Raw genomic sequence first — 138098 nt, 5'->3', positions numbered from 1 at the left:
CATCTTTAACATCTAGAGATATATTTCATGTGCCAGCCTGCTTCAAGACCTCCGTCGTCATCCCTATTCTCACAAAACCCAGGATTACAGGTCTAAATGTCTACAGACGTGTCACTCTGACATCTAAAGTCCTTTGAGCTGTCGCACCTCAAATCCATCAAAGACCCTCTCCTGAGCTATCACTGTAAACCCGAATAAGTTGGCAAGTTCACCATGATGGTAACTATCCTAAAACCAACATTCACAGAAATTCTTCTAAATTAGCATAACAAAACATGAATCACTACTAAATCACCCAATTAACATTAATCTTGCACACACAAAAAACATTATATTACACTTAATGTTAGCATTTACTCTCCCTTTCGAGTGCCATCGGCAAAGCATGCTGGGAAATAGAAATCCCAGCCTTTTCAGTTAAACTTAAGTTTGTCTAAATTAAAAGAAATAATTTCATTAAATTCAAAACAATGAAACAGTTCAGTTTACTTACAATTTATCAGTTCTGTGACCTTGAAAGAAACTCAATAGTTAATTTGAATGAAATAATACGTTTAATTTAAGTTTGTCCCACTCAATTCATTATTTTGAGCGTTGGGGTTTACAGTGTACATTAAACAGTCTGTGTAAATATATCTAAATATGCAGATTCTGTGCCTCTTCTGCAGTGCAAAGATGGATTCGGTTGAAATGGATATCATTTTAAATCCATTTCAGTAACACTTACACCAAACTTTACAGTTTTATTCCTATCCACATTCTGAAAGTTTTTACAGAGGGGTTTGTTCATATACTGTATAAGTTTCCTGATTTTATATAAAAAAAAAAAAAAATCCCGGCTGTTGATAGTATTTCTATAGTGATAAAAAGAGAAATCCAAAATCCCCTCTGTAAAAACCTTTGACTCTAATATGTCAAAAAATGAAAAGAATTTTGAACCAGACTTCATCCAATGTAAAGATTTTTGTCCAAAAATATATTTAATTAGATTATGCCTCATTTGCATATTTAAACATAACATTTCAGAAAAATTGTAATACAATTTTTTTTTACAATTCAAAGTATGGTGATATCTATTAGTTATTTATTTTTTACCCTATTGACCTTGGGTGTCTTGCCCCTAAATTATACTTTTAATATGAAACTAAACCCGGTAGTATGTGGCGCATCCAAAATCGCATACTTCCCTACTATATAGTAGGTTAAAAAACAGAATGTGACAAAAATAATTATGTCTGAATTCACAATACTCATAAAATAGTAGGGAAATGGCCTACGGATGACCTACTTCTTCCGGCGAGATTCTAAAGTGTGCATACGATGGAAACTTTACTATCCCATGAGGCCACAGGAAAGGAATTGTGAATGACAGTCAAGCAATGCAACTGATGCTGGTAACTCAGGCTCCGTAAACCTCCACATTGAAATTCTTTACCAAGTGTTAACCTCACGAATGGCACAGAGGAACTTAGAAGAAGAGTAGACATAAAAAAATAAAAATAAAGATGTACTCAAATCAGAAGCCATGGTTGAAAAAGTCAGTAAATCTCCTGAAAGCACACACAACACTTTTAAATCTAGTGACACCACGATTTATAAAGATGTGAGGCCAAGACTGAAGAAAGGCATAAAAAAGGCCAAAAAACCTACAGATAAATTGTTAAATCATTTCAGCTGTGCTCAGAGTATGTGGCAAGGTATCAGGAATATCTCTGACTATAAGAGCAACTCTGTCTGTTTCCCACGGTGATGCTGCACTGATTAACAAGCTTAACACCTTATTTGCTTGATTTGAAGTTGATAATATCATAAAATGTGCAACAATCCCAGCAGCAAAGACTGAACAGACATTTATATTGAGCACACTAGGTACAGTGTACATCGAGGAGGATTAATCCATGGAAATCTACAGGCCTTAAAGAATGTGCTGGACAGTTAGCTGAGGTATTTTTGCTTTTAATTCTGTTATCCCCACTCACTCTTAAACTTCTTGATCTAGCACTCAGCTACAGGGGAACTTTAACATACTGCTTTTCTGAGTGGTTTCTTGTCTGCACAGCTAGTGCTAGTGGCACTGCAGTGGGTTGTCCTGCGAGCACAGAAGAGAATCTGAGTTGAGCTACCAGCACTAACAGATAGCTGTAGATCACCTTGTCTGACGAAGGCTATCAGCATCTGTAAGGTCCCTACACATACATACCATTATATGTTTAAACTACACCCATCTGGTAGGTTCTGCCATTTTATTCCTGTACTTCAAGACTGAGGAAAAGCTTAATTCCCAGAGCCATAGATGCTATGAATCAAGCCAATACACACTTTTTGACTTTCTAAGTGTTCTGTAATGCCCCCAGGTCTGTAATCCAGTTTTTTTTTTATGGTTGTGTATAATGATGTTAATGATGTTCTTCTTTTTTTTTACACTGGATTTATTATATTTATTTATTAATTTTATTTGGTTATCTTATATAATTGTATTGCTTCGTATTAGTATATCGAATTATCGAATTATTGCATAGTGAGGAAGCTGCAAATAATAAACTTCGTTGGACAGGGACAGTTGGACACATACAATATCAATTAAGAAATTCTATCTAATTTAATTCAATCATTGCTTCAACCGATTGGTTCAAAATGGCTGATTCAGGAACAAAGCAAGTGACTGAATTTATTAATTACTCATTGATGCTCTGTGTTGAGAGCGCTCTGCGCTCTGTGTAGCTCGGAGAAGACAGACTACTCTTATGTAGATTTGTTTGGAACTATTTTCATGGAAAACAGAGCAAAAGTAAAAATAATATTGTGTCTAAAATGTAACTCAATGTTAACATGTTTGTTGAACTGTTGCATAAAATCAGTATCACATTTGCAATCGTGCTGATGTTCAGGAAATAAGCACTCTTGCTCGTGTGATATTGCCTAACGCACTCATATGACATAAGCATAAAAACTTAAGATATGCAAAGTCAAACAGATATTTTATCCTCATATCTTAGTGGTCAGTCTAACTGCACTTTAATAGGCTAAATCGTGCAGTGAAAGCAAGTAGCCTACTCTCAATGTGTAGTTTATCGTACTTGGAGGGGGAAAAAATGCTATTTTGCAATCTATTGACACACACAGCACAAACATCAAGCAGAAGATGTTTATCCATATGTATATGACGAGCTTACACAACCCTGTATACAGGGCTCTCAAGTGTCACGCATTGAGCGTGACAGTCACAGTATTTTGTCACGCACTCCCGCCACACATTGTATTTCTCACGTGGAAAAACTGTTTATAATATATTTAATATGCAAAATTTCTCTGTTCGCGCCGCAGAAAATAGCACTATTGTATCTGGGTAAGATTTAACGCAACAACCAATGAAAAGAAGTATATTCTGGAATTGTTCACGTGATTCTGCTACAACATCTTCCAAAAGTTTTGTTCACCCACAGAAGAAACCACTGGAGCTCCAAACATCACTTTGAGCACAGAGTAACTCGTGATCTCCTGTTACAACAAATTCACAACTTGTTTGACACAAACAATGACAACTTGACTGCTGTTAGAGAATGTTTCCCAGCTTTTCATGAGTGTCTGTAACTTAGCGAACAGTTTTACAGCCTGTTCACTGACAACACCTGCTCAGAACAAGTAGTCTAGGCCTAGTCATATTTTTGTTACCACACGATGACTGACATATTGTCATGAAACAACCCCATTCCCGCGACCCTTCCAAGCGTTGAGCGCCTGTGATGACACGCTTCTACAGTTATTAACACCTACATCTATCAGAAAAAATAATGTACAATTATAATGTTGCAGGGCTGGCTCAGGAGGCCCGGCTGACAGATTAACTGATGCCTGTAAAACAGGATAAAGAACAGGAGAGTCTCGTCTGGTCTTTCACAGCTCCTCTGCTGATATTATTAATTTAACAACCAGTTCATTTCATTCACATTCCTTTGTGTCTCTCTTCTATCACAGTGTCAAAATAAATCACCTTTTGTTGCCTCCTTTCTTCATTTCACCTTCTTAACAGAACAGACTTCTTATAATAGCATGACCAACACCATGAGAATTAGTGTAAATTTACTCATAATATTCAGTGCAATTGTTTTTTTCATGCTGTACTTGCTTCCTAAAGTTAATTCACTGTTATTTCCACCAAATGAGTGGATTTATAATTGATTCAGCGGCTTCCTACACTTTCCTCAGTCTGATCACATGACTAAGCACGCCAAACGCGATCAGAGTGAGCTTACAAGACATAACGCCATCTATTAACTCTTTAACACGAACAAAAAAAAAATTTGGACCCAAAAATTAATACAGCACTTTAGTTAAATATAATGATCTCTGGCGCATATTAAATAATTTTCTTCATGTTAGCACAAACATCATAAATCATTAAAACAGCACAAAGGTCCGATCGAACTACTTGACCAATTACAATACATTAACTTTACATTGTAATAGTGCAATCACTGTTCCAGTTGAAATGTTTTGATTTTACCTGTAAAGCAGGATAAATGTCAGAAGAGCAGGAGAGTCACGTCTGGTCTTTCACAGCTCCTCTGCCGATATGGACGCATGCGCGTGCGCGATTCTATATTCTGCAAAAGTGGCTTTAAGTCAGCCGACTGTAGCGGCTCGAAAGGGGGTCCCCTAAGGGCTTTGAGGACTGGGGATAAGTCCAATAAGGGTATAGAGGGAGGACGAGGCGGGTACAGCCTCCTGGACCCCTTGAGGAAGCGTATGACCGGTTCGTTCCTTCCTGAGGATTGGCCGGCCACAGGAGCATTGAAGACTGATATGCCTGCCATGTCTACTTTGAGTGTGGAGGGGGTACAGCCCGCGTCCAGTAGCTCTTGTAGAAAAGAAAGTTCCAGTGGTACTTCACATGTGCTCTTTTTCTGAGAATTTTTGTGCTTTATTTTTGTCGCTGTTGAAACAGTGTTTGTTTGCAAGGGCGCAGGAACGGGCCCTTTGGCTGCAATTAGAACATTTCCAGCCGCCTGAACTGAAAAGGGGTCTGGAAGAAGCATGCAAGCTCTTTTTAGGGGTGGTCCGGCTGCAGCGAGACTTAGCCCGCTCCACTTCCTTTTTGTCGTTGGACTAGGAAGGCTTCCGAGGCTCAGGGTCCAGTGCCATTCTAGGCTTGGGGCCCTGGTGTTTCGGGATGCGCTTAGCTGGCACCAGGTGCTGTCTGGCTTCAGCTGCTGGGCGGGGCTGAGAGACCGGCGGCGCTGGTTTGGCTGGCTACTTTGTTTACGCGTTCCTGGGGCAACTCGTTTGGGCAAAAAATGTCGCATGGCCTGCGGAGACTTCTGTGCTTCTGTGAAACGCTCAGCAAAGCCCTTTACCAGGAGACCGAAGTAGCCGGTGATAGAAACTGGGGAGTCCAGGAAGGCAGTTTAGTCTGCATCATTTATCTCCGGGAGATTAAGCCACAGGTGGCACTCTAGTAATACCAGGCTGGCCATGCTTCTTCCAATGGCCTGTGCGGTGGTCTTTGTGGCAGATCGCGGGGTCCAGTCCAGACTCGTCCATGGAGCAGAGGAGTTTCGTCTGGAACAATTGGAGAACCGCCATAGTGTGCAGGGCTGAAGCAGCTTGATCAGTGGACACATAGGCTCGGCCGGCGAGAGCTGAAGTGGTCCTGCATGACTTGGATGGGTGAGTCACTTTAGGCCACCGCTTCCTCTAGGGGGGGCAGTTTCTCATACCCCTTTTCCTCGGCGCCGTCAAGAGTCGAGAGCATTGCAGAGGCGGAAGTGCGTAGGTGGGCCGAGTAGGGGGGCGTGCCATGAGTTCATCAGTTTACCATGAAACTCAGGGAAGAATGGCGCTGATCACTGACGAGCCAAAGTAAAGACCGTCGATTTCGACGGCAAGAAGGCTTTCAAGCAGAAGAAGATCAGCAAAGAGGTGAGTCATCGCTGAAGGAGATTAAATCTGATTCCTATGGCGAATGGGCCGCTTATATAGTCAGCAGCCACACCCATTCTGGCGCACGCGAGGCGGGAAGCACTCTGATAGGTTTGCTCGTCCTCGCTGCTTCGCCATAGGTTCGTTCAGTTTCTGCAGCCCAGCCAATCAGCGCGCTTAGACAGCCTGCACTGTGCTTGCTGTGCAACTCCACTGCATTCTAAAATAAAGGCTTAAATATTCTCGAGAAAGTTTTCCCATATGAGTGAATCGTCCATGAAAGGGAACTTAATTGATAAAGGCAAGCAACATATGACAAATATACAGCAGTAGTAGTAAAGTGAGATCTGTGAGTCTCTTTATTAATTTGTTTTATGTATCTAAGGTAAATATAAACAATAAAAGCATATAAAGCCATACAACAAAACAAAAACCCAAATCAACACCCCGAACCCTAAATCAAACGACCTGCCATTTGAGACTCCATTCAGTCTGTGCTAATTAACGATTCCCCCAGCTAAGTACTTTATGGCCTTCAAAACTACAGAGACTGAGACTTTGCATGTCAAAATTCATAAGATCATCCCAAAACATTGCTTGAATGACTTATATCCAACTTCATTTGGATATTCATTTATCCATTTATCCAACTTCAATAATCTTCCTAATCAGTTTCATCGTCTGAGCATCCCAGATAGCTTAGAAGAACTTGATATTGCAACAGAAACTTTTAACTCTCTCCTTTCCAGCACTTTAGATACAGTTGCTCTGTGCGCTTAAAGAAGATTAAAGAAAATAGTCCAACACCGTGGTACAACGAGCACACCCGGGCCCTTAAGAGAGCAGCCAGAAAAATGGAGCGCAACTGGAAGAAAACAAAACTAGAGGTATTTCGGATTTCATGGAAGGAGAGCTCGATTGCTTACAGAGAGGCTTCAAAAGCTGCTAGATCTGCTTATTTTTCAACCCTATTAAAAGAAAATAAACATAATCCAAGGTATTTATTTGAAAAAGTGGCTACACTAACGAAAAAGAAAGCTTCAAGAAACACAGCAGTAATGACTTTATGAACTTCTTCACTTATAAGATTGATAATATTAGGGACAAAATTATAACTATGCAACCGTCTACTACAGCATTACATCAGGGAGTGCATTATAGTCTCCCCGAGGTAAAATTTGATTAATTTGTTGCCATAGGAGAGGAAGAATTTTGCAAACTCGTTAATTAATCTAAATCGACAACATGTATGTTAGACCCTATACCGACTAAACTACTGAAAGAGATGCTTCCAGAAGTCATAGATCCTCTTCTTAACATCATTAATTCATCTTTGTCTCTAGGATATGTACCAAAAACCTTTAAGCTGGCTATGATTAAACCGCTTGTTGAAAAAACGCAACTTGATCCTACAGAATTAGTCAATTACAGGCCGATCTCAAATCTACCTTTTCTGTCAAAGATACTAGAAAAGGCTGTATCCTCACAACTGTGTTCCTTTCTTAAAAGAAATGGTATCTGCGAGGATTTCCAGTCAGGATTTAGACCGCACCATAGCACTGAGACAGCTCTCATTAGAGTCACAAATGATTTGCTATTATCATCCGATCGTGGTTGTATCTCTCTATTAGTGTTACTTGATCTTAGTGCTGCATTTGACACCACTGACCACAACATTCTCTTAAATAGACTAGAAAACTATGTTGGCATTAGTGGAATTGCATTAGCATGGTTTAAATCATATTTATCTGACCGCTATCAGTTTGTAGCAGTAAATGAAGACATGTCTTATCGATCACAAGTTCAGTATGGCGTACCACAAGGCTCAGTAATAGGACCGCTGCTGTTCACTCTGTACATGCTACCTTTAGTAGATATCATTAGGAAACATGGAATTAGCCTACACTGTTATGCTGATGATACTCAGCTCTATATTTCTTCCAAACCTAACGAAACTCACCAATTCACAAAATTATCGGAATGCATAGTTGATATCAAAAATTGGATGACTAGTAATTTCCTACTACTAAATTCTGAAAAAACAGAGATTCTAATTATTGGACAAAAAACTTCCACACGTAATAACCTAGAATACCGTCTAACACTTGATGGCTGCTCTGTTAAGTCTTCGTCGTCAGTTAGGAACCTGGGTGTGCTCTTTGATACCAATCTTTCATTTGAAAGTCACGTGTCTAGTGTCTGTAAAACCGCATTTTTCCATCTTAAAAATATATCTAAATTACGTCATATGCTCTCATTGACAAATGCGGAACAACTAGTTCATGAGTTCATGACATCAAGGCTAGATTATTGTAATGCTCTACTGGGTGGTTGCCCTGCATGCTTAATAAACAAACTACAGCTAGTTGAAAACGTAGCCGCTAGAGTTCTTACCAGAACCAGGAAGTACGACCATATTAGCCCGGTTCTGTCAACACTGCATTGGCTCCCTATTAAACATCGTATAAATTTTAAAATATTGCTGATTACTTACAAAGCACTAAATGGTTTAGCTCCCCAGTACTTGAGCGAGCTCTTAACGCATTATAGTCCTTCACGTCTATTGCGATCTCAAAACTCCGGCCAGTTGATAATACCTAGAATATATAAATCGACTGTTAGCGGTAGATCCTTTTCCTATTTAGCGCCAAAACTTTGGAACAATCTTCCTAACATTGTCCGGGAAGCAGACACAGTCTGTCAGTTCAAAACTAGACTAAAAACACATCTCTTTGACCTAGCATTCACATAACACTCTATAGGCTTCTATAATTCAATGTTAGGCTGCTTAGATTAGGTCAGCCGGAACTGGGAACACTTCCCTCATATCCTGATGTACTCGTTACATCATAAGAAGAATGGCATCTACGCTAATTTTAGTGTCTTTGTTTATCCCGAGGTTTTCCCGCAGCCTGCTGGATCCAGACCGTTTCCAGATCTGACTAAGGACTTTCGCCTGGACCCGATGAAAACACAGACCTGAAGTGCCAACTAGCCTCTCCCTATGGAGGATCCCTATACCACTCTACAGATAAAGCGTTGTGGAATTTTTCGGTTCGCGTACCTACCCAAAGTGATAAGATAAAATAAAAATTCTGCATCCAAATTTATAGACAAGTAGTTTGTTTAGGCATGATTTGTAAGGAATTACAAACCTGCGCACATATATTCAAACGCACATAACTATAGAATCAATTCTTAATGCGCATGTGAACGCCATCAGCGTCTATCACAGGTTCACGTTTAAAGTCTGTTTAGAGAGAACGGTGTCGTCTTAGCGGCCCCTAATTTAATAACAAATGATCATTTAGACGGAAGTGAATCAATCAAAACTAACTTTAGCTGGAAAAAACATTTTTCAAGAGCCACTATAAAACCAAACCAATCTCTGTTACCTTAAATTATATGTTTATCTCTGTAAAGCTGCTTTGAAACAATCTACATTGTTAAAAGCGCTATATAAATGAGGATGACTTGACTTGACTTGACTATAATCAAAAATCGTTCAATTGCATAATTCTATATCATGTCTACAACCTAAATATGTGACTATTATGCCTAGATGACACATGATTCATGCAATTATTATAACTATTGAATGGTTGCTTGAAAGGGTGCCTTGCTCGGTCCCAAAGGCTGATACCAGAGATTGGACAGCCATTTTAGTTAAAAAAAAACTCAGGACATGAACCAAGCATGTAGATAAGTAGAAGACAGAGTCAGACAAAAACAGATCAAGATCAGAAGAGCATGGGTTAACAGTTTTCATTCAAACTAATTAGCTACTCTCGTCTCACTTTTCTTTCTCTTAGTTTATTTTCTTTTCCGTTGAGAGTCTCGGTTCTAAGTTAAGTTTTTTTAAAAGCTTGAAGAGTATTTCATGGTTTGTCAGGTTTTATCCAAGTGTATTTATGTCCTGTTCCTTGTTATTGGTTCTTATTTTACATTTACATTTATTCATTTATCCAAAGCGACTTGCAAATGAGAACAACAGAAGCAGTTAAACTAACAGTAGGACAACAATATGCTATGATCCTTCTCAGTTCAATCTAATCTATTTTCTCTTAATCCCAGCAACGAAGAACCACGCTAAAATCTAATGAGAGAAGTAAACACTCACAGACTGATGTCCTCTCCTGTTGCCCGACTGTTGTCGGAAAATTGTCTTTTCACGTTAATAAAAAGGCTAAAACCCATAGTGTGAGTCTTATCGTTTCTTCCAATCGCTACAATATGAACAAGCTAGTGTTGATGGGGATGCTGCTTTCTGAAAAAGAGATTAACCCGAATACTGAAAGGGTTCTTGCTGTGGTTGAGGCCAGAGAACCAGAGAAACAGAAGTTTAAGTACCTTATAACAGAAGTTGGCTTCACTGCCACAGGGCTAGAGATTCACAGCTTGAGGTGAACAAGACCTGGAAGAACAAGAAAAGACCAACAAACTCCATTCAGCCATAAACTATTGTTTCCAAAAAGAGAAATTCTGTCTTCACAATATAAAAGAGATGCCATATTTTTGAAGAAATGATTTAGTGAGAAAGCAAAAGACACTCCAGCTGATCAGCAAAACCAATCAGACAGAACTAGTCGAGTCAGAGACAGAAGAGACTGAGTAAATAACTCCTGATAACATGTCAGTTCAGGGGGAGTCACTAGATAGAGGTGTTGCTCCTCAGACGAGACCACAGAGACAAATCACACTAGAGATTTAAAGACTTTATCATTGCCTGTTGGAGGAAATGTAGCCAGCGTTCAGCGTTCTGCTTTTAGTTCAGCGTTCTGCTTTAGACTTCAATATTCATATCAATTCATTTCACATTTATTGGTATAGTGCTTTTCACAATACACATCGTTTCAAAGCAGCTTTACAGAAAATGCATGAGTCCACATTACATTTTAAAGTGAACTGTTATATGAGATTTAACTGTCTAAGTTATGTATTTCAGAAATGTACATATACAAAAAATTATTAATTTAAGACAAAAACAATGAGTTAACAAATGATTATGACATTTAGAAAAGTAGCATTGGTGCATGCTAATTCCGAGTTTGCATCATCTGAAGTCTTCATAATAGGCTGGATCCAAACTGGAACTGACGTACCCTCTAGTTATCTCTTGTTATAGATAAAACAGAGAAGCAAATAGAAAATAATTTGCGTATACAATAATTCTGCTGTTCATAACATTAAGCAAGAATAACCATGTGCATTTGATCTGATATAACTGTATAATGTTATGAGATACACTATATGAATGCTAGGCTAAAGAGATGCGTCTTTAATCTAGATTTAAACTGGGACAGCGAGTCTGAGCCCCGGACATTATCAGGAAGGCTATTCCAGAGTTTAGGAGCCAAATATGAAAACGCTCTCCCTCCTTTAGTGGACTTACATATTCTAGGTACTATCAAAAGCCCAGAGTTTTGTGACCTTAAAGAGCGTGATGGATTGTAAGGCGATAGAAAATGTGTTAAATACACATGAGCTGAATCAATTAGGGCCTTATAGGTCATACTTTGTAATTGATACAGAAGTTAATAGTTAACCAGTGAAGAGACGCTAAAAGTTATATGATCATATTTTCTTGACCTGGTAAGAACTCTAGCAGCTGCACTTTGGACTAACTGTATGTTTATTGAGGATACAGGACAACAAGCTAGTAATGCATAACAGTAATCTAGTCTAGAGGTCATGAAAGCATGAACTAACTTTTCTGCATCAGAAACCAATAGCATATTGCGGAGCTTAGCAATGTTTCTAAGGTGGAAAAAGGCTGTTTTTGTAACATTTGAAATATGATTTTCAGAAGACAAGTTGCTGTCTAAATATAACACCCAGGTCTTTAACTGTAGAGGATGAAGTAACTGCACATCCTTTTGAATGCAAGTTGCATTCTAAGAGATTCTGTGTACAGGTTTTTGGTCCAATAAGTAATACCTCAGTCGTAGCTGAATTTAATAGAAGAAAATTACAGGTCATCCAATATTTTATATCTTTAACACACTCTGTCAATTTAGATAATTTAGAGATTTCATCTGGTTGTGATAAAATGTATAACTGAGTATCATCAGTATAACAGTGGAAACTCATTACAAGTTTCTTATACTATTACCAAGTGGCAGCAAATATATTGAAAATAGCAGAGGGCCTTACACAGATCCTTGCGGCACTCGGTAATTTACTGACATTATCTTAAAATTTTCCCCATTAAAAAAGACAAAATGGTAACGGTCTGATAGGTACCATCTAAACCACCTTAATGCCTGTCCCAACCAGTGTAATTTTGTAGTCGATCTAAGCGTATTTTATGATCTATATAGCAGGGTTCATCAATTAGTTTTCACCAAGGGCCAAATTCTGCCAACAATACAAAGCCATGGGCCACTGACCACAATGTTATGACCACAATGTTTGTTCTGCTACACTATAAAAAATGCTGGGTTAAAAACAACAATTTCTAGGTTATTTTGCAACCCAGCGCTGAGTAAATATTGGACAGAACACATGCTGTGATATTTTTACCCAGCTTGTTGGGTTTTATACATTAAACCATTTGCTGGTTTGTTTTTTTGACAGTGCTTGGTCAGTCAATTTGATATTCAAGGTTTTACATTTTAAATAATAACAGTGCACTCTGTTATAACAAAATCTTTTTATATATAGGACAGTTCCCTTTCAAGGGAAATTCGAGCTGCGTCAAACGCTGCGGGAACGCCCCTGCGTTGTGCGTCATGAAGCACGTATGGAATCAGCCCAATGGAGAGATGAAACGTCATAGGCGGGTGACGTCATCGACCAGGAAACTATAAAGCACCCCAAAAACACAAGCGCATTAGCTTCTGTGCTTTCAGTCGCGCTACATGTGAATCTGTCCCTGTGTGATATTGTCTGTCTTACATACCCTGCACCACACAAACAATTTATCCCTATATATATATATATTGAGAGATTATGGCGGACGAACAGCAGTTTAGAAAGTGTGTTCCTCCCTGCTCGCGTTATTTAACGAGCGGGGATACACATGATCTTTGTGTTGTTTGTTTGGGAGTTCAGCATGCCCAGTTTGCTCTCGAGGGAGCAGACTGTGAGCATTGCGAGCGTTTGCCGTTAAGGACGCTCCGCTCCCGCCGATCGCTCTTTGAGGAGAGCGGTTCGGTGCGCGCTCCCCGCGGTTCGGGTCCCGCTTCTGCCGAGGCAGAGCGGCGGCGCTTATCGTGGGGATCGCAGATGGATCTCACAGCGGGGTTTGAGACGGGCTCTGCCTTATCTCTCCCTTCACCTGTGAGATCCAGTGCCTCAGTCCCGGGTTCGGAAGCACGCGCTGCGGTTTCTTCCGCTCGGGCTGAGGCACCAATGCTGCAGCTATCCAGTTCTGAGGAACTTGATGTTGTTAGTGTTGAGGGAGATGTGGAGGATTCGCCACCCCACACTCCTGAGAGTGATGAGCTTATGGAGGTGTTAACAAGAGCTGTTGAAAAACTTAATATTGAATGGCCAGTGACTAGACAGGAGTCTGTTTCTAAATCAAAGTTGGATGAGAGATTTTTGCCGTCACGTGTGCAGCCTCCACGCCGGTGCCTGCCGTTTTTCCATGATCTCCACACCGAGGTGTCGAAATCATGGAGAAAACCGGTGTCATATAGAGTGTTTAGTCCCCAGACTTCAACATACGCTAATATTATGGGAGCCAAGGCTCATGGTTATGGTGCTTTGCCTCGTGTGGAAGAGACGCTTGCGAGCTATCTCTCCCCCGAAGCAGCATCATCTTTTAAGGCACCGGCATTACCCACCAAGCCTTTAAGAAACACTTCGGCTTTGGTGGGTAAAGCATATTCGGCAACAGGTCAGGCTGTGTCATGTCTGCATACTATGTCAATCTTGCAGGCATACCAGGCTGATCTGCTAAGGGACATGAGTGAGAGTGAGGAGGTCAGTACTGACGTAGTTCGCGAACTGCGTCAGGCTGCTGATTTATCCCTGCGTGCCACCAGAGAATCGGCCAAATTAATGGGTCGTTCTATGGCAGCTCTGGTGGCCGCAGAAAGACATTTGTGGTTAAATCAGACTAATATTAAAGAGAGAGAAAAAGCTTTTCTTTTAGATGCTCCTCTTTCTCCCATGGGGTTGTTTGGTGATGCTGTGAATTCAGTTATCGATAAATTCCAAGAAAAAAAGAAACAAACGGCAGCTTTTAAAAAGTTTCTTCCCCTTAAAGTTCATGTCCCTGGGGCTGCTGGGCGGGAGCAGCCCCGGCCGTCTTCGAGCTCATCACATAGAGCGCAGCAGAGGCAGAGTGTCGCGTCTCGTGCTCCCCCTGCTGGACAGTGGGCTCAGCCGCGACACTCTCAGCCGAAGCCTTCTCCCAGTAGAACTGATCTGAGGACAGTTATATTGGCTAAGAAGGCTTCGGCTAAGAAGAAGTCCTGACGCCAAGCCGTTCAGGATGCTGAGGGTGGTCCCCACCGAGGCGGAAAGGTGTTCACCTCTTTTTACGGTGCCCATTCCTCCTCGGTGCCCTCAGGGGCTCGTTCTGCCAACCCCGCCTTTATGCCGGGGCACAGACGATCCCAGCGAGCGCTTTCCCGAGGGACGCTCGCTCCCTCTGAGGAGGGTCTCAGAGCGGTCAGACCAGTTGTTCCCTGCCGGTGCGCCGTTACAGGGCGCTGCGTCTGCTGCTCAAGTTACACCAGAGGCCAGTCTCGAGAGGCTGGTACCCTTAGTAGAATTTCTGGCAGAGTGGAAAAGCCTTCCAAAAATATCTCATTGGGTCCTGCAGACAGTAGAAAAGGGTTATGCTATCCAGTTCAGGTGTCGTCCACCAAAATTCAGAGGGGTTCTGCACACAGTGGTGGGCCCCGAGCAGGCTCTGGTATTGGAACAAGAGGTGAAAACGCTCCTTCAAAAAGAGGCTATAGAACGGGTTCCTCCTCCCAGTTTGGAGTCAGGTTATTACAGCCGATATTTCATCGTTCCAAAGAAGGATGGGGGGTTGCGTCCAATTTTAGACCTGCGCATATTGAATCGCTCGGTAAGGAAGCTAAAATTCAAGATGCTCACTATCAAGCAGATCGTGTCTCAAATCAGGTCCGAGGACTGGTTTGTCACGATAGATCTGAAGGACGCATACTTCCATGTGTCCATCCTTCCACAACACAGGAAGTTCCTGAGGTTCGCCTTCGGGGGCGAGGCGTACCAGTACAGGATTCTTCCGTTTGGCCTAGCTTTATCTCCCCGCACTTTCACGAAATGCATGGATGCAGCACTAGTGCCTCTGAGGCTTCAGGGCATTCGTATTCTCAATTACATCGACGATTGGTTGATTTTAGCTCAGACCGAGCAGATGGCGGTTCGGCATCGAGATGTCGTCCTCGCTCATATCAGAAAGTTGGGGTTGAGGCTGAACGCAAAGAAAAGTGTATTATCTCCTTCCCAGAAGACCACTTTTCTGGGTGTCGTTTGGGATTCGGTATCGATGAGGGCGCGACTCTCTCCGACCCGCATCGCTTCGATTCTCTCAGCTGTGAAACAAGTGAAGCTAGGCCAGCTACTCACTGTCAAGCAGTTTCAGAGACTGTTGGGTCTGATGGCAGCAGCGTCCAACGTTATACCTTGCGGCCTGTTGTACATGAGACCGCTACAGTGGTGGCTCAGGACCAAGGGATTCTCCCTCGAGGGGAAATCCGCTCCGCACGTTCAAAGTCACGCGGCGCTGCCTTCGTGCTCTGGTCATGTGGAGAGAAACTTGGTTCCTATCCAAAGGTCCTGTGCTGGGGGCTCTTTGTCGTCGCATAACGCTAACGACGGATGCTTCCCTCACAGGGTGGGGGGCGGTCATGAGTGGTCGCCCAGCCCAAGGTCTGTGGCAGGATCATCATCTTTCGTGGCACATAAATTGTCTAGAGATGTTGGCTGTGTTTCAGGCTCTGAAACACTTCCTAACAGACCTGAGAGGCCATCATGTGTTAGTTCAATCAGACAACACGTCGGTGGTCTCTTATATAAATCATCAGGGGGGCCTGCGGTCTCGCCGGCTTTACAAGTTGGCCCGTCAGATCCTCCTGTGGTCCCAAGGGAAGCTACTATCTCTGAGAGCAATGTATCTCCCTGGGTATTTGAATGTGGTAGCAGACTCCCTGTCGAGGCAGGGGCCGAGGCCAGGGGAATGGAGACTCCACCCCGAGGTGGTGGAGCTCCTTTGGTTGAGTTTCGGTCGCGCCGAGGTGGACCTATTCGCTTCCAAGGAGACCACTCATTGTCATCGGTGGTTCTCCATCACTCTTCCAGCCCCCCTGGGGTTGGATGCTATGGTGCAGCCGTGGCCGAGGTCACGTCTGTACGCCTTTCCCCCGATTGCTCTGTTACCAGGAGTTCTGGAGAGGGTCCGCCGGGACGGGGTCAGTCTACTACTAGTAGCCCCGTTCTGGCCGGCCCGAGTATGGTTTGCGGACCTGATTTCTCTCCTGGACGGTTCTCCTTTGGAGCTCCCGGTCAGGAGGGATCTACTCTCCCAGGCGGGGGGCACGATACTTCACCCCCGCCCAGAATTGTGGAAACTGTGGGCTTGGCCTCTGAGGGGGCCCAGCTCATAGACTCCGGTCTCTCAACCGAGGTTGTTGAGACCATTCTTAACTCCAGAGCTCCATCCACGAGGAAGCTTTATGCCTTGAAGTGGAAACTTTTCACTTCTTGGTGTGGAGAACACCTGCAGGACCCAGTTAACTGCCCAGTGGGTGCAGTGCTGGAATTCCTGCAGGAGCGCTTCTCCACAGGGTTATCCCCCTCCACACTAAAGGTGTATGTGGCTGCACTAGCTGCTTACCACGTCCCTTTCAGTGGAGTTTCTCTTGGGAGACACCCGCTTATAACTCGTTTCCTCCGTGGCACTTTGAGGCTGAGGCCAGCAGTTCGTACGAGGGTGCCGACTTGGGATCTGGCCATTGTATTAGAAGGTCTTTCCCTAGCTCCTTTTGAACCTATCGAAGAAGTTCCCGAGAAGTTTCTCACTTTTAAGACTATCTTTTTGCTTGCTATCTCTTCACTAAAAAGAATCGGAGATTTGCAGGCTCTGTCGGTTTCACCCTCGTGCCTGGAATTTGCACCTGGCATGGTTAAAGCTTTTCTGCATCCTAGACCAGGTTACGTTCCTAAGGTTCCTACTAATATTGTTAGACCTACGGTTCTGCAGGCTTTCTGTCCTCCTCCATTTATGTCATCGGACCAGGAGAAACTTAATTCACTCTGCCCTGTTAGGGCATTAGACGCTTATGACCACAGAGCTGCCCTGTGGAGGAAATCAGAACAACTTTTTGTATGTTTCGGGCCACCCAGGAAAGGGTGTCCGGCGTCTAAACAGAGAATGAGCAAGTGGGTGGTTGAGGCTATCTCACTTGCTTATGAGTCGGCTGGCCAGCCTTCACCTTTGGTTGTCCGAGCTCACTCTACCAGGAGTATGGCTGCTTCTAAAGCTCTTTTGTCGGGGGTTTCCCTGAGTGATGTTTGTGATGCGGCTGGATGGTCTTCACCGCATACTTTTATTAAGTTCTATGACCTAGACTTAAGCTCTACCCCTGGGGCACAGGTGCTCTCGTCCTCTGTGCGCTAGTCTCACATGACGGTCATTTGGTCCTATGGCGACGTGGGTATTCGCGTTCCCGCAGCGTTTGACGCAGCTCGAAGTTCCCTTGAAAGGGAACGTCTCGGTTACGTATGTAACCCTAGTTCCCTGATAGGGAACGAGACGCTGCGTCGCTCCGCCATACTCCCGGCACTCCCGTTAGCGCTTCCTTCAAGCCTATCAGAAGCTAATGCGCTTGTGTTTTTGGGGTGCTTTATAGTTTCCTGGTCGATGACGTCACCCGCCTATGACGTTTCATCTCTCCATTGGGCTGATTCCATACGTGCTTCATGACGCACAACGCAGGGGCGTTCCCGCAGCGTTTGACGCAGCGTCTCGTTCCCTATCAGGGAACTAGGGTTACATACGTAACCGAGACGTTATACAATATTTCTTATTCGATGGCAAGTCATTATTTTACATTCATAAAATATTCAAAATCGTCCACCAGTGCAGGAAGAGGTCAAAATTGATTTTAAGACTCTATTTTCTGCTATTTTCCATCGTATTAGGACACAAATAATACAATTTCATGATGTTTTTAAAAACGTTTTTTAATTTATTTTTTATTTTAATGTCTGTAGGCCTATATATGATATAAATGAATAATAACACAATTTATTCATTTTAATTATCATTCATCATTAATTTTGTTAAATTTATATTGTTAATTTTAATGTTTTTATATACATTATACATTAATTGTTATACTTTATTAATGTTAATTCAATTTGATATTAATGTTTATTATCATACATAATTTCTTTGCATTTGTATTGTTGATTTTAATGCTTGTATATTCAAAGTATACATTCATTATTATACATAATTTATTAATGTTTAGTCATTTTACTGTGCCTTCTAGCACTTACATCATGTCATTTCACTGTATAGTTTTGGAGAAACAGAGGCAAACACCTAACATATAAACGTGCATTCTATCACTTAATAATAATAATAATAATAATAATACATTTTATTTAACAGCGCCTTTCTAAGCACTCAAGGTCGCTTTACAAATAATAAACACAGGTACAGGGAACAGCAAAGTATAAACAAACAATTATGAAAAAGGACAAGAACAGTGCATTTACAAATAAGCAAGCTGGAACAGGTGGGTTTTGAGTCTGGTTTTGAACAGAGGGAGAGAATCGATACTGCGGAGGTCAGGTGGAAGTGAGTTCCAGAGCCGGGGAGCAGAGCGGCTAAAGGCTCTGCTCCCCATAGTGACAAGTCGAGCAGGGGGTACAGTGAGGTGAATAGAGGAGGAGGATCTAAGGAAACGGGAGGAGGTGGGGATGTGAAGGAGGGCAGATAGATATGGAGGAGCAAGGTTGTGGATAGCTTTGAAAGTATACAGAAGGATTTTAAATTGTATTCTGAATTGAACCGGGAGCCAATGGAGCTGCTGAAGGACAGGGGTTATGTGATGAAAAGAGGGGGTTCTGGTAATGACACGAGCTGCTGAATTCTGAAGAAGTTGGATTTTATGGAGAGATTTCTGTGGGAGGCCAAAAAGAAGGGAGTTGCAATAATCAAGGCGGGAGGTGATGAGGCTGTTTATAAGGATGGAGGTAGTGTGAGTGGTAAGGGAGGGTCGGAGGCGGTTAATGTTGCGTAGGTGGAAGTATGTAGACCGGGTAACATTATTTATGTGTGACTGAAAGGATAGGGAGGAATCGAGGATTACACCCAGACTCTTGACCTGAGGGGAGGGGGAGACCAAGGAATTATCAATGGGTAGTGTGAAACTATTGATTTTGGAAAGGGTGGATTTGGTGGCTACGAGGAGCAGCTCAGATTTATCACTGTTAAGTTTAAGGAAGTTTGAGGTGAACCAGTCTTTAATTTCAAATAAGCAGTTGGTAAGGGACAGAGGGGGGAGCGAGGAAGTGGGTTTGCTAGATAAATAGAGCTGTGTGTCATCAGCGTAACAATGAAAATGAATATTGAATTTGCGGAAAATATTGCCAAGGGGCAGTAGGTAGGTGATGAAGAGGAGGGGGCCAAGAACTGAACCTTGAGGGACACCAGTAGTGACTGGGGAAGGGTGGGATGTGAAAGATTTGAGTTGAATAAACTGAGTGCGGTCAGAGAGATATGAGCGGAACCAATCAAGAGGGGTGTGTGAGATGCCAAGAGAGGATAGTCTATTCAGAAGAATGGAGTGAGAAATGGTATCAAAGGCCATTGAAAGGCCAAAGGCCAACTTACACCATGTCCCATTTTCAAAAATCTTTCCTTTATAGGTTTGCTCATTCTTTCAATTGATTCATGTTCAGAGTGACCCTGTCTATTACTGTATTTATTTTCAAGTCATTTTACTGTATAGTTTTGGAGACAAGTAAAGGAAAACTCACCTTAAACATCAAAGTGCATTCTAGTACTTAAACCATTTTCAAACACTCATAACAATCTTTCCTTTGTTTATATTTATTATTAATGTTTAGTCATTTTACTGTGCCTTCTAGCACTTACATCATGTCCCATTTTCAAACACTCATAAGAGTGACCATGACTATTACTGTATTTATTTATTCTATTTATTTAAGTCATGTCATACAAACAATAATTATAAAATACAAAGGTCAGTAACTTTCACTTGTAATATACAAACAGGAGCGTCAATGTCTCCACAGTCTAGATGTATACCTGACAGAGCTAAAATCATTGTGGGCTGAAGCTTGTATAATTCTGTTTTCAGAGACAGACATTCTACACATGTATTGAAAAATAAGATTTCATATAAAGGCAGAACAGGTATGGGCACAACAACATTAACAAACATTTGACTAGCACTACACCATCTTGGTTGTTTTAAAAGCAGTCTCATGCCATCATTATATGCAACATTCAGTCTCTCCATGTTCTTTTTGCTTTAAGACCGCCACAAGTGGGCAGTATATAGTGGTGTACAGAATGCTTTGAATAAGGCTACCTTAACATAAGCAGAACACATGCCAAATTTACGTACAAGCACATTATCCTGTCCATATATCTTACGACACTGTCTATTGATGTCTTTATCATCCGATAAATCATATAGATTCGCTCATTCCAACAGTTCAGGGGGCCAATGAGGCACGGCCTCTGAGGCATTAATCAGGTACCTACTGCCCCTCCCCAAAATTTTCTTGGGACGAGACTCTGGCGTGACGGCGGCTATCTTGGGACGAGACTCTGGAACGGCGGCAGCTATCTTGAGACGAGACTCTGGCGTGGCAGCGGCCAACTTGGGACGAGACTTTGGAAGGGTGGCCATGACGGGACGAGGCTCTGGATCGGCAGGCATGACGTGAACCGTCTCTGGCTCGGCAGGCATGATGTGATCCGTCTCTGGCTCGGCAGGACTGACGTGAAGCTCATGCCGAGGGGATACCGTGGGCCTGCGGGGCTCCCCATCCTCAAAGCCCACATTAAATGACGAGCCGCTCAAAGTTAATATACTGAACCAGAGTGCAGTGAGGGGTATTGGCAGGCATGAGGTAGTAAATAGACTCATCAAGTCCATGGCGAAACATGTTTTCAAAACATTATCACCACATATCTACAAACTACATTTCCCATTATCCTTTGCCCAGACTAATCAGCCATGATCACATTCACCTATATGTCTTAATTATTTAATTTTATGCAAAGAATACAGAGATGCAACCTAAACAATTGTCACATCAGTCTTTTGCATCCTTGCATAAAATAAATGTTTTTATTCTGAAAGATATTAAATATAATTACTTTGGATGGTAAAATATGTCCTGAGAGCTGTTCAGTGTTAGTTTATGGGCAGGTTATGGAGTCAGTCACAGCATCTGAATTTAGCGGTTCCTGCGAAACATAATTCCAGCTTTGGTTCAAGAACCAGCGGCGTTAACAAATTATCAAGCAAACCAGTGGTTGTGTGGAGTATTTGACAAAAGTTAGAAGATTTAAGTTCACCTGTAAACACTAATTCATGTATGAAGTATAAAATAAATTAGTATTCTAGAAAAAAAAATGAACCCATTATGCTGGGTAAAATTAGCCCAGCATGTGTTCTGTCCTAATATTTACTCAGTCCTTTGGATAAAAACAAGCCAAATTGGGTCAGTGCTGGTGTTTGTGATGGTCAGAGATCCAGTTTGATGATCCAGCTTCAGTCTATCTGTCTCTATTTTGAGAAAAAATTTCTAAATCGGTTCACTGAAAAGCCCCAATAGTAACTTTTAAAATGTCTGAAAACACTCAGATTGTCTGAACTGTGAAATTTATCCCACTGTTTTCCCTCCCCTATTCGGAGTGGATCAAATTCTGAACACCCGTAGCACAATTACACCTCGGTCCTTAAACTCCGCTTAAAAGCGCAACCCAAAGTATTACTTTTTCAATTCTCTCAAACTCTTTTAACCAGACAGCCCTAACCAAAAAATAAATCAAATCTTCCTTTCTTGTTTGTTGATTAGATATGTCACAGAAGAATGATTGCCCACACACTCTCCACCATTAACTGTAGGGGAATTTAAGACCAGAGGACCAGATATGATGAATGAAGACCAGGAGTAAGAGATGCAATCAACTGAAGAATATTTATTTTTACTGAAGATAGTTTACAGTTTTATCTGCAGAAGTCAGCTTCAACACTCAGCAAGGAGTTTGTATGTGTTCTGCATACACACTCAATACAACAGCAGTTATGCTCACAGGCCACTAAAACTAAGTCATTACTTCAGGTTGAATGATTCTGATTGGTTAAGACATAGATAAACTTAGAAAATCTCCACATCTGGACACACAGTTCAAAACATATCTCCATTGATTATCCGGATGACAACAGGGGTCCTGGTTTAGGCATGAAGTGACCCACCAAGATTCAAGACACATTTATTGTCATATGCACAGTAATAACATCACGGTTTTGCCCACACAATGAAACTCTTACTTTGCAAGTCTCCCTTACACAAAATAAACAAAATACAATAATAAAGAAAGTAAGCAATCGAGGTAACAGTCGATGGGGTAATGGGGAGCTAAGTAGTTAGTGCTTAATGTATTCTTCAGGAGTCTAATGGCTTATGAAACTGGATGAAAACTTTTTGTCCTTGATTTCACACTCCTTTACTGTCTCCCGGATGGCAGCAGTGTGAAGAGGTTGTGTTGTGGATGTTTATTGTCCTTGAGGATGTTGTGGGCCCTCCTGATGACCCTGGTGCTGTAAATATCCTGAAGTGATGGGAAGGCTATTCCACAAAAGCTGGAGAGCTTTTCTATCCTGAACAGTTAAGCTTCCAAACTGTTAATCACACTTTCAACAGAACATCTGTAAAAGTCGCTGAGGATTTCGGTTGCCATGCCAAATTCCTTCTTGTTGGGATTTTGTGTTGTGTGACCAGGTGAGATCCTCGCTGATGTAGGTTTGAGGAATTCAAAGGTTTTCACCCTATCCATCTCTGTTTTACCAATGTAAATTGATTTATGCTGCTCCTCCCTCCTCCTCATAGGATCGATAATTATCTCCTTGGTCTTATGTACATTTAAGATGATATAATTTTCCTGACACCAGGCCATCAGTCCAGCCACCTCTCTTCTGTATGATGTTTCCTCTCCACCAGTGATCAGTCCGATGACTGTAGTGTCATCCGCAAACGTCATAATCCTGGTATTGGTCTGAGAGGCCACACAGTCGTAGGTGAAGATGGTAAACAGCAGCGGGCTCAGGACCGAGCCTTGGGGGATCCCTGAGCTCACAGTTCAGATGCCTGATGTCCGGTCTCCTACTCTGACTGACTGAGGTCTGTGCGTAATAGTTTAGCACCCAGTTACAGAGGGAAGGTGTCAGTCTGAGGAGCTTTTCAGAGAATCCGTGGTTTGACTGTGTTGAATGCCCAGCCCCTGCCCCTGTAATCAACAAATAGCATTCTCACACGTGTCCTTATCCTCCAAATGTGGTTTGCACACCAGACAAAACGTATATATTTTGACAAGATCTGGCGTTCAGGGCTGGATATGATTATTATTATTATTTTTAATCTGCAGCAACTGTGTAATGCTATTATGTCAATACGGACCAAAATCTTGGAGGAATGTTTCCAGCACTCTGTGCCATGAAGAATTAAGGCAGTTCTGAAGGCAAAAAGGGAGTCAAACCTGCTATTAGCCAGATTTACATCATAAAGTGGCCAGTGAGTGAACTCATAGTGTGTATCTTACAGGTAAAGCTATTATTTTTCAAGAGGCTTATTTTGGACACTAGTCAAGTCAAGTCAAGTCAAATATATTTATATAGCGCTTTTCACAATACAGATTGTATCAAAGCTGCTTCACAGTATCAATCAAAACAACTTAATGTTTGTTTATTACTGGAAAAAAGACATCCAAGTTTGGTAGAGCTGATCAATGGTATGATTGGTTAATTAATTTGAATATCCCCTATTGACACTAGATGGCGCTCTAGTAATTAGAGGGATGTTGTTTTATTTGATGAAATTTAAGTGTCATGGTCTGTTAAACAACTGCAAATGAGAAAAATAAAAGTATTCAATTTGTGGAAAATGTCATTTTTTAATTGAATTTTTATTGAATTGAATTTCCACACTATTTTTTTTCTGAATATGAGCATATTTCTTACACTTAATTGTAATGTAGAAGAATACATTTGTTAGCAGTGTTGCTAGTTAAATACCATGAATATTACAACAGTAAATCATGCATATGCTTTCTTAAAATTACTGTTAAAACAAAGACATGATATGATCTTTAAAGCGTGACATAAAAAATAGCTTTAACTTTTGTATATTGATTGTTAACTGCTTGATTTTTTTTATATTTTGTGGCAAAATGTAACTATTATTGGCCAGCTTCTAATGTAAATTTGGATTTATAAGCATGATCAACTTTATTTGCATACATACAGTATACTCGCACCAAAATAGCAAATCTCAACTGTTTGATTGCTTGCATCGTCACAAAATATAAACTATATTACCCAGCTCTAATCTGATAAATGTGACGATAAGGCAAGCATATTATAAACATTAACATCATGATTTTCTGTAAAGCTGCATTGAAACAACCTGTATTGTGAGATTGTGTTAGATTTAGTATTTCACAGTAAAGTCAGAATGTGAGTCTTTATATGAGCATTGTCTACCATCAAACCAATATTTATATATTTTTTAAAATGGCAAAATGTTTCTTTTTTCTTGTTTCTTGATGTTTTGTGGATTTCTTAAAAAGGGAAAAAAAGTGGCTTTAAAAACTCAAACATGAAAAAGCTCCAGTGGACCACGAGATTTGGATCATTTGTTAAAAGTCCTTGTATTACAAGCAGATTCTTTAAGAGAGAGTTTAATTACCTCGGCTTAATTTTCTTTTTTCTATGCTGCCACTTGTTTACCAGCATCCTCATATTTTGTCTTTTTCCAGCTACGCTCGGCTCTCAAGGCATATGGAGTTCCCTGGGCATCCCTTATTTATTCACACCCTATGTGGGACTGGATCGCACAATCCTCTGGTTGGCCTTCTGTTTCGTTAATATAGGCTACAGTAAACTTAATGATCACATTGCAAAGCCTCTTTCTATTAAATCTATCTGGAATCGTGAATTGTCTGATTTTAATGTATCTGTCGACTGGGAGAGGGTGTGGTCTAATCTAATCTTAAATTCTAAAAACCTGGCTCATCGTCTTATCCATTTCAAAGTCATACATAGAGCATACATAACCCCTTAAGAGGTTCAAAATGAAACTGCAATCAACTTACAATTGCCATATCTGTAACACTGTATCCTCATGGAACTTTTCTTCATATGTTCTGGGAGTGTCCAATTGTTGTCAACCTATTGGCTAATGTAAACTTGGTTTTGTCCTCCTTGTTACAAATTGATTACATGTCTAATCCAGGTTTATGTCTTCTCAATGATGACATGGACTCCTTTATAAGTTCAATACAAAAAAGAATGATGTTTGCTGGGTTTACAGCTGCAAAGAAGACTATAATACAGAACTGGTTTACTCCGCACATGTGTGCAGAAATATATTGGATTCATAGCCTCCACAAAATAGTGACCTGTGAATGTACAACAGCACATATTAACAAGGCTAAACCTAGTACCATTGATGCATGGCAATATTTTTCTTACAAGATATTGGACTATATAAAGGAAATTACCTTTTTTATTTATTTTTTATTTTTTTCCCTTCTTCTCCTTTCATATTGTTAAATTATTGGTGACATGTCTGTTGTTTTCCCTTCACTGTCTGTTTGTTTGAGTGGATGTTATTTTATTTCTAAAGACAATAAAGAGTTGAAAAAAGAGAGAGTTTAATTAGTCCATCACTGAATTTCAAGCTTCAACAATACCAAAACTCAAAACTAAAGAGGAAACTCCAGCGGTTCCTGTGAAAGAGATCACACTTGTTACGTGTTAAAAGATGTTAGCGGGATGATTGCGTAACATTTAAGTGAGGTACTGCTGCTAGGTGGGCAAGTGGCAAAAACAACCATGGAAACCAGTCTTAACTTTGAAAACGTTTATTCAATCACAGAGGTGTAAGGACGTTACAAAGCATATGATAAATGTAAAGGAAAAGAAAACATGGATAATCAGGAAAACAAGAGTGTCGCCAAATTAATGAAATAATCAAAACATAACCCCCATAACTATTTAACCCAAAACCTCTAGAACTAACTGCCAAAAAGAAAATGTAGAAAACATCCCGCAATCTTCAACATATTCGACGCCTTACATAAACTATACTAACTAACTAAACAACAACAATGGGTTACGACCACTCTCCAACTAACTAACAGAGAAGAATACTATACCGTGGTCTTTACTGATGGGATCTTAATTGTACAGACAGAACAGTCAGTAGACAACAAACTCACAACACAACCAAAGCTTCACTCTAAATGATCTGCGGTTGGGCTACTTAGTCGAGTTTAGAAATCTAGTTCTGAAACAACACATTACATCAATAGCAATAACGACACAACCCGAAAGAGTAATAATCTCTGAACCAGCGAGTAAGTATAAACATAATTATAATCACAAACATAGACATACATGTGAACTTGATTCTAACAAACAATCAAAGCATGGGTGTTAGCTGAGATCTGGCGCTGATCTGCCACACTTCTTGTCAATGGGCCTTTTAACCCGGCGGACGTAATGTGATTATGATGAGCAGCCAGTGATACAAGACCTAGGAGTATGAATAGAAGCAAGAGCACAAAAGAAAAAAAGAGAGCAAAACACACAAACATACGTGAAACGTAACACACTGCTGGTCTGGTTCTTGCAGTTTGATCATTTTCTCTTGACGATCGGCGCATACACCACATGATCCTCCTCTTTATTATCCTGTCAAATACACAATATATAATAATAAATGCATGTATGTCCTTGAAATCATTTTACAATATGCAGATATAAAACCAGCCTCAAGTGTGTCATAAAACATTGTTTCCTTCCGTTTGTTTTTTAAAGCTTGAAAAAAAATAGTTGCTTAAAAAAAATTCAATTCAAATGACAGATAGACAGAATTGTGTTGGACTGTGATGTCATCAACTGACACAGGAAATACTTCATCAGTGGCTCATTTCAAACACTGAACATTGTAAAGGGGTCATGAAATGAGAAATCAAACATATAAGAGGTCATTATACTATACTATAAAAACATCCTGTAAGTTTCAGAACTTTAAACGTTCTTGTTAGTCTAAAAACAGCTTATATTGAAGAAAATCCATCTGAATGACTGACTGTGGAATATGCTACTTTATTTTGCATTAGGGAAGCTAAACACCTCCTCTGGAGAAGAAGATCAACGACTGCTTCTTGCTTACTTAGTAGGACTATATAACCGTTTTGTAGGACTGATAGATTTAAAAATTATTTTGTACCAGCTACCATTGGTTTTCTAAATTATTTTAGAGTAATTAATTAAAGAAGTCTTTTTTATATATAATATTGTGTGTTTGTTGTTGTGTTTTTTTTATTTTATTTTTTTATTGTATGATTACTGCTGGCTGTAAAACAAATTGCCCCTTGGGGATAATAAAGTTGACCTAACCAAAAATAAGCCCGGCTCACCGATTCATGCATGCCATGTATTAGTTAAATAACGAGGAACGCAAGCGTAGGTCAATGCAGAAACCAAACGGTAGGGACGGCTCTGAAGACAGAAAGACGCGGTGCAGTGCCAAATAGTGAAACAACACAGCCTTTGTTCAACACAACCTTCCTTCTGATCCCAACATTGACAACATAAGATCATTACAAGTGGACCTCAGAGAACAGTGTAAAATAAAAAAGGCAGATCATGATCCCTTTAACTGTTGATCTGTTACTCTTTAGTTACATGGTAGAATGAGTGTGTCATGAGGTTGGAGGAACGAACCCAAATGCAGACTAACAGGGATTTATTGAGGCAAAAAACAGAAAACAAAAACCCACGAGGGGGCAAAACAGGACAGATGGGGCAGTACAACTAGACTAAGACAGGAAATAAACTAGGACTAGATACTGACTGTTAAAGACAAGATGAAGAAAACAAACAGCTACATAAACTCACAATTCTTAATACAATATTCAGACAAAGTACTCACAGGACTCTCACAAAGAGTAACACGCACAGGTTGACAATGTACCGACACATGACAGCAAACACAAGGGGATTAAAAAGGGAGACACTAATGACAAAGACAGGTGAAGCTGACTAGACAAGGACAGGTGAAACTGAATAGACAATAATGACGAGACGAGGATAACAAGGGGGCGGGGTAACGTAACGAGACAACACAAGCACATGGCCCAAGCAATTGGCCATGCGCTTGTACACAAAACACGGGTCTGTCATGATCCAGGCTCAAGACCAGAGGAAATCAAGGACAAGGCCGGATCATGACAGAACCCCCCACTTAAGGAGCGGCTACCAGACGCTCCTCAAGAGGACATTAGACGCGAGACAAGACTGATTGAGACATTGACACAAACCAACAAAACATAACAAACAACAGTAGTGGCAAACACGAAAACACAACAGCAGGGTTAGGATGAAACAATAAAAATAACAAACAAGGAAGAGGTGGCGGAGGAAACACAGAGTTCATGGTGCTGGGGGTCTTCGGAAAATGGGCTGAGGGCTTAGGGCGAGGAATCGGGGCAGGTTTGGATCGGGACACAAGAGGGGTCTTGGAGGAAACAGTCCGGGGTTGATTAGGGACAGGAGGTACAGTGGACGACGGAGGGGGAATCACGACAGGGGAAGCTGAGGGTGGCGAGACAAGACTCCTGACTGGGGAAACAGCGGGCAAAGGAACAGGACACATAACAGGGGACGTAGCAGACGGCTGTGGAGCGGGAACCGAACTCACAGAATCAGACTCCGCACACATGAAAACAGACTCAGATGAAGCGCTCGAATCAGAACCGGAAGAACCGCTGTCTGCCGCGGGCTCTGTGACTGCAGCGGGCTCTGTGACTGCAGCGGGCTCTGTGACTGCAGCGGGCTCTGTGACTGCAGCGGGCTCTGTGACTGCAGCGGGCTCTGTGACTGCAGCGGGCTCTGTGACTGCAGCGGGCTCTGTGACTGCAGCGGGCTCTGTGACTGCAGCGGGCTCTGTGACTGCAGCGGGCTCTGTGACTGCAGCGGGCTCTGTGACTGCAGCGGGCTCTGTGACTGCAGCGGGCTCTGTGACTGCAGCGGGCTCTGTGACTGCAGCGGGCTCTGTGACTGCAGCGGGCTCTGTGACTGCAGCGGGCTCTGTGACTGCAGCGGGCTCTGTGACTGCAGCGGGCTCTGTGACTGCAGCGGGCTCTGTGACTGCAGCGGGCTCTGTGACTGCAGCGGGCTCTGTGACTGCAGCGGGCTCTGTGACTGCAGCGGGCTCTGTGACTGCAGCGGGCTCTGTGACTGCAGCGGGCTCTGTGACTGCAGCGGGCTCTGTGACTGCAGCGGGCTCTGTGACTGCAGCGGGCTCTGTGACTGCAGCGGGCTCTGTGACTGCAGCGGGCTCTGTGACTGCAGCGGGCTCTGTGACTGCAGCGGGCTCTGTGACTGCAGCGGGCTCTGTGACTGCAGCGGGCTCTGTGACTGCAGCGGGCTCTGTGACTGCAGCGGGCTCTGTGACTGCAGCGGGCTCTGTGACTGCAGCGGGCTCTGTGACTGCAGCGGGCTCTGTGACTGCAGCGGGCTCTGTGACTGCAGCGGGCTCTGTGACTGCAGCGGGCTCTGTGACTGCAGCGGGCTCTGTGACTGCAGCGGGCTCTGTGACTGCAGCGGGCTCTGTGACTGCAGCGGGCTCTGTGACTGCAGCGGGCTCTGTGACTGCAGCGGGCTCTGTGACTGCAGCGGGCTCTGTGACTGCAGCGGGCTCTGTGACTGCAGCGGGCTCTGTGACTGCAGCGGGCTCTGTGACTGCAGCGGGCTCTGTGACTGCAGCGGGCTCTGTGACTGCAGCGGGCTCTGTGACTGCAGCGGGCTCTGTGACTGCAGCGGGCTCTGTGACTGCAGCGGGCTCTGTGACTGCAGCGGGCTCTGTGACTGCAGCGGGCGAAGAACGGAAGGCTCCCCTCTTTCTCCTAGGCCGCGAAGCAGAGACCATCGCCGGAGCTGAGACGGGTTGGGGAAGCTCAGCGGAAACTGTGTCGGGCGAAGAAGGGGTTATCTCTGGCAGGATAGACTCCGACGCTGAGGACTCTGAAGGAGAGTCCCACGAGGTTCGCCTCCCTCGTTTCCCTCGAAGACCGAAGGGGGTAGATGAAGTGCCAGGAGTCATGAGGGCGCCAGCCTGGTCCCCAAGCGTCGCGACGCCTATCATTCGACCCTCGGGAATAGCTGGCAGGCAGGCAGAAGGTGGAGAGCCCGAGGAAGAAGCCTGCGGAACCTCCCGGGAAAAATGATCCCAGAGGCGGGCATAATCCCTCATGATCTGCTCACCCTGGGACGGTATAGGGCAAATGACCCGTTCTCCGTTGGTTGATGCGGACAACCAGCATCGCTCACGGAACTCCGTCTGGAACTGGAGTTGAGAGGTCATACTGTCTGCTGGGTTCTTAGTTGGTCGGTACATTCTGTCATGAGGTTGGAGGAACGAACCCAAATGCAGACGATATGCAGACTAACAGGGATTTATTGAGGCACAAAACAGAAAACAAAAACCCACGAGGGGGCAAAACAGGACAGATGGGGCAGTACAACTAGACTAAGACAGGAAATAAACTAGGACTAGATACTGACTGTTAAAGACAAGATGAAGAAAACAAACAGCTACATAAACTCACAATTCTTAATACAATATTCAGACAAAGTACTCACAGGACTCTCACAAAGAGTAACACGCACAGGTTGACAATGTACCGACACATGACAGCAAACACAAGGGGATTAAAAAGGGAGACACTAATGACAAAGACAGGTGAAGCTGACTAGACAAGGACAGGTGAAACTGAATAGACAATAATGACGAGACAAGGATAACAAGGGGGCGGGGTAACGTAACGAGACAACACAAGCACATGGCCCAAGCAATTGGCCATGCGCTTGTACACAAAACACGGGTCTGTCATGATCCAGGCTCAAGACCAGAGGAAATCAAGGACAAGAAGGCCGGATCATGACAGAGTGTTGTGTGAGTATTATGTGTCTTGCATTGAATGCTGATCTTCATACATATTTAATATGGTGGTGTTTTGTGTTTTCGTCTGAATGATGATCTATCACACACAAGCGCACTCACTGCTGAAATGATACACAGACATGAATTAGTAATAAATGATCTTACCAATTTCTGTGAATTTCTTTTGTAGAACTTTGGCACGACGTAAGTGATTTCTTCTTCGTGAGTCTCAACTGTATCAATGATAAGATGTAATATAATAAGTAAGTGGATTAAAACAACAAAACTGAATGTTATTAACTATATCTGTATCTTTACATCATATATGTTATTAGTGTTGTCGAAGTTTAAGTGTAAAAGCTCACATTGCTCACAAACATACATTCAGAAAGACATTCTTTGCACATAATTCAAACCCATAAAATGTTGAATTAAATAATTAACATTTTTTCTATGATGAAATTGAAGCTCAGGTGAAATGCCCATCATCACTATAGAGAACTGCTAAACCCAACATCTACACATATTATTCAGTGATCTTTCCATTAACACTTTTTATCATTACCCTTGCTGTTTTTAAACAATCTGTATTGTATAAAGGGCTATAAAAAATAAAGATGGTGATATATTTGCTGTGCAGAAAATCCTTTACCTAATGTGATGTTCCTAGTCAAAAATGTCAATCTTTTATTATTCTGTATTACCAGCAAGTTTTGGATTCAATCTTTTTGACAACTTGTTTTCTTTCAGTTAGCACAGGTTTAGTGTTTATTTTTGAAACTGAATGGTTGTCGGTCGTTGATCTGAGCTTATGCACCTCAGTATTTGAGTGAAAAAAGCATTATTTATGGATAATGTTGTCATTTTTCACTCAACAGATCAATAAGACCTACGATCAACCTGTTCCAAAAAGAAATGCAAAAATGTGCTAATTGAAATAAAACTAGCTTAAATCCTATGTGTGGTAATAATATAGCAGAAAGAGAAAATTATAAGAACATTTTTGGAGGTCGGTCATTTTTGACCAGGAATAACATAAGTGTTACAAACAAGTAAAAACATTATTATCAGATTGTTTTGGGGGAAGTTGTTATAGCCTGTGTGAGCAAAGTCGGTAAGTTCCCATTCAGTCAGTCACGTTCAATGTTTCGACGGACTAATGTACTGGGGTCTTGTCTGTGAGCCCAATCACCTCCAAGTGTTAACAGAACAGCCCAATGGACATTAACCAGTGAGATTTGCATGTCGAATCACACCTACCTGGACATACGAGTATAAATAGGACTGGGACTTTCATTCACTCACTTTCATTCATATTTTGCTTCGGAACAGCGATCGCTCATGTCAGTTATCCTTCAACTGAAGTGGATTCCTGTGCAGAGAAAGCTATTTTAACTGCTAAAAAGAGTTTATTTCTCAGGAGATCTGTCCGGTCCATAGAGCGTTTATTCGCTTCTTGAAAGGGCTGTGCACGTAGAAGTGTAGCGTTACACCCCTCGGTGCTTCGGCACACAAGAGCAGATTTCCTAAAAGAGCAAGCACTTTTAAAACACAACTCCGTAAGTGCATTCCTGGATGCGGTTGTTTTCTGTCCTTATCTGACGGCCACGATCTCTGTCTCACATGCATGGACGCAAGCCTGCTGAGACTGTGTTCGTGGGGGGTTCATGTCCTCACATGCGAACATGACCACGTCGGCACGCGGGTCGTGACTCTCCTTTCTCGTAAATGCTTGAGTCCCCTTTGTTGTTGACCAGCCGCCGATTGTGTGTAAAAGCACCGCCGTGGGTGTGCTCAACACTTTGGGAGACCGAGGGTTATAGCAGTGGTGCCTCCAGAAATTTTTCATAGGGGTGGCCAGATGGGGCCACTTAAAATCTTGGGGTGGCACATCAAAACTATAAACCATAATTTCAGAATTTTATTCTACTGTTGTAGTAAACCGGCCTGTAGAAAACTATCAGAAAGACTTAAGGAAACGTCTCGGTTACGTATGTAACCCTAGTTCTCTGATAGGGAACGAGACGCTGCGTCAAGCTGTGGGAACGCCCCTGCGTGTGTGCGTCATGAAGCACGTATGGAATCAGTCCAATGGAGAGACGGAACGTCATAGGCGGGTGACGTCATCGACCAGGAAACTATAAAGCACCCCCAAAACACAAGCGCAACAGCTTCTGATAGGCCTGAAGGAAGCGCTAACGGGCATGCTGAGAGTATGGCAAAACGACGCACCGTCTCGTTCCCTATCAGGGAACTAGGGTTACATACGTAACCGAGACGTTCCCTTTCAAGGGAACTCGAGCTGCGTCAAGCTGTGGGAACGCCAATACCCACGTCGCCATAGGAGCAAATGACCGTCATGTGGGAACTAGCGCACAGAGGACGAGAGAACCTGCGCTCCAGGAGTGGAACTTAAGTCCAATTCATAGAACTTAACAAATGTATGCGGTGAGGACCATCCAGCCGCATCACAAACATCACTTAGCGATACTCCTGACAACAATGCTTTAGAAGCAGCCATACTCCTAGTAGAGTGGGCTCGTACAGCCAAAGGGGAAGGCTGACCAGCCGACTCATAAGCAAGTGAGATGGCCTCAACCACCTACTTGCTCATTCTCTGTTTAGACGCGGGACACCCTTTCCTGGGTGGTCCAAAGCACACAAATAACTGTTCTGATTTCCTCCACAGGGCAGCTCTGTGGACCTAAGCGTCTAACGCCCTAACCGGGCAGAGAAGGTTGAGTTTCTCCTGATCTGATGACACAAAAGGAGGAGGATAGAAAGCCTGCAGCACTGTAGGTCTAACAGCATTAGTAGGGACCTTAGGGACATAACCTGGTCTAGGGTATAGAAAAGCCTTAACCATACCAGGCGAAAACTCCAGGCACGAGGGTGCAACCGACAGGGCCTGCAAATCTCCGATTCTCTTAAGTGAGGAGATTGCAAGCAGAAAAAGAGTTTTGTAAGTGAGAAATTTCTCAGAAACTTCCTCAATAGGTTCAAAGGGGGCCAAAGAAAGGCCCTCTAGTACAATGGCCAAATCCCAAGTCGGCTCCCTTGTACGAACTGCAGGCCTCAGCCTCAAAGTGCCACGAGGAAACGAGTTATAAGCGGGTGTCTCCGAAGAGAAACTCCACTGAAAGGGACATGGAAAGCAGCTAGTGCCGCCACATACACCTTTAGTGTGGAGGGGGATAACCCTGCAGAGAAACGTTCCTGCAGAAACTCCAGCACTGCACCCACTGGGCCGTTAACTGGGTCCTGCCGATGTTCTGCACACCAAGAAGTGAAAAGTTTCCACTTCAGGGCATATAACTTAATCGTTAATCTGGAGTGAAGGATGGTCTCAACAACCTCAGTTGAGAGACCAGATTCTATGAGCTGGGCCCCCTCAGAGGCCAAGCCCACAGTTTCCACAACTCTGGGCGGGGGTGAAATATCGTACCGCCCTCCTGAGAGTAGATCCCTCCTGATCGGAATCTCCAGGGGAGAGACGTCCAGAAGAGATATTAGGTCCGCGAACCATACTCGGGCCGGCCAGAACGGGGCTACTAGAAGTAGGCTGACCCCGTCCCGGCGAACCCTCTCCAGAACTCCTGGTAGCAGAGCAACCGGGGGAAAAGCATACAGAATTGACCTCGGCCACGGCTGTACCAGAGCGTCCAACCCCAGAGGGGCTGGCTGACTGATGGAGAACCACAGATGACAGTGCGTTGTCGAATAGGTCCACCTCGGCGCGACCGAAACTCAACCAAAGGATTCCACCACCTCGGGGTGGAGCCTCCATTCCCCCGGCCTCGGCCCCTGCCTCGACAGGGAGTCTGCTACCACATTCAAATAACCAGGAAGATACATAGCTCTCAGAGACCGTAACTTCCCCTGGGACCACAGGAGGATCTGACGGGCCACATTGTAAAGTGGACGCGACCGCAGGCCCCCCTGATGATTTATATACGAGACCACCGACATGTTGTCTGACTGAACTAACACATGATGACCTCTGAGGTCTGCTAGGAAGTGTTTCAAAGCTTGGAACACCGCCAACATCTCTAGACAATTTATATGCCATGATAGATGATGGTCCTGCCACAGACCTTGGGCTGGACGACCACTCATGACCGCCCCCCACCCTGTGAGGGAAGCATCCGTCGTTAGCGTTACGCGACGACAAAGAGCCCCCAACACAGGCCCTTTGGATAGGAACCAGGTTTCTTTCCACATGGCCAGAGCACGAAGGCAGCGCCGCGTGACTTTGATTGTGCGGAGGGGATTTCCCCTCGGGGAGCATCCCTTGGTCCGGAGCCACCACTCCAGTGGTCTCATGTACAACAGGCCGCAAGGTATGACGTTGGACGCTGCTGCCATCAGACCCAACAGTCTCTGAAACTGTTTTACAGTGAGTAGCTGGCCTAGCTTTACTTGTTTCATAGCTGAAAGAATCGAAGCGATGCGGGTCGGAGAAAGTCGCGCCCGCATCGAGATCGAATCCCAAACGACACCCAGAAAAGTGGTCTTCTGAGAAGGAGATAATACACTTTTCTTTGCGTTCAGCCTCAACCCAAACTTTCTCATATGAGCGAGAACAACATCTCGATGCTGAACCGCCATCTGCTCTCTCTGAGCTAAAATCAACCAATCGTCGATGTAATTGAGGATACGAATGCCCTGAAACCTAAGGGGCGCTAAAGCTGCATCCATGCATTTCGTGAAAGTGCGGGGAGATAAAGCTAGGCCAAATGGAAGAACCTTGTACTGGTACGCCTCGCCCCCGAAGGCGAACCTCAGGAACTTCCTGTGTTGTGGAAGGATGGAAATATGGAAGTACGCGTCCTTCAGATCTAACGTGACAAACCAGTCCTCGGATCTGATTTGTGACACGATCTGCTTGATAGTGAGCATCTTGAATTTTAGCTTCCCTGCCGAGCGATTCAACACGCGCAGATCTAAAATTGGACGTAACCCCCCATCCTTCTTTGGAACGATGAAATATCGGCTGTAAAAACCTGACTCCAACCTGGGAGGAGGAACCCATTCTATAGCCCCCTTTTGAAGGAGCGCTTTCACCTCTTGTTCCATTACCAGAGCCTGCTCGGGGCCCACCACTGTGGGCAGAACCCCTCTGAATTTTGGTGGACAACACCTGAATTGGATAGTATAACCCTTTTTTACTGTGTGCAGAACCCACTGAGATATTTTTGGAAGGCTTTTCCACTCTGCCAGAAATACTACTAAGGGTACCAGTCTCTCGAGACTGTGGTGTAACTTGAGCAGCAAACACTGCTCTGAGACCCTCCATAGAGGGGGCGAGCGTCCCTCGGGAAAGCGCTCGCTGGGACCGTCTGTGCCCCGGCATGAAGGCGGGGTTAGCAGAACGGGCCCCTGAGGGCACCGAAGAAGAGCGGGCACCGTGTAATGCGGTGAACACCTCTCTCCCACGGCAGGGACCACCCTCAGCATCCTAATGCCAGTGGCGTCAGGACTTCGCCTTTGCCGAAGCCTTCTTAGCCATAATAACTGTCCTCAGATCAGTTTTGCCAGAAGACTTTGGCTGAGAGTGCCGCGTCTGGTCCCACTGTTTGGAAGGGGGAGCGCGAGACGCGACACTCTGCTTCTGTTGCGCCCTATGTGAGGAGCTGACTGACGGCCTGGACTGCTCCCGCCCAGCAGTACCGGGGACATGAATTTTAAGAGGCATACATTTCTGAAACGCTGCTGACTGTTTCTTCTCTTCCTGAAATCTGTCCATGACAGTATTTACAGAATCACCAAAAAGACCATGAGAGCGGAGCGTCCAAAAGAAAAGCTTTGTCTTTTTCTTTCATCCCAGAGAGATTTAAGCGTAGATGCCTCTCTGCGGCCACCAGGGCTGCCATAGTACGGCCCATTAGCTTGGCCGACTCCTTGGTGGGGCGCAGAGATAAATCTGCAGCCTGATGCAGTTCGCGAACTACATCAGTGCTGACCTCTTGAGTGTCACTCACATCCTTTAATAAGTCAGCCTGGTATCCCTGCAAGATGGACATCGTGTGCAGGCACGCCGAGGCTTGACCGGCCGCCGTATACGCCTTACCCACTAAAGCTGACGTACTTCTAAGAGGCTTAGAGGGTAAAAGTGGTGCTTTAAAAGAAGATGTAGCTTCAGCAGAAAGATGACTAGCAAGCGCCTCTTCTGCTTTGGGCATCGCCCCATAACCATGAGATTTAGCCCCCACAATGTTTGAATAAGTGGAAGTTTGAGGGCTAAAAACACGATAAGAGACCGGCTTTTTCCACGATCTCGAAACCTCTGTTTGGAGATCAGGGAAGAAGGGCAAGCACCGGCGTGGAGGTTGAGAACGGGAAGGCAAAAATCTTTCATCTAATTTAGATTTTTCTCTAGACTCCTGCCTAACAGCTGGCCACTCGATGCTTGATTTAGAAACAGCACGAGTGAGCACCTCCATAAGCTCCTCACTTTCGGGAGAGCGAGATGGCGAATCATCGACATCTCCTGCATCCAGACTAACAGCATCCAGATCCTCAGAACTGGATAGTTGCAGTACTGGGGCCTCAGTTCGGGGGGAAGAAACCGCAGAGTGTGCTTCCGAACCCGAGACTGAGGCACTGGATCTAACAGGTAAGGGCTGAGATAGGGCAGAGCCCGTCTCAAGCCCCGCTGTTAGATCCATCTGCGATCCCCACGAATGACGTCGCCGCGGCATAAGCGGGACCCGATCCGCGGGGATCGCGAACCGAACCACTCTCCTCAAAGAGTGATCGGCGGGAGCGGAGCGTTCTAAGAGGCAAACGCTCGCAATGCTCACAATCAGCCCCCTCGAGAGCTGACTGGGCATGCTGCACTCCCAAACAAACAACACATAAGCTGTGTTTATCCCCGCTCGTTAAATAGCGCGAGCAGGGAGGAACACACTTCTCAAATTGTTGTTCGCTCGCCATTGTCTCTCAATATAATATATATATATATATATATATATATATAGTTTTTTGAAATAGTGAAACTCCTGCTTAGTGACAGACAAAGACACTTGAGACAGATCCACATATAGCGCTTACTGAAGGCAAAGAAGCTGTCGCGCTTGTGTTTTGGGGGTGCTTTATAGTTTCCTGGTCGATGACGTCACCCGCCTATGACGTTCCATCTCTCCATTGGACTGATTCCATATGACGCACACACGCAGGGGCGTTCCCACAGCTTCACGCAGCTCGAGTTCCCTTGAAAGGGAACTCCTACTGATACTTCATACTTTGGTTTATTGTGTTATATTTAATGTTACTAATGATATTAGTAGGGCCCTACTAATATATATTATATTATATTATATATAATGATATATATTATATAGATATGATATTTATAAGGGCCCTCGCCCGTGGCAAATTTCCAGATACTTACATAATTGTGATGAATTTAATCCTTTTTAAGTTATTATTTTGCAGTGTAAGATTACAGTTAACACCTTAAATATTACATAAATGTATTATGAATTTTTAATAAACTTAATGAGTGTATAAATCAGCAGCAAAAAGTAATTCTTGAAAAAAATCTGCACAGTAATTTTAAAAAATCTAAATATGTTAATAAAAACAAATTACTATTAGTTGTCTTATAAAATTAAATCAGGCAATCGTACATTTCACAATTTTATATTTATATATTAATGTCAAGAATTCAGAAGTGCATATATAGCCTACACTACAAAGAAATAATATACAATTAAATTATGCTTATTTTAAATGTATTGAGCAGGCTAGGTATAACAAAATATATTGGCTTCATTAATATTTCAGTGCGCAAACCCATGATAACATCACAGCGCGTATGCGCATCGCGGTGCAGAATGATGTGCTCAAAGCAACATGGAGTCACAGTGTGCAGCGCTGCGCTGCATAAGTGCGCATTTAAAAGTTCACGTCACAAAGCGAAGAAATGTCGAGCGCACAAATCCTAGTGCGATTTGTTCCTTTGTTTCACAGTTTTTAATTCCAGTTATTGTGCGTTTGATGCCGATTCATAGTCCTTGTGATGTGTGTGATCTAGCAAGCACGCGGTAGTGAGTCGTTTAAAAACAGCAACAAACTCCAACAAAATAAAGTAATTTTATGCAAATCTACAGCCTTTTATCTACAGATCATGCATTATAATGTGAATATATCATATTGGAGAGAGTTTTACCGTGCATCCAAGAGGCGCACGCGCTGTTTGAATATGAATGGAGAATTATTTACAGTCGCAGAGGAGGGAAAACGAGTTTCCGTATACTTTAATGATGTAAAAAGAATTCTGTCCCTCACATTAAGCTATGGAATGACTTCAGATGACTTTGTCACCCAAACTGACGTGAAAAAAGCGGGAGGCGCCGAAAAGCGTGCTGTTTGCATCCCTGCTTGTCAAAACATGGCAAAGTCACATCAAAAAGCTGCTGTAACAGTATACTGTAACCATTTGGCACTTAAAAAGCACGTCACAACGCATAATTTCCCGTCTTCTTTTACTAAAGAATATTTTTGACTTATTTATGAAATGCATAACTGATGCTACTAAAATTTATACTGGCTATTGGGGTGGCCAGTGGGGTGGCCAGGAGACCCCCTGGTGGCGCCATTGGGTTATAGTGAGAGCTTTTCGCCAGGAAAACCCCCGCAGACCTCTCACTTCAGCGTGTCTTGTGCCGATGAGCTGTTGTCACAGCAACCCAGCACGTCTTTCGGCGCTCCAGATGAGGGTCAGATGTCGATAACTGCATCGGTGAGAAGGTAACACTCTCTGGAGAGGAAGATGACGCTGAGCTTCCAGCTTCGACGGTGTTTGCTCATGCTGAATCGGATTTCAGAGTTGACAGCCATGTTTGCCCGGGCTGCCGTGTGCTCAGACCCGTTCTGAGCGATCGAGGCTGGATGATTGGTTTCGGGGTTGGAGCGCGTGCCTTTCTTCTCGGAAGTGCATGAAGAGCTTTGGCAATATGGAGGCAGTTAAGTGCCAAAATCTGTTCAAAGCTTTTCCTCTCTCACTACCCTCGACTGTGGGGTGGGGTTCTTCATTTTATAGATGACTGGCTCATTCTGGCCCATTCTTCTCCATATAAGGTGCTTGGGGTTGAGGCTCTATTACAAAAAAAAAGGTTACTATCTCCACAGCAGAGAACTATATTCTGGAGTAGTGTGGCACACGACTACATGATTTGGCACACGATTTGGGAACAATCGTCTCTCCCGCTCTTATCGAGACCATCCTCGCTACAGTCTTCAAGACCAAGCTAGGCGATGTCATCACTGTAAAACACTTTCTGGGAGTGTTGGAGCTTACGGCGACTGTGTCAAACCTATTGCTTCAGCCTATCAAAAGGTGACATTACTGTGTTTCCTGCCTTCCTTTGTAGCTTTCCGTGTTACGCTGTCACGTCACGAGGTGAGGCAGCAACAATCAGGATTGGACTAGTTGCACACGTGCTTCAGACACAGTCATGCTGAGGGTGTTCCCCAAAGTGTCGTCATACGACGCAGCGTCTCATTCCCTTCTCAGGGAACAAGGGTTACAGTTGTAGCCTGACACGTTTTAGTGCAATGTGATAACATTAAATAGCATTTTCAGGAAAAAGAAAATCCTCTCTGGGTCAAAATGACCACAACACAACATGCAGGTTAAAGGGAACTACACAATTAAAGTAAATTATTATTTGATATAACCCATTACTTTTGTCAATTCAATAGCGTTTATAACACTTGCCTTCTTGATCAGTTTGTCTACATTTCTTGCAGATGCAGAAGATCCCAACGACTGCAGAAACAATGAACAGAAATCCAGCGGCAGCAGCAGAGATCAGCACTATCATAGACACTGAGAGATACTTAGTTTCAGCTAGTGATAAGAGAACTTCACAGTTAGTCACATTTAGATGCTTTGCATTTAAATTAATTTTAAAGTTTCTAGTTTCCATTCTATTGTGGGTTACAGTAAAAAAATCAAATTGTTTGCGTTTAATTTCAGGCTGAAAGGCTGATGTTGGATATCTACGTATATAAATATAATAAACAATCTGAGGTATGCCAACTATTAAGATCACCAGCTGGAGTGCTCAGTATATCCACCAGAGGGCGCTCCTCCCCAGAGCAGTGTCATTCCACTATTAACTACATTTCCCAGAATCCTTTGCCCAGACTCATTATCCCCGGGTTAGTTTCAGCTGTTTCTCATTTACTCTTGTTAACTCTGTCTGTATATACCTGGTTTACTCAGTCACTCTCTGCAAAGTCTTGTTGGTGTTACACTGCATTTCTGAGTGCTATTTCTATTTCTATTTCTGTTTCATGATCTTGATCTTCTGCCTGTCTCCCTGGATTTCCCTGTGGCTTGGAATTTTTTTATTATCTGGATGGTTTGCTCTGTGCTGAATAATAATAATAAAATGCTGAACATTTGTTTTATCACCGATCACTGAAACCATTGAAAGTCTTTAATATAATCAATAAATAAAAACTAATATCAGCGCTGACATCAACTAATATCAGCAGTGCTGTGGTACCTGCACATGTGTGACAGAGTGTGTTGATGTCCAGATGTGTGGTCTGGTTGCTGATGGGATTGTTCAGCACACAGCTGTAGGTGTTTTTATCCTGATATTCCACCTCCAGAGGTAGAGAGAGACTGATGCTGAGATCACACACACTGATGCTGGACAATACACTGATTCCTGCGTACCAGGAGAGAGTCACATGACTCACATTCACCACTGATGAACACACCAATGAACATGATGATGATGATGATGATGAAGAACAGTGTGAAGAGTTACTGCTGATGACAGGAACAGGCAGACGAGCTGAGAAAGATTAGAAACATCACAGTAAATCATAATTTCTGCTGAGGAGGGAGTGTTTGTGATTTTCAGATTTATTAAAAAGAATTACGAGATGACAGTATCAGAATAATTAAGCCAAAGAAAAATGTTCAGAAGTTTTAAAAATGAACGCCAAAAATTATTGTGCATCTTATATTTGAAAAACTCTTATGTCTACTTCAAAGTGATTAACAAATAAAGGGAACCAATAATAAACTCACCAAAGACAATGAGACCGAACCTCTTTCTCACACCATTGATCTGTCGTTCATAAACTCCAGCATGTTCAGTTGTGGTGTTTGTGATGGTCAGAGATCCAGTTTGATTGTCCAGCTTCAGTCTGTCTCTGAATCTCCCATCAAGAACATCTTCATATACAGTGATTCTGTCGGCCGTTACATTGATTTCAGCTATTAATGTGATTTCATCTCCAAACCTCCACTGAATCACATAATCATCCTTTATTTTAGTAAAACGAGCTTTTAGAGAGACTGAATCTCCCTCCATCACTGACACTGAATCATCAAACACACACAGAACAAACAGAAGCAGGGTTTGTCACACATAAACAGATTATAATTGTTTATTAAATTAAAGTTTTAAATTTAAATTTGAAATAAACAATACCTGAAAACAACACAAACAAAAAACAAATGGTGTATGAATTCATTTAAAATTTGTTATTATAAAACAGGTGTTACTGTTTTTGAACTCACCATTGACAGTGAGAAAGAATCTCTTGATCTCACTGTTGATCTGTAGTTTATAACCTCCAGCATGTTCAGTTGTGGTGTTTGTGATGGTCAGAGATCCAGTTTGATTGTCCAGCTTCAGTCTGTCTCTGAATCTCCCATTAAGAACATCATCATATAAAGTGATTCTGTCGGCCCGTTTATTGATTTCTGCTATTGAAGTGTTTTTATTTCCAAACCTCCACTGAATCACATCATCATCCTTCATTTCAGTAAGATCAGAGTTTAGAGAGACTGAATCTCCCTCGTTCACTGATATTTTAACTGTATCACCAAACACTGAAAACAGAGTTTTTCAAATCACTTGATGTTGGTTTGATGAAGCTTCACTAAAATACTTTTATTCATTTTCTGCAACATACAAATAATGATGAATGAAATGAGAAATCGATTTATATATGGAACAATAACTAAAAAAAAACTTTTACTGTAATGTTTAATGTCACACTAAAACTAATGCTGTTGAGTATCGGAGCTTCATATTTTTTTTTATATATTTAATAAATCACTGAGTTTAATTTAATTATTTCTAAATGAGAATAACAGTGAATGTTAATATTATCTAATGTTAACTAATTTAACCAGTAATTTATCACATGAGCAGAAAAGCAGAAACAACTGAAACCATCAAAACATTTAAAACTTATCAACCAGACGCTACAAGCACAAACGGAACGAAGCTAATTTGAGAAAGATTTCAGTCCATGAATATGAAAGGCCAAACTCTTTCAAACAGCTTCAGTAATAGTGTCACGAAGCGCTCAGCTACGCCTCCCTCTGGTTGCATCCGCTCCCTCTCTCCAGAGTTTTAGAACTGCACTTCCCATCTCTCCCTCTGGTCATTATCTATCTCCATCCCTGCCTGGTTTATCTGATCATCCTCATCACCGTCACCTGTTCATCATTATCTCCCCTTTATCTGGACTGTCCCTTTCATTGTTACTTTGTGAAGTCTTGTTTTGCTCTACTGACATTACCAAGCGTTATTCCCTGTCTCCTGTTATTATCTGAACCTTAGATCTCTGCCTGAACTCTCGACTCTGTGAACCTTTGCTGCCTGCCTTGACCCTTGCCTGTGTTTCGTTACGAGTACTGGATTATCCCATTCACATGAGCCTGTTTCTCTCTGCTTTACTGCATGTGTAAATAAACTACTGCAAATCCAAATGCCTGTGACTCTACATTACAAATAGATCCTGTTCAGTGGGTTTATTTTCAAAAGTGTCCCTTGAAGTTAAACCAAGTCTTAAACCAACATTTAACATTTTTTTATTCACATTCATCCTGTGAGACTCAAACCAGTGTTCTTTCAGTATCACTGAGATACTATAATTTTGACTTATAATTTGAAATATTTATGATATTTTTTTTATTTTACATTTTAATTTTAGTTGAAGTTTTAGTGATTGTTGTGTGTTTTTGTGATTGTTAGTGTGGAAGAAATGTTATCTTTAGGATGTGTGTGACCATCATATGACAGTAAAGAGAAACACAATCCTTTTCTAATATGGAATTGTATTGGAATGGTAAAGAGTGTTGGTTCGTGACAGGAGAGTCTCCACTCGAGGACACAATATGATGAACAAGTCTGAGAATGTTCCACGTATGGTTGAAAACACCATCATTGGCCTAGAAATATAATATTCTGAGAGTTAAGACTATAAAGGAGGAAGGATGCCCTCCCTTCACTGTCATACTCTGCAGTCTCTCTGTGTGACTGAACGACTGCTGGCCTTTTCTTGCAAGAAAATAAACCTCAAAGACAATTAAAGTTTGTCTCTTATTCAGTGATAGAATTTTATTTGCCAACACATTAGTCATTTTAGATTTTTTTTTAAAATTAGAATCCTTTATTATATTTCTAAATGTTAATCTTCTGCTAAATTACTCTTTAAACTAACTTAATTCAATTAAGTTTAGGAAACATGCCTTAGTTTATTTAAAACTGCACTGAAAAAATAAATGTATGTAGGATTTACATGATTTCTCAAATGTATTACTAGACTACAGCTAGCTATTAATTAATAACAGCACTTATTAACATACTAAATGCTAAGATTTATATGCTTTTTCAGCAATAAGAGTAAATCTTTTTGAATCAGTCCACATCCTAACCAAATGCTCTACTCTTCTCCACAATGGTAACCCACTGTAATTTAAATGGTTCTAATAATTGCAATGTAATTGAACATTAAACACAATTACACACTATAAAGTGTTCCCCTTTCCTCATTTTCTAAAAAACACATAAAATAACACTTCATTTCAACATTTATTCTGTCTTAATTCAGCTATATGCAAAGCATGCTGGGAACTAACAAGCACCGCCCAGTTTCAGTTAATGTAACACAAATCATTCATGTAATCTAACACAAACGGATTAAGTGAACTTTAATTTTACATATTTAAGCAGATTGAACACAATCAAATTCAGTTTTTGTTTATCGCGAAATTAAACCCTTTACATTATTTTAACGATTGATAATTAAGTAAAGTGGAAAATGATGCAGGTTAAGTTAATTAAACGCAATACAATAGTGTTTTGGTGGTAAAAGAAATATATGTGTGTTACTTTAACAAAACATATTTGGGTAAAAAGAACAGTGCCACAAAACCATTTTTTTGAGTAGTAATTGGCTATATTAGCTAAAAACATCCACCCTGTTATGGCACACATTGCATTGTAACAGGGTGGACAGCTTCTCCCTTTAATGCTAAAAGTCCCGGGACACACCAAGCTGACGGTCGTCCATCATCGGGCCGTTGTTGTGCGTCGTCCGCCTGTTTTTGCAGTGTGTTCTGAACCATCGGCACCAGTCGGACTTCATTGCTCTGTTGCGAACGACTTTCAATGGACAGTATCTAAAACTGTTCACTAAATGACGCTAGACGACATCGTACTAGCGAGTCTCGGGAACTATATAAGGTTTGTCCAAGAAGTTGCTAGGTGAGATTTTATGAAAAAAGTCGCTATAGGGGTGAGAAAGACAACATCGCTAAATTGGCAACACTGACTTAATGTTTTTTTGTTTCCTTTGGCGTTTACATGGTTTCTACAAAACATAACTGGATATCGAGGGTAACGCGGGTATGATGTCATTGATAGGCGACGCACGGTCCATGTCGTGGTTAAAACTGTTTATTTCTCTGGATTTAAATATTCTTAGAAACATTTGGGATAATGTAAGTACACAAATCAACAAATATATAGCATTGTTCTAGTGGTTTTTAATATTTTGATCCAAAAAATCGTACATAGTGTGCCTTTAATACCACTTGATATAACTCGCTTTTGAGAAAAACTTGAGAAAAAAAATCACAAATGAGTGGAAAGAACATTTACTGCGGTTCAATTCAGTGAAATGTCGACGCGTCCAACTCTACTGATTGTAAGTTTTATTGTTTTTTTTAATTATTATATATATGGATATACTTGTATGCAAGTGGTTTTTTTCTGTCTTTAGTGGATTTCGTAAATGTTGTTGTGCTCTATAGCAGTTGTTTACAGGATTACATGTTGGAGGAATTTCTGGAATAAACAGCGTATATAAATAACTTTTATCACCTGCCGAATCTGGATTTTTCTGTCGGTTCGCGTTTGCTCACCCTTATAATTTGTATTCCCCCCTATCAGTGCTGTCCTGTAACAGTGAATGTTGATCCTCTCTGACTAACTTAACCAGACATTTATTACATGTTACCAGAACAGAAACAACTGAAGTCATAAAAACACATTTAAAACTCACCATCCAGACGCCAGAAACACAAGCAGAGCAAAACAGTGTGAAACATCTTCAACGGTTTCAGTCCACAAATATGAAGAGACAAATTCTTCAAAACTGGTTCAGTAATAAAATGACAGACGCGCTGATGTGAAGCTGCTCTGTAGTAAAGTGAAGTGCAACTCTACACACAGTTAAAATATCTGCCTATTTATTCAGTGTTAATGCATGTAACCATCTAACTCTATTTTGGATGATGAATTCACACTCTGATCATTGTCAGTTTGTCACTTTGAGCTCCAGTAGGCCTCAACTTCCTGTAAGTCAATGACCATTTTTAACAGAATTAAACTGACCAATAACATGTTAAAAACATCTTAAAGCAACAGTTTGATCTTGTCATGAGATCCTGTGAGTGTTTGTCTCTGCTCTCTCCTGTAACTCTCTTCAGGACGTTTGTTCTTCATTTCTTATCAAATGTCTGGATTGTTTCTCCTCTCAGACTGATCTCAGAGTTTCTCTAATGGTTTTATGGAGCAGGAACAGATTGCCTGGTATAACTGTGTGTATGAAAGTGTCCTCTGATATCTTCACATTATTAATATTCAACAGCTCTGGATTATGATGCTGCTGTGATGCTGTAAATGCTCACTTTGTTCAGAGTGAAAAATACAATAGTGAGACGCTCACACAAAAACACTTTCTCACACGGCTCAGACACGCTGCTAAAGACTGTGACGTCAGAGCTGACAAAGAAAACTCCTGATAACATGTCAGTTCAGGATGAGCCACTAGATGGAGGAGTTGCTCCTCAGACGAGACCACAGAGACAAATCACATGAGAGATTTTGGGCCCTATCACACACATCAGTGCAATGCAGAGCCAGACGCGACACAAGTGTGTTTTACTAGTTACAGCCTGAAGCATATTATAATGTGTCCAAAATCAGGTTAAAAGAGACGCTAGAGGAAGTTGTTTGTTTATTATTTGGTGCACTGTTTCAAATATACATAAAGTCTGTATTCCTCCAGAAGGCACTCAATATAATAAATATAATAAAATATGGAGAGACTCTTGAAACTCAGAGTTAGAAACTTTATTGATAACGGCAAGCAAATATACAGTAGTAAAGTGAGATGTGTGTCTCTCTATTAATGTTTTTTATGTTTCTGCAAACAAACATTAACAAAGCCATACATATTGGATTTTGTAAATTCTGACTCTGAAAGAGAGCAGAAGCTCAATTAATCATCAGTATTTTTTTTTTTAAACACCAGAAGAACAAAAACACACTTGAAGAACCTTTAAAGTTCAGCGTTCTGCTTTAGATTTCAATACTTCCTGAAAAAGATGAATATATAAAGCCATTAATATATGTGACATACATTTATAACAGCAGAAACAGTTTGTGAGAAATGACATCATCAATCATGTACCTGATATGTGAATATGTGCTTGATCTCGTTCAGCTCTTCTGGATCTGATGTCATAAACCAGAATGATGACAGTAACCACGCCCATCAGAGCAGAGAGGACCAATCGGATCACAGCTTCAGTAGGACCACAACAGTGGACAGAGTCTGAGGAATAAACACATCAAACTGAGATCAGATCAGTCAATAAACACTAATAATAGCGCTGGCAGGTATGGAGTGAATTTCCCTCTGGGGTCCTTCGGTCCAAATGGACCCGACGCATTTAAATATATATATTTTTTAAATCATAGCTTCATCGGAATGGTCTGAAATTAGGTGACTTTTTTGGTACTTGGTATATGAACATCCAAAAAAATTGGGGACAGGATTTGAATAATCTAAGTGGTTGTAAAAAAAATTGTCACACTCAGGACCTTCAGGTCCAAATGGACCCGGATAGGAAATGAATGGGAAATTGGCAAAAATGTGAAAATACCGAGTTTTTTTGTGCGTACAATCTACAAATCAGCCGCGATCCAGAAAAAAAGCACACAACAGTGAAGGGGTGAATCTATAAAACATCAAGAGTGCAAAACAGACACATCCACACACACACACACACACACACAAACACACTTTTATACATAAACAAACTAAAAATTTCAGATTTCATATGTGTTTTGCATTTTTAAAATGCTCAGTTTGTCCACCAGATGGCATCCATCTCATTTCAAAAATTGCTTTCATGAGGTCTAGGCTTGACTCTAAAATGAAATACAGCTTTAAAAAAAAAAAAAAAATGTTTTAATAATTTTCTATTATATTCAATGGGGGGGAAATTGGGGAGAAATGGGTCATATTTATTGCATAAATATTAATTATAAATCATAAAATTATCTCAAAACACCAAAAAAGAAAAGAAAAAATATTATAAAAAACAAGTAAAAAAAAATCATGATTTTCTTTTAATAAATATGAATCCCACCCCTCCGGCCCATTTGGACCCGAAGGTCCTGAGTGTGACTCTGAAACGAAGGACCCCAGTTAAACAAATAAATCCAGCATTTTGCAAACAAACTTGATCTGCCTAGCAAAGGAAAACTCGACTCGCAAACAAACAGAAATCAATGTGCAAATACAAAGGTCAATTTGCGAAAACACAGAGGAGTAACAAATATGTATTGTGTTTTACAAATATAAATAAATGAGCCAGAAAATATTTCACAATTAAATACAAACCATCCAACAAATTGCATGTAACCTTTGAACAAATATCAAATCTAGTGCACACAAATGCATATCTGTCTGTTATGATGGTGAGACACTTGACTTTTTATGAGATCTCTCGGCTCGATTGTCTCACAAATTTGTCGAGGCAGATTTTCTCACAAATGCAATTGAGCAACTTCCTCTTCTAAAACAGTAGATGGAGCTAAGATAGGGGATTAATTTAGCGCTAGTCTCCTGGGAGAAGCACTGATTTGAAACGTGCTTGCATTACCCTACAGCTGAGAAAAATGAGTGGTGAACATGTGAGTTTCTGTCTTACTGTAGCTGTAATTAACCTTTTGCAAAAGAAACCCTGGAAATGGTTAATTAAATATCTAGACAGAAATCCACATTAGCACTATAGAAGCACTTCACACTCTCTAGGACAGTGTTTCCCAAACTTTTTTCAGTCGAGGCACCCTTTGAAAATGTAAAAAAAATTGTGGCACCCTACACTAGTGTTGTCACGATACTACTTTGATACTATACCTTGAAATTTATTGATTTTCAATACCACAGGGAATAACTGCCGTATATAGGCCTACTGTCATATAGATATTTTTTAATATTATCAATGTTTTTGTCCATCCATTTAAAGTCTAGGAAATCATTAATTTCTTCTGCAGAGATGACTTTACATGATGACATATTTAATTAAGGTTTTTATTCATAATTCAGCAAAACATTGCTCAATTACCATTGCAAATCTCACCTAAATGTTTGCTCACTCAGTGTAGGCCTATTTGTGTTTTAATATTGGGATAATTTAGTTATAATTGCACAAGATAGCTTGTTTTTAATATATTTTATAATGTAATAATTTCACAGTTAATCTCCAAATTAATGTATAAACAACATAAAGACAGTATATTTTAAATAATGGTTTAATGGCATCTTTTTTATGAATGAAGCCCAGTATCACTGATACCAATACTGCTACTGATGTCAGGAAATACACAGAAATTGAATAAAGTTATCAAACACTTTACAGTCTTCACTGCATAAATAATAAATTAAATATAGATGAATCCTTATTAAAGCTACAAGCGTTCTTTAGTCAAGAGCAGTGAGTAATTTTCTCTGTTACCTGTTCTTTGATTCTGTTGTCACTGCTGCACTTGTTTATCTCACACGCGTCCCATCTTCTCACAACTCTAATTTAAGATTTTAACTAATTTAAGACTGCTCTCATGAGGATACTCAACAAAACGGACATTTTGTCATAACTGTGTGTTATTATTCGTTCAAGCACGAAAGAGAAGTCGATTCTGGCACGCGATGCGCGTCGTCCTGTGTCAGCAGGACATTCACAGACAGCGCGTTCTCTTTTGTCTTTTCGCGGTTGCATGGTTTAAAAGCATTTGCATGAATAAGAACATGATTATATAATGTAACGCTAGCCAAAGGAAAAAACGGATGCTGCGTTAATTGTGTTTAAATATTTTTTAACGCGTAAAACTGAAAAACATTAATCGCACGCGTTACCGTTGACAGCAGCACGGACATAACCGATGTGTTTGTGAATATGCGGCAAGACGGACGTTGTGACAATGTTTCGTGTGTATTTGACCGTAAGCGCAACAAGCCATGAAAAAGAGGCAGCTTTATGCGTGGACGCTGGGAATGAAGCACGAGAATGAAATCATGAGGAACCCCCGCAATTCAACGAACGCGGAAAACTTATGAGTTGCATTTTTTATTATAAATTTGTGTGCATTATTTGTTGTTATTAGACGCTTCCGACGATGCGAGATTGATGATACATTTATTATTATTTTTTTTACACATTTTAGCAATTTAAAAATGTTGAATGGAGTTTTTACACGGCACCCCTGCTCTCGCGAGAAGGCACCCCAGGGTGCCGCGGCACCCCGTTTGGGAAACGCTGCTCTAGGATAGGGGAATCTATAAGATGAAAGCTCATTTTCAAATGAAAAAATAAATAAATTATACAGAGATGACAGTATCAGAATAATCAATCCAAAGAAAAGTGTTTAGAAGGTTGATAAGCAAATGTCAAAAATTATTGTGATCTTAGATTTTACAATCTTATTATTGAGAAGGTCTTTTTAAAAGTTAGGGTCTGTGGATAATGCTCGGTTTTGACCTATTGCCTGTTTTTATGGTGTAGGATTCTGCTTAAGAATTAAAGCTGCGTTTGGATCTTCGGTAACAGTTTATTTCGATAGTCCACTTTAGACATTCAACTAACTATAAGTAACTTTGCAGCTACATGTCAACTGACTGTCATTAGAGTATTAGACTGTCTGCTTAATATCTGCTAACACTTTATTGTGTTGGTCCCCCAACAGACATTCTACTGACTATAAGTAACTTAGCAACTACAAGTCAACTTGTTCTCCTAACCCGAACCCTAAAACCTAACCATAACCTAACAGTCTACTGACAGTCTACTACAGCCTACTAATACTCTAATGACAGTTAGTTGACATGTAGTTGAAAAGTTACTTATAGTAAGTAGAACGTTTAACGTGACTATCGAAATAATGTGTAACCGGATCCTCTACCCGTGTTTCAGAGCAGTTTCGTAACACTGACGACACAACACTGAAAAAAGGGAAGAGAAGAAAAGAGAAGAGAAGAAATTGAGATTGTTTCGCATATGAACCTTTTAGCTGCCCTTGTGACCACTGCCTCAACTAGATCTAAAGAAATATTATGTCATTTGGCAGTGGGCAAGATGGCTATGAAGTCTTTTGACAAAATATTCAAAATCAAATATATGCTGATGAAGATGAGACTAGTTTAGACCCTCATATTGTTGGTTCTCAACTACATTTGCAAAAGCTGGATGATCCAGAAACAAGACCGAAGGAAGACTCATTCGAAACATGGAGCTGGAGAAGAATCCTTTGTGCCAAAGAACGACAAGACGGACCAACAAGTCAATCATAGAGGAAATCAAACCGGAAACTCAAAGCACAAATGATGAAACTGCATTTGTCGTACTTTTGGTCACATGGTTTGAAGGGAAATATGACTGTAAAAGTTGATCATGATTGTGAATATTGAGGGTAAAAGCTGCAGAGGAAAAGCTCCAAAGAGACACGATTACAGCGAGGACAGGACGGATGCTGGAGGATCTCATCAGACTAGTACAAAACCAAATCCTTTTTAATTCTCTAGTCTATCAAATCACAAAGACTCGAATCTGAGCTGATGAGACACAACAACAACATGTATAAATAACTATATAACAGATGTTTATGTTGAGTAAAAACAAAAGAAACATATTTCAACAATTAGGAATCAATGTAATTTTAAGCAATAAAATGCTGAACATTTGTTAAATCACAGATCATTGAAACCATTAAACGTCTTTATAATCAATTCAATAGCTGAACACTAATATCAGCATTGCTGCCGTACCTGCACATGTGTGACAGAGTGTGTTGATGTCCAGATGTGTGGTCTGGTTGCTGATGGGATTGTTCAGCACACAGCTGTAGGTGTTTTTATCCTGATATTCCACCTCCAGAGGTAGAGAGAGACTGATGCTGAGATCACACACACTGATGCTGGACAATACACTCATTCCTTTGTACCAGGAGAGAGTCACATGACTCACATTCACCACTGATGAACACACCAATGAACATGATGATGATGATGATGATGATGATGAAGAACAGTGTGAAGAGTCTCTGCTGATGACAGGAACAGGCAGACGAGCTGAGAAAGATTAGAAACATCACAGTAAATCATAATTTCTGCTGAGGAGGGAGTGTTTGTGATTTTCAGATTTATTAAAAAGAATTACGAGATGACAGTATCAGAATAATTAAGCCAAAGAAAAATGTTCAGAAGCTTAAAAATGACCGCCAAAAATTATTGTGCATCTTATATTTTAACATTTTAAAATTGAAAAACTCTTGTTTAAATTTAGGATATGTCTACTTCAAAGTGATTAACAAATAAAGGGAACAAATAATAAACTCACCAAAGACAGTGAGACTGAACCTCTTTCTCACACCATTGATCTGTCGTTCATAAACTCCAGCATGTTCAGTTCCGGTGTTTGTGATGGTCAGAGATCCAGTTTGATCGTCCAGCTTCAGTCTGTCTCTGAATCTCCCATTAAGAACATCATCATATACAGTGATGCTGTCGGCCCGTTTATTGATTTCTGCTATTGAAGTGTTTTTATTTCCAAACCTCCACTGAATCACATCATCATCCTTCATTTCAGTAAGATCAGAGTTTAGAGAGGCTGAATCTCCCTCCTCCACTGATATTTTAACTGTATCACCAAACACTGAAAACAGAGTTTTTCAAATCACTTGATGTTGGTTTGATGAAGCTTCACTAAAATACTTTTATTCATTTTCTGCAACATACAAATAATGATGAATGAAATGAGAAATCGATTTATATATGGAACAATAACTAAAAAAAAACTTTTACTGTAATGTTTAATGTCACACTAAAACTAATGCTGTTGAGTATCGGAGCTTCATATTTTTTTTTATATATTTAATAAATCACTGAGTTTAATTTAATTATTTCTAAATGAGAATAACAGTGAATGTTAATATTATCTAACTAATTTAACCAGTAATTTATCACATGAGCAGAAAAGCAGAAACAACTGAAACCATCAAAACATTTAAAACTTATCAACCAGACGCTACAAGCACAAACGGAACGAAGCTAATTCGAGAAAGATTTCAGTCCATGAATATGAAAGGCCAAACTCTTTCAAACAGCTTCAGTAATAGTGTCACGAAGCGCTCAGCTACGCCTCCCTCTGGTTGCATCCGCTCCCTCTCTCCGGAGTTTTAGAACTGCACTTCCCATCTCTCCCTCTGGTCATTATCTATCTCCATCCCTGCCTGGTTTATCTGATCATCCTCATCACCGTCACCTGTTCATCATTATCTCCCCTTTATCTGGACTGTCCCTTTCATTGTTACTTTGTGAAGTCTTGTTTTGCTCTACTGACATTACCAAGCGTTATTCCCTGTCTCCTGTTATTATCTGAACCTTAGATCTCTGCCTGAACTCTCGACTCTGTGAACCTTTGCTGCCTGCCTTGACCCTTGCCTGTGTTTCGTTACGAGTACTGGATTATCCCATTCACATGAGCCTGTTTCTCTCTGCTTTACTGCATGTGTAAATAAACTACTGCAAATCCAAATGCCTGTGACTCTACATTACAAATAGATCCTGTTCAGTGGGTTTATTTTCAAAAGTGTCCCTTGAAGTTAAACCAAGTCTTAAACCAACATTTAACATTTTTTTATTCACATTCGTCCTGTGAGACTCAAACCAGTGTTCTTTCAGTATCACTGAGATACTATAATTTTGACTTATAATTTGAAATATTTATTATATTTTTTTTATTTTACATTTTAATTTTAGTTGAAGTTTTAGTGATTGTTGTGTGTTTTTGTGATTGATAGTGAGGAAGATATTTTATCTTTAGGATGTGTGTGACCATCATATGACAGTAAAGAGAAACACAATCCTTTTCTTATATGGAATAGTATTGGAATGGTAAAGAGTGTTGGTTCGTGACAGGAGAGTCTCCACTCAAGGACACAATATGATGAACAAGTCTGAGAATGTTCCACGTATGGTTGAAAACACCATCATTGGCCTAGAAATATAATATTCTGAGAGTTAAGACTATAAATGAGGAAGGATGCCCTCCCTTCACTGTCACACTCTGCAGTCTCTCTGTGTGACTGAACGACTGCTGGCCTTTTCTTGCAAGAAAATAAACCTCAAAGACAATTAAAGTTTGTCTCTTATTCAGTGATAGAATTTTATTTGCCAACACATTAGTCATTTTAGATTTTTTTTTAAATTAGATTCCTTTATTATATTTCTAAATGTTAATCTTCTGCTAAATTACTCTTTAAACTAACTTAATTCAATTAAGTTTAGGAAACATGCCTTAGTTTATTTAAAACTGCACTGAAAAAATAAATGTATGTAGGATTTACATGATTTCTCAATTGAATTACTAGACTACAGCTAGCTATTAGTTATTAACAGCACTTATTAACATACTAAACGCTAAGATTTATATGCTTTTTCAGCAATAAGAGTAAATCTTTTTGAATCAGTCCACATCCTAACCAAATGCTCTACTCTTCTCCACAATGGTAACCCACTGTAATTTAAATGGTTCTAATAATTGCAATGTAATTGAACATTAAACACAATTACACACTATAAAGTCTTCCCCTTTCCTCATTTTCTAAAAAACACATAAAATAACACTTCATTTCAACATTTATTCTGTCTTAATTCAGCTATATGCAAAGCATGCTGGGAACTAACAAGCACCGCCCAGTTTCAGTTAATGTAACACAAATCATTCATGTAATCCAACACAAACGGATTAAGTAAACTTTAATTTTACATATTTAAGCAGATTGAACACAATCAAATTCAGTTTTTGTTTATCGCGAAATTAAACCCTTTACATTATTTTAACGATTGATAATTAAGTAAAGTGGAAAATGATACAGGTTAAGTTAATTAAACGCAATACAATAGTGTTTTGGTGGTAAAAGAAATATATGTGTGTTACTTTAACAAAACATATTTGGGTAAAAAGAACAGTGCCACAAAACCATTTTTTTGAGTAGTAATTGGCTATATTAGCTAAAAACATCCACCCTGTTATGGCACACATTGCATTGTAACAGGGTGGACAGCTTCTCCCTTTAATGCTAAAAGTCCCGGGACACACCAAGCTGACGGTCGTCCATCATCGGGCCGTTGTTGTGCGTCGTCCGCCTGTTTTTGCAGTGTGTTCTGAACCATCGGCACCAGTCGGACTTCATTGCTCTGTTGCGAACGACTTTCAATGGACAGTATCTAAAACTGTTCACTAAATGACGCTAGACGACATCGTACTAGCGAGTCTCGGGAACTATATAAGGTTTGTCCAAGAAGTCGCTAGGTGAGATTTTATGAAAAAAGTCGCTATAGGGGTGAGATAGACAACATCGCTAAATTGGCAACACTGACTTAATGTTTTTTTGTTTCCTTTGGCGTTTACATGGTTTCTACAAAACATAACTGGATATCGAGGGTAACGCGGGTATGATGTCATTAATAGGCGACACACGGTCCGTGTCGTGGTTAAAACTGTTTATTTCTCTGGATTTAAATATTCTTAGAAACATTTGGGATAATGTAAGTACACAAATCAACAAATATATAGCATTGTTCTAGTGGTTTTTAATATTTTGATCCAAAAAATCGTACATAGTGTACCTTTAATACCACATGATAAAACTCGCTTTTGAGAAAAACTTGAGAAAAAAATCACAAATGAGTGGAAAGAACATTTACTGCGGTTCAATTCAGTGAAATTTCGACGCGTCCAACTCTACTGATTGTAAGTTTTTTTGTTTTTTTCATTATATATATATGGATATACTTGTATGCAAGTGTTTTTTTTCTGTCTTTAGTGGATTTCGTAAATGTTGTTGTGCTCTATAGCAGTTGTTTACAGGATTACATGTTGGAGGAATTTCTGGAATAAACAGCGTATATAAATAACTTTTATCACTTGCCGAATCGGGATTTTTCTGTCGGTTTGCGTTTGCTCACCCTTATAATTTGTATTCCCCCCTATCAGTGCTGTCCTGTAACAGTGAATGTTGATCCTCTCTGACTAACTTAACCAGACATTTATTACATGTTACCAGAACAGAAACAACTGAAGTCATAAAAACACATTTAAAACTCACCATCCAGACGCCAGAAACACAAGCAGAGCAAAACAGGGAGAAACATCTTCATCGGTTTCAGTCCACAAATATGAAGTGACAAATTCTTTAAAACCGGTTCAGTAATAAAATGACAGACGCGCTGATGTGAAGCTGCTCTGTAGTAAAGTGAAGTGAAACTCTACACACAGTTAAAATATCTGCCTATTTATTCAGTGTTAATGCATGTAACTGTCTAAATCTATTTTGGATGATGATTTCACACTCTGATCATTGTCAGTTTGTCACTTTGAGCTCCAGTAGGCCTCAACTTCCTGTAAGTCAATGACAATTTTTAACGGAATTAAACTGACCAATAACATGTTAAAAACATCTTACAGCAACAGTCTGATCTTGTCATGAGATCCTGAGAGTGTTTGTCTCTGCTCTCTCCTGTAACTCTCTTCAGGACGTTTGTTCTTCATTTCTTATCAAATGTCTGGATTGTTTCTCCTCTCAGACTGATCTCAGAGTTTCTCTAATGGTTTTATGGAGCAGGAACAGATCGCCTGCTATAACTGTGTGTATGAAAGTGTCCTCTGATATCTTCATATGATCATTATTCAGCAGCTATAGATTATGATGCTGCTGTGATGCTGTAAATGCTCACTTTGTTCAGAGTGAAAAGTACAATAATGAGACCTTCACTCAAAAACACTTTCTCACACGGCTCAGACACGCTGCTAAAGACTGTGACGTCAGAGCTGACAAAGAAAACGTCTCAGGTTACGACTGTAACCTATGTTCCCTGAGAACAGGGAACGAGACAATACGTCAACGACGCTATGGGGAACGCCTCAGGCGTGACAGGTGTCTGAAATCACTATCGAATCACGTCAATCATATTGACCGGCGACAGCCCGTGAATCATTAGCGTGAATGATTAACGTGCGACCTGGAAGTATAAAGGGGCGCCTTGCAAACATGACAAATCACCTTATCGTCTGAAGGGACCGTACGGTAGGCAAGCCCCGCGGCATGGCAGGGAGACGTATTGTCTCGTTCCCTGTTCTCAGGGAACATAGGTTACAGTCGTAACCTGAGACGTTCCCTTTCGAAGGGAACTCAACAATACGTCAACGACGCTATGGGGAACGATATACCAACGCCGCCATGCTAAGGGGAGTGCATGCCAAGTGGCAGTGACAACTGTCAGAACCAGCAACTTCAAATGAAACGCTAGAACCACTCACCCTCAGGTCACACTTGGCTGTCAGTGACAGCATTCCCTACGGTCATAGCCCAAGCTACAGCCTCACAGAAAAACCTTCATAAACATGGTTAAATGAAAGGTCTACCTGGGCCGGCTCCGGGCCTGGAACCTCAGCTTCCAATTAGAAGGGGTCCCTTCTAGGGAATGTGGCTAGGGAACCCAAGGGAACCCCAGCCAGTCACTATTCAGGGGAACGTACTCACCCCGAAATGCCACCAGGACGGCCTGACCTGGCGCCAGTACATAGACACTTAGTCTGGCCAAATCCTGTCTGTCTGAAGACAGAGCCTCTGGACAAATGCCTTAAGTAAGGCATCCAACCCGAGGGACTGCGAAGCTGGCAGTGAACCACTCGGCCCGGATCTCAGAGACGGGATATCCCGGAGAGTATGACTCAGCATAGTGCTTTCCGACCCTTGCTAGCGAGGGGAGTTTCTCTACTCGATCCACGGATCAACCCAGTGTCTGTGTTTCAAAACACTGAGGAGGCCTGTGAAGGCCTAAGGGCTGATCTAACTGGGAGGCCTCACGAGAGGCCTACGACCGTCTGACCAGACTCAGGAAGCCGCATGCTCAAAGAGACCCTCGTGAGGGGAGCACAAGGTCTGCCTGGTAGGCAAACCAGGCTGTAGGCAGAAAAGGTTCCGGGAGGGAACCTTTAGCAGAGTATGAACACTTTAGCGAGCCAGGGCGCAAGCTCGCCTTCAGCAGCTGCCTATTAAGGCTAGCTGAAACTGATAGCAAGAGACCACTAGCTTCATAAACCCAGCACCACTAGGGAGCGTTACAGGGAGGCCCGGAGAGGCCTACTACCTGATCCTTTAGGGAGGCACGTGAGGCCTACTACCTGATAACCACAGTACGTGGGAACTCACCTTCAGGGAGGCCCGGCTCCTCCTTCAGGGAGGCCCGGTGAGGCCTGCTACCTTACAACCACAGTATGTGGGGAGCTCACCTTCAGGGAGGCCTGGTGAGGCCTACTACCTGGTCACCACTATCTGTGGGAACTCACCTTCAGGGAGGCCTGGTGAGGCCTACTACCTGACCGTTCTCATTCAAGGAGGCCCGGAGGAGCCTACTACCTGATAATCACAGCATGTGGGAACTCACCTTCAGGGAGGCCTGGTGAGGCCTCCTACCTGACAGCCAAAATATTTGGGAGCCCACATCCAGGGAGGCCCAGAGCAGCCTACTACCTGACAGCCACAATATTTGGGAGCTCACATTCAGGGAGGCCCAGAGAGGCCTACTACCTGATAGCCAACGTAAGTGGGAATTCACCTTCGGGGCGGCCGGGTGAGGCCTACTACCTGATAACCATCTTAAGTGGGAATTCACCTTCAGGGAGGCCTGAGTGGCCTACTACCTGATAACCACTGGTAGCTTTGAGCCCTGAGTCCGGGTGAAAGTATAAGGTGGCCTGCTAAGGCCAGCCAGCTGGGGACTCGGCTATCAGGGAGGCCTGGTCGGGCCTACAAGCTAATAGCAAGTCATATTCTGCCATAAAGTACACTGTTGGAAACCATACTACACAGCATAATTCACTAATGGGCTTCCAGTAGCGCTATAAGGTATGTCCCACAATGTTGGGACTCACCTCCGAGGAGGCCTGTTTAAGGCCTACTACCCATCAGTGAGTCAACTGCCCGAACCACCAAGGCCAACCACGTAAAGTGAGCTGGCCTACAGTGCCCTCTGGGGGGCTGTCCAATCAAGGAGGCCTGCTGAGGCCTACTACCTAATGGCGCAGCCTTCGTTGGCAGAAAAACTGTTTACACAGCGCCTACAGCATCCTGGTGCCTAATCACATTGCCCATGGCAGTGTACTCCGCAAGAAAGCTAGCACCCTTAAAACAAGGGGAGTACAACATACCCCACTCTGCCTCAACGGAGGCCCCAGTTAGTCAGGGGCCTACCATCTATGCATGGGCGTCAGCTCAGGGCAATGCTCTGGCTTCAGGGGAGCGTACTTCGACCAAAGAAGAAGTGAAGCTTACTTCATACTCGACCCGAGCCATAGAGGTGCGAGGTGGGATAAAACAGAACTGGGAGTGAAGTGCTCAGACCTAACCTGTATCACAGGGGAATACTCACACCTCACCCTGAGGTTACCAGGGTGCGGGCCTGCCAGCGGCTCTAGGGGTGACAGAAATGTATCTGTGCCCAACCTAGGGGAGTGGGGCTTGAATGAAAGCCAACCACCTACAACCTAGCGCTCGAGCAGTAGCTCAGCGAGGTGAGTGAAGCCTAAACTGGCGGCCTAAATCCGTAGGCCAGTTCTGCATGGCAGAGTCGGGCAGGAAACCCAGTCTTCTTCGTGAAGCGAAAGACGGCCTAACCCTGCTCAATAAAGACATATATACCACGGAGGCCTGTTTGAGGCCTACCATGTCCTTACAAACCATCCTCAGCACCACGCTGCATTACTCTAGGCACCCCAGAATGCAGAGAAGGGGGCGGGCCTTGGCCTAACGACTCCCACGGGAGGAGGCTGTTTATACAGGGATGCTAGAAACCAACATTCACACAGTGAAGGGTCAGAGGAAGAAATGCTAGAATTTTTAGCAGAGCGCCTCTATTATCCCTGGCACAGCCTAGGCCAGCTACAGAGGCGGCCCTGGTGAGGGCCAGCCTGCAAGCATAGATCAATCTGAGGGCTCGGAGGAGCCACAGCCTTACTAAAGAATATAGTCTGTATTATTCCATACAAAGGGCAGCAGAATCGCTCAGCCTAATGAAACCCAAACAGAGCTCAAGGGGCGAAATACTCAGGAAGAAGTCAACGGACCCGTGGGCCGGACATAAGATCTATCTGAAGCTCTAGCGTCAGTCAACACTCTAAGTAAAAAATTCTAAGAGAGAGACCAACTACTCTACCCTGAGGTGGCTAACAGCCCGAAGGCTAACATAGTTATCGTTCTGGCCACCTAACGGGGAACTTCAGGGCCCTAATGATCCAGGAAACTTCTCTTACCTTATTACCTTGACATGACCCCATAGCTCTATACAGGGAACGAGGTCTGTAGAGAGATACATCTCGGAATTTTAATTCACAAAAAATTACTCTTAAAAGACCAGTCAGCTCACCTGCGGCGTGCGGAGTGAAGACTCGCCAGATAGTTCTTTATGACCCTGGGGTCCACCACTTTACATGCCTGAAAGAGGCGTTTCTACTAGCCAAGCCTAGGCGGGCCATTGGAACATCGTTCTTATCATAGGCCCAGCCCCAGGCCTGATGTAATGAACGTCTGGGGAGTCAGAAGAGAGGAGAGGGCTGGATTTCTTTTTAATGAAGCCCTCCGGGGAGATTATCCATCAGCGACACTGTGTGCGCTTGTGCTGGATAACCTCCCTCAGATCCCTCTTCTTGCGGGAGTCACGCCTCTTCTGCGCCCTGTTCCTCCACGGAGGGGGCGCACGAGAGGCGACACTGGCTCTCTGGCCCTGTCTACGGTCCTCGGACCGTGAAGGGCCAGGCCCTCCCGCCTGCCTGGGTGTGGAACCGGATCTCAGCGGTATGCAGGATCCTGCAGCAGGTCCGCCTGATATGCCTGCAACACCGCCATAGTGTGCAGGGAAGCACCAGCCTGAACCGCTGTCGTGTATGCTCTGCCATTCAAACGTGCTGTTGACTTTAGCGGTTTGGATGGCAGGGTTGGAGCTCTCAGTGTCGACGCCTGCCCAGACACGAGATAGTTCGCAAACGACTCGTCAAATGGGCGGCATCGACACATACCCATGCTCTGCGATCCCCTCAACATCAGCGAAATTAACCCGCTGATGTCGGTGAATACGGGCAGAGTATGGGCTCTTCCATGCCCTCTCGATCTCCGTGTGAAGATCAGGAAGGAATGGAAGGCTCACCTGAGCTGGTGTGTATGGCAGGGGAGAAACCGATCGCCAAGCCTACCGCGAGCGGTCTCTCCTCTAGCGCGTCGCCATGGCAGCTACAGCCTGTTGGCGGCGCGCTCCACAACATCCACCAGGTCTGCACACACGGGGCAGGGTGGCTGAGAGGGTTCAGGATCTACCTGATTATAAACCTCCTCAGCCATCTCCTGCTCGTCCTGAAGAGCAGCAACTGCAGGAAACCATTGGTGCCTGCAGTTCGCCCTCGTCAGCCGTCGAATCATTTGAGAGGTTTACAGGACTCTCAAGATGATCGATGAGCTCTATCTGGAAGCCCATGATGCAAGTCGCCGCTCTGCCTCGGCACGAGCGGGACCACGCGGACCAGACGTTGAACCCCCTTCACTCGAGAAGAGGGCCAGACGAGAGCGGAGCGTTTTAAGAGAAAAACGCTCACAGTTCACACAGAGGATTCCCTCGAGAACCCCTCGTGCGCGCTCTTCTCCCAGGCAGGAAAAAACACACTCGTGTACTGTACATTTCATTTTCTTACCGTTTCATTGAGTAGCGTTTTCAAACAGACAGTCCCTGAAGACGATGAGATGATTTGTCATGTTTGCAAGGCGCCCCTTTATACTTCCAGGTCGCACGTTAATCATTCACGCTAATGATTCACGGGCTGTCGCCGGTCAATATGATTGACGTGATTTGATAGTGATTTCAGACACCTGTCACGCCTGAGGCGTTCCCCATAGCATCGTTGACGTATTGTTGAGTTCCCTTCGAAAGGGAACTCCTGATAACATGTCAGTTCAGGATGAGCCACTAGATGGAGGAGTTGCTCCTCAGACGAGACCACAGAGACAAATCACGAGAGATTTTGGGCCCTATCACACACTCAGTGCAATGCAGAGCCAGACGCGACACAAGTGTGTTTTACTAGTTACAGCCTGAAGCATATTATAATGTGTCCAAAATCAGGTTAAAAGAGACGCTAGAGGAAGTTGTTTGTTTATTATTTGGTGCACTGTTTCAAATATACATAAAATCTGTTTTCCTCCAGAAGGCACTCAATATAATAAATATAATAAAATATGGAGGGACTCTTGAAACTCAGAGTTAGAAACTTTATTGATAACGGCAAGCAAATATACAGCAACTGTAAAGTGAGAACTGTGTGTCTCTCTATTAATGTTTTTTATGTTTCTGCAAACAAACATTAACAAAGCCATACATATTGGATTTTGTAAATTCTGACTCTGAAAGAGAGCAGAAGCTCAAATAATCATCAGTATATATTTTTTTTTAAACACCAGAAGAACAAAAACACACTTGAAGAACCTTTAAAGTTCAGCCTTCTGCTTTAGATTTCAATACTTCCTGAAAAAGATGAATATAAAGCCATTAATATATGTGACATACATTTATAACAGCAGAAACAGTTTGTGAGAAATGACATCATCAATCATGTACTGATGTGTGAATATGTGCTTGATCTCGTTCAGCTCTTCTGGATCTGATGTCATAAACCAGAATGATGACAGTAGCCACGCCCACCAGAGCAGAGAGGACCAATCGGATCACAGCTTCAGTAGGACCACAACAGTGGACAGAGTCTGAGGAATAAACACATCAAACTGAGATCAGATCAGTCAATAAACACTAATATAAGCGCTGACATCAACTAATATTTCTGAATAAACAAAAATATAATCAAATCTAATCAACAATATTATATTCAGTTCCAAGTGAGTTTTTATACGGTCTGTGATCTCAAACTATAAACGATTCAACAATTCAATATGTAAATAGTTAATAAGAATATTTGATGGAGAAGACAAATGATCTCTACTCACCATAGACAGAAACTCTGAATATTGAGAAACTGTATGAAATTATCCATCGTTCTGAAAACTTCAGTAGCCTAGTCTATAATCTCCATCATGTTCAGTTGTGGTGTTTGTGATGGTCAGAGATCCAGTTTGATTGTCCAGTAAGATCAGAGTTTAGAGAGACTGAATATCCCTTCATCACGGACCTTCTTCTAGCTCCTGAAGAACAGAGTTTTTCACAGATTAAAGCTTTAAATCACTTGATGTTGGTTTGATGAAGCTTCACTAAAATACTTTTAATCATGTAAATGTGAAGTGATTAATATTCTGCAGCAGTTCAAAGACAAAAGATGATAAATGAAAATGAGAAATAGTTAAACAGTTTTAAATATTTACATTTATGTATTTGGCAGATGCTTTGATCCAAAGCGACTTACATTGCATTTCAAGATACACATTTACATTCTTATCAGTGTAGCGCCCCCTATGTGTAACACAAGTGACGCTCCAGATTCTTTAAATGTGTCTCTCGACTTGCAACTATGCAACAATGTTAATCTTTCCCTTCTTTGAGATCTAAGAATCTGTATCTCCTAATTAACTGCAAACAACACCATTGGGTAAGTATAAACAAACAATAACATTTATTCACATACAATAAAAGAAATATTAAGCAAATGAGAACCCTTGGATTGAGTCTTGATATACCAATAAACTTCAAATGTTAATCAACACTTGTCTCTGGTCACTTATTTTATCTTTCAGAAACTAAATAAACTCAATTCACTTTCACTCTGTGATATAAATTGTAGTGCATTGTTTATTTGTGTTTTATGTTTGCTTATTAGGATACCTGTTTACATTTTGTACAGCACTTTGGCCAACAGCTGTTCTTTTTAAATGTGCTCTATAAATAAATATGACTGACTGACTTTAAGTTGTGCTTGATTTTATTTTGGCTATTATGTCTTTGCCTCTAAGCTGTATTATGCCTTTTTATTTTATTTACACAAGCCATTGATATTAAGCCATTTTTAAGTTATTATTTTTTCTGTTGGATTTAGATGAGGCATGTTTTATTTTGAGACATATGACCCATTTTGAGGTTATCATGTTGTTCCTAAGGAGCCTATTGATACTTTTTTATAATAAAGAGCACAAAAAAATACCTGTTATGTCCTCCATAGTAGAACTTTATGTAGGCCTACACATTTAGGAACAGATATTGGGTTCTGCCCAAAGTCAAGCAACATAAAAGTAACGTAAAAGTAACGAGTAACGTAAAAAGTTACTTTATAGGGCTGTATGAGAATAACTGAATGTTAATCTTTTCGGATTAATTTAACTAGTAATACAATGCCACATGATGAGATTTGGATTGTGGGAAACAGGAAGACTCCTCTAGTGGTCATCAAGAGCACTTCAATATTTAATGTAACATTTTAATTCTGTATTTTAATACAGACATCTACAGTAGTATAGTCCAGGAGTCTTGTTCTTTGATCTAACCAATAGAATATTAGTTTGATAATACAGTATTGAAAAATATTTTATAGGAAAAATGACTCATGACTCATTGATTACTCTGTGAGGAAACAAACAAATATACAGAAATTTCTTATCTTTTATAAACGGTAATTTCTTTCATTTCTTATCTTTTATAAACAGTCATTTCTTTCATCTAACCATGACAGAAAGTTTGTAACTGATATGTAACCCAAGTGTAACTGATTTTGTATATTTTTCTAAATAAATAAATAGGCTGAATAAAAGGTGGCGATGAGGTAGTCCTTGAATATTCCTGATGGACCCCAACCAACACCAAACAGATGCACATGAACAAGATTTCATAAATTTTAATTATTTTCAAAAATATAACATGCTTAACTATGAGTATTCAACGCAATATGTCATGTAAAAAAAAGCTAAACGTAGTACGTACTATATCAATAAAACACCAGTCTCATTACAGTACGACAGACGTGTAGGTGTCCGGTGATTTCGCCTGCCTGAAACTCTCACCACCGCGGCGCCTGACAGCTCAAGCGATCGCCGTTAATCATTCATTCAGTCTTTTTCTCCGTTTCTCTCTAACGGAATCTCCCGAACCGACTCCAGCATGTTCGAGGAGGCCAGTGAGGTGTTGGAGAACATGCTAAAGTGGTCGTTCCCGCTGAGTTTGGTGCTGTTTCTGGTGCTGGTGTGTCCGCTGCGCGCGGAAGCGGCGCATGAGTTCAGTGTGTACCGCATGCAGCAGTACGACCTGCAGGGACAAACCTACGGTAATAAACCGACACAACACGCTTTATATGGCCATATAATGCTTTATTAACATCTCTCGCTTTGTATTTGGTACATGTGGTGGCGTAGTGGTTTATTAACCAACGTCTGCTGGGGTTTAAACCTACAACCTTTCAGTTAACAACAACACCCCAGACTCGTACCATGGTATTACCATGGTTGAATTGTTTCTAGGTTCAAAATGTTCCTCAGGACTCGTAACTGAATGGTTGTCGGTTTGAACCAATCAATGGTTTAATAATGGACTTTCATATTTACACGTCGTACTATGGTAAATACCGCGGTATTTACCGCGTTACTCTCACATTGACGCAGCACTATTATGTATGTACTATTATAGTTTTACGTTTTTAAATTTAGTTTTAGTAGTTTAGTTTAATAGTTTTGATATATGCTTTTGTCCTTTTTACTACTTCAGTTTGTTTTTATTTCAGCTTCATTTCAGTTTGTTTTTATCTTTTGCAAATTAGTAATTTAAGTGCTTCAACTTTAACATGTTTCAGTTAAATTTAGTAATTATTTTATTTAATAAATATAACCTTGCATGGTACACCAAGATACTTCAAGAAATACCATGGAATTACCATAGTGACTCCTTCATAGCTGTTTATGTGTAAAGTTTTTTCTCCAGTGCTATTTTAGTAGCCTATTATTTAATACTATTATAGTTTTTCTAATTTTTAAATTAGCAATAGCTTTAGTCTTAGTTGAGGACTATAACCCTTCATTGAACCCTTCATGTAGCAGCTCTGTTTATCAAACATCTCATCTTCATGAGAATTCATGAATCAAAACTGGTTTTACAGGTGTTTATGGACTTCTCAGATATTTATTATAAACTGTATATTTTGGTGGAGGAAGAGACACATTTGGTAACACTTTATTTTGAGGTGACATAGTTACACGTTACTACATGTTCTTACTAAAGTAATACGAGTAAATGATGCATAATTACAAATAACTAACCCTAAACATAACTGTACCTTTATAATAAGTACATGTAGTTAATTAATATTACTCAGTACTTATTTGAGTAAGTACAATTTAACTATGTCACCTTAAACACCTTAAAGTGTAACCAAACATGTCTAGGATCAACATGCAATATGACATTGGTAGTTTTTTTTTAAAAATATGTGGGACATGCATTAATAATCCGAATTGATTCGCAGGTTCCCGTAATGCCATTTTAAACACAGAGGCTCGTTCGGTGGAGGCCGAGGTGCTCAGCCGTCGATGCGTGATGATGCGGCTCGCCGATTTCTCTTTCGAGAAATACCAGAAAGCCCTCCGGCAGTCTGCAGGAGCCGTGGTCATCATACTGCCCCAGAACATGTCCACTATGCCCCAGGACATAGTGCAGGTAACGCTGTCTAACGACTAGGGCTGGGACAATAAATCGATGCATCGTGAATCGAGAAATTATTCTGGATCGATTCTAATTTTTCCGAATGCATCGCGATTCTCTCTCGAATCGATTCTGAGTTTAGTGTTTAACAGCAGATGGCACTGCATGCTCTAGAAACAGCCATTATCGGCTTGCTTCCAATGCCTTACACACCAATTGAACCTTCTATAAAATAATCATTCATAAAGTTTGAAAAGGTTTAAGCGAATTACAAGGCTGTTTACATTAATTTCACGTTATAAAAGCATTCGGAGGTGCAAGTACATTCTCAGACTCAGCCGAACGCACAAGCTCTTTTCTTTTGTGAGCATTTGAGCATGCGGTTAAAAACTAGCCTAGAGTGCCATCCGCTGTTAAAAACTAGCCTAGAGTGCCATCCGCTGTTAAAAACTAGCCTAGAGTGCCATCTGCTGTTAAAAACTAGCCTAGAGTGCCATCTGCTGTTAAAAACTAGCCTAGAGTGCCATCTGCTGTTAAAAACTAGCCTAGAGTGCCATCTGCTGTTAAAAACTAGCCTAGAGTGCCATCTGCTGTTAAAAACTAGCCTAGAGCGCCGTCTGCTGTTAAAAACTAGCCTAGAGTGCCATCTGCTGTTAAACCTAGCCTAGAGTGCCATCTGACTTTTACAAACTAGCCTAGAGTGCCATCTGGTGTTAAAAACTAGCCTAGAGTGCCATCTGCTGTTAAAAACTAGCCTAGAGTGCGGTCTGGTGTTATAAACTAGCCTAGAGCGCCATCTGCTGTTATTAACTAGCCTAGAGCGCCGTCTGCTGTTATAAACTAGCCTAGAGCGCCGTCTGCGGTTATAAACTAGCCTAGAACGCCGCCTGCTGTTATAAACTAGCCTAGAGCGCCGTCTGCGGTTATAAACTAGCCTAGAACGCCATCTGCTGTTAAAACTAGCCTAGAGCGCCGTCTGCTGTTATAAACTAGCCTAGAGCGCCGTCTGCTGTTAAAACTAGCCTAGAGCGCAATCTGCTGTTAAAACTAGCCTAGAGAGCCATCTGCTGTTAAAACTAGCCTAGAGCGCCGTCTGCTGTTATAAACTAGCCTAGAGCGCCGTCTGCTGTTATAAACTAGCCTAGAGCGCCGTCTGCTGTTATAAACTAGCCTAGAGCGCCGTCTGCTGTTAAAACTAGCCTAGAGCGCCGTCTGCTGTTAAAACTAGCCTAGAGCGCAATCTGCTGTTAAAACTAGCCTAGAGCGCCATCTGCTGTTAAAACTAGCCTAGAGCGCCGTCTGCTGTTATAAACTAGCCTAGAACGCCGTCTGCTGTTAAAACTAGCCTAGAGCGCCATCTGCTGTTAAAACTAGCCTAGAGCGCCATCTGCTGTTATAAACTAGCCTAGAGCGCCATCTGCTGTTAAAACTAGCCTAGAGCGCCGTCTGCTGTTATAAACTAGCCTAGAGTGCCATCTGCGGTTATAAAATAAGCTTAGAATCGATTTGCGATGCATTTGTAAAAAATTGGAATCAATCCACGAATCGCGATGCATGGATATATTGCCCCAGATCTACTAAGATCTTCTCGGTCTCTTTTCGTCCCCTGTAGCAGTTCATGGAGCTGGAGCCGGAGCTGTTGGCCACCGAGACCATCGTGCCGGTGTACTTCGCCCTGGAGGACGAGGAGCTGCTGTCCATCTACACACAGACACAGATCTCCTCTTCCTCACAGGGGTCTTCATCAGCGGCTGAAGGTACCCGGAAAATGTGTTTCTGTGGAATCTTTTATGAACGTTTTGTACGATAAACTGTAGTTTATATTAAATGCTTTATTATAATAAATATTGTAATAATTAGATATATTTATCTTATTTTATTAAAATGTCTTTTTTATACAATATTATATATATATATATATATATATATATATATATATAATGCTAATTTATAATTTTCAATTGTTATATTTCAGACAAATATATATTACAATACATGTTATTTTTATATAATATTTAAATTTCATATTCATATAAATGTTATCTTTATTTTTTAATTGTCTATAAATTATATAAAATTAAAGAATAAATGTGTGTGTGTGTATATATATATATATATATATGTATAATTTGATATTTTTATACATATTATATGGATGAAATAAATTGTTTATATTTTTTAAAATATATATCATAATATATATCATTTATATCATATATATATATATATATATAAAATGTTATATGTTATAATAAATTAATAAATTATTTATATAAAGTGTATTAATGCATACATATAAAAATATGCTTTATTTTATAATCATATTTTTATACATATTAATGTATTATACCGTGTGTATATGTTTATATAAGGGTTTTATAGTTAATGTGCATTTATTTGTTTTTGCACAGTGCTACTGCACACAGCGACAGCTAATGGTTTTCAGATGGTGACCAGTGGAGCTCAGAGTAAAGCTGTCAGTGATTGGGCCATTACCAGTCTAGAGGTGAGTATAACTGATTCCAGAAAACACCAGTTTACCCATAATCCCAGGCTCTGTCATCAGTTAAGCCCCTTTCACACAGTGCGTTGATCCCGGGAAATTGACGTAAAATTGCTTGTTCTGTTTGAACGCAAACTCGTCCCGGGATTGAAGCCGGGATGGGGACCTAGTAACGTTGCCGGGATCAGTCCTGGAAGGCGCCCTGTGTGCACTAAAGCCAGGACCAATGCTGTAAGGGGTGTGTCGTAGTGATGCCTTTCCACACCCTATGCTACAGCATATGGGGAACGAGACACTCGTAAACCCAGTGGCGCTGATGGGGAGAATGGACTCGTCGTCATGTAGAAATGACGAAGAGGAGTATCACATCCTGACGTCACGTGTCTTCACGGGATGTGTGTGAACGCACTCACAGATTCCGGAAAATCACTGGCAGTGTGAATTAACCAAAATTAAATGATCCCGATAAAAATCCTGGGACACATTATCCATGTATTTTCCTGAATCTCAGTGTGAAAGTGGCTTTACTCACCCTGATGTCCTACCGAGCCTGTATGACTTTCCTTGTTCTCTGAACCAAAATTATGTTTAGAAGAACATTTCAAGCTGCTTTATCATCTAGTGAAAGTTGAAAACCATAATAAAAGTAGTTCTTCAATTTCTGGATTACGACAAAGTCTTCTAAAGCCACATTTGTGCCAAAAATTCAAGCAATTCTCTGCTCAGACTTGGCCAATAAGGACACATCACAGTAGATTAGACATGAATGTAGAGCTGCATAATTCTGGATCAATTGGGAATCAAAATTTTTTTTGTTTAAAAGAAAGATCATGATTCTCCCATAATTCTGAACAGACTAGCTAAACAAAACAAGATGTAATTAACTACATGTTCTTACAATTTAAATTGCTGTAGTCTATTTAAGGTAGTAAAGACATGTGACTCTAGTGGTTTAACCTACATTTTATGAAGCGATGTGCCAAAAAACATAGTTTACCACTTTATTTACAAAATATGAATCTCCAACGCACGTTCACGACGCATGCATGTTGTGTTGATGAAAGAGCTGGCGTTGTTGTGTGAACTTTGGAGATTGATATTTTGTAAATAAAAACTACAACTGTAAATTTGACCTTGTGTTGCGCAGCTGTCGACTTTTAAAGTGAGAAATGGCAGAAATGTCACTCAATATGAACTTGAACTTGGACTTTGTTGTCATTATACATGAAGTACAACGAAATTCTGTCTAGTGAATGAATCTCAGGTAAAGAACTAAACAAAAACAGACAACAACAATAAGCAATATGGCTTAGACTCTAACTAGTTGCCTTTTTTAAAACTAGTAAACTTTTTTACCTTTCAGAATTATAAAAGCATGATTCTCCATCATATAATCTCTGTTCTGTCCACAGGGGCGTCTCACAGGTGCGGGAGAGGATCTGCCCACTATCGTCCTGGTTGCTCACTACGACTCTTTCGGAGTTGCTCCGGTAAGGACCTCGTGCCGCTCTCTTCCACTGATGAGGTATAGAGGGAATGCACTGTCGTCACTTTCCTGTGGCAGAAGAGCAGCTGAGTGACTGGACTTAATAGAGGAAACTGCGAGAACGCCAGTAACGCAAACGATTATCAGTTTTAACTAAAGCTTGGACTCAATATAGTGTTTCTTATAACTTACCAAAGATCCAGTGATCCATGGATATTGACATGCAAACAGGAATCGTGTTTCCTGACATTTATATGAGGCTGATTTCGACGCCGGGGAAATACATAACGTAAATTTGCCTGTGAACGCTTTATATAAATACAATTTAGATCTAAATCCAATGTTATATATATATCATAATTTTGTCTATACCTAAAACTTGTATAGTTTTTGTCAGTCAGTGATATTTAAAAACATCCAATTAATATACAATGGTAAATATTTAATTGATGAGTTATATAATCAATATAATATATAGAGTATGATTACACCCCTAAATTCAGCATATTGACACAAAATGATAACTGCAAATCCAGCTTTCTCTGCCTGGATCCAGTTGTTTCTGTGAATCGCACCGATCATTTGCTTCTCTTTACTGTAGCTTTCAGCAGTCTGTAAAAATACACCTCAAATCTAGTTGTACAGTCAAACTCAAAGCTCTTTACCGTTTTAGTTTTGTGTGTTTTTCTGGGCATTCACACTGAAAACAGATGCTGCCACTCAGTGTGTGTAACCGCAGTCCCTCAGGCTGATGGTGACGTCATGCGCATAACCTTTATTGTGGCCATATTGAGTGCAGGGTGTGAAATAATTTTTTTCTCTCACCGGCCAATTTGGCCACTAAATTTTTAAGTTACTGGCCATTCAGAAATTCTACTAGCCAAAAAAAGAAAAAAATTAACCAGATTAAATGCGTCACAGCTTATATATATATTGGCGGGTGTTAATTTTAAACCTTGATTGAGTGTGTGTTTTGTTTCAGTGGCTGTCGTACGGCGCAGACTCGAACGGTAGCGGTGTGGCTGTGTTGCTGGAGCTCGCGAGACTGTTTTCCAGACTCTACTCCTACAAGAGGACGCATGCAGGGTAACACTTGCGCTTCGTTTAGTAAAACAGATGCTTCAAACAGATTTCTGTCTGCGCACTTTACAAAAAACGTCTTTTTTATAGATACAACCTGCTGTTTTTCTTGTCGGGAGGCGGGAAGTTTAACTACCAAGGCACTAAACGCTGGCTGGAGGACAATCTGGATCACACAGGTGCGAACGTGACCTCACGAACCACACAGTGCGGGACATTCACGCGCATTTGCCATTAAAAATTGATGTTTATTAACTGTTTATCAACATGGACACACAGCTAATATAGTTTAAATGAAGTGCTGTATTATAATAAATATTAGGATAATTTTATATGTTTTATTATTATTTAATATTAATAGTAAATTATATAAAATATGGTATTTGGTTTGCACAATACAACATATTTACATGTATTAAAATGCATATAAGTATATGCTTTATGTAACATTTGCATATATATTTTTATTTATTTAAATGTATAAATGTAATTTATTATAATATATATTTATTGTCCTTTAAGTCCATGTTAAAAATACACATTCCATATTTAAATAAATAAATATACTTTGTAGAACACTAATTAAATTATTTCAGTAATTGATACATTTTCATTGTGCTACTAAATTTAAAAAAAATATATATATATTATTTGTCTTACTCAATTTTTATATTCAAATATTTTATACTTTCTTACTTAGTTTAATATTGTTATTTAGTAATAATAATATTAACAATGATAATACACAGCAAATCTGAAGCTTTAAAAAAAATTAAATTGCAATCTTTATCAGGATCAATATGCTGCTAATATGAAATAATTGTACTTTTAAATGTCTTCTAATTTCCTTTATTAAGGAAATTATTTGATACATTTTTTATTGTGCCACAAGTTCAAATATTATAATATTGTTTGTCTTAAATACTCGTATATTTTTTTGTCAAATATTACAATAGTAATAGTTCTTACATTTAATAGCATTCATTTAGTAATAATAACAACAATCAGCAAAACACAAGCTGTTTAAAACCAATGTAATTGAAGAGAAAAAAGCTTTTTCGTACGCTAAAGCTTTGACCTCGTCCTTGTCTCTCAGATTCCAGTCTGCTCCAGGACAACGTGGCGTTTGTTTTGTGTCTGGACACTCTGGGTAACAGCGACAACCTTCACCTCCACGTGTCCAAGCCACCGAAAGAGGGAAGCCCACAGCACACCCTGCTCAAAGAGCTGGAGACCGTAAGACTATCCGCTCGCTATTGAGAAATATATCCAGAATAGGGCTGCCCCCTAATAGTGGACTAACCGTTAATAAAAATGAAGATTTTATTAGTCGGTTAGTTGCAGAAAAAAAACTCCACAGGAAGTGGCGAAATCTGTAACGGACAGATCGTTATCTGCCTATCATTTATCAATCTCAAATATGGCTAATCACTTGAAACATGAAGTCCGCTCGCTCTAATGCTAACCTAGACAAATGTGTGCTATTATTAGGGCACATTCAAGTGTTTGTGTGGAGAGCTGCTCACTGCATGACATACAGGCGCCTGTACATCACTTCAGTTTAACTTAAAATACTCTGTCATTATTGGTCATTCATATAAGAGTAAGGCAAACTGTAAAGGGTCTACTTTTTTATTATTTTTTTTTACTCACAATAACCACAGAACGTTGTGCTTTTGTAACATATTGGTGCTTTCTGTCGATTTGGTCTCAGTGTACTTGAGCGCATCACATAAATGACCCGAAATCGAAACCTCGCCTGCCTCGCAGTCATGAGAAATATATCTATAGAAAGCTTGAAATGTCTACATTTGAATGAACAGATTCAAATGGAAAATAAATATTCTCAAATTATGTAATCCGTTTGAAAAGTGCATATAGGCGCAATCGATAAATCAGCATCGTTGACTTAATCTCTGCAGCCGAAAACGCATAACGTTACCAACAAATGTACACATGTTTCTACAGTAGCCCCAAACGGATAAACGCGTTTCGTCACTATATTGTTCCTCGTGAAAAGAAGCTATAAAGTCATTGAATAAAACGGTGACACAATGCTGAACAAGAAACAATAATATTCACAATAACATATCGTTTCACTGCATAATTAAGTAAACCTAATGTCTTAATTTATCTTTGTAAAGAAAAACTCTCAGACGACGACATCTTTTCCCGCCGGCCACCGTAATTTCTGTTGGGTGTAATTCGCAACCTCACCACTAGATGTCTCTAAAATGTACACACTGCACTAGGGTTGTGACGATAGTATCGTGTATCGACGATAGTCTTAGATTTCGCAGATGCCTTTGACGATATCAATACGATATTGGCTCGTTTTACCATGAACGTATTAAATTATTATTATTATTATTATAAAGCTAGTATTGTTATTAAATGAATATTAGGAACTACAATTAATTTGCAATTAATACAATTAATTCATAACGACATCACTTGCGACAACACCGACACACGCGTATGAGGACTCCTCTAAGAAAATGTTTTTAAAACAGAATAAAAAACTAGGCTTACATCCCACATCAACATTGAATTGCAAGGTGATCCATTCACAAATTGTCAAGAGTGCTCACGTTCTTAACCCAAATATCCTGACAATGCATGTGGTCATGTAAACGCGTTAAACTGTTTTCCTTTATCGGAGTCGAGTCATAAGTTTAAGTATAAACCGATCGACTTAGCCAGATTTCTGACCTTACTCTGATTTCTCCCGGCATTTAAAACACCCGCGTTCTTCGGGCTTATTGAAGTGCGCATATGTGAAGTGCATCCAAACAGAGAGAGCACTGGTAGGAGGACATATATCGAAAACTCCGACTTTTTCTTGACCTTAGAAATTATTAAAACGTGTTTTCATCTCGTGCAGAAGTACAGTCAAAATGCTGCATCTGTAACGGCATGAGAGGATAATGTGTGTCCGTAAATTTCCTTCTGACATGTTGAAATACTCTAGTCAGATACACAATTGATTAGGATCTTTTTTTACCTCACTATACATGAATATCAGTCACATGACCTCTTACGTCATCCTCTCTTTTTCCAGTTGACTGCCGCCATCTTGAGTACCTGCCAAGTACTGACTACAATACTGACGGCATTAGCTAGGAAGCAGATTTTCTCTGTTTGTTTCACTTTATACATAACCAACTTTGTTTATGTAAACCCTGTGTGTATTTGACAGTATTCGCGCAATAAGACTAGAAAGACAACTTCGTTCACTAACCTGTCGCTGTTGTTAGACAGGCTTAGTGCGCGTGCGCTTCGGGTGTACGCGCTCAGAAAAGCGCTCGTTAGAACCGCGCATCAACACGTGAATGACTTGTTAGCACATGCAAATAATGAACTTATGTGAACTGCATTGTCCCGTTCCTTTGCGTTAACATTTGATGTGAATATACGTCGCGTTGTAGCATATGCTGAGACGGAGGCGCCAGAACTGATATACTACTACAGCACGATACTACGAAATTTCTTCAAAAGCAGATGGTGGATATATTTTAATCCACGATCATAAATCGTGATATCGCACACTCCTAAACTAGCGTAAGCTCATTATCATTTACATCCACTCACCACAGACAACATGAACACTGCACAGAGAGTTTGCACACACAAACCACTGTTATAACATAAAAGCAAGCAGCTGCGTGCATGGTTGGGCATGATATGATTGAAGGATTTTGACTGAATGCACGCAAAGTGCGCTCCTTTAATAATTCCTAAAAAGCTGACATCAGTTAATCGCGATCTCACATCTGTTAATATCAATTAAGCTGACTGCACAATGAATCTTTCATAATATATACACTTTGTTTGTTACAATTAGAGGATTTGTCAGCATTCAGAGGTCTGAATAAAAAGTCCGTTTTGAGCATACACTCCCCTCACTGCTCAAAACCTCTATCTTAAATGCTTCTGATTGGCCTTTGCGTTGAAGAAATCAACACATATGTCTGTGATTGGCTACATCGCTCAACGCTGCAAACGTGTTTTAAAAGGAAACTCTGGCCTGTAAATCGTTTCTATTTTGTTTTAGTTCTTGTTGCTTTTCTGCAAAAATTTATTAGTTTTTATGTTTTATTCATAGATATTTCTAGTTTGCAGGAGTCCCGCGAATCGTTTTATTCTTCCTGCAATGCGCACACACACAGAGAGTGCATTGCCGCTCGCACTCGCCATCAAATCTAGTCCCGCGCCGCACTCTATTGCGTTGGGAGTGCACATCTCTAGATCAAGGGCCCGGCCCGAGGATAGTGGCGGGAAATATCGGCCCGCAAGTTCGGGCTCGGCCAGAAAATAAGCTCTAGTTCCTTTGCGACTGACGTATCGATCTTGCCGAATCAGGTACTCAAGATGGCGGAAGACAAGTTTAGAATTGAGTATCGTCAGTGAGGAGACGTTGGTGGCATCATCTGATATTCATGTACATCACTATATACATGGGAAATAACCTAATCTAGCCTAGTAATAAACACTCTACCTTTGCTAGCAAAATAGACAAATATTCTCGTATAAAATGAAGTAATAAAACAAGCAAATCAATGAGTAAATAATCAAGTTAATAATCAAATAAGTAAGCCCCGCCCCCTCACGATAATATTGTGTATCGCCGATCTCACAGGCGGACGATTGGACGATATGAAAATGGAGCATATCGCCCAACACTACACTGCACCTTTAAAGCAACACTAAGTAAGATTTTTTACCTTAAAATAATGTTTCCAAAATGGTTTCAGTGGTTCATCAAGTCGTGACATGGTGAAATGCACTTATGCCACACTTATGGCAAGCGCTCCTTTATCTGATATATCCACGCTGTGCAAGATTGCCAGATCGGGTCGCGTTTCTGTAGTTCTAATGAGACATAAGAAAACTACTAATTTGACTTGCTTAACGGCAAGCGTTACAATTGCTACAATTGCTTGTTTGTGATGTCGCAATACATCATACTTTCATAAAATCATGCATCATACTATACCTTGTCTGTGGCCATTGTTGTTATTCCAAAGCCGGTGCTGGATAAACAAGAGCATGTGTGTGCGCGTGCGACAGTAGGCGGCGGTAGGATAAATTATTTACGACAGCGGTAATGGACAATTCCGCTTCCAACCTGTAGGGCGACCGCAGAGGAAAAGTTACTTGGTGTTGCTTTAAATGAACAACTAGAATTTTTTTCAGTCGAGGGCAGCCCTAATACGGAAAAGTCCTTGTGATGTCAAACGGCATTGGCGGGTCATCATCACCTCTCATTTTCAGGTGGCGGCCCATCAGCACCCCGAGCTGAAGTTCTCAATGGTCCACAAGAAGATCAACCTGGCGGACGACACTCTGGCGTGGGAGCATGAGCGTTTCGGCATCCGCCGCCTGCCCGCCTTCACCCTGTCCCGCCTGGAGAGCCACCGCAGCCCCGAGCGCCACTCCATCATGGACATGCGGTCAGTGTCGGGACAGGCCACCGCTGGGTGGGTGATGATTGGTGCTCTCTCTCTGTCGCCCCACCGTTAGTTCCCTCCCTCGCTGCTGATTGGTTGCTGCCATTGATGTCGTCTTTGTTGTGTTTCCATCATCTCGTAGGCCTCACGTGGATCTGACGAAACTCACTCGCAACACTAAAGTCATCGCTGAAACGCTGGCGAGAGTGATATACAACCTGACGGAGAAAGTAAATGTGGCATTATCTTCATTTGTCTTTTTCATTGCAAATATTGATTTGTATGTACATTTTAATTTGTTTGTTTGTAACCACTTCAGGTTTGAACACCTAATGCTGCGCGAAAAAATACTAATTACAATTTAATTATTTAAATACGAGTTAACTAATTTAATTTATTTTTTTCTGATAAAGATTGTGATTTATAATGTGTGTGTTTTTTAAACCGGTCATTATTTATATATATATATATATATATATATATATATATATATATATATATATATAATTATGAAATTAAATATATACTGTATATAATTTATATTTATTAGATGTATTTTATTATAATTGCTAAATAGCAATATTAATTAAAATAAGAAACATTTCTGTTTTGAATGATTTTAAGCAGTGTATTTTTTAGATTATTTTAATATATAATGTAGTAATAATAAAATATTATAAATATTAAATTTATATTATATTTTACATTTATTAGACATTTTGTCATTGTGTCATTGTATTACTAAATAACAATATTACACATAATGAGAAATATTATTAATGTAACATTTGACTGTAAAATAAAGAAATTGAGTATTTAAGATTTTATTTTTTTACTGCCAGTAATTATTATGAAGAAACTTATCTGGGTTATTTATTTTACAATGCAATTGTAAAAATATTTTGTTTTCAACACAATAATTTTTTTAGTTAAATTGCAGACATTTTGATTTGATAGATTTGATTTGATGGCACTAAGACATATCGCAGTGTTGGTTTTATTTCCATTAATCGTTCAGCCCTCCCATCTGCCATCATGAAGCTCAAAATGTGTCTTTTATCAGTGTGATAATTGTCATATTTCACCCAGGGTGCCAGCGGAGACCTGGAGATCTTCACTGAACAGATGGTGAGTATGAGATGGACAGATGACATGTTACGTCTCAAAATCTGCAGTTTATGTTCATCTTTCTTTAGCGCAGGGGTCGGGAACCTTTTTTGTCCAAAAAGCCATTTTTTTCATTTTTGGTTAATGCATTTTTCCAAAAGAGCCACAGTAAAATATATATATAATATTATTATTAAAGACTTGCTTTTTTTCAATAAACTTTCAACAGCAGTAATTATTAGGTCCGTAGACAACTAAAAACAAACAAATATTCAGCAAACAATAAAGTTTCAACATGTATTAATTGTGAAGGGCTTTCACTGTGAGATTGAGTTACCAACTGATGAGCATAAATCCTCTCTGTGTGTGCGTGTGCGTGTGCGTGCGTGTGTGTGTGTGTGTGTGTGTGTGTGTGTGTGTGTGAGAGAGAGAGAGAGAGAGAGAGAGAGAATGCACACAGTACTTACATCTACTGTGTTTACGTGAATACTCGACTTGGCATTTCGATATATTTCTGTTTATTTGGCCGTCTACTATGCTTGCATATTAAAGTTTATATAGCCTTCTTTTACATTTTTGCTGCTTTTCGCCATTAGGCCTACCTTAAACAAGCTGCAGCTGCTTGAATCCCATTGCAGGAGCTGTAGGTTACCACAGAGACGTAAGTGGTTATTGCTCTGATGACTCGTGACACTCGCGACCAGCACTGAATACGCACTTTTGCCGGTACAACATGAATATAATTATTATCATAAACTTTTAATTAACTTTGGTAGGCTGTAGGCCATCAAGGGAATTGTAATTGGCTGATTTTTCGGCAGAGAGACGATCTCTATTGATGTCTTAATTTTTTTTATCGCTCGTTTGTTGGTAAAGGGTGAGAACCTCGCGAGCCACATGATTTTTGCCAAAGAGCCAGATGTGGCTCGCGAGCCATAGGTTTCCGACCCCTGCTTTAGCGTGTAATGTTGCTGTTCGAGCATGAAAAAGCCCTCAAAGTCCCTCCAGTGGGAGTTCTTCTCTATATCAGTGTCAGTGTTTCTGAACTCCCTGAAACGCCTCCATTGTAGTCTTGAGTTTTACTCTGGGAACGAACACGCCACAGTATTCCTCATTTAAATAATTTATACGCAGAATAAAGGGGCGGGCCTGGCTGAGTTAGTAGTAGTGTGTTAAACTGGTGGTTTAATTTCCCAAACACACTCGAAGCTCTCGACCAATCACAATACACTGCCCCAGCCAACCAATCAGAGCACAGTGTGCGTTCAGAAGGAGGGGCTTCATAGAGACAGGAAGTAAACAGAGCGTTACTGACAGACTGGGAAGAGAGGAGCCGCAACAATGGAGAATATGAGGGAAATAATCAACATTCAAGCAGGAAAACCTGTTCTAGTAGAGACTACAATCAAAATCAAGGCATAACAGGTCCTCTTTAAGGCATATTTCTCAGCATGTTTGCTTTCAGCGAAGACTTGTCGGTGTAAACGTGACGTGTTTGTTGTTCATTATTGAAGTGCACTCCTGTATTCCCGACAGCAGGTGCAGGAGGATCAGCTGGAGTCACTGGTGGACTGGCTGACGGCACAGCCACGAGCCGCACAGCTGCTGGATAAAGACAGTAGCATAGTCAACACACTGGAGTATTACATGAACCGCTATCTGAAGGACGTCAAGAGGCATCTGGTCCGAGCCGACAAGAGGTGACGCGCTCGCTCTTACTGTGTTCATTTGAAATGAATATTTACAGGTTAATCATTTTTTCTTTTCATTTCTTAACAGGGACCCTGAATTTGTCTTTTATGATCAACTTAAGCAGACCATGAATGCTTATAGGTGAGACTGTCAATGATTTGATGTTTGTTTCTCTTTTTTTTTTTTTTGCATTCTTTTCAAACTTTTAGAGGGATAGTTCACTTCAAAATGACACAGGAAGATATTTCGAGGAATTTTTGTAACCAAACAGTTGTTAAGCTATGGATAAAAAAATACTACGAAGTCAATGGTGCCCCACAACTGTTTGGTTTCAAATATTCTTCAAAAAATCTTCTTTTGTGTTCAGCAGAACAAAGATACTCAAACAGGTTTGGAACAACTTGAGGGAAGTAAATGATGATCGACTTTTTATTTTTGGGTGAACTATCACTTTAAGGTTTGCAGTGTTAATCCAGGATTATTAAAAATTATATTATTACGGGTTTCATAATTAAACCTGGGTTAGTAATGAATTGAAAGCAGGTTTAAAGACGAGTTGACATTTTTAATGATCGTATTTAAGAGTTAAATAACCTTAAAAACTGACCCCGTTCAGCTTTACAAGTGCTAAATGTTGCTTAACCCAGCGTTAAAAATGGCCTTAACCCTATATTAAAATTGCTGTTTGAATAATGTTGTTGCATTTGACACAAACCAGGGTAAAACCAGCGATCTTTGACCTGCTGCTCGCTGCCTGTATCGCAGCTTATCTTGGAGTGCTGTATGTGGCCGTCCTGGTAAGACTAATATTCTGGAAATTTAGTGCACAATTATTTATTTATTTTATTCTTCGCATGCATCATATATTGTCCAGGTCACATTTCACCCCAAAAGCAAAGCGTATCATATTTTATCATATACACTCAAATAGAGCTGCACGATTATGTCAAAAATCATAATTGCCGATTATTCCCTTGAAATTGTAATTGCGATTATTAATTACGATTATCACAATTTACATTGAATATATATAGGCATATTATAATACATGTTTACACAAAAATTGTTAACACACACACAAGTACTGTCCCCATTTACTTAACATACACATAAATTGTAAAAATGACTAATAGTAAAGACTACTAATATATAAACATTAGGACTATGCTAAAGCAATTAAATAGCAGTCCCAAACTAGTGTTTGTTAATACAATGTTGATATGAGCCACCACAGTTATTTAAAAATATAAAAAATAACACAAAGTGAAAATAAAGTGGCATTTTTGGGTAATGGAAAGGACACTTACCATGGTAAATACACAATACTAACAAGAACTGTTAATGAAACAGCTCCTGGTGAATAGAATGAAAATCATACCTGCATGCAAATCCTTCTCAGCTAACACGTGATTTATTGGTATTTTACTTTTATTTCGTGACTTACTAATTTAGATTGTAAAGACGGTGCTCGTAGTTTCTTTTGCACTTTATACAGTGAAGCGATACACAGCGCGCGCCGCCGCATTTGCGCGTGCAATTGAAGAGTGTGCGCTACGAGCAAAGTATAACAGCTGACAGGACAGTAAAGTATGTTTTTCTGAGTTGAAAGTCTTTTTATTTCAGCGTACACTTACGTCACTGCCTGGTATGTCATATTGTGCAGGGTTTCTGAAGTAGTCGTGATTCGCCTCTCATAACATAATTATGCTCTAAACACACACACACACAAAGAGTGGATTTTCGTTTGTAATCGCGGCTTTGAACGATTACTTAATTGTGGCATCCATAATCATAATCGCAATTGGAAATTGGATTAATTGTGCAGTCCTAAACTCAAACCAAAATGTATTCAGACACCTTCAACATTTCTCACATTATCACAGTTTATTCGCTGTAGAAAATGGTAATAAAATATGACAAGAAATCAGTTAATATTTCACAGGTTTTGTCCATCCTTCTGTCTCACACATGAATTATGTTGAATATCTGTCAGCTGTTAAATCTAAGCACACAATTAGATAATACCAGTTTAGCTCAACCAATCACCAAGCAATGCTTCATGTTGTTCAGTCTGTGCTGTAAAAAGGTGCATTAGCTATTAAAGAAAAAACACTCCAGCAAAACATGATCAGCTAAAAAGTGTCCCAATCATTTTTGGTCCAAAATCTTTATACATTTTTTCTGGTAGTCACTGTGTGAAGAGTTTTTTAGGGTAGGGGAGAGATGCGACGATTGAAACGCGGGGCGGATGAAACATTGAGATTTCCTTGAAAACCACTCACGTCATGTACGTCAAATTTCGTCAGTACGTACAGCACGCAAAAACCCGCAAAAACATTTCTTCTTTACGTCATGCTGTTTTAAAGTTAGAGCCGGGAAACTTTTGAGTGCGGTTTGTGAATTCTTTCGTGCTGTACTTTTTTTTGACTGACAAGTTGTATTTATTGTTTCATGCGTCATTGTAATGATAATACGGCAGGTGTATTGGTCCTGCAACACACACTTAAGTGTGCATTATCAGAGTTTTTTAGTTTAAGTGCAATACAGGTTTAACTGGTAGGAGGCCCTGTCGGGACGGTTGAAACAAGTGTTCATCATTTTGTTATGTTCATAATAACAGGCTATTCAACTAGCAAACACTCAATATGACTCAAGGAAGAAATGTAAGAAAATGAATTGTAAACTGATTTGTCTGTCTTTTGAGATCACGCAAAATGCGCATAGGCTTATTATTGCCTATTGTCTATTGGGCGACAGAACAAAAATGGTTAATATGAACCTTTAAATTAAAATAAATTACAAAATATGTTTGTAACAATATGTACATAAGTTACTTGTCAGGTATTGTTCATAAAAACAAGCATTAGATGAATAGTTGCCGTTTAAACTGTTATGTTTCAGGCGGGACGATTGAAACAAAGCACAACTACCGTTCAAAGTCAATTTTTACTTAAATCATTCTATATTTGTACCGAATAACACATGATACTAAGAGAACACAAATGTGTGAAACACACAAAAGTGTTTCAACTGTCCCGGCTCAGAGTTATGTCAGAGTTTCCTTTATTTTGCTATCCTCACTTACATAAATGAACTATATAGTGTCCTGCACCCACTAGTAAAAAAAATCTAATTGTATATATGGTGTCTGTAAATGTTATATTTTTAGCCAGTTTTATAAAATATAACATATAACAAATATAACATTTACAGACACCATATATACAATTTTATATTTTTTTAAAGAAATACTGTATATATATATAAACAGGTGAAACTCGAAAAATTTGAATATTGTGCAAAAGCTATAATTTTGATGATTATGGCTTACAGCTTATGAAAAAGCACAAATTCAAAAATCTCAGAAAATTAGAATATTACGTGAAATGAATAAAAAAAGGAATTTAAATACCGAAATGTCGGCCCTCTGAACAGTATAAGCATGTATATGTATATAGTTATATATACTAAATATATTAGTTTCACCTTTTAATTAGAATAACTGAAATACACAACCTTTTGCACGATATTCAAATTTTTCGAGTTTTACCTATATATGTTATTATTATTATACATTATATTATATGAATAATACATATCACAACATGCTCTCATTACTGCGATGAAATCTATATTTCTAATTTTTTTGTGCGTTTCTTCTTCACATGAATTCACATTTCATCCCAAACAAAATATATTATATTTTATCATATAAATTATTTTTTTTTAGCCAGTTTTATTTTTAATATTTGATGTTGTTATAATATACATAACAACAACAAAACAACATGTTTTCAAGACAATTAAGCACATTTTCACAACATGTTCTCATTACTGTTATGGTATAATCATATATGTATATATCACTGTTATTTTAGTATGATTGAGATACAGCTATGGTTTTTATTAATATTTAGTTGTTGTTGTTTTTCAAATTTTCTTCATTTTATCAGTACAAAAAATCAGTACATTGTTAAACTAACCTGAAATGAAACATTTTTCCTTGGCAAATTGCTGAATTTATATATATATATATATATATATATTATTGTTTTATTTTATTTCAGTTAACGTTGATTTTATTTCAAGGAACGGAAATATTTTTTATGGTTTTAGCTTTGGTTAGCTATTACCAAAAAGCCCTGGAAAAAATACATATATTTGTTATTTCCATAATAACCATATATTATGCATATTTGTCATTACCATAAGAACCATAAACCATATGTTATGCATATTTGTCATTATCGTAATTACCATATATTTATACGTCTTTATTTCCGTAATTACCATATTTACATATTTGTCATTACCATAGTAACCTTATATCATATTTGTTATAACCGTAGTAACCATATACCATATATTTATTCATATTTGTCATTACAATATAACATTCTGTAATAAAAAAAAAAAATGAATTCTTGTTTTCCTGTAGAATTTTGGATTTCTGTACGGTTTCCTGCGTAGAGTCACGGCTCCTCGGGTCAAACAACACTAACCTGTGTCCGGCCGTCTCTTCACAGTTCACACACCTGCAATACGAGGAGTCACGAGTGTGTTTGCTTTCTTTATATCACACCTAGTTTGTTTGATTGATTGATTACTTGTTTGAGAATGTACATTAATTTCCATGCCAAGTGTTTCATCCACTACATCTCCATCTGCCTTTCAAGTTTTCCTGGTCTCGATGTTGCCTCAAGTTCTGTTTCCTTAAAACTACAATCCATAATTATTCAAACGGAGTTAATTTAATAATGCAAACAAGTACATTTCGGTGTGTTCGGTTGTGCGCTGTTTGCATCAACTGTTTCCAGAAACCCCGTCCCTCATGTGGTTATTCTTCACTGGCAGCTGCTACAAAGTGGGCCAAAATGGTTGCTGTTTGAGTTGAAGTCTGTTGACGTGTTCAAGATTGATTCTCAATCTTTGTCACGCGAGTCTCAACTCAAACTGCTGATTCTCTTCGGAGTGAGTATTACATTGTGACGTTTGGAAACCGTTTGGCATTTCATGTTTTGCAGATTCTTTTATCCTAGTTTTTCCTCAAGAGTAATATTATTAACTCCATGATTCTCAAAACGTTTATAACTCCCATTTTGTTATTGCATCCTAATTCCACATGTTGTTTTGACATCCGAAGTCCAGTTCTGTTTTCACTATTTATTAGGAAGCAGTGTGGTACAAATTTGCTGTTATTTATGGAAGCTGATACGCTTCGACATGCACTGATTACAGTTTTTTTTTTTTTACTTGATTTAACTTTACAAATCAGAGGTACATAAACTTGATTCTTAAGGAGAAGGATGAAGAAAAAAATAAAGGCATTTGTTGAATTAAGAACACATTGCAGTTGGTTTCTTTGCACAGTTTTTATTAAATGGAAAAACATGACATGACGACTTGTTTCAATTCACCAATTCAACTGAAATTATTGAAAGAGTTCAATAACAATTGAGATAATACCTGTCACTTCTTCTGATCAGATCAATATCAAGGAAAAGAGTGAATGGTCCAAGAAAAATGTTAAAACAAATAAAATAACCTTTTTCAATGTTAAATTAATCAGTATAAATCTAAATTACCACTTTTGTTTTTTAAAAAATGTTTCGCACAGGAATAAAATAAACAGGAGTAAGAAATTACAGTGCAACAATTAAATATGTCGATAACCAAGATATAACAATATAGCCTACCAAGGTTTTTATTTTTGGCACTTTTCAAGAGAATGGACATTTTAAATATATATGTGAGGAAATTATTTACACTCCACACTTGCATTCTGACTTAATAGAACAGTGTTGAATCGAAATTAATAACAAACGACCAAGACATTTTTCATAAAAGGCCAGGGGGGGGGACTTTAGCGCATGTGCATTTGACGCTGTCGACATTCAGTTAAGGGAATGAGTAGCGAATGCTACTCTTTTTGCGTTATTACTCCGTGTAAATGTTGCTAAAAGTTTCGCAGAATGAGGATTATTTAGCCAGAACTGCATTAACAACGTTTTATTCCATTGATGTGACAATGCCAGTTAAGAAAAGTGAGTGGAGACCAGAAACTGACGCTTCTTCAAGAGTACCATTTTAGACGTCTTCTGTATAAATAATTAACGTTTACACGGAAGAAACTCGGATCAGAAAACAACAGCAGCATTTAAATAGCTTCAAAGAATCTTTAAAAATATCTCTCTATATATATATATTTGCCATCGTATTGGGTTAACTATCTCTTTAACAACAAAACACCCCAAATCATAAACGGCTAGCACAAGCTAGCATTACAAACGGAAGACATGACCTCAGCGACGTGCTGATCTCATCAGCATTCGTGCACAATATTCCACCTGAACGCGAAGATTATGAGCATTATTATACACAACAGAACTTTTGATACAGCAGGCAAATAAAGTATTCAAGTATTTCGATAGTTTTGGAATGATCAATGCGTCACGACAGATAATATAGCAGTTAATCTTTTGTGGTGTGATTTCGTAAAGCATATTCTCAAATCTCATGCGTTCCTGAATACGACATTTGCATGAAATGCTTTGATTAATTTGAGTAGTAAATGTTTCTCCATTGTAACGGACTAAATAAGCATCGACTAACCATTGCTTCCACTGAGTTATCAAGTTCTCCATCCGTATATCATCGGAATGTATGATTTTTTTTTTAAATAATTGTTTTGTCAATCTGAAGCTAGCTTCTATCACGCAACGGATGCTTGCAAGGGGAAAGCCACTGAAGGAATGCAAGCAGTATTTTTGTAATCCAAACATTGAAAACGATTCGCTGTTTCATCAACATTCAAACACGGTACTGTACAAACATGATTTTGATTGATGCAGATCAGGATGATTTTTTTTTTAGTTTATAACCTGTGTAGTTAGGTGATGTTTTTTTTTTTTTTTTAAAGCAACTGATGTACTAGTACGGTGGTTCTCAACTGGTTTTGCTTCAGAACACAAATTTTATTGGCCTGGTTTCACAGACAAGGCTTAGATAAAGCCAGGATTAGGCTTTAGTTCAATTACAAACATTTAAGTAGCGTTTATAAACATGCCTTAGAAAAAAACTGGTGTGCATCTTGAGGCAAAACAATGGCACTGAGTCATATATTAAGATGTGTCTGTGCAAGTTGCTTTTAGTTAAAACAGCTCAAACATTTTTATCTGGGGCTTGACTTAAGCCTTGTCTGTAAAGCCGGGGGTCTGTGTATCATGTATAGGTTTAAAGAAGTGCTTTAATTTGAAATGTATTAATATTACCATGAAAGTATTCTGTATCCTTTTATAGTAAAAAATAACGAAACATTCTAAATTCAAGATACATAATTAAAGTAGCTGTATGTAAGAAATGTATTTAAATTAATCATAAAATGGCCCTGATATGACACTAGACATTAAGAAATCATGTTCATTTCAAATACTTATATCACTGACAACAGTAGTCCGGCCAGGATATTGTCATTTAAAAAGTGAAGTTGCAGCCCTCAACTGATGTTGTCATGTTGTGTTTTGGTCTGATGCGCCACCCTCCAACTATCTACCAATCACTAAGTCAGTTGTGTTGCGGCATCCCGGTTGCCAGCTCTGCTAGTTACCACAGCTGCAGCTACAAACGTGTCGGAAACGGATAAAAAAATGTCTAACGTTGCGAAACAAAACAAAAAAAAACTTATGAATCCGAAATACTTCGTGACAAAGTCCGAAATTAAACAAGGATCTGTATAGGAGATGCCTTTCAAAGATGGAGACGGAGAAGAATTTGAAGACAGACGCCAACGTTGCTAATTTTCTCCTGGACAGGTAAGATTCATCTATGTTTGGCTAACTTGTACTTGATGTAAATGGACATTTCAAATATTCATGACAGTCGAACAAAGTTATGCATGTTCGTGCAAAGTAACGTTACGTTAGCACATATGGAGGAGGTGGGTCATCGAATTGAAAAGGTAAGAAATTGTTTGGGTAATAAAAACGGCGAGTCGTCATTACTAACATTAGCAATGCGTTATCAGAGCCCGTTTCTCTGTCATTATGATGAGACGCTGAGGAAAACAACATTAGCACGACCCATTATTGTTTATCATGCAAGTTCTACAGCCAAAAATAATAGAATGACACGTAATCTTTCACATCACATATTTTAGCATAATGGACGTGTACTGCAGGGTAAGTTAAAAAATACAGCTGGTCGCTTTCACTTATAGCGTCAGCTAAATGAATAGCTGTATCTTTGATATCGGTTACACACAGTGACAGAGGCTTGTGCTTGTACTTACGTTAATGACAGACACCTACTGTTACAAGTTAGACTAACAGCTACTGTTCTAACAATGTACTGTCACATACGGGCGTACATCTTTACGATTATATTTGGCTAATCGCCATTAGTACATTTTTGCGATATATAATTACTTTGCAAAACATCTCTCATTTGAAGCATAAACATAATTAACAGAAAAAGCTTCGTGTAGCAGCCTACGCTCCTGCTGTATCCTGCAGCCTATCTGGCAACCTCCAGTCAGGTAGGAGGGAGAGGGGATACACCGCTCTACAGTAATTTGAAAGTGATTGCAGTACCAGTTTTGGCCACATTCTTACATACGGCTCCTTTAAAAGCAAAATTACATCTGTTTTCTGACGAATGTATCAAAATTGATTCAGTTTTTTACTTGAAACAAGAAAAATATCTACCTGTTTATTTTTTCTGACCAATATGAACCAATATTTATTGCAGTCTGTATGTTTTTTTAACCTTACAAAGTTATGGTTTTTAAGAGGTTGGCATATGTATAATTTGACTTTATAATAATAATGAACATGTATTTTGTGACTAGTGTGATTGGATGTACAGGCTGCCCTTTGATGCCAACAACAAAAGATATGGTAAGCATTTCCATTAATTTTACTGCCCTAACTATGCATGATTTCAAGGTTAATAGCATTTGCATTAACACTATATGAATTTAACATGGCCTTCCCCTCCTTTTCAGAACAGATCTTCAACCAATTGAGAACCACTAGTACTCACTACAACAAGATACATACTAACCCTTTTTAATGCCTTCACTCCTGGAATTAAAATACACCAGAATAAACAAAAAGTCTAAATCTAATCAAACAAACAATCAACCACAAAACCTGATTATAGTGTGTTCCACTGTTCTCCTAAATGCATGGTATTGTATTTCATATTTAAAGATATCCAAGTCACTCCCGCCCTGATTTAAAAAATAATAGATTCATTTACTTGTTTAACTTAAATTAACATTTTTAAAGCAATATATGAGACAGATAACAAATAACATTCACAGTGCTATTATTATATCACAATAACAGTGATTAATTAAAACAAAGATGATGGTTGATTTGTTTCTTATTCTCTGTTTGACTGTCCAAGCACCTTGGCGGTCCGAGGTTTGAATCAAACTAGGTCACATAAGTACCTTGCAGTCATGGATAAGTGCCTGCAGATGGCAGCATCTAGACATTATTGATGTTTCTTCTTGCTGGTCCCATTCAGCACATGTTTCCTAAGAGTAGGGAAGATGCATAAAAAGCATAGAATCAGGTTAGAATGAGGTGATCACAGGATGCATGTGGCATAGTTGAATATCACTTCACTTCAAGGTCAGACAGATAAGAACAGGACCAATGCCATGACGATAGTCAGATCTACACGAGACTGCTCTCTTATCCAATTGCCAATCAGGTCAAAAGAGACTGCCACACTCTGTGATCTCAGATTGCGTTACCCTAAACCTAAAGCTATTGATGTCAACAGTTGTGTGGCACAAAGGTACCTTACCATGTGGTTAGAATATCTAGAGCTATAACAAATACTGGCCAACGGTGAAACGTAAAGAACTGGAGCCCAGATTTGGCAGAAATCAAGTGTAGAATATAGCCTTGTTTTATATACTCTTCTGGTCTAGTAAGCCTTATCATTTTTGGTAAAGCAAAACTATAGAAAATTAACATTATGCTACCTTAAAGTTAGGTTGGAATAAGCATATGTATGGGTTGTACATGTACCACGGCATAATTATAATCACCAGTAGGAGTAACCAAAAAATTTGGTTCAAAATAATTAATTTGAATGCTCATCAAATTCTAATTGCACCTTTTCAACTCGCAAGTAGAAACTTCACAAGGGGACTTTGAAGGACCAATGTTTTAAGGTAGCAGACATTGCAAGTCTCAATTCTGCTTCAACTGCTAGTCGACCACACAACTTCCTCTTTATTACGTGCACATGCTGTATACCTGAACCACAGACTGCTGCATTTCTCCACTTACCCTTCGTTAGACATCTGATCATTAGTCTCTGTTTGCTCCTTTAGATGATCTTCCTCGTACTCCCGGACATCGTTTACTTCCTTCATCTGGCCCATCAGGACCTTAGCAACAAACAGCACGATGAACTGTAAAAAGAGACCACAATGTCTTGACATTTTACAGAGACTTTTCATAGCAATTGTTAGTAGCATTTGCATTAACATTATATGAATTTAACATGGCCTATAACATAGTAACGCAACTTGAACGGGATTAATGGTGGTATGTTCTCAGCTTTTTACCAAAAGTTACTTGGTAGGTTAAAATTCAAGTGGACAGTTAATGGGATCTGTGGAGGTAGTGTGCACTGTACTAAGAGATACTTGGGATAAAGTAACTCGCTAGCTAGCTAACATGAACTGATGCCACTGATAACAGGGCAATAGAAAGACATTATTTTAGTAAAAGATTTTATCTTAAGCAACTCAAAGTACTCTTATTCCTGGGACAATATCTCTAGAGCAGTTGTCTCGAACCCTGTTCGAGACAGGAACCCCGACAGTACACATTTTGGATACCTTGGTTATTTGACACCCATTCAAGATCTCAAATCTTGACTGTCAAAATGGGTGTGTTTGATTTGGAGACAACCAAAATTTGCACGGTTGGGAGTACTCCAGTACCAGGGTTGGAAAACAATACTCTTGAGCAACCTATGGCCTCTCTAATGGACTTGTTCGAGGGCACCATGACAGTGGCTCTCGGTGGACTCATTAAAAGGCTCAAGCCAGCAACCTTTAGGTTACTAGCACTGAGCCTTACTATACTGCCACTGTCTTCTGAAAATACTCATTCTTACCAGGAACCAGTAGATATTCATGAGGAGCAGAGCGAGCAGGAGTGTGTTGAAGAAGAAGTAGAAAGGGATGTTGGGAACTGACTGGATGCTGGTGACGCATGAGGCCCACATAACTTTTAGGGGGAACCAGTACAAACGGAACCAAAACCTGCACAAATGTCAAGAACAAACTAGATGAAGCCAATTACATCTTTTGAGCAACCTCTGGACACAGAATAAAGGTGCAAAATATCAATTACACAAAGTGCTAATAAGTAGTTGTTACATAAACAAGGGATTCTGTGGAGCAGAGGTGGGAAAATCTTGCCCTCGATGGCTACTGTCCTGCAGAGCTTAACTCTAACCCTTATCAAACACCTGCCTGTAATTAGTAAGCCTGAACGATTTTTCAAACTCTGCAGGACCGTGGATCTCAAGGGTTAGAGTTGCTTAACCCTGCTGTAGACCCTTATATGGGTCATTTTCATTTAATCAAGTAGGGAATGTTTCTGGATGGACATCCTTTGTTTTTGCAGAGCATTCCTATCATCCTTTCCCAACCCTAAACCAAGGTTACTCAATCCTGCTCCTGGAGATCTACCTTGGTCCATAGTTTAGGTCCAGAAATTACTTTAGAAGCAAAATCAGAGGGTAATTATCATTTGATAGTAAATATCATTTGATCCCAACAAAGGATAAGTGTCTACTTGTACAAATCACTTTGGGCCTTGTATAAGTTTTCCATGCTGTGTCATTTTTGCATCAATAACATAGCTTCTGGTTTCTTGATCAACAGGCAAGCCTTACCATGTGATGCTAAAGCTAACGGCACCCATGTTGGACAGCACGTCATTGATGAAGTACTCTTTCCCTCCCCGGATCTTGAAATAAACGTTGACCTTGGTGAATTCCAACTGAATGTCATTGATGTCGTGAAGAAAGAGGACGAGAATGCCAATGTTGTGGTATCTGAGGACGATATGTTCAAAAAAACAAACAAGTGGTTAATGAACTGTGGCTTTTAGTGGCATATCATTTGAGCTAATTCTTTAAGATGCAAGTTCTTGTTGTAACCAGGGTTTGAAATGTACTTTTTCCCTCACCGGCCAATTTGGCTACTACATTATTAAGTTACCGGCCATTCAGAACTTCTACTAGCCAAAAAAAGAAAGAAAGAAAGAAATGAACCAGACTAACTACGTCCCAGCTTATATTTATACATATTATAAAATTTGGATTTTATACATTCATTTCTTATTCAAACAAAATCCTGTCATCCAGCATCTCCTCCCTTCCTCTTTCATCCTCATCACCAAAAATGTGTTTTAGGTGGACAGAACATAAAAAAATATTTAGGATGTTGGAAAATAACAATGTCTTTTCTGTTAACCAAATGGTTTTTAATCTTCGCTATTGCTTCAATGCAAATTAACATCCGTGCCGTTATTTTTTGCTTAGTGACGGGCATGTTCAAGTAAGGCAGATTTGTGCAGATTCTGTGCATTGCGCTGTATTTGATTTATCATGATGACTTAAGAGTTGAGTATTTCCGCTAAATCCGCGCAGATTTGGCTTACACGAACTTCCCCAGCAAAGTGAGTAGATGCAATAAGTAATACACCATATTGGCTAGTGATTTGACAGCGTTACTCACCAAAGTGGATTTTTACCCACATTTGGCGGGTGTTAATTTCAAACCCTGGTTGTAACTATGAAAACTAAAACTTAAAAAAAAAAAAACAGGCTGTAGATTAGCTGTTTTAACAAAGCCCATAAATGTGCCTGACCTAAAGGCATATGAGAATGTGATCAGGGCCAGAGTGATGAAGTGATGCACCACCATGACAAGGGAGTCCTTCCTCCATGCGTCCATATAGACCGTGGCATATATCGAATGGCCGTAGAAGCTGCCCTGGATAAGGTAAGCTATCGCAATGTCGGTGGGTACTGACATCCCACTCTTCCAGTCTAGACCAAAAAGACAGAACAAAACAGTGACACTCCACAACCATAAAAAGAACAACACTAGATGGTAATGACCTTGACTTGCTGAAAAAAGTGAAACTCTGGCCTCATAAAACAGATGGTTTATGCTGATATAGTAGAGATTAAAGCTGTTCATGTGTTACTCTCAAGGGGTGCCATTTAAGATGCCATTGATTTTCAATGACTGTTGATGGTGTCTGTCAACAGCAATATTTGGCATTCTGACAATCTTTATTGGGATTAATAAAGTATCATCATATCATTCATGCAAATGAGGAGTGAGATGATACATCAACTACCAATTGGAGCGTAAATGGTTATCAGTGGCCTGATTTCAGAATAACTCTAATTATATTGGAGTGTAAAGGCCTCATTATGCTTCTGCGTCAACTCCACGGCGTAGCTACACCGTCACTCCTACTGCGTCGTGGCCGTTTTATGGTTCTGCGTCAGGTTGAGTTGCATCGCGGTGTATCTGACCAATCACAGCCCTTGTGGTCTGCGTCGCCTCGACGCGTAGTTACAATTTTTTGGAGGTGCACGTCGAGCTACGGCGGAGGGGTTCGCGGCGACGCAGAGGGGTCTGCGGGGGTACGTCGACGATTCGACGCAGAAGCATAAAACAGGCTTAAGGAGTGTTAATGGATAATAGTAACTTGTGACCTTTAATATTTATTCATTGTATTAATAATTCATATTATTGTTTATTTGATTTTTAATCATTAAACATTTAACACTGACAACAGCAATCACGAACAATCTTTTACCAAAAAATTGGCCTTTCCCAAAATCTGAACTCTTTCAGACGTTTCCCGGTAAGGATCCTGTACATTTTAAACAAGCATTTTTAAGCATTAAATTGTATTTTGTAACATCTGACACCTTCAAAAGTAGCATGTAATCTGTTTAAAAAAGCTTTTTAAAAGCCGAGGTTTGAGTTCAGACCAGACAGGGTTTAATCAGATTATTACATGCAAAAACAGGACATGCATCCGCTTTAAAGCTTACCGTAAAACACAGATGGAGGGTTTTGAAAGAAGGAATAACTAGTGAAAAACAAAAGGTAGGTGCTGTATGACCATGACATTGTGTAGAAGACCAGCTTCCACGCACTCTCCGGCATCTTTGAGACATCTTTTGATGGGATGCAACACCATTGTCCAAAAGGCTGTGGAAGACAAGATGAAAGAATGAAATTGCTATGCTAGCATTTGCATAGCAGGTGTTCATTCATCAACAAAGAAGACTTCTAGCAACTGAATTGCAGAGGGTCAATGATACTACACAATGCTACCAGGTAAAATTATCAACAGAAAAGCCCATGTTGTACACACCTGTAACAGTCAATTTCGACTCATTTGTGCATTTAATTTGCTTAGAAGTGAATGTTTTTAATTTACTGTCTATTTCTTTCCAGGTGCTGCCACCTTTGTGATTTCACATAAAAGGATGAGTCATGAAACGGCCATTCTAATTAGCTCAGACATCCGATGACTCAAACGACCCATTGACGGTCATAGCCTAAAGCTAAATTTGTTTCTTCATCTTTGCTAAACAATGTGTGTGCTCACGTGCCTTCACCTTATCTCTCCCCTGACAGACTATCCTGCTTGTGTGGACACAAAAGCCGAATGTCACGGTAACTGAAGATGTTTAAGGTTTGACTTAATCATTTATCGATTCACAAGCATCACCTTCACTTGGCGTTACCTAATCTGTATTCCCTTCTGCTTATTATAACTATATATATATATATATATATATATATATATATATATATATAAAATAGGCCACTGAAACAAGACATATACATTGGCATCATTTGACCTCTCTTGTGCTCTTAGTCTCATGGTTGCCTCTGATTGGCCAAGAGGCAATGTGGTGCGCACCGCAGGATATCCACCACGTGGATTCTGCTCTCCGCCTCCACCCGCTGGGGTTATTTATAGAGGCCAGCTGTCACCAAAATGCTCCACCCCCGTTCCTCTATCATCACCACCTCTAGCTGAGTCCCGAGGTTCAGGCTGACTGCTGCTGATGGTGATGACTGCATCATGGTTGTGATAGAGAGCACTAGGGCTGTTTTCCACTAAGGATTTTCATAGTCGAATCTGATTCGTTAGATTTTGCCGTAGTCGACTGATAGTCAAACCTTTTTTTTTAGATAGCAGCTAGATTTTTTCCATTTCAAACAAAAGAGCTAAAAAAAACTAAAAGAAAAACATGGTGTGTAATAAATACCTTTTAGGCTATTCATTTTTAAGCCAGATGAACAAAACATATCACAAATATCATACATCAGAAAAGTTCACATAAAATAGGAACAAATTGGCTTAGTGCCAAAATGTGCTTTGTTTTAAATAAATCACACAGTAAACAAAACCTTAACAAAAAAACTTTGCAATGAACTTGAAAAGTTCGCGCAAACTGCGTGCCGGTGCGGTGAGACGTAGCCTACATGCTCGGGCGGATTCGGCTTCGAAGTCGTTTATCCTCGGACGCGGCGCCGCGGCCGCTGTTACAAAAAAAAGCCGTGCACTAGGGCTGGTCCGAATACCATTTTTTGAGCTTCGAAGCTTCGGTAGTAATGAACATCGAATATTCGAAGCTTCGGCGAGAGGGGGCTGAACATATTCTTTTCACTAATAAAGGCAGGAAACTCTGTGTTGGTCTGTCTTTTTGCATTTTGATTATTTCGAGAACCGTTCATCCAACCGACTTCACAAGGGAGTGCAGTGTTGCATTTGGTGCAATATAGATGGACACGCGAGACGCGACACATTCAGAATTAATAAACTTTTAGTCAGCTACAGAACAGCGCGAGCGGGAAGCAGCGCACCTCACGCGGGCAGGGTTTATATGCTCCGAGAACGGACACTCCACTATGATATAAAACGCACACACACAGGTCTGTTAAATTAAGCAATAGGCTACTTTTAAGGTAGTCTAATATTTTTCTGACTAACAAATTACTGACACAGTAAAGGGTAGATTTAAATAAAGAAAAACGAAATTTAAATAAAGAAAAAAATTAATTTAAATAAGGAAAAACGAAATTTAAATAAAGAAAAAAATAAATTTAAATAAAGAAAAACGAAACTTAAATAAAGAAAAACGAAACTTAAATAAAGAAAAACGAAATTTAAATAAAGAAAAATGAAACTTAAATAAAGAAAAAACGAAATTTAAATAAAGAAAAATGAAACTTAAATAAAGAAAAAACAAAATTTAATTAAAGAAAAACGAAATTAAGTTAAATTAAAAACGAGATTAATTTAGATTGATAATAACGGGTAAAAGGCTAATACATTTTGTTTCTATTATTCTATTTTCCACAATGTCAAAGCAACGCAGCTTAACCCAAAACACAAGCTCAGGCATGCACTTCGGTCCATACAAACTCCGCTGTTCTGCGCTCTAGCCAGAGAACACTCCCGTTGCAGTTAGGCGTCGGTTCTATTTCTAGCATGCACGCATTTTCCGCGTGGCTCGAGCTGCGCCTGAGACGCGTGTTTCACACAGGCAGTGTGCAAACTCCAACCTGTTAACATGGGAGCTGGAATAAAAACGTACATGCCACACAGCTGAGACGCTCACGCCATGCAGCCAGTGTGTCGCCGGCCTTATTCAAGCGCGAGTGAGAACCGTTTCGCGGGGGATCCCAGGTGTGCAAAAAAAAAAAAAAAAACGAATATTCAAATGTCAAATTTTCAAATCGAATACCAACCCACCGAACGAATATTCGAATATTCTGGTCCAGCCCTACCGTGCACACAGCCAAGCGAAATGGGGTCTTGCGCAGCCAACGCGTCATTTTTTGCCGTGCGGACGCGTCGAGTATAAACAAGGCTTTACTCCGTGTCAGCGCGCGCTCTGATCGGTAAAGGTGCACAGACCTCTCCCGATTCATCTCCAGCACTCAGCCTCCGAAGCACCACTAACTCCGCCTCCGTTTCCCTCATAAGATGATATTAGTATTTAAACATTCTCTATGATAAAAAAAAAGTTTGTAAAAATTATTTTAATAGCACGGTTTTGGCGGTTATAGAGTTTTAATGACGGTGTTCAACTATAACCGTCACCCCCCTATTGGTTACATAACACTTCCCTACTACTATTCGACTCGAGGTTCATAGTCGAATCAGACGTCTCCGAATCGAATCGTCGAATCCTCGACTATTAGAAGTCAGCCCTAGAGAGCACACATCCCTTCTCAGCTGAACAGCCTGACATTGCTTTGCGCTCTAATGGCCACAAATTAATCAAATAAAAGTTTTGGCGAGTCTCAGAAAGAAAACCACGAATGCGATCTCTTTAACATCCCAGTTGCTTCTTCTAGAAGTTTAACGGAGACTGATTCTGGAGTCAGATTCTCAGATCAGATTTACCAAGATACAGTACGATCTTCAATTTATTCAATATGATTCAGTGTAACCATTTTTATTACAAATTGTAGGGCTGCCCCTGACTAAAGATTTTTCTAGTCAACTAGTAGTCATTCATGAAAGCCATTAGTCGCCTGATCGCACGTTGATTTTTATTTAGTTATATAAATTTTCTGCAAAGCACTTGCAAAAATAATGATTATAAATGTCGCAAAAAATACCAAGGAGACATTTTAGGGTAAGTTTACACGACAGCAATAAGGAGAAGTTTTTTTTCCTTTGAGTTTGCCGCGTACAATTATAGTTACCGATCCCCATTTACACGGATCCGCGAAAACCACTAAAAATGCTGTATTCTGGTGCCAGGCCGTTAGATGGCGATGAAACGCTATAGACTGAACACATAATACGTATGTGCATGACATCATTGCCTTCAGAGATTCACCTTTTTGTCGTTTTCACAGTTTTAAGAAACTTGCACTTTGAAACTCATTTTCAGGCACCCAAAACACCATTGTCGTGTAAACGAATGGCCAAAACGCATAAAAAGTTTTACGTTTAAGTTGACAACGGTGTCGTGTATACGATGTTAGAGTTAACAATGCTGGCTCGCCATCTCTGCAGTAAATGTGCTTATAGAGAGAAATGCAACTTTTATACGGATTACATAATCAGAGAGTATTTGTTTTCTATTTGAATTGGTTTAAAAGTAGACATTTCATATTTCTCATGTCTGTGAGGCAAGTAGCAAAAGTTGAGTTTCGGCTCATTTACAGCGTTTCTCATGGACTGCGTGATTTCGCCACTTCCTGTGTTGTTGTTTTTTTGTGACTTACCGACTAATAAAATCTTGGTCGACTAACGTTTAGTCGACTATTAGGGGGCAGCACTAAATTTTAGCTATGCTATGTGTCAACTGTTTAATTGGTGTCTCTTGTCATTTCTCCTTAGAATTTGCTGAAGAAACTTGATACCTAATTAAACACAACTGAGCCCTCCAATAAGTCTACTGAGCTTTGGAAGAGCAACTTCTTAGCAATAGAAGTTTCCTCTGGGAATGTTTGTTATGGAGGACACGTTGCAACCCATATTAGGCCACCAACTACTTTTGCTCCTTCTCCCAGGACATGAATGGCAAGCAACACCGAGGGCTGAACTGAACCTGATTACCAAATGCGACTGAAACACATTTTGTTCTGGGGTCTGGTACAAGAGCTGACCCATCGATTAAACATGCAGTTTCTATAGCAACTATTTGAGGATAACAGGTGGTTTTGTAAAATAAACCAAAGAAAAATGACAACAAACACAATGTAAAAGAACAAGCCCATCTTCCACATATATAAAATGATTTGTTGCTTTCTTTGGATCTGCGTTATATTAAAAGTGCAACTTAAGGAATAGTCCATCCAAGAATGAAAAGTTGTGTCATTTATAACCCATATGCTATCATTTTTTCCTTAATGCAGGTTGTATTGGTATCGATCACTTGTGGTCACTTGCCATTTTAAGAAACTAAAGAGTAGCCTATATTCTTCTATTAAATGTTCTTTGAATTGAACCTGTTTGCATAGCCATTGTGTGTGTGTGTGTGTGTGTGTGTGTGTGTGTGTGTGTGTGTGTGTGTGTGTGTGTGTGTGTGTGTGTGTGTGTGTGTGTGTGTGTGTGTGTGTGTGTGTGTGTGAGACAGCACATTGCATGGTGGATTTAAAGCAAATTTCACTGGACAGTGAACAGTGTACAAAAATAGCTACGGCCTTTCTTTAACAGGAAAAACTACACCAAACACCTCTAAAAAAACACTTCTAAAATAACTTGTGAACTTTCTGCATCAAGTTTCAAAATATCTGTTATACAGCGGTTAGAACAACATGAGGGAGAATAAACAATGACAGTGTTAATTTTTGACTGAACTATTCCTTTAATAGAAAGAACAGGGCATTTAAACAAAGTGTCAATATATTTTTAAGGCAGGTACACACTGTGCGATTTATTTGGCTGTCTGAAATAAATTTTGCAAATCATAAAAGATTCTTCTGATCCTAGGCTAAAATCTGAAGTCTTTGATCGTTAGTTTGATTACAAACTACACTTCAGGCCTGAATATCATGCTTTAGGCCTGCTTCTTGGCTAATAATATCCCTCTCCATGAAAGAGGGTCTCTCCTTTAAGTCAACATATAGCCATTTGATTAATAACCTCAGATAAAATTCTGGCAGTGTCAGAAGATTTCCCTCACAGTCCTGCAGTGTGACTCTCCTACGACAACCTTCAAACTGTCTTTGTTTTTCAAGACAAGCCATGAACAAAATTAAAGTAGAGATTTCTTTGTTTATAGCTACCATTTCAATCCCGCATTTAATGTAGCGAACAGCCACCGAATGTGTCATTGATTTATGATGTAAAACTCCGGACAAGTTTTCTTGCGTGTCTGTTTTTAATGCGTCTTGACTGTCGTACAGTCTGACATTAATGACAACTGAGATCTTACAGTGTGACATGACTTACAGCGGTGATCATGTTCGTACAGTCTGACAAGCAACAATCGTAAAGGACTATTATAAATCGTATAGTGTGCGCCCGGCTTAAAGGGGTCATCGGATGCAAAATTCACTTTTATATGGTGATTGCATATAATTGTGTCTTTTGCAATGTGTGGACACAACCACCATACAATGAAAAAATCCTTTCACTCCTTTTTTTTATCCTCAAAAAGTCTAAACACTCAATAATCAAGCCGTTTGGATTTTCTGAGCAATATGATGTCATATTGCTCATGCTCGGCCCACGACCGCTGACGGACTGTCCCATATTAGCATATTTCCGTCCTCAGCCATTTGTATACTATCCGCCAAGGCAGTACTTTATGTGTTGACACCCCCCATGGAAGAGAGGGGAGGGGTGAGCAGTTGCTCATTATCATTTAAAGAGACATGCACTGAAACGGATCGCTGTGAACAGCGCTGTTGTAAAAAGGAATTTTAACCAAAGTATGTAACAAACTTTACACGAAGACCCTAAAGAATCATACCAACTTGTGGAAAATGGGCATCCGATGAGCCCTTTAAAGTGAAAAAAGCCCATTTCCAATTATTTGTAGGGTCAAAAGTCAGAAAACAAAAAAAAGCATCTCCACATGGCCAGATGGAGCCACAGAGCTTCATCTTCTCTTTTGCCCCTCAAACACCCTCCTCCTCCCTCCCTAGTGGGCTGAGCTGTATTTCCTCAGGCTTTGATTGTTCTTGGAATAACTAGTTTGTTTTCTGCTGTCATTTCAGATGAAGTTGATGCATCTAGTCGAGGGTTCAGAGTACTTGAATCAGGGCGGCACAAAGAGGAAGGAAGGATGTAGACGACGATGCCTACTGATAATGGCATGCAATTTCCACTCCGGGCACCAACCTTTTGAGAAACACATCAGTGCTTGCATCTGACAGTGCAATCAAGTCTCTGGGAGGACATAAATTAAACGGGTACTTTAGGCTAATAGCCTTTTTAGAGTCTATACAGAGAATATAGAGAATATACAGGGCAGCACATTTCTAAGGGTTTCCTTATGTTATCAGTTGGTCGCCATAGATGTTATTGAGTTTTAGAAGATTTTTTTCAAAAGCATCTTTTTGTCTGCATTGGCTGATAACTTTTACTGCTTGGTCAACAACCATAAGTATTTATTTTTCTTTGTTGAAGGTCTACCATTTTATTCCATCCAATTATCATTACATTTATCTATTTTACACTGGCGTTCATTTTGTTGATAGTGCCATTTTTCAAATAACATCTACGGCACAATAGGAAAATTAGGTTCACATACATAAAATTGATTGACAATCTTGCAAAGGGTAAGTAAACTAATAATCAATGTGCCTGCTGTTCTCGTAATTATGTTTGTGCAGCATGTGTTACGAATGTAAACTGGTGAAACATGTCAGTAATTTTACTATAGAACCTGATGACCTCTGTCTGTACGACTGCTGTTAAGACACCGAACTCAAAGGTTATTGTCTGCAGAATACACAGCGTGACATGATATTCCCTCGAAGCTGTTCAGACAGCCAAAATGTATCTTAGTGGTGATGTTGTTTGCCAGTACATGATGTTGTTGGGTATTTTGATTTTAGAGAACTGATAACTGAAATAAATAATCTCTGGCCCAGTGAATGTTGATCCTAACAGTCTCATCAAAGGTCAAAACAGCATGTTCGGCTACCCAGCATTAGGCCTGCACGATAAATCGTTATAAAATCGCGATCTCGATTCACCCTGTTCACGATTTAATTTTTAAATGACTTCGATTTAAAAAAAAAAAAATCGGCCTTTATTTTGAAGCGTGTATAGCCTACATAGTGTGTGTGTCCAGACAAAGAGACGCTCATAACAGAAAGTAGAATGGGGATTTAAAAAACGCTGACTATGAAGTAAATGTGTCTTATTATTGGAATATTAAACGCAATATAGTAACACTGTGGTGCGCGAGCACTAGAAACGCGCAGCGGCACAGACGCGATGAACGCAAACATCCAAAGCGCGCGCACCGCAAACCAGCGTCTCAACTTTACAAAAATATCCATCTATATTTAATTTATACAGTAATGAATATGCAATTTTTTTCACATTTGATTACTTTATTCAAATGTATACTGATCTACTCTAAAAACAGTGTTTATTTCATTTGTAGCTTTTCTTTGTTCTATTTTTGTATTTATTTGTCCTATTTGTAATTCGATTATTTGTTCTTATTTTGTTACTGACTGCTTCATTTTCTTTAATAATGTTTTAAATTCACATAAATTGGGCTGGTAGTTTTTGATGTAGTATCAAAATTTGATTAAATAACTGGTATTTCACTGGTGTCTAAACATTTGTACCACTGACCCAATCCTCAGCACTGACCCTGCTGGAGCTGCTCTAAATATGTGATGTGCTATTAAATGAAGGATAAAATATGATAGAGTAATAGAATGGACAGTAGCAGAAACAGAAGCATGCTTTTTAGCAGGATTAATTAAGCATGAAAATAACTGAAGGAAATATATATTTGATGAACAAATTAAGCCAACTAATATGATTTATATTCTTTTGGTTTATCTACTAAAACATTTAATAATTACAAACGCAGTGAAAATTCATGGATCAGTTATTGAAGTCCTTGAAATCCAAAAAAGTAGTGCTTGAAAAGTCCTAAAGTCCTGGAATTTCATTTTACAGAATCTGTACGAACCCTAATTACACTTCATGAGAAAAAAATCGTGATATCAATTCTAAGCTAAAAAATCGTAATTCATATTTTTCCCAGAATCGTGCAGGCCTACCGTCAACACCTTGATTTTTTCACACACACAGTTTACAGTACTGGCCAAATGGCCTTTTGCTACTCGTCCATTGAGTCTGAGAACGTGAAAGTGCATGGGAACTTTAAAAATGAATGGGCCTCATTATCGCTAAGAGCTGATGCCATAAATTGTTTATTAGGTAACATGTAGATTCGTTTAAAAACCAAGTAGAGAGATCATGTTACGTACCACACGCATGTGTTAGTGAGTGCAGGACATAGTCCACGAAACACTTTAAAATCTGCAGAATATGTCAGAAATTATCTCCCAAGACATACGAGACAATCTTGTGGCCAAAGTCCAGTAAAACTGCAGTAGTGAGCTCACACAGCCAAAACAGTTTCAAAAGGCCTTGTACACTATATCCCATGTCTTCTGAAGTCATATGATAACTCAGTGTGAAGAACAGACTCATTTTTAAGTTGTTTATCATTAAAACAGAAATGTGCAATCTTTAGAGCATTAATGAATTAGAATGATTCATTCTTTTGAGTCGTGAATCAGTTAATTTACAAAGTTATCGGGTTCTTGAGTTCAACTCGCTGACTCAATCAGTCCAGGGGTTAACAGCTCACTGGAGGGGAAGACTATCAGTGAATATCAGTAGCCACGTTTACATTACCCTTCAAATTGCGCAAATTGAGATTGCAATCGCTTGCATGAGGTGGTTTTTCAGGCCATTTGAAAAAGGAATATTTTGCAAAACGGCAACAGTTTTTTGCACATTTACAGGCCACTTGATGTAGATGGGGCGGTATGTTTGGCCAGAAGATGAGACAGAGTTCTTCATTAAACTCAAAAGACAAAAGTATCACGGGAATACTGGATTCTAAACCGCAAAGTAATGGCACAATTTATCAAGAGCTTGAAACAGATATGAGGGAGAAACCCCAAGAAACACTTCACACAAATACAGTATAAGGGGCTTTCCTTGCCATTGATGCTTGAATAACACACCTACGTCTCCTTCCATTAAAAATAATGGCTAGTTATGGCTTCGATATACATAAACCTACCAACATCCATCGCTATGATTTTTTAAATGACTTATCGCAAGAGGAAAAAAAATAAGTGTCAGTCCCATAACATTGGTTAATGGAACATCATCATTTCGGTATAGTTTTTAATCAACATATCGCAAAAGTTTTGCACAAATCTGTAATGGAAATGCCGCTATTGAAAGCTATTCTATGACTTCAATAAAAATAACTGGTCATATTTGGGTGAATTATTCCTTTTTTGGCATGCTTTAAGCATGCAATGGTTTGATCAAATTGCTAGGCTATATGATGACTTTAATCTTGCGATATATTGAAGGAGAGGCCCTCTTTCATGGAGGGATATTATTAGCCAAGAAGCACAAGATATTCAGATATGACACATTGATAAGTGACTAACTGTCAGCTTTTCATTTTCTAAGTCATGCCTGTTATTAATCACAAACTGCAGTGCTGCAACTCTTTGCCAAGACCTCACACTCTCTTACTCAAGGGTTACAGGCCAGATAAGGTCCTGACACGTCACATATTTCCATGTAAACATCACACCAGCCGTCAGGCTTTCTCCACGTGCTGAGAGGAAAGAATTTACAGGAGGAGGAATTAAACCGCAGCCCAGAGTAAACATGGATGCAGAGGCCCATGAATCATGACGGCATTGATCCCAGTAATTGCAGCACAACAGCAGAGCTCAAACGAGTCATCAAAACACGTTTCAGGGCAGGAAGTGAAACCAGCGTTTGCCGCATACATCAACTTAGCTGAACATTAGCAACACATGCAAAATGTGGCATATCATAGTCTCAGAAACAAGGCAATTTGATCAAGTTTATGTCTGGGGGACTTGATAGTTAATGTAACCTGTTTGCATAGCCATCTTTGTATGTAAAAGGTAAAATGCAAAATAAAAAAACTATGTAAAACAGCTCTTGAGCACATTGCAACTTTACACGGCGAGTTTCAAAGACATTTCTGTTGACCATAAACAGTGAACAAAAATAGCTGAGGTCTTTCTTTAACAGAGGAAAAACTACACCAAACACCTCTAAAAACACCCATATTCACCGCCCAAACAACTTGTGAACTTCTGTATCAAGTGTTAAACATCTGCTTTTCAGAAACAACAACAGCTCTTGAGAAAATGGGAGGTGTTTGCTTGTGAACAACTCACTCAGATTACTAAAACTAGGTATGCGTAGCAGTCCTAGTGATGCTTGACTTCACAAACATCACTAATCTCAGAAACACACATACTCACATTTATGCTCAAATGACCTTTAATACACAAATGGTGATGCAAATGGCCATGTTTCGACAACTTTAGGTATTCATTGAGGGCGCCAGTGATGCTTTTAAAACCTGGTGTTTAATATTCATATATTTACAGGCTTCCCCACTGAACTTGAAAGTTTTTCAGTGACTGATACCAAAATATGAATTGGTTGAATAAAATGAACAGCTATTTTATACAATATAAATAATCGGCCTTGTCATTATCAGTTGTATTTGTATTGACCGCGGCTTCTGAAGTATATTTACCTCGAAGATGTACACGGTCAGTCCCTTGCGCACCTTCGTCCACATGACCGCGCTCATGAAGAACATGAAGATCTCAATCCAGGTTATGTAGGCATGATCCAGCAAGGTTTTCCTGGACAGTTCCAGTCCGCAGTCTTTACAGTCTCTAAAGGCACTGAAAATGACTGAATATGCTCTGGTGATGAGCTCAATGTAGCCAGGCATGATCTCCATTTCCATGCCATCACTAGAAGACCCGTCATCCATGTGATTGGTGTCCATTATGCAAGAAATACTATAGTAATTGCTAAAAAAAGCAATGGAGATACACAATGCAAAAGTGCCACCAGCTATAGCTGCTGTAAACCTTAAGCTGATTATGGCATCCAAAGTCTCCTGTCTGTCTTTCCTTGTCTTCTAAATTAAGACTAATAAACTACTAATTCCAATTAACTAATTATGCCAAACAAACAGATTCCAACATTAACCCCTAATAACATCTTGAGGAAAAAATATTATTTTATATCCTATACTGCATACATGCCATTGGAGTGTAAAGTAAAAGGATTAGTTTTCCGCCATCTTCTGCTTAAATATAAACTGAAATCTTCTCTGTATATTTGATATTAATATTAACACTTCCCTTTCTTAACGGTTGCAAAATCCATCGCACAGTATGTGAATCAGCATGCCTGCATTGCCTATCACCGTTCATTTATTATACGTTTAAGCAGAAGGCTCACAATTTAAGCATTTAAATTCCGAAATGATACGTTAAAGGTTAATAAAAATCATAACCTCTTAATATTCCGCACATGTGACGTGTGTCCATGCAAAATTCTTAATGTGCCGAAATACCGCGTCCTCTCCTTTGCGTTATTCAGTAAGTATAACATCTCCTCTGGGTTTCATCTCATGTCGAGAGGTTTAAAGCAGAAATTATCCTTCAGTATGTCAATATGTGGGTCGAATATAGAGAACAGGTAGAAATAAAAATTGCGAAATGAAGCCTAAATGAACCTGCGCACAAAACCGCTCAGCATGTGATAGATTCGCAGACAGACGCACAATGAGAAGAAAAAAAAACACACGAAGACAAAAACACAAATGTACCTAAAATCTATCTAAAGCCTCCTGTGAGAACCGACATCCGCAGAGCTCAGTGAAGAAGTTGAGGTTAGTGAACAAAAAAGCAGATGATGGTGTCCTTGTGTTCATGCTCGGGTTCTTTTGAACAATTCGATGGAGTCGATTCGCAAAGCGGTTATGAATCACTTGACTGTAGCCATGGCAAGACGTCCGTTTGGCTGTGTAGATAACTATGTTCCATATGTTGGAAACATAAAACTAGAATAAGTATCGCAATACATGACAACAGTTTAACCGCAGGCCGATTCGAAATGGTGCAATGTGGAACAAACATGATCAGCTTAAGCATCCATCAGAGAATCAAACTGGACAATACATAGGCTATACAATAAGAAAAACAAATGTATATCATTGACGGCGATAAAATAGTTACATTTCATCACCTAAGTTAAACTTCCAAATTGTTTTAAACACGAATTGTTCGAATGAACCGGATCGCCAAAATGACTCAGATCAAGCGGCGGTCCGTTATCTTCAGACAGATTACACACACAGAGAGAGAGAGAGAGAGAGAGAGAGAGAGAGAGAGAGAGAGAGAGAGAGAGAGCATATTTAAAGTGACAGTCATCGTTGAATTTCTGTTCAATTCAAATGTATTCTTTATTTTTAGCAGTCGATAGGTTGAGACATTTTAAATGAAATAACAAAAAGTATTTTAATTTATATATATACTTTTAAATCGTATATATTTTTATATTTATTAATAAATTAAATGGGCCACATAGAAGAAAAGCATTACATGAAAAAGTAAATGAAGAAAATTGCTGATATTTTTTAAAAATGTGTCTATGTTGCTGCACTTTGACCCGGACGCTGCAATACACTGTTGTAGCGCTGGGTGGCACCATCGGGCCATGTAACATCTTTTTTACAGTCTACTATGGTAACATCCCATAATGCGCGCTGCTTTTCTTCCATAAAAAACATTGTGGAAGGTCTAATAAAAAAATATAGTTTTAATAGTAATAAAAGCATTTTTAAATAAAATAATTATGTAGATAAATATGATGTAAAAACGAAATAATTAAATATTATTAAATGTCGAATTTACATTATTCCTATGTATTATTATCGTACTCGATTATTTCCATCTGTGGTCGCAGGTGTTAGGGTTGTTTGTGATATCAGTCACTTAAGAGGATGTCATATGGTTTAAGAATTTCTAGTGTTTATTTAGCCACCGGATGTTTTTGAATGTTTTCCATTTATAAACGGAAAAACAGGTCAACATCCGGTGAGGCTGACTGGATCTGTCTCGCACCTTTCTATGTATTCCTTAATGTTGAGTTCGCTTACAAAAAAAAAAATATATAAAAATAATAAAACGCAGCTATTAGCGATAAAATTCCAGGTAGCCTATACCTCACGTAAACAATCCAATGAAACTATCTATTAAAGGTCGACAGCCATTTTGTTTACAGAAGAAAAATCACTAGTTATGAGAGTTCCCCTTCATTGTTCAACAGAATTTCCTCTGGGAAATTTTCAGCCTTGGATTTTCTCAGGATAATGACGGGAAACCATATGAAAGGCTGGACGCACGCGGCTCTCTTCCCTCTGATTGGCCCGTTGGGGAGCCAAACCCGAACGTGATTGGTCAATTAGAACGTCACTCACTGAGAGCCTGAGACCCTCATGTTTGAAACTTTTCGAAAAGGTGGAGTCAGGTTACAAACTCTCTGGTAACCAAACGCGAAAAGAGGGAGAAGAAAACGCTTCAATTATTCACACCAGCGGCTCAGACCCAACACATACCTGTTGGACACATTTTACCGGCCTTATTAGATAGTTTTAAGCCATATCCTTGTGTAGGTTGTTTATTGGCTGTCAGTGTGTTTAGATGGAGGTTTGAAGAACGAAAGTTACATTTTAGACGCCCAGTATCCGGTTGAAATAGGCGAGAGGTGAGTGAGTGAGTTTCTAACTTCAATAACACACATTCTGCATGTCGTGCATTCATGAACACGTTATTTTTTCTTCTGTGTCTATAAAAAAAAAATCAATATCTTTGCATAGAATATGTGCTTTTGTTATTTATTGAGGTTATTTTTTTAATGTTATTTATTCTGTAATGTCAATGCATAACGTTATGTACCTCTGTTTTGAGAATAAAAACAGAAATCATGCCTCTATTGCGTGCATAGATCATCACATTGTAAAATAACAAACCAAGATGGGAATTATTAATAGTATGTAAACGCTAATTGCTGAATTTGACAGCAAATGAAACACTGAAATGTAGGCGTTTTGCATCTCAGTGCATGCCAGAGATCAAGCACTAGTAATATAAATATTTGAGATGCAATACAATGGAAACTCTATAAGAGTAACAAGCCGGTAACTTATTGATAGAAATAGGAGGATATGACCTTATTTACTGGACTGCAAAGTTCACTTAGATGGAGGCTTGGGATGGTTGTATCCTAGGAAACATTAACCGTCGACATTCTTTCAGTTGCCTGGGATGTGTCTCAACCTTCGTGGTGTTCAGCACTCAATATGTAGCTTTTATTATTTCACCCAATAATAATTTACTCACCCTCAAGACAATCTAGGTGTATATGACATTTTTCTTTCAACACAATCGGAGTTATATTGAAAAATATCCTGGCTCTTCCAAGCTTTATAATGGGAGTGAATGATACCTGAGAAATTTGAAGCCCAAAAAAGCATATCTGTCAATCATAAAAGTAATCCAAATTACTTAATAAGTAACTTCTGAAGCGAAGCAATGCACTTTTGTAAGATAAATATCCATATTTAGAACTTTATAAACCATAATCACTGGCTTCCGGTGGAAGAGTGACTTTTTTGGTTTCAAATTGTAATTTTTGGGTGAACTAACTAACATTGGCCTTTAAGGCGCATGTTAACTGGCATTTATTCTATGCATATATCTAGAACAACTATTTAAAGCCTTTACCCTCAAGACTTTGAGACTTTGTTGACATAGATACTGTTGGATATAGAGTCAGGTAGTTGGGTATAAAGAACATGCTGTTTTACTTAAGTCCATGAAGGCACATTGATGCTGATTAGGCATTTTGTACGTGCAGAAAAAACCCTCATCCGTCTTAGACGGTTTAACTTTACTAGTGGTTGACCGATATGGGTTTATCAAGGGTACAATCCAATGCTATGACAGAGTAAAAAATATGAGTAATTTTGAGGTCAAATTTAAAATAAGATATACAATCCCAATTATGAGAAACAAAGTTGCAATTGCAAGAAACAAATAGGCTACACAATTACCTTTTTATTCTTTTCTTTTTTTTACTCTTAGGTGGAAACTGGTTTAAGTTTATGTCCATGCCATTAAATAAAAAATAAGATGTATTGCCCCACATTTACTCAATATTTTATCAGAATTCACCCAAAAAACAGACATTTGTTAATCTTTTCTGCATCTCGTAACTAATGATCGCTAATTCCGTCGGAGAAACTCGTTCTCATAATGAACTTTCCAGGCTTTGATAACCTTTGCACAAAAACACACATAGCCGACCCAAACCCTTATTCCTAAATTAGTTCATGCATTATTAAAGTGTGGTACTATTTTGTGGAACCGCTGAATAATTCATTGGCACCGCAGGCTTCTCTAGATCAGTGTGGCCAGGAACAAAAATTAATGCATTTTTTGTATAATTTTGACTGTAGCCCGTGAACCCTGCACAGCAGAGGATCGATGAGAACACAGCAAATCCACATGAAAGACGTGCTGCTGTTGCTGTTGCACGCTGTGGTTGTGTTGCTTCAGTCCGTACCTGAAAACAGAGGTAGTTTGAGTTTGGACACTGGCCCTTTTGTTGGCGTTTCCAGCTGCAGGAAGCTTGTTTCTCGTTTCCTTGAGGAGGGTCTGTCATTGAGCGTCAAGAAGGTCTGTGCTATTCATCCTAAACAGTATGTGAGATTAAAATAAGTGTGTCCCAAAGCATAGTATGTTGAAAAGAGTATGCATGTCAAATGACCCCGGATGGTCTACTATTTCCGGTGTATTTTCGAAGTGTGGATCCGTGCTCGCTATAACCGCTATTATTGCCCACAACCCATTGCGCTTTGGAGGAGGAACTAAAAACACAAGTAAAAAGTGTTAAAAAACTACAAAAAAACATGGCGGATGTGCGCGACCGACGCTGAGAGGTTTAGATAAAGGTTTGAGTGACTAATCGAAGTCCAACCTGATAAAAATTTTTTTTTATTTTATCCATGTTATATTTCATCTGCAACAAATATGTGGACTTTTATAAAGATTCGTTTGACCATTAACTTTTAAGTGCATCATTATGCATTAATATGAGGAGAGTCTCCGCATGATTCTGCATTTCTCTCCGATACGGTAGGGAAGTAAATGAAATGTGGAGGATTTTAACTGTGACAAGATGATTGACAGGCCAGTTAACTGTGTCAGGATGTGACAGAGCAACCGTTAAAGACGTAATTGTGTGACGTGATGGTATGTCCCAAAGCTTGTGTACTCTTCTGCTACACACTCTTTTCTTCACAAAAAGAGTACATAGTAGGAGGATTGAGACGTAACAGTATACTTGGAGAAAGCAATCCATTAGGTGTAGTACCAGTATCTACCAACAGGGTGGAAGATAACAGCCAAACCTACAGGTGAAATCACTTACACACCTGAAACAATCAGTTCACACACACAGGCATGGCTCAGTGATCTCCAATGTTCTCCAACGTCCTCCACAATCTCTTGCTTTCCCACTCCCCAATCATGGAGAACGCAACCTTACACCTTCAGGAAGGTGAGTGTTGGCTCTGGTTGATGCTAAGCAACTCAAAACCTCGGCCTCTTGTTACAGCCTCTTTATCCAGTGGTGAATAAAACACCACGAGCGTTGCTGGAATATCTGTGGTCGTTTCACGCTAATCTCAGTTTGTGCATGAGCTTTTTGTTTTGTTTTGTTTCCACCCTTGTAAACTCGCCACTAATGATAATGTTGGGAAGCTGATGAACTGCCCATTGTTGCTTGGCCAACGTTCAGCTATTTTGTTCTGCTAGTGCAAAACAAAAGAGCGTAGAATACTTTAATGTTCTCGAGATGTGCTTGTGGAGTTGTAAATACGCCCATTTTCTTCCAACACCAGATTTCTTTTGAATAGTTTTAGTGTCATCTGTTATGGGGGAGTATTTTGACAGCAGTTAGGGACCAACATGCATCTAAATCTGGTTCTAATAATGCTTCAATTAATTATTCATTATGGCTCTGACCCAGCATAATACCTTGCTTGGACACATTTTATTGACCTTTCCTGATAGTTTTAAGGATGCACCGATAGGGAACTTTTGGCTGATACCGATAATTCTTTATATGTGACCCTGGATGACAAAACCAGTCTTATGGGTCATTTTTTTGAAATTGAGATTTATACATCACATGAAAGATGAATAAAAATCACTCACAAAAATAAATGTTTTATACATCTCCGGTAGGAAATTTACAAAATATCTTCATGGAACATAATCTTTACTTAATATCCTAATGATTTTTGGCATAAAAGAAAAATTGATAATTTTGACCCATACAATGTATTGTTGGCTATTCCCACAAATTTACCCGTGCTACTTAAGACTGGTTTTGTGATGCAGGGTCACATATTTGAAAGCCAATAACCGATATATTGGCCCATAAATATAAATCCAAAATGTTATACATTTTGAGAGCCTGATTACAGCCTGAAAGTCTCACCATTAAAATCCATGTCTCAAGCACACTATAATAACGTTCTCATTATAATTTTATGTAGCCTAAATGACAGACTTGTGCTGTGCATGTTGCACTCAGCTGTATTTTCCTTTTTATGAAGTGATTTCAATCATATTTAAAGCTATTCAAAACCATCATGGCAAACAGTGCACATCTGAAGTTTTTCAGCTGAAGGAAATAAATCATTATTTATTGGCTTTAACATATCAGCCAAATTTCCTTGTAATATTAAAAATGAACACATATCTGCCAGTACCGATATGGTGCCCGATATATCGTGCATCTCTAGTTTTAATTCTTTGTCAATGTGGCTGTAGGTTGTTTATTAGTTGTCAGGGTGTTGAAGAATGAAAGTTATTAGTGCCCAAATGCATTTAGATTTGGTTGTAAACATGCCAAAATGGTTTCATAATTATCTGGCGGGAATCTGTCAGATTATCATAATCTCACCTTGTCTCTTTCTCAAACGTATCAACCTTTTATCTTGACTGATATTAATGCGAGGCTCAGCAACCGATGTGTAATCCTCTCAAAATATCCAGCGTTAGAAGTCCTGCTAACAGGGATACCAGATTTTCCCAGGGAATCGAGTCACATCAAACGTGCCTTTTCAAAGAAATGCAAATGGCGAGTGTGAAAAAAGACAATGTTCTGAGGAAGCCGCCGGTCTCGGGCCACTCGCGGTATCACTTCCTAATGACTGTGGCCTGGTTTCACAGACGCTTAGATTGAGCCAGGATTAGGCCTTAGTTCAGTTAGGACATTGAAGTGACTTTTTAAAATGTGCCTTAGAAAAAGCAGTGACATATTTTAAGATATACAGGTGAAACTCGAAAAATTTGAATATCATACAAAACTTCATGTATTTCAGTAATTCAGATTAAAAGGTGAAACTAATATATTTAGTATATATAACTATATACATATGAATGATTATACTTTTCAGAGGACCGACATTTCTGTATTTAAAATCCTTATTTTTATTTCATTTCATGTAATATTCAAATTTTTTGAGATTTTGAATTTGGGGTTTTCATAAACTGTAAGCCATAATCATCAAAATTATAACGTTTGCATGATATTCAAATTTTTCGAGTTTCACCTGTACCATTACAAATTAAAACAGATCCAACATGCATTTTAGTCTGGGACTAGACTTAAAGGATTCGTTCACTTCAGAATTTAATTTTCCTGATAATTTACTCACCCCCACGTCATCCAAGATATTCACTTTCTTCAGTCGAAAAGAAATGAAGGTTTTTGAGGAAAACGTTCCAGGATTTTTCTCCATATAGTGACTTCAATGGAGTCCAACGGGTCGAAGGTCCAAATGTGAGTTTCAGTGCAGCTTCAAAGTCTCGACACGATCCCAGCCGAGGAATAAGAGTCTGATCTAGACAAACCAGCGGACATTTTATTAAAAAATAAACATTTATACACTTTTTAACCACAAAGGCTTCTCTTGCACGTCCACGACTTCACGTATTACGTAATCACGTTGGAAAGGACACGTAGGAGGAAAATGTAGGGATGGGCGAACCCGTCCGACATCATTGTTGTACCTTTTTTATTTATTTTTGTAAATGGCGTTTGACTTAGTCTTTGCACGTTCGCATCGTAAACACTTAGTGTCACTTCCGCCTACGTCACGCGTGACCTTTCAACGTGATTACGTAATGCGTGGCGCATCACAGAGCAAGTGCAAGACGAGCATTTGTGGTTAAAAAGTATATAAATGTTTAATTTATTTTTTTAAATGAGCACTGGTTAGTCTAGATCAGACTCTTATTCCTCGGCTGGGATCGTGTCGAGACTTTGAAGCTGCACTGAAACACATTTAAACCTTCAACCCGTTGGACTCCGTTGAAGTCACTATATGGAGAAAAATCCTGGAATGTTTTCCTCAAAAACCTTAATTTTTTTTCGACTGGAGAAAGAAAGACATGAACGTTTTGGATGACGTGGGGGGAGTAAATTATCAGGAAATCTTCATTCTGAAGTGAACTACTCCTTAAATCCTCCTCTGTGAAACCAGGCAATTGGGTTTTAATTAGAAACAATTAATCGCATTGACTCAGAGTTGAAGACATTCTGTTGTGTGCAACACGTCCCCAGGGAACGGTCATTTTAAGAAGGGGAAATTGTCCTGTCAGGCCTATGCAAAACTTAGGAAGTCCATTGTTTTGTTAAAGCCTCTAAAGTGTAGCGTTCGGCGTGTGAGAACGGAAATGCACGGATGCCGTATTCGGATTGTTTAGTTGCAGAAAAAAATTGTGAATGACCAGCACATTCATATTTGTTTGCAGGAAACGTGCACAAAAAGACCTTTTATGTCTCGCCTTTTTGATGAGAAAAGTTGGGAATATTTGTTTCCTCAATGTCCCGAAGCCAAACCTTCATGAAAGTTTAACTCTTCATATACACTACCAGACAAAAGTCATCGGTAAGATGTTTTTTAAAAGAAGTCTTTTCTGCTCACCAAGGGTGCATTTATTTGATTAAAAATACAAAAAATGAACAGTAATATTGTTATATATTATGACAATTTAAAATAACTGTTTTCTATTTTAATATATTTTAAAATGATATTTATTCCTGTGATCAAAGCTGAATTTTCAGCATCATTACTCCAGTCTTCAGTGTCACATGATCCTTCAGAAATATTCTAATATGCTAATTTAATGCTCAGAGAACATTTATTATCAATGTTGAAAACAGTTGTCTCTTTTTTTCAGGATTCTTTGATGAATAGAAAGTTCAAAAGAACAGCATTTATTTCAAATAGAATCTTTTGTAACATTATAAATGTATTTTCTGTAAGTCTTGATGAGTTTAATTCATCCTTGACGGTAGTGTTTAATGTTACAAAAGCTTTCGATTTTTAGATAAATGCTGTTTTTTTTAACTTTCTATTCATCAAAGAATCCTGAAATAAAAATGTGAATAACTGTTTTCAACATTGATAATGATAATAAATGTTTCTTGAGCATCAAATCATCATATTAGAATGATTTCTGAAGGATCATGTGACACTGAAGACTGGAGTAATGATGCTGAAAACTCTTAAAACTTTAAAATAAATTACATTTTACTATATTCACATAGAAAACGGCCGTTTTACCTTTTAATAATATTTCACATTTCCCAATATTACAGTTTTTTTTTTGTATTTTTAATTAAATAAATGCGGCCTTGGTGAGCATAAGAGACTTCTTTTAAAAACATAAAAATTCGTACCGATTCCAAACTTTTGACTGGTAGTGTATGTCTCGCCTGTTTGATGAGAAAAGTTACTTGGCATGATTTGTTTCCTCAATGTCCCGAAGCGAGACCTTCGTCACATCAATGTTTAACGTTTCACATACAAGAATGGTTTGTGTTCCTCCTATTAAATCATGTTATTTAATTTCAACGTGGGAGTCATTCCAGCCGAAACGCTCAAGATAAACATCTCTTTGGATCCCAGTTTGGATGCATGACTGTTGTTTGGAAGAATGCAAAACCGCAGCTCTGTTTTAAGTTTTTCTTGTTTGGAAATCTCATTTTGAATGCCTCTTTCGGTGCAATACAATAGCAATACTGTCAGCGCAATGCAATAGCGTTTAGCGTTTAATCAAAATCCTTCCAGAGGTCTTAGATCAGGGACACAGAAACTTGTATATATCCCACGGTTCTGACTAAAACAAGGACATCATCGTGCCTTTGCTATTGCTGGCCCTAAATTATGAAATAATTTGCCATTTCAAGTTAGATCTGCATCTGACTTGCCAATTTTCAAGTCATGGCTGAAAACCTACTTTTACTCAGTTGCTTTTAATAATCAGTAATGTGTGCCATATTTGTAGGAATGTATTTTAGGAATGTTTTAATCTCTCCATGTCTAACGTGTTCTTGTTTAATGATGTTTTGTAAAGGACGTTGGTCAGCTCCGGCTGTATAAATTGTGCTATATTAAAGGGATAGTTCACCCAAAAATGAAAATTCTGTCAGTAATTACTCTCCCTCATGTTGTTCAACGCCGTAAGACCTTCTTTCATCTTCGGAACACAAATTAAGATATTTTTGATTAAATCTGAGAGCTGGATCACTCCTCCATAGGCTTCTAAGGGATTGAAACTTGTTCCCCGAACAGTTATTAAAGATATCGTTAAAATAGTCCAAGTGACTTCAGTGGCTCAATCCTAAATTTATCAAACGAGAACACTTTTTGTGCGCAAAAATAACGACTTTATTTCAGCTATTCATTTCCTTCTCTGTGGGCCTCTAGTCAGTTAACGTAGTGTGATTGCGTAGAGCTACGTCACACGTAGGCTCACTATTGGCCGACGCTGGTCATGTGTGTGATGCGTGTGACGTACAACACAGAAGCTCACGCTATTACACTAGTGAACTGACTCGTCTTCAAACTTTGACTTTGACTCTTTGTTTGTCTCTCATCCCTAGACATAATGGACTCGTTCAGCACGAAGAACCTGGCTCTTCAGGCCCAGAAGAAGCTCATGAGTAAGATGGCGACCAAAACGATGGCCAACCTCTTCATAGACGACACGAGCAGCGAGGTACTGGACGAGCTGTACCGGGTGACCAAAGAATACACGCGAAACCGCAAGGAGGCCCAGAAGATCATCAAGAACCTCATTAAGATGGTGGTTAAGCTGGGTGTCCTCTACCGCAACGGCCAGTTCAACAACGAGGAGCTCGCGCTGGTCGAGCGTTTCCGAAAGAAAGTGCACACGCTCGCGATGACGACCGTTAGCTTCTATCAGATCGACTTCACCTTCGACCGGCGCGTCATGAGCAACTTACTCAACGACTGCCGCGAACTCCTTCACCAGGCCATAAACCGGCACCTGACGGCCAAATCTCACGGGCGGATCAACCACGTCTTCAATCACTTCTCCGACTGCGACTTCCTCGCGACGTTGTACGGACCTTCGGAAGTGTATCGCGGCCACTTGCAGAAGATCTGTGAAGGAGTCAACAAGATGCTGGACGACGGAAATCTTTGATGACGAAATTATCTGAACGTTTTTCTTCAAATGGAGCTCAAGCTCGGGAAGATCGTATTCGTGAATCGGACGCTAAATGAATGTAGAACACGTACGTTTGTCCTTCGAGTGAAACGTCGCTGTGTCTTTTTTTAGGCATGAGGAGTTTACAGCGCAAAATCAACGCAAATCTTGCTCCGATAGTGAATCTGAGTTCTTAAATAACCCTCAGACAAACAGGAGGAAATCAAGAACTATTTGTAAACCTTATGATGGCGAGAGGAAATTTTCATTTCAAGCACTGCAAACACAAAACGCACTGGGGAGGCGTATGAAACTTTCTTTAATTTTAGGAAATGAGCCTGAAGAGTCACCCTCTCGCTTCCCATAAATAGACACGCTAAAACCCAAAAGGACTGGGTTTTTTTTGGACATGTCTGATGTCATCTTGAGGTTTATACTGAGCTGTTTGTAAACTATCACTCCTGTGATTTCCAAACTTGGTCATATAAGCGTGTTTACGTTCGTCTTGTTTGTTTTTCACTCCATACCGCCCCCTGCTGACGGGAGGACTTTACCATGATGCAGTTTCTTACCGAGGAACAAAGAATTGTGTTGGAATGTCACTGTATTACCTTTCAGCATGTTTATTTGCTGTTTTGATGAAGGTTTTATACATGCCTGAGCCGTTATTTTCCTTTATATGTCACTTTTGATTGTTTTTAATTTATATGAACACTCAAATCAACAATTTAAAGCCTTAATGTCCCTGCCGTCAATATGCTCAAAGCAGTTTTGACAGAGATCAAAGGAATACTTTGGGTATTATATACAAGTTAAGCTCTTTTGACGTCCCTTGGGGTTTCCACAACAAAACTGTAAAAGCTACCGAAAAATGTGCATAGAGAAGTGCACTTAGAAGTCTATGAGGCAACTGTGTACTTGTCCCATAGCCCGGTATTGTAAGTGCCCACGTTTTTACGTGTCGTTTACTTGATTATAACCTAGAATATTCCAGTCTTGTGTTTTTACCAAATATCCTATGCTGAAAGAATCGCAAAGTTTGAGTAATTTGGATAATTTTGGGATACTTATAGGCTTTTATTGACCAGTTTAATGTGTGTTTTTGGCCTCAAAAATATTTTATCTTTATCTATGCACTTATTGTTTTTTTTTCCCCCTTTGTAAATCAATAACAGAGGGTTGTTTGAATTTGTCGTCTTCTGACTAGATTTTTAAGTAAAGCTCAGGCTTAAGAATAAAGTATCTCATATTTCAAGGGGAAAAAAGTGAATTTTCCGAGCAACTCCTCAGACTTTGGCAGCGGTGAGAGCCATACCTCCTGATTATCCTCAAACCTCTCAGGGTTCAGTCTGGAGTGCGTCTTACTCATGGCGTTTTTGGCCAATTTAAACAGATTAAGGACTGCATACCTTGTTTTTCGTTTTGCAGATGTTACCTGAGCATTACAAGACTGTTTTTCACATTTACATGTTTTTAAAGTAGAATTTTAAAGGTTATTTGTGTTAGTCACAAACAAGTTCTGTTCATGTACATTGTTTTCTTTGTTTTTTTTAGAAATTATGCATATAAAAACAGTATTTGTGTCTGTGTGTGTGTATGTGTATATATAAATGTCATTCTTAAGAGGCATGTGTTGTTTCTTTAATGAGAATTGCAGAACAATCTAGCAAAAGAGTACAAGTAGTGTTAGCATGTTTGCCCTGGGTTACAGAATGTTAATCATTTTCAGGCACACTAGTTTTTTTCTCCTAGAAAACCAAATCTGAACTTTTTCATTCCTCACATGGATTGAGCAACAAGATTGCGGACTTTAGCATTAACATAATCCAACCCATTGTGACGTATTTCGGGTGAATTCATATTCTTGGGGGGGGGGGGGTTATTTTTATTATTATTTGTTTTAATTATTATTGATTGGATTGTGGAAAGTGGGTGTTTCATCCCAGAATGGATCTGCTCTGTATAACAGGTGCTTGGATGAGTGTTTTAGTGAAGCCAAAAAGGACAGTCGTTTCAGAAGAAGCATTACATTTTAGATGAAAGATTGCAAAGACTGTGTTTTTCCCCTGTTGGAATAACATGCACTGATGAATCGACCAGGAATATTTATTAATGAAGTCCTTTTTGATTTAATTTTCACAAAAATTCTGAACAAATGGGTTATATATATATATATATATATATAGACACACACCTATAAGTGTATATATACATGTCTACTTATGTCTATATATATATATATATATATATATAGTGTATATGTGTGTGTATGTATTTAAACATGTTTATGTCTACTTGTGTCTATAAACATACATGTTTGTATATATATATACATACACATATATAGACATGCATGCAAAAATGTTTATTGATATATGTATATAGACGTGTATGTCTATGTTTATATATACATGTCTGTATAATTATGTCTATATATTTAGACATACATGCAAATATATAATATATATGTGTATAAATAGACGTGCATTTATATACATACACACATATTTACAGTATATAGAGAAAACATCAATGTTTTTAGTGTGGTTTCGGTATAAAAAAATAATCCTAGTTCTCCCTGAGGTGGTCCTGAGCTTGAAACCAATAGCAGGGATGTTCACAGGCCTGCCGAGTGCGAGACAATATAAAAAGTCTGAAACTGTGTGATGACACGCTGGTTTCGTTTGCTATTCTTCTCACGGCTGTTTCGATGTGCCGTTCTGACACGGCTTCTGTATTCTGTGCCGATGCTCGATCCCCCTCCGGCTGATACCTGAGACGTGAGTTACCAGGGACTGGAGTTCTTCAACCTGGAAAACTCTTCTCTTTTTATTTTCCCTGCTCCTCCTTCGCTTTTCTCTCCTCTAGAACGTCCTCTAAAACCTGCTGTGTTTGTTTTCACTTAAAAGCGAGTGTGCATGTAAAGCAATTATTTATATAATACAAACATGGCCTAGATAAAGAAATCATTAATATTCTGCACGCCTCTCAAGGTTATGCATGCAGCGCTGATAAATTCTGTCACATCACCTTGTTTATCACACTAGAAGTGGAATTCCTGAGTTATTAATAGCTGGCGATGACGTCATGCTCGACCCGTTCCCCGCAATGTCCCTTCACACCTAACCTGCAAAACACACGAACGCCTTCTCTTCTGCCCGTCGGTTGTCTTGGTAACAGCCATCAGACGTTTAGAAACGACCATCTGACCACAAGACGTATTACAATCAGCTTGTAAAACCTGGTGCTGATGTGTACGGTGTAAATGTCTGAGTTTAACCCTCATCTTTGCCCCGCGGGTCAAAATGACCCGAAGCCCTGAAACTATACTTATTTTATTGTCCAGAAAGATTTTTTGTTATTTTTTATTTTAATTACCTTTAAATTACTAGATTTGATCAATAAATAATGAATAAATAGCACAATTCTCACATTCATTCAACTTAAATTCAAAATAACTCACAATTTCATGCATAACCCTTTTAATTCAGCTCAAAATATCTTGCATTTGGGTGTCTTTGCGACCTCTTGTGGATTTATTTATTTATTTAATTATAATAATTATAAAATATTTCATGACTCCTGCCACTAGATGACCTTATAACTCTATATGGAGCAAATGAGCTGATCCGCTGGGTCCTAAAATCAGTTAACTTCAGTATGCATTCAGATACATAATAATAATAATTCAGATAATCTTTTTGGTAAAGTTTTAGCATTTTTAGTTTTTCTAAGTGTACTGAAGCATTGCTCTTATTCCATTCATTCCTGAGGGGCAGAAATTGACCCGCGAAGGAAGGATTTGTTACTTTTTTAAATTTCAACCACAAAACTCCTCAAATCCATTATATTTTTTGTGTGTGTGTATTTGTGGTTCAAGCGCGACAAAAGTCCAAGTAGTGCAGCAGATTAGTGAGAAAAATCATTCACTTTGGTATAGAAGCATGACATTTGGCACAGATACTCTCTAAGGGACACTATTTTGGAAAATGGCGTTGGCCACTCAAAAATTCAATATGGCTGCCAATTTTCAAGATGGCCACCATTGCTATTCAATGCTTATTATATCAATTATTCAAATAGTGATCCAGCATATAATTTGATACAAATACTCTCTAAAGAACATGTTAATGGAAAAATAAGCTTGTCCCTCAAAAATTCAAGATGGTCGCCATTTTTAAAGATGGCCAACGTTCCTGTCGAATATGAATTATTTCAATTGTTCAAATGTTGATGCAAGCATAAAATTAGGCAGAGAAACTCTTCAAGGAACACTCTTTTGAAAAAAAGGTATGTGCCACTCAAAAATTCAGGATGGCGACCATTTTCAAGATGGCCACCATTTCTGTCAAATAGTCAATGTCTGCTTTATCTGCCTCCTCTCCTTTGACCTGTCAGACTTAGTTAAACTTGCCAGGGATATAAAATCCCCGCCGGCATATCTCTCAGGTTCATTGGAATACACAAGCCTCTCCACCACGGCAAGGTGCAGTCCACAGATAGGAAGGGCCACTGTTAGAAAAAGGAAGTGGCCAGTAAAAATTCAGGAAGGAAAACATTTTTGAAGATGGCTGCCCTCCTTTCCTATGTTCATTTCCACTGTTTCCAAAAATTGATGTAAGGATTCAAGAGAAATGGCCGCCATGTTGAATTTTTGGGTGGCCAAACGCATTGTTTAGAGAGTATCTGTGCCAAATTTCATGCTTCATGCTACCAATTTGAACGATTCTCTTGAAATATGCCATTAATCTGCTGCACTATAGAGTCTTGGACCCCTCTGATGAACACATCCATTTCAGCTCAAATGTATGGATGAGGTTAAAAACACCACAGCTGTTGTAACAGCATCTGCAGGCCATTATATAGTGTAATATAGTGTCGCAGACTTGACAGGTAACAGCACTTACCCGTCAAAACTGAAATGCAAATTAATTGCTGTGTTTTTCTGCCATTTATGGCTCGCACTCAGTGAGAGTGAGGTCTCAAAGCACAGCGATGTGTCTGGTGTCAAACAAAAGGCCCTCTGACCCGCGCTCTGGGACCGCTAGCCTGCAGAAGCTACGAGGACGATAACATCTCTGTGGCTGTGCTCAAGCTGTTTATCAGAACAGTCAGTCATGTTTCTGTTTCCTGCTGAACCAAGTGCTATACAGAAAATATATTTACTGCTTTTATTTGTCATTTATTCTACTAAGAGATTAAACTTCTACACTATTAGCGTCACCAAATGGAACACGGTTTTCAAACCAGATTCAAAATGCAGGACTGTATCCCACAATGCAACGTCCTCAACTTGACCTTCCCATTCCCAGTGTTGACTGGAAGTAATTACAGCCACAATTCTAAGCATCTTTATTTATAATCGATCAAAATTGAGTTAAAACCACAGAAATTACCCCAAAAATAGCTGTATTTATTTACAAGATGCTAATTGGACGCTACTTGTATACAGTATGATGAGGTCATGAGACAAAGATGAAGCATAAATGTGTTTCAGTTGTTCATTTAGCAATATATTTCTAGAAATATAAGTGTACAGTGTGTGTAGCGTAAGCGGAAAATTAAGTAACATTAAGATCATGAGCTTAAATCTTAAATAACACACAATGCCGTTCAAAAGTTTGGGAACGGTAAGATTTTTAAGTCTCTTCTGCTCACCAAGGCTGTATTTATTTAATTAAAAAGCAAAACAAAAATAAAACAGTAATTATGCAAAATATTATTACAATTTAATATAACTTTTTAAAATGTATTCCTGTGATCAAAGCTGAATTTTCAGCATCATTACTCCAATCTTTAATGTCACATTGATACTTAAGAAATCAGTATAATATGATTCTCAATAAACATTTATTATTATCATCAATGTTGAAAACAGTTGTGTACCTTTTTTCACGATTATTTGATGAATAGAAAGTTCAAAAGAACAGCATTTATCTGAAATGGAAAGCTTTTGTAACATTATACTCTACCGTTCAAATGTTTGCCGTCAGTAAGAATTTTTTTTTAAGAAAGAAATTAATACTTTTATTCAGCAAGGATGCATTACCATCTCAAAAGTTACAGTAATGACATTAATAATGTTACCAAAAATTCTATTTCAAATAAATGCTGTTTTTTTCCCTTTCTATTTATCAAAGAATCATGAAAAAAAATGTTTTAACATTGATAATAATAATAAATGTGTCTTGAGCAGCAAATTATATTAGAATGATTTCGGAAGGAATGTGATGATGCTGAAAATTCAGCTTTGATCACAAGAAAAAAATAGTTTAAAATATATTAAAATAAATAATAATAAAAATTATTTTAAATTGTAATATTTCACAATATTACTGTTTGTTTTGTATTTTTAACCAAATAAATGCAGCCTTGGTGATCAGAAGAGACTTAAAAAATGTACTGAAACATTAAAAACCTTTAAAAAAAAGAAACTTTTGAACGGCAGTGAACATAACAAAATAAGTATCTAAAAATGCACTAAGTTACCTGCAGTCGCAGTGTAAGATTTTTCTTTTCTGTTGAATGTACTTTGGTTTGATATGAATCAGAGAACGTGTCAAGTGTAAAATTCTTGACCTTTCTCAGAGTGATCGGTCAAGATTATGTGGAAATGAGAAAAGAACCGAAACTTTACAATAACACGAAAGCGTCTGGGAGTCACGATGAAAGTTTGCATTTGTGACCTTTCAATCTTGCATACTGGTATGGGACTATAACCAAAAAACCCCAAAAAACAAATACATGTGTGACTTTCAGGTTAATCACATTCGAGGTGCCATTTTTGGTGCAAAAATGTCACCTTGTGGAATCTGATTGATTTTAATGTATGTTTTTTTAGGCTTGTGATGCGATGCCTCTGGCCTAATATAATTAACCCCTTGTGTGATTAATAAAGTGGTTAACGTAAAAATCAAAAATCATTAGAAACTCATAAAACTGTTGTGGTTACTAAAACGTTTGAAAATGCAGCAGAATTCAAACTTGAGAATTTGCTCTTTTTGGGAACCTCTCCATAGCAGATAAACCCGAAATAAACCAAAGACATGAAGAAGTATTTTCATGCTGCAGTGTGCTGGGTTATTAATTTTAAAAGTTGCATCCTCATGCAATTTTTTTTTTTAGGGACTAGCCCTGCTTGCGCTGCCCCATAAAGCACTAGAGGGGGAGTCTTCTTTTTTCCTTGCTTCCTGCTATAAAATCCTAGATGTAATTGTCGCGTACTGAGGCAGAACAGGAGTAATCAGATCAGTCCCGAGGCTGGGAACATACATGGAGATTTAGCATCGCCACTGGATTAAACCCCCCACCACATCCCCCCTTTACTGATTGAGGTACGATGAGTTCCTGCAAGTAGGGAGAAAGAGAGAGAGGGAGCGAGGAAAAGCCGTGAGAGGGAGTGGGAGGAAGAATCAACCAGAAAGGGAGGCAACGCAGTGCGAGTGAGCGAGAGAGAGGGAGTCAAAGCCAGGAAAGCAAAGCAACAGCCGGTGGAACAGAAATGCAGGGAGTTTGAGAGAGACAAGGTGGAAAACGGATGCTGGCGGGACGACGGGAACAAAGCAAGGTGAGAGAGAGAGAAGGGCAAGGATCCAGAGGAAGAAAACACACCAGGAGGAAGCAAACCCCGGGAAGGTGGGGGCCAGAGTGAAGAAACAAGCAAGAGAAAGTTTGACAGATTAGAAAAACATCTGGTAATGACAAGGCCGGGACATTTAAAGACGGGACGCGTCCTCTCGAGAGTCCCATTCTTGGGCCGAAGAATGTTTTCCGAGACAAAAGGGGTCGGAGAGCAGTGCATTCAACCCATTAACCCAACCCAAAATGGACCACAAGCTGACCTCCTTTCCTGTTTTGGGAATGGGGAGCATGTAACGAACACCTGTGGACCAAAGGTGCAGAATTCGCCCCTGAATGGATACACTCCCGGTCCCAAGCAATGTCTTGCCTTTCAGGGGGGTCGACGGCATGACGTAACTGGTCAGATCTGTCATAGGAGTGTGCGGTGGGATCGGGCGCAACATAACAGCGTCTCTGTGAACTACAGCTTGAGAGAATGCAGCTTTGTAGGCCACCGGCACCAGACCGAGACACACCCCTTCTTGAGGAAGTGTGCTTTGGACACGCCAACACAGTTCAGAGGTCATGGAAACTGTGGAGAGCCTGTTTGTGCGGAGGACCAACAATCAGGCTCTGTGCGAGTGGCCCTGCAACATGGTTCAAACTGCATGGAAGCGAGTGACGCTCCCAATTCGACCTTTAAAAGGGATTCAGAAATTTGCACTTGTAACGGACAGGGAGCTTTAAGTAGATGCTTGGGACGTGTAATGCAAGACTTGAACGGACCAAGTCTGGTGCATGAAGTTATGCAGTCAACCAAAGAAGAGGTCAACAAACCCAATACGAACCATTTTAAGTGCCAAGTAAAAGTTGCCCAAGTGGATCTAAATGAACCAGGACGAGGGACTTTTAGCTCGAAGCAGTCGGAAAGAGCAATTCGGGACCAAATCCAAAGAGTTGTTGCGAATCTCGAGGAGGTGTTACATGGCCTGAAAGAGATACATCTGGAAATGAAGGAGGTAAAGGTTTATTTATCACTTGGGGATGTTAACAGATGTTCTTCATAATGAGTGCAACAAAGGGTGGCGTTTAAATGTTCTGTTTGGTTAAATAACAAACTCTTTACTATCCTTCATCAAGTGCTGGATACTCTTAATGGTCGTACTTAAGATAATGCACGGATCATGAGTTTTCATATTTATCTTCATATCAATAATTAATACTCTTTATAGAGATCCACTGAATTTATTGCAATTGAGTAATATCACTTCTGTGAGGGGATAGTGAAACTTTAATGCAGAGAGGAATGGTCTGATACGCTCCATTTAGCAAATCTATTCAGTATCGGAGAGAAGAGTTGGCCGGTGGATTATGGTCCTCTCAGACGAGATAGAAGAAAGAGCCGCTGTACGTAGAGTTTCATAATCTTGTAAACACTCTTGCGTGAAATGTGCCCTAATATAAGCTTGAGTAGTACTCTATGTTTCAAGGAACTATTTGCATTAAAGGGATAGTTCACCCAAAAATTAAAAAGACTTTCGTTCATCTTCAGAACACAAATGGAGATCTTTTGATGAAGATCTTTCTGAGATTTCCATCCCTCCTTTGAAAGCTACGCAACTACCAATTTGACGCTTCAAAAAGTTCATAAAGAGATGAGAAAATTTGGACTAAACCGTTCAATTCATATGGATTCGTTTTACAATCTCTTTATGAACGTTTTAAAGAGTCAGTGTGGTAGTTGCGTAGCCTGTCAACAGAGGCACAGAAAGCTCTCAGGCCTTGTCCACACTAATACGAAATTATCAAACAGATACATTTTTAAACAGCGCCACAGTTTTTTGCAAGGAAAATCCATTTATTTTCTTTACATATTAACATGTCGTTAAACAGATTAGTTAGTTTTACTTTTTTGAAGGATCTTGCGTTATATTGAAAAGCATGTTTCCATTTGCATTTCTACTTAAAGTGAATTATTAACACATAAAATAATAGTTAAGTACCTCCTCCTGTCTCAATTATAACATTGTGGCTGTAAGTCTTAGGTGTTCGTGCTAGTTAAGTGTTTAAAGTGTTAAGTGTTAAGTTTAAAGTTTTCGTGTTGTAGTGTGGACTGTGAAAACGGAGGTGTTTGAAAACGATGACGTAACTTCAAGTCATGTGACGCATATTGAACCCACAGATATTCATGTTTATACCAGTATTGTGCCTGCTATGTGCTAATCACTTTCACACACACTCGCTAAAAGATGTTCCTTTGCACAGTCCTGCAAAGATGACAGAAAATTCACTCGCATTTGCTGTCCTGAGACAAAACATGAGAGCCGTGTCATTTTAGACCAAACATGAAATGTTGATTGTGTGCGACCTGACGCATCTGTGAATGGTGAGATATTTAGCTAAATAAAATGATCCTGCCAGAATAGCATGAGAACTTTAGGTTACACTTTATTTTAAGGCGTCATTGTTACAGTGTAATTATACATTTAGGTACTGATTAATATTAATTAACAACATGTACTTGGCATGTTTTTAACACTGGCATGTTTTCATTTATAAATCTTTCCTGGGTCTACTTCCTTCATATCTTTGTACATACATCAGTAAAGGGTATGTTTGTAGCTATAGCCTACGGTCCCAGGAATTATTCTTGCTGTCTATTCCAGTGGTACGCACTGAATTCGGGAAAAAGGACATTTAAATTTGCTGCTCCCTTTGCCTGGAATAATTTGCTAAGTACTTTGAAACCAAGGGGGAGGGGGTTTCATTGGACACTTTTAAAGTAGTTTTAAACGATTTGGAGAAAGACACAGCGGGCTGTAGATGTTTTAACTAGCTATGCATTGATTTTGAAACTGATTGTATTTGCTTGTGTGTCTATATGTATTGATGAATGTTATTTGTTAAACTCAGCTGTGTCTGTGAGTCTTGGCCAGGACGCTCTTGTAAAAGGGATTCTTAATCTCAATGTGCTTCTTTTCCTGGTAAAATAAAGGTAAAATAAATAAAATAAAATAAATACTATAGTGTTAGGGTAGGATTAGGATTTGGTTGAGGGCTAGTTGCATGTAATTATGCATAATTTACTGCTATTACTATGGTAAGTACATGTAACAAAGTCTGTATCATCTCAGTGAGCTTTTATGAGGGTTTACACATGCGCTGTAAGGTGAATTTAGCGTTTTCTGCCATTTCACTGTGAATGAGAAACTTAGAAAACGCTTAAAAACGTTAGTGTGGAAGGAGAGCGTTTTGAAACTCTGTTTTCAAATCTATCCGAATTAATGTAGACGTAGCCTCAGATTTCATCAAAAAGATCTTCATTTGTGTCCCAAAGATGAATGAAAGTCTTACAGGGGGTTGGAACAACATGAGGGTGAGTAATTTATGACAGAATTTTAATTTTTGGGTGAACTGAGCGTTTAACTATATGCATTGTCATCCCCTGGAACTCAGGTGGTCCAGAAGATAGACCTTCTGACGGCTGACATTGACATTTGCAAAGAGGAACAAGGGGACGCTTTCAGAGGAAAGATGGACAGGGAAGTGGCGTCTTCTCAAGGAGTCAAAACACCGACTCCATCTGTGTCCCCACCACCATATCCGACCGGAGATCTGCATGAGGCAGGTCAAAAAATGGAGACGGTCAACTCTCAACAACATACATCAGGGCGCAGGAGCAAGAAGCCTCCTCCTTACCCTTACGCCAGCACAATGGGAAGAGCAAATCCCAAAGCAAAAAACAAAGGGCAGAAGACGCCGCCCTACCCCTTTAAACGGACACTGCTCTCGACCATTGTTTGAGCAGACCGTGGCTTCAGGACACAAAAGCGGAGCATCACTCACTCGATGTGGTATACTGGGTTACAGGCAGGCACCTTTCTAGTAAGTTTGATCCTTTCTGGATCCAATAGAGTGCAGAAGCAATGTAATGTCCGGTAAAGTCTCTCAGACAGCAGGTGAACCTTGTAATGCTTTTTCGCTTTAGGACAGGACAGAAACATCATGCAATGATAAATCTAGAGAGTGACGACTTTGAAATACTGTACGCAAGTCAAAGGTAGCGGGAGATTATTTCTAGCCTTAGATGACATCTGGAGTGGGATGCAATCTCAATCTCTATTCCTCTGATCTCCCAGCAACCCCCCCAATCTGTTAAAGGATTATTTTTTTATTGCTTTCCTAACTCTGGTCTAGTAGTGCTTGAAGTCTTGCCTTAAAAATATGATGTTCTCAGATACACGTCCTGAGGGTGTTTTAGCAAAATCACTATGCGACAGTGCAAATGCAAGCACTTTTCAACAGGTACTGAAAGGAAACTAGGTTAAGCATACTTTTACAGCATTATGTCTCCCTCATGTGTGCTGCAATGCTCATTTCAAAGCATTTTCTAGCAGAATCTTCTGTGGGAAAAAGTCACGCTTTCACATTCATTGGTAACACTTTAATATAAGATTCATTAGTTAACATTACTTAATGTATTACCTAACATTAACTATGGTCAATACATTTGTTACAGTGCTTTTTAATCTTTGATAATGTTAGTTCATAAAAATCCAGCTGTTTGTTCATGTTAGATCACAGTTTATTAACTAATGTTAACAAATACAAACTTTGATCTTAATAATTTATTAGTAAATATTAAAACTAATATTAAATAAGATTAATAAATGCTGAAGAAGTATTGTTCATTCTTAGTTCATGTTAACTAATGATCCTGATTGTAAAGCGTTACCCATTCATTTCGAAAATTGCTGACAATGAGGATTATGACACGTTTCAGACGCTCATATGTACACTTGTGCAGATGTACAAAGCTGACTGGACAAATATCACAATATGACAGAATTTGCACACTTAGAAAGATAAAAAAATTTTAAAAACGTTGTTTTTTTCATTTTACAATACTTAATTTTCATTACACAGATCTCCTCAAAAGAAATGCCGGACACAGCTGCAGATTCTCCTGCTTGAAAACAGACACTGCACCTTTACTTTATGCAAAAATATGAATACAAAAAGTCATTTGATTAGAAAATTGTGACGCGAGAAACAAAACGTTCTGATAACAGATTTATTAAAAATTCCAGGACATCAGCTATCAGAATAAAGTATGACTGGAAGAGTAACTGTTTTCCTGTCTTCCTGTCTTTTCCTCCACCACAGAAATAATCAAAGGACTCTGACATACCCCAACGATTGTTGTGAGAATTCTCTACAAGCGGCAGCTTAAGAAAGTAAGTACAGTATGAGCATAAATGCGCTCTTGATAATCACATTTGAAGGTATGAAGGCTGAAACCATAAACCCATAAATGCTGCCAAGAATAGAAATCAATCTACTGTTCTGAAATTAATTTGAAGAAGCACTCATAACACCTCAGAAATATGAATAAATGTGCATTTGTTTTCACCTTAATGTCCAATAATAGATTTGTCGTCTACCTCATTGGATGATCAGTCCAGTTCATGGCCATTGGCGTAATGCTGCCTCTATAGAAAATCTCTGTAGTATTTCCGATCACAGGAAGTTCCTGTGTCTTGATTTCCTTTGCTTGATATCAGTGAACAGTTAAGTGGCAGAGTGTCCATAGCCGTCAAATAACCAATGTCCTTGAGCAATAGGAAAATCCTCTTTCGGATCGGCCAATCAGAGTTCATCGTGGCGTGTCCGACCAATGACAAGGAGCTTGGAAAGCTCGGAACGGAATTTCCCGTCTCTGTGGGTCACTAAAAAACAAGATGTGAATGATCAGCAACATTCATATTCGGTATAGAAATTGCCTGATTGTAATAATTTCTATGACTAGGAAACTCAGATAATCATGAAAATCTGACTTTTTCCCAGAAAACGTGAAAAGTGACCAGTAACTTTGTTTTGGTGAGCCTTTCTCTGCAAGAATGTTAAAAAATAAGCAGATCAGATTTCGCTCCCCTTCTGACGTAGGAAGAGGATCTTATTATAATATTACCGCCCCTTAATCTGCAAGTTTACCGCCGCCATCTGGTTTTCGCAAGCGACAACAGTGTAACCATTTCTAAGCAAATGGCAAAAGTTCCAGCAAAGCATGTAAACCGTTCTGTTGTTGCTGCACAGACGAACACTGAACACTATTTGACCAGAAACTGTCACAGCTGTCATATAAAGTCCTCAGGGAACTGTGTACACTTGTGTAAAAGTTAAACATGACAGTACATGCAAGTCGATGAGATGAATCAACTCCACAACAACAACATTCAGAAACGTGCAGGTGCGTCTAAAAGTGCAACCTCTTCCTAAGTCTCTCCGTAAGGCTGCACTCGCTACTGTTATTTCTGAGATTTTGGATGAGTGGGATTATTCGCGTGTTTTGTTATTGGATCCGAAACTCGTGTAAAGGATCGGCCCTCTTCTGAACGGAGGCGGAGCAACAGCTCATTTACATTTAAAGGGACACACACATAAACGGCACGTTTTTGCTCACAACCAGAAAGGGGCAACTTTGACAAGCTATAATAAATGATCTAGGGGTAATTTGAGCTGAAATTTCAGACACATTCTGAGGACACCATAGATTTACATCACATCTTCATTACATCTATAGATTTACATTACATTTATATATATATATAGGCCACACGAAGTTTGGAGGTCTGTAGCTTTTGACTGTAGAAAGCTGGCGACTTCTGTGCACTTGAATTCACTGAGCTCCTGAGAGCGACCAATTCTTTCACAGATGTTTGTAGAAGCGCCTGCATGCATCGGTGCTTGATGTTACACACCTGTGTGGCCATGATGTTACACACCTGTGTGGCCATGATGTTACACACCTGTGTGGCCATGATGTTACACACCTGTGTGGCCATGATGTTACACACCTGTGTGGCCATGATGTTACACACCTGTGTGGCCATGATGTTACACACCTGTGTGGCCATGATGTTACACACCTGTGTGGCCATGATGTTACACACCTGTGGCCATGATGTTACACACCTGTGTGGCCATGATGTTACACACCTGTGTGGCCATGATGTTACACACCTGTGTGGCCATGATGTTACACACCTGTGTGGCCATGATGTTACACACCTGTGTGGCCATGATGTTACACACCTGTGTGGCCATGATGTTACACACCTGTGTGGCCATGATGTTACACACCTGTGTGGCCATGATGTTACACACCTGTGTGGCCATGATGCTACACACCTGTGTGGCCATGATGTTACACACCTGTGTGGCCATGATGTTACACACCTGTGTGGCCATGATGTTACACACCTGTGTGGCCATGATGTTACACACCTGTGTGGCCATGATGTTACACACCTGTGTGGCCATGATGTTACACACCTGTGGCCATGATGTTACACACCTGTGTGGCCATGATGTTACACACCTGTGTGGCCATGATGTTACACACCTGTGTGGCCATGATGTTACACACCTGTGTGGCCATGATGTTACACACCTGTGTGGCCATGATGTTACACACCTGTGTGGCCATGATGTTACACACCTGTGTGGCCATGATGTTACACACCTGTGTGGCCATGATGTTACACACCTGTGGCCATGATGTTACACACCTGTGGCCATGGAAGTGATTGGAACACCTGAATTTAATGATTTGGACGGGTGTCCCAATACTTTTGGCAAAATAGTATATATTAGATTGTAAATTGCTAATGATATAACCTATAAATTATTATAGATGACAATGCTTGTTCAGTTAAGCTTATCAACAAGATGTGATCATTATATAGTCAAATAATAAAAAATATATTAGGGGGGAATTGATTGGGACACTTTTTCCCAGTCATCTCAATAGCAAAAAGTGTATCAATCAACCTGAATTCATTTGGCAAGTAGCTGTGTACTAAGTGAGATTATGCATCGGGTCATTAACAGAAAATAAAACACTTATGGATAGTAGTCGACTTGAAGAGCTGATCATCCTGATGGGGTTTATTTTGTGACAATGACCAGCTGACTAATAAATATATATAATATGTATATTACATCTTGTAAAAAAATATGTCACCTTTAAAATTGACTGATTTTCCAGGTTTTTCCACGGCTGCATGAACACTACTGGAAGGAGTAATATGCTGACTCACCTGCAGACTCTGACACAATGTACTCTTCTTCCTTCAAAGCAACATCCTTCTGTCCTCCCACGGCCGTCTGGGACTGAGAAGAAGAGAAAGAGAGAGGATGAGTGACACCAGACATTAACGGAGAAGCCTAGAGGAGTGGGCTGGATGACAGAGATCTCGTCTAAGAAAGACAAAAAGAGACATGAGCCTATGCTTTTGAACTTTTGAACACCAGGGACAAGGCCACAAAAACGTCACCGTCATCTCGCTACTGAGAATCTCAATGCGATCCGAAGATGAAGATCTTTTCACAAAGTCTTGATATGCAACACCTGTATAAAAAAGGGCTGACTGCTTTTGATCTGAGAGCGACGAGCGTTAGGAATCTGAATTAAGGTTTGATCTGCGGCAAAATGTCAATGTCACGACTGAGGATACATTTTTAAACATGCTTTACAAAAAACATGTGCCAATTCTTTTTATGCGCAAATAAAAATATATCTTCTGAAAAGTCTTGGTCTATGAAATGCATCAACACATTAAAAGGAGGTTTCTTCATATTGAATCATTCCTATTGCTGAGTGTTTCACTCATTGAGGTGGTGTCAGGTCGTGATGGATAGCTATGATACTTACATATGCGGTGGCGTACTCAATCTTCGCTCCTTTTATCTCCGCTTTGAACTGGGTAAAAAACAAGTAGGACTTTCCTTGAGGCCTATCGTGAAAATGACAGAGAAAAATCAATATCGTTCCCTCTTTCATCTCAAGTTTAACAACAACGTTTGAAAACAGACTAGACTAGATTTGCTAGTACTTCTACTTTTTAGTATTGCATATTGAGTATAGCTTTTTATAACACCAATATAACAGTGTTTTTATAGTTACCTCCATATTGAACAGGAAAACATCTGTTCGTCATCACTCAGGCCGACGCTCATTTGCCATTGCTACAGGAGGGAATAAAAGCACAAAGGGTTCACATTTAAGTCAGAAACGGAGCAATTCTGTGAAATCACGACGGCGCATAATTGCTGCAATTTCCCATGTCGTTAGTGGCGGAGTGACACATTTTTTGATGCCACAACAATCGCCGAGATTGTCTTCAAATAAAAAATGTAAAATGTAAACAGTGACACGATATACATGTGCTAAATAAAAAATAAACAGGACAAACAAACAAACAGCCAACATAAGTAAATTCTGATAACTCCTGTATATGTGTGTGTGTGTGTGTGTGTGTGTGTGTGTGTGTGTGTGTGTGTGTGTGTCTGTCTAAGTGTGGGAATGGAAGCATAAACCAGAGAATATAAACCAGAGAGTAGCTGTAAAGTATAACAGATATACCAATATTAAAAGCAAAAAATCATAATAATAAGTTATCACTGGAAAAGTAACAGATATAACACTAGTAAAATCCATAAATAATAACAAAAATAAACTAATTTCATCAAGATTGGGTTTAGGGAGGGGGGATGAAGAAGGCGGCAAATAAACAATGGTAGTAGTGGAAATGGTTTTAATTATTCTAATAATAATATTGATAATAGTCATATTAAATTATTATAATTTTAATAAAGTTATTATACAATTAAAATGGGAGTGGAAGCAATAATTAATAATAAATATCTATATACAAGTACCTGCCATTCATCAATAATTCAGTTGTATTAGATATTAATCTAATAACTAACAAAAGTACAAAAATCACAAGTTTTGTTAGTGCATAGTATTTATATTTTGAGAACTGTGTATTATCTGAGATTATAAATAACAGATAATGTCTTACCTCGTTGGTTCCTCCTTGAGACGCATATGTGAAGGTGCATTTATACTTTTTCTAAAACAAGAAATAGATCATTGTGAATAGATAAACATGTTGAAAATGCCAAGCTTCCACCCACGAAATATGCAAATTTTCCAGACTGATCTTTTGAGAACGACTCCTTATTGAAAAGATGCTGACCCTTACAAAAATTACCATGGTAACCATTGTTCCTTTCAAAAGCCTGACAGTTATTATTACTACATTTATAAAAAATTAAAAACTGACACTGACAAGGAATCATAAACTGATTTAAATTTAGTGCGTGAGATACACATAAAAACCATGACACATTCACCCTCAAACATGTAAAAATGTCTTTCTCCTGCTAAACACAAAATAACATTTTGAAGAATGTTGGTAAAGGTAACCAAACAGTTGATGGGCCCTATTGACCTCCATAGTTATATATACATACTATGGAAGTCAACGGCCCGTCAACTTTTTGGTTACTGACAGTTATCAAAATACCTTCTTTTGTGTTTAGCGGGAGAAATAAATTCATACAGGATTGTAACAACTTTAGGGTAAATAAATGATGAACGAATTTTCATCTTGGGGTGAACTATCTCTTTAAGAGCTAAAGCGCAATATTTTGGTCTGTCCCTCACAATAATACTGTCGAATGATAGTTCAGGTGATGGAAGATTATATTTTCCTCGATTGAATATTATGGAAAAAACCTTCGGAGATTCATCAAAATATCGGGGTTTCAGAGACAACATTAAGTCATACGGATTTGTAACTGCATGAGGGTGAGTAAATAATTTTACTGACTAAAACTATTCCTTTAACGTGTTTTTGAGCCGTTAGGTGGCGCGCACGTCCGCGCCTCCACAACAGTCCAATGAGAAGATGACGTGTGGATTTCCTTTCAACGCGTCGCGGTTTTTCAAACACAGTATCCATTCATTACAGTATAGAGTTTAATATGAACAAATTGTGAAGAGATACGAATTACAGTAGGGCATGCAGTTTCAAATGTAATAATGACTATGAATGAGAACTGGAAAACGACTATGTAAACACGAAATTGAGTCTATGCTAATCATTGAGGAAAAACCACGAAAATTATTTGTTTACGTTTCTATCCAACAAAACATGTTGTTTTATAAATATTACGTTGCTATAGTATTAATATGCGTACTACTCACCAGTTTGGCTGAGAAAGTCTGCACAACTCCTCCAGGTTTGACATCGAAGTCGAGTGTTTTGGTCCTGTCAGCAGAAGCGCGCGCCGCGCACAACACAACCAACAGTAGCAGAAGCTTCACACACGAGTTTATGTGATCATCGCATGCCATGATGCTTTATGGGTGAGAGATCTGTGCTGATGTTGTGATGAAAAGCTGCCAGCACTGTTCCTGGAGGTTCTTCATAGGATGGGATAGTTCTGTGAATCGAGGTGTTGAGCATCTAGTGGACTGGAGTTGAATAACAACTCAGTTCTACAATTTACAGTAGCCAAAAAAGTAGACTCAAGTATGAAAATTATGAATAAAATTTTCATGACAGCTTTTTTAATGTACAAAAACATCATTTCTGTGATTGAAATATCACTGAATTCAAATTTTCCGATGATTAGAGTCTGTAAAATATATGCAGTTAAATCCTCAAGGCCAAGGGTATATTAGAACACATTATGCATTTCATTCGGGACGAGTTGGAAAGAATCACGTCTTTGTTTACTTAAGTTTCATCTGACCTGGAAACACACGAGCTCCTCTCTGTAACTTCTAATCCTGAACATTAACAATTTTACAGTCTAGGTAACGGATTCATTTGTCTGAATTATGTGGTTCAGCATACTAGCATTCGTCAGACATTTTCTTCACTTCTCTAAACATCATTCACCATCATCAGCATGTGTCAGTTTTTCCTAAAACTAACACTTCTCAATGAGTACATTGTCTATGATTTACAGTCACCACCTTGTGTTTTTTTTTAACTACTCTTGAAAATTGCAATCCACAAAACACATTTAAAATCAAATTTCCACAAACACAGAATTATAATCACATTTTGCTCATTTTAAAAATTTTCAACAGAAGTCTTCTTCATTGTCAACAAGGATGTCGTTTCCTTCTCACATATGAATGTTTCTCTGTCCACAAATTCTACTCTGGGATTTCTCTTTCTCGTGTCATTTTAAACGTTCAGACAGATAGGAATGTTTCCGGGAAGTTGTTGCCCTCTCAGCATGTTTGGAGATCTTGAGCAAACTGAACTTTCATGACTCTGATGTCTGGCTGTGCTGATTTGACCCCATAGACCCATTTTCAAATGAGCCATGACATGAACTACTTCAGAAGATCACATATATATATATATGAACCAGGGGTTAAAAAAACATAACCTAGTAGTAAAATCAATTTATGAGTGGACTACAAAAATCTGCCCTTTCTTTAAACATTTTTTTATGCTGTACACCTTTGTGAAACACTAGTATTTTATTGATCTTCTTTGACTGAAACTATGAATGTCATTTACTTGATGTTTACTAAGACTTTAATTTGAGGGCTGCGCCAATTACACCAATTTACAGAAATAAAAACAAAAATAAAATGATGAAACAGAAATAATAACTTGAAATGTAATTGAATACTTTTCAAAAATTACAAAAGGTTAATAAATAAGAATGTATTAGCATTATTGGCATTGGATGTTAAGC

The 138098-nt window shown here is 39.5% G+C and overlaps 7 protein-coding genes and 1 long non-coding RNA gene across 11 annotated transcripts; 4 read left to right on the top strand and 4 right to left on the bottom strand.

Moving 5' to 3' along the window:
- Positions 1 to 26022: 26022 nt before the first annotated feature.
- LOC143735216 (uncharacterized) lies at positions 26023 to 46726 on the bottom strand. Its single transcript, XM_077225299.1, has 7 exons — positions 46462 to 46726; positions 42680 to 42994; positions 42185 to 42478; positions 41649 to 41945; positions 40853 to 40963; positions 31294 to 31361; positions 26023 to 26870 (listed from the first exon to the last, which is right to left on the bottom strand). The coding sequence occupies exons 1-7, from the start codon at positions 46505 to 46507 to the stop codon at positions 26817 to 26819; spliced, it is 1185 nt and encodes a 394-aa protein (XP_077081414.1). The 5' UTR covers positions 46508 to 46726; the 3' UTR covers positions 26023 to 26816.
- A 1036-nt stretch (positions 46727 to 47762) lies between these two features.
- On the bottom strand, positions 47763 to 55940 carry LOC143736352 (SLAM family member 5). Its single transcript, XM_077227089.1, has 5 exons — positions 55847 to 55940; positions 53084 to 53398; positions 52513 to 52815; positions 47875 to 48018; positions 47763 to 47779 (listed from the first exon to the last, which is right to left on the bottom strand). The coding sequence occupies exons 1-5, from the start codon at positions 55938 to 55940 to the stop codon at positions 47763 to 47765; spliced, it is 873 nt and encodes a 290-aa protein (XP_077083204.1).
- A 9800-nt stretch (positions 55941 to 65740) lies between these two features.
- On the top strand, positions 65741 to 86074 carry ncln (nicalin). Of its 2 annotated transcripts, none has more exons than XM_077226000.1 (15): positions 65741 to 66049; positions 67241 to 67431; positions 69029 to 69173; positions 69828 to 69922; positions 71332 to 71409; positions 72388 to 72491; positions 72576 to 72664; positions 73582 to 73721; positions 77760 to 77965; positions 78078 to 78165; positions 79025 to 79063; positions 80579 to 80742; positions 80822 to 80875; positions 81453 to 81531; positions 85173 to 86074. In XM_077226000.1, exons 1-15 carry the CDS (start codon positions 65887 to 65889, stop codon positions 85233 to 85235), a joined length of 1698 nt encoding a protein of 565 aa, XP_077082115.1. In that variant the 5' UTR covers positions 65741 to 65886; the 3' UTR covers positions 85236 to 86074. The 2 variants fall into 2 exon arrangements, with proteins under 2 accessions (XP_077082115.1, XP_077082116.1); XM_077226001.1 differs by having other exon boundaries at positions 65765 to 66049; positions 77760 to 77938.
- Positions 86075 to 86091: 17 nt separating this feature from the next.
- Positions 86092 to 107328, bottom strand: cers1 (ceramide synthase 1). Its single transcript, XM_077226002.1, has 7 exons — positions 106100 to 107328; positions 94853 to 95012; positions 93646 to 93826; positions 92666 to 92827; positions 91880 to 92027; positions 91042 to 91166; positions 86092 to 90275 (listed from the first exon to the last, which is right to left on the bottom strand). The coding sequence occupies exons 1-7, from the start codon at positions 106358 to 106360 to the stop codon at positions 90233 to 90235; spliced, it is 1080 nt and encodes a 359-aa protein (XP_077082117.1). The 5' UTR covers positions 106361 to 107328; the 3' UTR covers positions 86092 to 90232.
- On the top strand, positions 95222 to 101640 carry LOC143735760 (uncharacterized). The gene is made up of 3 exons (XR_013203292.1): positions 95222 to 95357; positions 95445 to 95502; positions 101508 to 101640. It is a non-coding gene; the product is annotated as an uncharacterized LOC143735760 (long non-coding RNA).
- Positions 107329 to 108862: 1534 nt separating the features above from the next.
- On the top strand, positions 108863 to 119591 carry tnfaip8l1 (tumor necrosis factor, alpha-induced protein 8-like 1). 3 transcript variants are annotated; one of them, XM_077225998.1, is made up of 3 exons: positions 108898 to 109131; positions 110885 to 111104; positions 117394 to 119591. In XM_077225998.1, exon 3 carries the CDS (start codon positions 117399 to 117401, stop codon positions 117957 to 117959), a length of 561 nt encoding a protein of 186 aa, XP_077082113.1. In that variant the 5' UTR covers positions 108898 to 109131; positions 110885 to 111104; positions 117394 to 117398; the 3' UTR covers positions 117960 to 119591. The 3 variants fall into 3 exon arrangements, with proteins under 3 accessions (XP_077082112.1, XP_077082113.1, XP_077082111.1); XM_077225997.1 differs by lacking the exon at positions 110885 to 111104 and having other exon boundaries at positions 108863 to 109131; XM_077225996.1 differs by lacking the exon at positions 108898 to 109131 and having other exon boundaries at positions 110885 to 111987.
- Positions 119592 to 125451: 5860 nt separating this feature from the next.
- Positions 125452 to 134114, top strand: LOC143735755 (uncharacterized). Its single transcript, XM_077225994.1, has 4 exons — positions 125452 to 126541; positions 128979 to 129407; positions 130689 to 130759; positions 133573 to 134114. The coding sequence occupies exons 1-2, from the start codon at positions 125660 to 125662 to the stop codon at positions 129324 to 129326; spliced, it is 1230 nt and encodes a 409-aa protein (XP_077082109.1). The 5' UTR covers positions 125452 to 125659; the 3' UTR covers positions 129327 to 129407; positions 130689 to 130759; positions 133573 to 134114.
- mydgf (myeloid-derived growth factor) lies at positions 130583 to 136853 on the bottom strand. The gene is made up of 6 exons (XM_077225995.1): positions 136582 to 136853; positions 135392 to 135442; positions 134491 to 134552; positions 134239 to 134320; positions 133625 to 133697; positions 130583 to 131251 (listed from the first exon to the last, which is right to left on the bottom strand). The coding sequence occupies exons 1-6, from the start codon at positions 136729 to 136731 to the stop codon at positions 131172 to 131174; spliced, it is 498 nt and encodes a 165-aa protein (XP_077082110.1). The 5' UTR covers positions 136732 to 136853; the 3' UTR covers positions 130583 to 131171.
- Positions 136854 to 138098: the final 1245 nt, after the last annotated feature.

This window comes from Siphateles boraxobius, unplaced genomic scaffold, assembly GCF_051911475.1.
Source record: "Siphateles boraxobius isolate OS27281-9 unplaced genomic scaffold, OSU_SipBor_1 13, whole genome shotgun sequence".
NCBI classification, from domain to species: Eukaryota; Metazoa; Chordata; class Actinopteri; order Cypriniformes; family Leuciscidae; genus Siphateles; species Siphateles boraxobius.
Note: the sequence above shows the minus strand (reverse complement) of the source record. Positions and strands in the feature narration are given on the sequence as shown.

Excerpts from the sequence above, each read along its gene's own strand:
- LOC143735216 (XM_077225299.1), bottom strand. The coding sequence starts at position 46,507 with ATGTTTCACACTGTTTTGCTCTGCTTGTGTTTCTGGCGTCTGGATG. Across the intron at positions 42,995-46,461 it reads GTGTTTCTGGCGTCTGGATG|TGTTTGGTGATACAGTTAAA; the intron begins GTGAGTTTTAAA and ends CTCTGTTTTCAG. Across the intron at positions 31,362-40,852 it reads TAGACAAACTGATCAAGAAG|TTGAGACTCACGAAGAAGAA; the intron begins GCAAGTGTTATA and ends TCATTGATACAG.
- LOC143735755 (XM_077225994.1), top strand. The coding sequence starts at position 125,660 with ATGACAAGGCCGGGACATTTAAAGACGGGACGCGTCCTCTCGAGAGTC. Across the intron at positions 126,542-128,978 it reads TACATCTGGAAATGAAGGAG|GTGGTCCAGAAGATAGACCT; the intron begins GTAAAGGTTTAT and ends CCTGGAACTCAG.
- ncln (XM_077226000.1), top strand. The coding sequence starts at position 65,887 with ATGTTCGAGGAGGCCAGTGAGGTGTTGGAGAACATGCTAAAGTGGTCG. Across the intron at positions 80,743-80,821 it reads CTGGTCCGAGCCGACAAGAG|GGACCCTGAATTTGTCTTTT; the intron begins GTGACGCGCTCG and ends ATTTCTTAACAG. Across the intron at positions 80,876-81,452 it reads CAGACCATGAATGCTTATAG|GGTAAAACCAGCGATCTTTG; the intron begins GTGAGACTGTCA and ends GACACAAACCAG.
- mydgf (XM_077225995.1), bottom strand. The coding sequence starts at position 136,731 with ATGGCATGCGATGATCACATAAACTCGTGTGTGAAGCTTCTGCTACTG. Across the intron at positions 135,443-136,581 it reads AGACTTTCTCAGCCAAACTG|AAAAAGTATAAATGCACCTT; the intron begins GTGAGTAGTACG and ends TTCTTGTTTTAG. Across the intron at positions 133,698-134,238 it reads TTGAGTACGCCACCGCATAT|TCCCAGACGGCCGTGGGAGG; the intron begins GTAAGTATCATA and ends TCTTCTTCTCAG.
- tnfaip8l1 (XM_077225996.1), top strand. The coding sequence starts at position 111,909 with ATGTTCTCCAACGTCCTCCACAATCTCTTGCTTTCCCACTCCCCAATC. Across the intron at positions 111,988-117,393 it reads AACCTTACACCTTCAGGAAG|ACATAATGGACTCGTTCAGC; the intron begins GTGAGTGTTGGC and ends TCTCATCCCTAG.
- LOC143736352 (XM_077227089.1), bottom strand. The coding sequence starts at position 55,940 with ATGAAGTCCGACTGGTGCCGATGGTTCAGAACACACTGCAAAAACAGG. Across the intron at positions 53,399-55,846 it reads GATGGACGACCGTCAGCTTG|TGTTTGGTGATACAGTTAAA; the intron begins GTGTGTCCCGGG and ends CTCTGTTTTCAG. Across the intron at positions 48,019-52,512 it reads ACTCTGTCACACATGTGCAG|ACTCTGTCCACTGTTGTGGT; the intron begins GTACGGCAGCAA and ends TTTATTCCTCAG.
- cers1 (XM_077226002.1), bottom strand. The coding sequence starts at position 106,360 with ATGGACACCAATCACATGGATGACGGGTCTTCTAGTGATGGCATGGAA. Across the intron at positions 92,828-93,645 it reads ACATTCTCATATGCCTTTAG|ATACCACAACATTGGCATTC; the intron begins GTCAGGCACATT and ends TATCGTCCTCAG. Across the intron at positions 92,028-92,665 it reads GTTAGCTTTAGCATCACATG|GTTTTGGTTCCGTTTGTACT; the intron begins GTAAGGCTTGCC and ends ACATTTGTGCAG.